Source organism: Prionailurus bengalensis, chromosome B4, assembly GCF_016509475.1.
Source record: "Prionailurus bengalensis isolate Pbe53 chromosome B4, Fcat_Pben_1.1_paternal_pri, whole genome shotgun sequence".
Classification (NCBI taxonomy): Eukaryota; Metazoa; Chordata; class Mammalia; order Carnivora; family Felidae; genus Prionailurus; species Prionailurus bengalensis.
In genome coordinates this window covers 120,637,394-120,759,088 of record NC_057358.1, presented here as the reverse complement: position 1 = coordinate 120,759,088, position 121,695 = coordinate 120,637,394, and the positions used below count along the sequence as shown (strand labels likewise).

The 121,695-nt window shown below is 36.1% G+C and overlaps 1 protein-coding gene and 2 pseudogenes across 1 annotated transcript; all 3 read left to right on the top strand.

The window, feature by feature from the left end:
* The first annotated feature begins 4,850 nt into the window (after positions 1 to 4,850).
* UHRF1BP1L (UHRF1 binding protein 1 like) lies at positions 4,851 to 115,955 on the top strand. The gene is given in 22 exon segments (XM_043562294.1): positions 4,851 to 5,191; positions 48,562 to 48,724; positions 50,759 to 50,797; positions 51,907 to 51,998; positions 58,257 to 58,446; positions 59,019 to 59,159; positions 60,535 to 60,705; positions 65,918 to 66,098; positions 68,078 to 68,161; positions 77,297 to 77,479; positions 78,003 to 78,121; positions 81,375 to 81,516; positions 85,253 to 85,446; positions 87,057 to 88,555; positions 88,725 to 88,900; positions 89,601 to 89,740; positions 90,400 to 90,550; positions 94,267 to 94,520; positions 94,743 to 94,851; positions 110,458 to 110,651; positions 112,451 to 112,558; positions 112,560 to 115,955. Coding segments are annotated over 22 exon segments (4,428 nt in total). The 5' UTR covers positions 4,851 to 5,147; the 3' UTR covers positions 112,614 to 115,955.
* Positions 38,243 to 39,581, top strand: LOC122472575 (annotated as a pseudogene).
* On the top strand, positions 40,105 to 40,806 carry LOC122472576 (annotated as a pseudogene).
* Positions 115,956 to 121,695: the final 5,740 nt, after the last annotated feature.

Here is a 121,695-nt window from a genome sequence, read left to right as displayed (position 1 = left end):
TCCAATCTAGCAACTAGAGGGGAACTCCAAGGAGAGGTGTTGTACAAAATGGAAGGTTTTTATAGGAAGGAGGGTGGGGCTGGGAATGCAAGCTGGTCCAGCCACTCTGGAAAACAGTATGGAGGTTCCTCAAAAAGCTAAAAATAGAACTACCCTATAGGACCCAGCAATTGCACTACTAGGCATTTATCCACAGGATACAGCGGTGCTGTTTCGAAGGGACACATGCACCCCCATGTTTATAGCAGCACTATCAACAATAGTCAAAGTATGGAAAGAGCCTAAATGTCCATCAATGGATGAATGGATAAAGAAGATGTGGTGTACATATATATATATATATACACATATATATACATATATATATATATATATATATATATACACACACACAATGGAGTATTACTCAGCAGTCAAAAAGAATGAAATCTTGCCATTTGCAACTACGTGGATGGAACTGGAGGGTATTACGCTAAGTGAAATTAGTCAGAGAAAGACAAAAATCATGACTTCATTCATGAGGACTTTAAGAGACAAAACAGATGAACATAAAGGAAGGCAAATAAAAATAATATAAAAACAGGGAAGGGGACAAAACAGAAGAGACTCATAAATATGGAGAACAAACTGAGGGTTACTGGAGGGTTTGTTGGAGGGGGGATGGGCTAAATGGGTAAGGGGCACTAAGGAGTCTACTCCTGAAATCATTGTTGCACTGTATGCTAACTAATTTGGATGTAAATTTAAAAAAATAAAAAATAAAACAAGTTAATAAAAAAAAAAAAAGGAAGGAGGGTGGGGCAAGAAGATATTGTCAAAGGACAAGAAAGGATTGTTTTCAGGCAAGGTTATGTTCCCTGAAGGTGAAGGGCATGGGGTCTTATTAGGTGGATTACGTCATCTTCCTTTGTGGGGGGGTGGGGGATGGAGGGTCCATGTGACAGATTACCTCTTTGGTGCTGATCAGAAAATTCCTGACTGATCAGTTAAGACTATATTTCCCGAGGGAGTTTTAAACTTTAATTAGGTTAGTTATTAAGCATTGGTCTTATGACATGGCCTAGCACAAATGATTTCATTTTGGGCATATGTCTTTTTTCTTTTATTTTTTTAAATGTTTATTTGTTTATTTTGAGAGAGAGAGAGAGAAGACATGCAGGGGAGGGGCAGAGAGAGAGAGAGAGAGAGAGAGAGAGAGAGAGAGAGAATCCCAAGTAGGCTCCATCACAGAGCCCAAAGTGGAGCTCAGTCTCACGATGGTGAGATCGTGACTGAGCTGAAATCAAAAGCCAGACGGATGCTCAACCAACTGAGCCACCCAGGTGCCCCTCTATGGTTTCCTTTTTAACACTTTTCATGTACATGTATATTTTGGCAATGTATAATTGTTACCCGAAACTGTGTCCACCTCTTGGTGGGCAGTGAGCCAAAAGACACAACCAATACAAAAGATAAGAAAAGGAAAGGTTTTACTTGCAAGAAGTGAAGGAGACCACCAAGGATCTTTCCCAAAGCAGTGTCTCCTGAACAACAAAACTGGGGGAGTTATAACTTAAGAGTGCATAGATATTCATGAAGGGGCTTGTGCAATGGGGAATACAGCAGAGAACTGGAGCAAAAGTTATTTTAAGGTGACCAGGTCAAAGTTGGAAGGGCGGCAAGGGTTATCATCATCAATTCTCTGGCTCTAGTTGGCTTGGTATCTGGGTGCTCAAAGGAGCTTAGATCTTGTAGATAACTCAAGTGTGTGAGTCAGGTCAGGCTTCACTTGTGAATATGATTAGGCTATCTCCTGGCCTTATGGTGTCTGTTATATTCTTTCAGAAGATGGCTGGGAGGCTAAAATGACTTATGTGAAGGAAGTTATGTCTGTCTTTTTCGAGACGCTCCTAACTCTTTCTGCTTACATAATCTTAAAAGACTTAAGGGGCATCTGGGTGGCTCAGTCAGTTAAGCGTCCGACTTTGGCTCAGGTCATGATCTCACGGTTCATGATTTTGAGTCCCGTATGGGGCTCTGTGCTGACAGCTCTTAGCCTGGAGTTTGCTTCGGATTCTGTGTCTCCCTCTCTCTCTGCCCCTCCCCGGCTCGTGCTCTGTCTCTCTCTTTCTCAAAAATAAATAAACATTAAAAAAATAAAATAAAATAAATAAAAGAGTTAAAAATATGGCTTTGCTATAGGTACATAATAAACAGGTGCAGCAGATTTATTTAAGTCATGTTAGTGAGTGAACTAGCCCTATATCCTATTTTGTTGGCTTTTGAGTTAATATGAGTTAATAAATCTTTGGTGCACCTTGATTATATAGTTGTCTGACGGTCATGTTTTTAACTTTCTAGAAATTATACTTTAATAATTAAAAAGCAATTAAGAGAAATGTAAGCTAATATAAAACACTGAATTTGTAGTGGTTTTGTGACATTATATGTTCTCTCAATCCAGGGAGAGAAAAATTGAAGATGCATTTTCTCAGTAAAAAGATATTCTTGAAAAGAAAACCACAGGCTCAAGGTAGAGTCAGTTGCCCACAGCAAACCAAGACCTAATTGCAGTATCAACCTCTCTAGGTGTGGAATTTTAAGCCAATTAGCCTGGAATTTTCTGGTCTGCACCAATGAGGTAATCTGTTACTCAGGAGGTCCTTCCACCTGCCACTCCCCTCCCCCAAGATAAAGTAATCCACCTAATAGGACTCTCTGCCTTTCCCTCTAAGGAAAGGTGATCTTGACTGAAACAATCTTTTCTTTCTTTCTCCCTTTTTTTCTCTCTTTTCTTGCTAATAGCTTTCTGCCTCACCTTCCTTCCTATAAATACTTCCCATTTTGTATAACTCCTCTCCTGGGATCTTCCTTCTACTTGCTATGTGGGATGATCCTCCATTCATGAATTGCTTACTAAAGCCAATTAAATTCTCAGATTTGCTCAGTTGAACTTCTTAAAAAATACTATAACTACAGTTATTAAGCTGTGAGATTCTTTGACACTTATTACTTTCAGGTTTTTTGTTTATTTATTTGCTTATTTATAAGTAGGATTCATACCCAGTGCAGAGACCATCATGGGGCCTGAACTCATGACCCTGAGATCAAGAACTGAGCTGAGATCAAAAGTTGGACACTTAGCCAACTGAGCCACCCAGGTGCCCCTCGTATTACTTTGAAAAGGAATCCAGGTTTTGTTCTAGCCACAACAGTAAGCCACTTGCCATTTATAAGCCATGAATTTTGACACTCCCACCTGCTTGAAACATCCTCTTCTAGGTAGTGAATTAACAATAATAGCTTCCATTCTATTGTGTCGGGCACTCATCTTAAGTACTCAACCTTCATTAGCTTGGTTTAATCTTCACAGCAACTATCATGGAGCCTGAGAGTTTCCATACTTCTACAATCACATAGCTAAAAATCTGCAAGGCTAGGTTTTATATACAAATCTTGGACTTCAAGGTCTGTTCTGGTAACACATTGGGCTGCTTTAGTCTCATTTTTGAAATCACATCTCCACTGTAAATCCGTCAATGACTCAAGGTTGAAGGAATCATTTCTTCCTCTGTGTTCTCACACACTTTGCTTCTGTTTTCAACAACGCTAATGATAACAATGACATTATTAAGAGCTTGTCATGTGTGGAGCACTTTGCTGAAAACTTTATATGCATAATGTCACTTAGACCTCATAAAGTTCTGAGTTAGAAAGTTTTAATATTATTTCCAATAGATGAGGTAACTGAGGCTGACAGATTAAATGATTTCCGCAAGTTTACATAGCTACAAAACGGCTGAGATACCACTTGGCCCATAGACTAATGACATAGCTCAAGGTCTTAGCACTAAGACCTTGCTAGGCTGTTAACTCTTTCATGACAGAACAGGTTTTTTTGTGTGCCCCCCCCCCCCCCCCCCCGCCAATAGTTTTTTGGGGGGGGGTTGTTTAGGTAATCCTAGATACTTGAATAGTGCTTAGGTTATAGTGCATGATAGTCAACCCACTATCTCCTTTCCTCTTTAAAAAAGGCCAGGTTGTTAGACTAGGTGAGAACTATCCCCACTCCTCCATACATAACCACATTCTTCCTGATACATTCCTGAGAGGTAGTCTAATTTCTTTCCCTCCTTTAGACATCACTGGGTGATCATTTTCACCTCAGAAAATGTTGGTTTAAGGCTGAGGGGGAGGAAGGATGGAGTTCAGAGCTGTAACAGTTCTTCCTATTTCAGGAATTTCCTTTCTTTTTATAGAAATTTTCAAGTGAAAATTTTCATTCTGATTTCCTTAGGTACAACAACCTAAAGAGATGAGTAAGGAATGCATTATTAACCTATTTTATAGATGATTAAACCAAAGCAAAAAGTAAGGAAATTATTTTCTCCACCCTAATGCGGCTAGAATAAAATATAGCTAGGACTTGAATTTAGGACTTCTAATTCCTAGGTCCTGGAATCTTTTAAGATAAGTTGTCAACTTTTACTTCCCTTAGGATTGGAATCACCCGAGGAAACATTAAATTATAGCATTGAGGGGTGGGGGGAAGGAGGGAGCAGTATATCTTAGCAAAGGGGAAGAAACTGAGGCAAGAATATGAAGAAAGCTGAGTAGAGCAGGTAGAGAGCAATGCATGCAGGGCAGTTTGTGGAGTAAATTATGAAAAATGAAAGACGAGTAGGATGTGGAAGGAACACTTGGTGATGGAGACCGGAACAAGACCAGAGAGTGGAGAGGGAGGGCTGTAAAGCGCAAGAAGGTTCCGGGACTGGGAGTCGAAACACCCGGTGGCGTCAAGGGAGCGGAGGACGCACGCCCGGCCCCGGGCAAGGGTGGCGGGGCAGCACCCCTCCCGCGCCTGCCAGAGCCCGCCTAGCTCCGCCCCGCGCGGAGTCCGCGCCGCCCCGCCCTCCCCCAGGTCGCTTAGGTGATGCTGCAGCCAAGATGGCGCCGGCGGCAGCCACGGAGGCTTGAGCGCGATGCTCCCGGTCTTCCGCAGCAGCGGCGGCGGCTGTGGCCTCGGCCGGAGCGTCCGGTCTCTCCCGGGCGTGAGCGCTCAGGCGACTCTCCTCCGGCCGGGTTAGCCCGGGTAACGAAGAGGCAGCCACGAAGAGAGGAGGCAGTGAGAACCGCAGAAAGAGAGCGGCGCCTCCTGCCCCGGCACCATGGCTGGGCTCATCAAGAAACAGATCCTGAAGCACCTCTCCAGGTCAGCAAGAGCTTCGGGTGTCGGGTGGGGGCCAGTCCGCCTCCGCCCTAGCCGGCACCGGAGGTTGCTTGCAGCCTCGGGGGCGGCGGGGACTGGCAGCCGTGTGGGAGGCGACTCTTGAGCTCCCGGATCCAGCCGAGGCTGGGTTCGCCGCCCCGATCTCCCGTCGCCTGCGGCGTCCGGCGCCGGCCTCACGAGTCGGCCCCTTGGACGGCTTCTCCCCCACCCCGCTCGCAGAGGAGCGTGGAGGGCGGCCGGGGGAGGCATCGGGCTGAGATCGCTCCCCCACGCGGCGTCTGGGGGCGTCCCGGGGACCCCGCTTGGGTGGTCCTGTGCGGAGGCTGGGGTTGATTTTTGTGGCAGCGTGAACCCGAGCTCGGTGCTCGGCTCCCTTCGGGGCAGAGCGGTTCCGTTAACCGAGGGCGTCTGGAGCAGTGTGGACTCTTTGGGCTGAGGCTTGTCTTGTCCGTGAAATGTTAACCTTGTTATTTTCTGAATTCACCCCCACCTCGCCGGCCCGCTCTGATGCATTAGAGGGTGTGCCTGTTTGCACAGTTAGGATTTGTTTTAGGTAAATAGCCAGAGTTTTCAGCTTTGGCAAGTTCTTTCTGGAATCGTTTTAGCTCCACATCATTCTTGCAACAACAGTTTTTTGCTTTTTAAAATTTGAGGTCTGTGAATTCAGGGATTCAACATCTGCGGTGATAAACACAATACTTGTCATTCTTTCCATTTCATAACGCGGTTTTAGTCAGAAACATGACTCAGTAAAGCTGGCAGTTTGTTACTTCTGGCTTCTCCATATTTGTCTCAAGACACAGGCTAAATGTGGGATCTTGTTTCCAAGTTGTTAACAGCGAATTCAAAGCACTTGGTTATGGCCCTTTTCTCTGTTATTAGTAAGTTAATGACATTAGGAGAGAACTTGGGTATACTGGTATGTTTATATGGTAAAGACAATTCTTGGTTCTCCAGATCATTAAGTACCACAGGTTGTATTTTGGGGAATAAAATCAATATTTCTGTGAATCAGCAAATGTTTCCTTCACTTAAAACATTGAATAGAATGTAACATCGTTTTTTAAAATATAGCAAATTATAGCAGCATTTATGAATATACATTTCTGAATATTAGCATTAATTGGAAAGTTTTTCTATTGTACCTTATGGTCCAGTACTGAATTACCTTGTTTTGGAAAAGTTTTATCTTTACCTTTTAATTATTATTTAGGTAACGTCTGACTTATCAGATGTCCTTCAGCCTTTGTCATACTCTGTTTCACGAGAAAATTCAGAATACAGAAAATGATTTGACTGTCCTCTTCCTCTTCCAAGGATGATGGTACATAGCTAGTTTCATTCCAGGTGCATGGGAGAAAAGTTAATTCAGTCAGTGAGTGGCTTAGGGCGTTAGTTTAATTCTCTTGTAGAGCTCTAGTTGAGAAAGACTCTTAAAAATTAATAGCAACGGTGATGGCTTACTTCACAAAAGAGACCACGAATACACATTCAGAATTAGGTTCTTAGTCCTTTTTAATCTGTATGATTTCTAATAGCTGTGCGGTAAATAGTAATGATATTTTCAGAGGTGAGGGTTTTTGTTTTTGCACCTTTGGCTTTTCCTCCTTTTTTCTTTCTTTCTCTTTCGACTTCGAGTTGACACACAATGTGAAAATTAGTTTCAGGTGTATAGCATAGTAATTTGACAACTCTATCGGTTATGCTATGCTTACCACAAGCGTAGCCACCATCTGTCACCATCCAGCGTTATCACAGTACCATTGACCGAATTCCCTATGTTGTGCCTTTCATCTCTGTGATTTATTCATTACATGCTGGAAGCTTGTACCTCCCACTTCCCTTCACCTATTTTGCCCATCCCCCAGCCTTTACTTTGGCAACCATCAGTTTGTTCTTTGTATTTATGAATCTGGTTCTGCTTTTTGTTTGTTTTCTTCTTTAGATTACACATATAAGTGAAATCATATGTTACTTGTTTTTCTCTGGGTGACTTATTCCACTTAGCATAAAACCTAGGTCCATGTTGTTGCAAATGACAGGATCTCATTCTTTTTTATGGCTGAGTACAGAGATGAGTTTTTGAAACACTTGATTTTTTAGTTATTTCATATTTCAAAACTTAACTGAGATAAATGAAGAGTGTCAAATTCATATTCTTGGTTAATGTATTAATCTTACTGCTATTAATATTAACTCTTAAGAAAAATAAAGTTTCTTATGAATTTAAAGGACAATAGGTGAGACGAGATGGATATTATAATAAATTACAGTTATTCAAGTAGTGATGAACTTTTGAAATTACCTGGGTCAAGCTTAATTTTGCAACTTATTCCCGTAATAAAGATGTCTCTATATTGATATAATCATCAGTGGACAGTTTAATAATGTTTAACAGGAAATAGAACAACACATTACCTTCCAATAATAGACATTGCTTATGGCCAGTGGATGCCCCTCATGACATCTTCTCAAAGGAGGCCTTATGTGACCACCCTTCCCATTCTTCTCTGCCCATATATATGCTTGGTCTTTGTCTTCTCCACTTGAATGTAAAACTACATGGTGGCAGGGAGTTTAAGTCTAGCATAACATAGGCACTCAACAACTTTTTTTTTTTTAAATAAATGACACCAAAGCATTGACTTCCCTCACATTTTCTTAACTAAGACTATATGCCACCAATATTATCACAGGTATTGAGTATGACCACTTTCCTTGTCGTTTGAGGACGCATTGGGTAATTGAATCATTGAATAAATATGCCTTTGTTGTCCTGGAAAGGAAGGACTAGGAAAATGACCCTTTCTATATGGGGTCTTCTAATAAGGAAAAAGACTATATAGAAACCAACAGGAAAAAGAGAATACTTACTCTGAGCCTTGAGATTGAAGTATGGTGAAATTTTAACAGTAAAACTAGTGTTGGTGTGCTCAGGTCAAGATCTCACAGTTTGTGAGTTCAAGCCCTGCGTTGGGCTCTCTGGTGTCATCTGGGAGCCTGCTCTGGATCCTCTGTCTTCCTCTCTCTCTCTGCCCCTCCCCCACTTGTGCACACAGGTTCTCTCTCTCAAAAAATAAACTTAAAAAGTAAAATAATGTTTAAAAAAAAAAAGTGTTACCCAGATATAGGAACTTGAGACTCTGGTATATGAGAAAAGTATAGAAGAGAAATTACTAAAAAAAAAAATTTTTTTAACATTTATTTATTTTTGAGAGAAAGACACGAAGCGTGAGTGGGTGAGGGGCCAAGAGAGAGGGAGACACAGAATCTGGAAGCAGGTTCCAGGTTCTGAGCTGTCAGCACAGAGCCCATTGTGGGGCTCGAACTCACTGCCAGATCATGACCTGAGCCGAAGTTGGATGCTCAACCGACTGAGCCACCCAGGCGCCCCTAGAAGAGAAATTCTTAAGAGATTAATAAATGCTTTAAGAAAATGCTAAACTATTTGAGAAGTCTAAGTCTGTATACTTGTCCCTGCCTAATTGTTTAGTTTGTAAACCAACCATGTGTTGCATTGTTAATGAAATTGGTTATGTACTTGGAACTGATCTGAAACTGAACAGAGAAAGAGAGAGAGCGCGCACAAGGGCAAGGCTGAGAGGGCAAGGAGTATGTGGGGGGGGGGGTTGAACTAGTTACATTTTAAGAGAAGTGAAACAGGAAAAGTCTTTGAAGAGAAATTACAGTGATCTTTCATACTATAACAAGCACAGAATATATTTTGGAGTCTTTTCCAGGAGAGGATTTTTCCCCCAAGGGAACGGAGAGTTCTAAAGAAAAGTTATAACAAATATAAGAAAGGAAATAAGAACAAAAGCTACCTTTCAAGGCCTCATTATCTGTTAATGTGGCATTTGTACTTGTATGCTAGAGCAAAGGAGAAGAGGAGGAACATAGAAGCTGGAAGATGGAGAATAGTATATTTAAGCCAGGACCTGAAAAGGAGTAGGGAAGATTCAGATACAAATGCTCCTTCTCCTGGGGTGCCTGGGTGGCTCAGTCAGTTAAGCTTCTTTTTTTTTAAAAAGAAAAATTTTTTTTCATTACTTATTTTTGAGAGAGAGAGAGAGAGAGAGAGAGAGAGCGAGCGAGCATGAGTAGGGCAGGGGCAGAGAGAGGAAGACACAGAATATGAAATAGTCTCCAGGCTCTGAGCTACCAGCACAGAACCTGATGTGGGGCTTGAACTCATGAACCTAGATCATGACCTGAGCTGAAGTCAGATACTCAACTGACTGAGCCACCCAGGCGCCCCCCCCCCCCCCACCTTTTTTGGGGGTCAGTTAAGCTTCTGACTCTTGGTTTAGACTCAGGTCATGATCTTGGAATTTGTGGGTTTGAGCCCTGGCTGGGCTCTGCACTGATAGAGCTTGGGATTCTCTCCCTCTCTCTGCCCCTCCCCTGCTTGAGCTCTCTTTTTCTCTCAAAATAAACAAACTTAAAATGCTCCCTTTTCCCTTCTCCCCCCGCCCCCCCCCCCCCCCCCCCCCCCCCCCCCCCGCCCCATGCTTTCCCTTTTGCTTATACCAACTTGTGCTGGACACAAGGTTTTTTACTGGACGTGAGAGCTCGGAAGATGGACTTTGACCACACATGGTTGGAGTCTTTGTATAAAGTTTAAAGCTGTGGTTTTCAATTAGAGGTGATTTTGCCCCTTAAGGGACATTTGGCAATGTCTGGAGACATTTCCTATTGTCACAACTTTTTTGGGGGGGGGGGGTGTAGAGGCCAGGGATGCTGTTAAACATCCTGTAGTGCATAGCACAGTCCCCACAACAAATAATTATTTGGCCCAAATGTCAATAGTTTTGAGGTTGAGAAACTGGTTTGAAGTATACAAATGTGTCAGATGATTGAACTAAGGTACTGTGCTGCTTAAGGTTATTTTGTCTGCAAACAGCAAAAACCTCCAACTTAGGTAATAAGGGAAATGTAACAGAAAGCTTCTGGCATGGGTCACAAAGTGTGGGAAAGGCAGGACCTTAACCAGCTCCTAAAACCTCATTGGACAAGATAATTCTTTGTTGTGAATTGCTGCCCTGTTTTTGTAGGATGTTTAACAGCATCTCTGGTCTCTACCAGATGCCAGTAGCACTCACAGCCTTGACAATGAAAAATTCTCCAGGCATTGCCAATTGTCTCCTGAGAGTAAAATCTCTCTCAGTTGAAAACTACTGCTTCCACCTCTCACAACTCCTAATCTGTGATCTTTCGTGTCAAGTTTTAGATTCTTGGGGGAGAGAATTTGCTTGGCCCACTTCTACTTGCCCGTGGATCAGTAACAAAGATAAAGGGTCATAAAGCAAAGATACAGTCATAGGGAGACCTATTTTGAGTCAGGTTTGCAGTTCCATTTGGTGTCTTTAATAGGCACTGAACTAAATTAGATTTCAGAGGGTCTTATTTGCCGTATAAAAGAAATTGAACTTCATCCCAGGAGGTGACTGCTAATAAAGAATTCCGGACAAAAGAGGGACATGATCATTAAAAATGCTTGGTTATCAGTTTGGTTTTTGCAATCCAGGGTTCAGGAGCAGTCAACTGGGGTGGAAATATAGAGTCTGTAGAGGGTCTCTGTTTAAGTGGAAAAGTAATGTATTAGAAGGATATCAGTACCCGCAGAATTTATGGGCCATACTTGGAAAGGGATTAGATCCAGGCCAGTTCCAAGGATCTAGGTAGGAGAACCCACTGGATAGTCTCAACAAGATATGTTCCCTAAACTAAGGGGAAGGAGCAAATAGAGTGGTTTGAGAAGATTGTTGAATATTTGGAATATTTGTTAGGGAGATTAGGAATAGTCGAACACTTGCCAGATCTTGTGACTGAATGGCAAGGTGATAGAGAGTTTAGGGTGCCTCACAGTGTATTCGTGGACTAGCTTAAACTATGTGGGGGAGAAAAGGGGGAAGCAGTAGCTGATAGTCTGGAAAGAACCATCAAAGGATTGGAAATTTTATCTGGTGGGAGAGCAGTTGAGGAAAACAAATGTGAGAACTGGAAGGATTGGGGATTTTGTCTGAAAGTGTCATATTAAAGTTCAAAATTTTAGAGGAGGATTAGACCTAGTTTAGGGCAAGGTATTCATTAAGGCCATGGAACTGAATTGCTGAAGAGAAGTTAAGGTGCATATAATTGGAGATGATTACTGCTAGGTCTGGAATCATTCCTGAATTAAACATTCTTAAGAGGAAACACAACATTATTTAGACTATTATATTATTTTTCGAATGATAATTTTGTATACTTATTGATGGGGTAATTACATCGTTCACTTTTATGGCAAAACTCAATAAATAATTTTGAGAGTTTATGTTTATCAGATCCTTGAATGTTAGGCATTGGAGATACAAAGATGGGTATGACACGGTCTCACCTCTTAGGAATCTTCAGCAATTCCTATCTGGGTATAGGATCACTAAATATAGCTGATTTCTAGAATTTTACTGCCATATGAAATTTGCGAGGTTTGATTTACTTGGATTGGTCAACTGAGAAAAAAATAGAGTTAATTATTACCTTTTAGGATTAGAAATAAATTTACTTTGTAAGTTTGGTAATTTTTTTTTATTTCTGATTAAAAAAATTTTTTTAATTTTTATTTATTTTTGGAGAGAGACAGAGACAGAGTGTGAGTGGGGGGAGGAACAGAGGGAGGGAGACACAGAATCTGAAGCAGGCTCTAGGCTCCGAGCTGTCAGCACAGAGCCCAATGCGGGGCTCAAACTCACAAACTGTGAGATCATGACCTGAGCTGAAGTCAGACGCTTGACCGACTGAGCCACCCAGGTGCCCCAGTTTGGTGACTTTTTTAAAAGTAATTTTTAGTTACTTAAGTTGACAGTATTTAAAAAAAAAATAACCTCCAATACTGTTGATTTTGACACTAGATATGTAACAGTTGTTTATTTAACAAATATTTACTAAGTGCTACTTTGTACCAGGTACTAGTCCATACTGCTGTGGCAAGAATCCCTGCCCTCAGTAGAGTTTACATTTTAATCAGAGGAGGCTGATAATAAAAAAGTGAAGGACATTGTATCAGTTTGTGGCAAGTGCTATTTTAAAAAATAACACAGTGGGGGGTGGAGGGGGTGCCTGGGAGGTTCAGTCTAAAAAAAAAAATAACAGAGGGTGCCTTGGGTGGTTTAGTCAGTTAAGCTTCCAAAGTCAGATCAGGTCATAATCTCACAGTTCCATGTGTTCGAGTGCTGCATCAGCTGCTCTGCTGTCAGTGTGGAGCCCACTTCAGATCCTCTGTCCCCCCTCTTTCTGTCCCTCCCCCACTCATATTCTCTTTGTCAAAATAAATAAATAAATAACTTAAATTTTTTTTTTTAGATAACACCGGGAAAGTGGATAGGAAGTGCAGGGAGGTAGGGATGGAGTTTGCAATTTTATTTATTTTTAATGTTTATTTTTGAGAGAGAGTGTGTGTGCACGTGAGAGAGGCAGAGAGAGAGAGGCAGACACAGAATCTGAAGCAGGCTGCTGCCAACACAGAGCCCGACGCAGGGCTTGAACTCGCGAACCGTGTGTGAGATCATGACCTGAGCCAAAGTCAGACGCTTACCCGACTGAGCCACCTAGGTGCCTGGAGTTTGCAGTTTTAAATCTGGTCATCAAGAAGTCCTAATTGAGAAGGTGGTATTTGAGAAAAGATATGAAAGAGGTGGTGGAAGCAAATGCAAAGATCCAAATGTGGAAGCTTGCTTGTCACTTTTGAAATATAGGCCACCAACATGAGTGAAGTAGAGTGAGGAGTGAAGGAAGATGAGGTCAAAGAGGAAATAGGGCCAGACCTTGTGGGGCCTTGTAATGACTTTGGCTTTTACCCTGAGTGAGGTTGGAAGCCGCTGGAAGGCTTTGAGCCAAGGATCATTCTGCAGCTATGTGGGAAATAAATAATAGGAGGACAAGGGCAGAAGCAGGAGTCCAATTAATAGTGTTAACAAGGGGCGCCTGGGTGGCTCAGTCGGTTAAGTATCCGACTTCAGCTCAGGTCATAATCTCAAGGTTCGTGGATTTGAGCCCCTCATCGGGCTCTGTGCTGACAGCTCAAAGCCTGGAACCTGCCTCAGATTCTGTTTCCCACTCTCTCTGCCCCTCCCCCACTCGTGCTTTGTCTCTCTCTCTCTCTCAAAAATAAACATTAAAAATAAATAAATGTGTTAACTATCCAGGTGAGAAAGGGTTTGGCTTGGACCTAGGTCAATGCAGTGGACTTATTGAGATATAGTAAGGTTCTAGATGTATTTCAAAGGTAGAGCCACAGGATTTTCTGACAGATAAGATGTGGCTTGAGAGAGAAAGAGCAGTCATGACATAAACAACTGACAAGTTGGAGTTGCTGTTAACTAAGTAGAAGACTGCAGGAGGGGCAGACTTATGGTAGAGGGCTGAAGAGTTTGGTTTTGGATGTATCAATTTGAATGTCTGTTAGATATCTGAACGGAGATCCCTTTTATTTGCGAACTGATTTAAGACTACACATTTTATTTTAGTCTGCTCTTCTGTAAAATGGAAGTTTATGCAGAATGACCTTCAAAGACCCAAGGAGCCATAAGACCAAGAAAAACACCGCAAGTTCAGCTTGATGGGAAATAGTTTTATTAAGGGGACTTACGGACAGAAGCATGTCTTGGGTGGCTGCAAGCCGGGTAGATCTCCACACCCCACTTCCTGTAAAACCTGCTTTTATAGCTCTAGAGGCTGGGGAGTACATACTAGGAGACCACCAGGGAGGAAGCTGAGAGAATGGGTATGTGATATAGTCAAACTTCCAGAGCAGATAAAAAAAATGTTGTGTATCTGAAGGATGTACTTAAGGGTGCTGTCAAACAAAAGGAAAGAATGAGGGTGGGGCCTATTATCAAGAAGGCTTCAGATCACAGAGCAGTCATCATGGTATCAGTATGGTTTACATGGCTAGCGGCACCAATGCCAAGTGTTTTGTGTGTGGTTGTGCTTTGATTCATACCGTGCATAATTACAGCGAAGTGAATTGTGAAATGAATTTTAAGGGGTAGACTTTATTATGTTGTATTTTTTGTTGTTAAGCACACTATGTAGAGGTACTGAGCAGGTGCCCATTTCTTTCACACTAAAACCAGATATTCTTCGAAAGTTAGTTTCAGGAGATTGATTTGCAAACAGTTGAAAGGGGACGTGGATGCCTGGTCCATTGGATGTTGTAATATTACCATTCTAGAATCAGAATGGGTTTGTTCCATTCCCTGAGACAAATTATTAAAATGCTGAGATTTGTGATTTGCCCAAGGTTTGACAGGGTAGTGTTGACTGGTTAAGTCACTGATCCAGTAGCCTTTGAATTTGATTGTTCTATGCTGCCTGCTCAGGTTGATGTTCCTACCTAACAGTTTGCTTTTCTTTTACTCAGTTTTTAGCATTTATTTATTTACTTATTTTTAAATAAATAATTTTTTTAATGTTTATTCCTTTTTGAGAGAGAGACAGACAAAGCTTGAGCGGGGGAGGGGGACACAGAGAGGGAGACACAGAATTTGAAGCAGGCTCCAGGCTCAGAGCTATCAGCGCAGAGCCCAAAGCAGGGCTCAAACTCATGAACCGTGAGATCATGACCTGAGCTGAAGTCCGACACTCACCCGACTGAGCCACCCAGGCGCCTCTCAGCATTTATTTATTGTAAAATTTCAATCTTAGTATTTTGTGGTGTTTCACCATCCTGTTGCAGTATCCTTTAGGAGATTCTTTTATTATTTGGGAATTTTTTGACTCTGTAGTCCTTTGAAGCTTGGGAAACATAGTCTTTTGACTTAGCAATTCTGTGACATTGGGAAAGCACAATTTCTCCATTTCTTTATACTTGCATAATTTTTTTGCAATATTTCTTTTTGCAATATTACACTTTGCCTTAATACTGCAGTTTCCAATCTAAACATTTCCTTAGTAAGTTGATCTCTTATGAGTTCTATATGGACTATAGTCTGCATATTATATTGCATATATTAGGATGAATAATTTGATATTTCTGTTAAATATTGGTATTTAACCAGTTGGTATTAGTGACTGAGCTCAGATGAATGTAAGTAACAGGTGGAAGACTTCATGAGTATTTCCATGAGTGAAATATGAGCAGTTATCACATCAAGACCAAGTTATTAAAACAAAATTGAGAGCTGCAGCAAATATGATTCAGGATATAATAATTATTGTTTATTTTTTCCAGACATTAGATTTACTGTTAGTCTGTTGATTTATTTTGAGATTTCTCCAAGCCAAAATGAATGTTATATATAAATTTTGAATCTCTAGATTAGTCTATTCTTTAAGACTTAATTTTAGCTATATGTTTATGTACTCTTTTCTACCCAAAAATACCATTAAGAGAGAGCTCTCTGGCTTCTTTTTGCCACTGCTAGCATAGCATCAAGTGTTGTTTTCCTCTACTGTCATGTCTTTGTAAACCTTTTGTTTTTGTAATTTTATTGTTAGGAATTAATATTTAGAGATAAACTTAGAAATACCAGAAAATTCAGTCATTTTTAAATTTGGTAAAACTGTACTGTTAGATGTTAAATTCAGTTTCTGTTCCTAAGTTTTCTTCTGCTATGATGCAACTTCATATATAAGCTACACTATAAAAAAGGGGCATCATAAAATATGATTTATATTATTTTTAAGATTATAGGTATAATTATTCCCACTGATAAGTCATTTATTTATTCTTTCTACCAATACTTAAAGAGGATCTATTAGATATATAATTAAAATTAAGAATCTAGAAATGCCTTCTGAAAACAGTATGGTAGATGAGCAAATAGAAATCAAGGTAAAAAGTGAGTCTTAAGAGAGAGGCACAAAGTACTATATGCAACTTTATCGGAAATATAGACATTGAGACAGACAGAGGTGGTCTAAGTCCAGAGAAACTTATAAAGAAATAATGAAATAAAAGCACACAAACAACAGCATATCATATGTGATATAAAATGGATAGTTATTAAATCTGTTTGCTTGGACAGTGGCATGTATACCAAGGGAATATTTAAAGCAATCATTTAGAGAAGTTAAGGATATTTAGACCTTAGAAACTTGACTGCAATTTTTTCCCACTATTTTTCAATACTACACTTTTTCTCCCTTTTTTGTTTTTCACCCATCTTTTGTTGTCTTATTTACTGCAGCCAGATTGTCTACATTCCTTCCTGACAGGTCACCCTCTTGTGCTTCATTTTACATGTACATCTTACACAGGCAGCTTTTTTTTTTTTTTTTTAATTTTTTTTTCAATGTTTATTTATTTTTGGGACAGAGAGAGACAGAGCATGAACGGGGGAGGGGCAGAGAGAGAGGGAGACACAGAATCGGAAACAGGCTCCAGGCTCCGAGCCATCAGCCCAGAGCCCGACGCGGGGCTCGAACTCACGGACCGTGAGATCGTGACCTGGCTGAAGTCGGACGCCTAACCGACTGCGCCACCCAGGCGCCCCACACAGGCAGCTTTAACTAGGCTAGTCTTCCCTGGTCTTTTTCATCTTTTAACTCCTTTGGGTCTTAAAATGTTTTATTACAATAAAAGTTTTATGCCTTTGGTTCTACAGATTGTCATCTCTGTTTATTTTTAATTAATTATTATTACTTTTTTAAAAGTAGACTCCATGCCTAACAAAGGGCTGACCTCAGGAGTAGCATGCAGGTGCCCCCTAGATTGTCCTCTCTTTAAGCACAGAATCACCCTGATAGACTGAATTCTGAAGGCAGTGATTATACTTCTCTTATTCGCTGTTGTACCTTCAGCATCTGCCACAGTACTGTTGTATGTAGTAGTTGTTCAGAAACATTTTCAGCTGACTGGAGAAGAGATTTATATTACTTTGGCCTTCATAGAATACACAGGATACATAGGTTGCCCCAAATACACTTTTGGCAGATGACTCACACCCCAAAAATTTTAAGTAAAAACTTTTTTTCTGATAAATATGGTAGTTCTCTGATTTGCTTTTTAGTATATATAGATATAATTTATTGCCAGATGTCTCTTTGGTTTGTGGGTTACTTTTCATAGCTAACTTTACTCTTTGGTATTCTCCATTAAATGGATTGAAGATTACTATTTTAAGTGGGTTTTTTGGCAGTTAAACTAATTTGGATAAATTTGTAAATCACTTGTCTTTTAGAGTGCTTGTCCTAATTGGTTTCATTTGATGTTTAATTATACAGTTCAGTCTTGTATAACTTTTGTACAATAGAGCTATCTCATTTTTGTTAATATTTTTAATATAAAAAATTTAAAAATATTTATTAGAGTAGTAGTAATACCAGTGGTAGAGAGAATGAAGGAAATCATAAATGGTTAATTTATCTTAGAATTTAAGCAGTAGTATTATTCCACTGTGAAATACAACTGTATTTTTTAAAAGTGCATCACAGCTAAATATTTTTATCATATCATTCCTTTCCTCTTCCTTCCCTTAAACTTGCTCCCTCCTATGTCCCCTGTGTACCCATTCCCTACAGCGATCCCTGCTGGCTGTGGTGGAGATTGGTGTGCTGTGAATTTCCTAATCAAGGAATCTAAGAAACCCTGGCAACTGACTACTTGCTTTCACCAGGAATAGGGACCTTTTGTCTGAATTTCCTGCCCTCAGGTAATACCTCTATTCCCCATCATTTTGGGTTTCTTTTTCTTCTTATAAATGCAAGCGCTTATTATGCCCCACATAAAGATACTTTGAGAGTATTTTCTAATTCTTACTGTATTAGTCATACTGATCCCCCCCCCCACCCCGTGTAGCTGCAGGCTCGTGCAATTCCTCTCTTAGAATGTCTTTTCTAATACATGAGGTTTAGCAATGCACTTAGAGTTATAACCAAATCTTTCTGTTGTTAAAAGAAAGTTTTATAACTTATAGTTAGCTATTTGGAAATAGTAATTAGCATTTGATGTAGTCTTTCATGGGTGAGATTTCATAGTCTAATGTAATTAATGAGGTATGAAGGCTCTTTTGATAAAGAGAATGTTTTCATCACTTTTCTTATTGAAGAACTTAAGAGTTTATTTTGTGTACTTAATGTTAATTGTAATCTTTGTCAAACAGGTTTAAGTCTCAGGAATAGCAGTGAAAATAGAATTCATTTCTGAGGAATGTAAGAGCTTGTCACCCCATTTATTCCTTCCCTTCTCACCTACCCGTTTAAAAAATTTATTATCAGGGAAAGTATGTTGTAAAACCAGATACATGGAAATGGCACTGAATTTCTTTCAAGTTGGACTCAATGAAAAACCTAGAAACATATCATTGAACACTTTTAGTGCCTGGGAAATTTATCCACAGAAATAATTTGAACCTATTCTAAAAGTCTAGTAAGAAATTAGTAATTAGAGATTAACCATGATTGAGGCTCCTGGCTGGCTCAGTCAGTGGAACACATGATTCTTGATCTCAGGGTTGTGAGTTTGAGCCCCACAGTAGGTGTAGAGATTACTTAAAAATAAACAAAAAATCCTTGGGGCTCCTGGGTGGCTCAGTCGGTTGTGTCTAACTTTGGCTCAAGCCATGATCTCCTGGTCTCAAGTTTGAGCCCTACATCAGGCTTTGTACTGACAGCTTAGAGCCTGGAGCCTGCTTCAGATTCTGTGTCTTTCTCTCTGCCCCTCCCCCACTCGTTCTCTCTTCTCTCTCTCTTAAAAGTAAATAAACATTAAAAAAATCCTTAAAAAAAAGATTAACCATAAGCAGAATTACCTAGTTACCTAGGAGTAATGTGACATTTGATAAATTTAGTGGCCATATGTTGGCAATTGTATGGATATGATCAATTAAATATTGTTTTCTAATATTCTTGTTTACCTTGATTCTATGCTATCATATAGGTATCTGGATCTAAATCAAAATCGCCAAGGGAAAGATGTCAAGCTTTAACCTTAGATAGACTGTTACGGAAACCTTTGTGATTATCTCTAGGATATTGATAGTTAAGGATATTGTTTATAAAGGCATTCAAAGATGGTTCTGATTTTGTATATAGTTCTAGTAAATCCCCTAGGACCTTTGTTACTGAAGTATAGTCATAGCTGTAGTCCTTTGCTTTTTTTAATAATGATTTTTTTTAAGTTTATTTATTTTGAGAGAGAGAGCCTGCAAGAGCAGAGGAAGGGCAGAAGTAGAGAGAGAATCCCAAGAAGGCTCTATGCTGTCAGTGCAGAGCCCAACATTGGACTTGAACTCATGAATTTTTTTTTTTTTTAATGTTTATTTATTTTTGAGAGAGAGACAGAGCACAAGCCAGGGAGGGGCAGAGAGAGAGGGAGACACAGAATCTGAAGCAGTCTCCAGGCTCTGAGCTGTCAGCATAGATAGAGCCCAATGCAGGGCTTAAGCTCACGAACCGTGAGATGATAACCAGAGCCAAAGTTGGATGCTTAACTGACTGAGCGACTCAGGCGTCCTCCAACTCATAAATCTTGAGATCGTGACTTGAGCTGAAGTCAAGAGTCAGACGCTTAACTAACTGAGCCACTCACACACCCCCTTTGCTTTTCTTAGATTACACTTCTTTAACATACCTTTTTTGGCCTGATTTGTGCTTAGCTTATTGAAGATGAGGTGTTACGATTTACACCACATTGTTTATTCAAGTCACCTACCAAACTTAATTCCTTTTTTCTCTTTATATTCTCATTTTAATCATTTATGATGCCTTTTTATTTAAATAACTCATAGATTTATCTTCCTTATCCTGAATCTAGTACATAGTAGACTAATTGGCACAAAGTAGATACCAGTAAGACTCGAATGTCTGTTTTGTTATGACCCAGATTTAACTCCGCATTTCTTGCATTACTCTTGTAAGTAAGAGTAATACTTCTGGTCTAATACTTCTTTATTCCATACTTGGCAATGTTACTAGACATACCTTTCCAAAACACTAATTTTATTATTTAATTTCTTGTTAAATTTTTAAAAAATTTGAATTCTAGTTGGTTAATATATAGTGCAATATTGGTTTCAGGAGTCGAATGCACTGATTCATCACTTATATATAACACCCAGTGCTCATCACAACATGTGCCCTTCTTAATACCCATCACCCATCTAGCCCATCCCCCACCTGCTTGTCTCCATCAACCCTCAGTTTATTCTCAATTCTTAAGAGTCTCTTATGGTTTGTTACCCTCTCTTTTTTTCTTTTATTCCCCCTTCCCATATGTTCATCTGCTTTGTTTCTTAAATTCCACATATGAGTGAAATCATATGGTATTTGTCTTTCTCTGATTGACTTATTTTGCTTTGCATAGTAGTCCAGTCTAGCTCTATTCCTATCCTTGGAAATGGCAAGATTTCATTCTTTTTTTTTTAATGTTTATTTATTTATTTGAAAGGGGGAGGGGCAGAGAGGTGGCTGAAAGAGAGACAATCCCAAGCAATCTCTGTATTATCAGTGCAGAGCCTGACTTGGATCATGATCTTACAAACTGGGAGGTCATGACCTGAGCCAAAATCAAGAGTCAGACCCTCCACCGACTGAACCACCAATGTGCCCCAAGATTTCATTCTTTTTCATGACTAATGTTCTATTATACACACGCACACACACACACCATGTCTTCTTTATCCATTCAGCAGTTGATGGACATTTGGGCTCTTGCCATTATCTGGCTGTTGTTATTAATGCTGCTGTAAACATTAAGGGGCACATACCCCTTCAAATCTGTATTTTTGTACCTTTTTGGTAAATACCTAGTAGTGTAATTGCTGTGTCATAGTGTAGTTCTATTTTAGCTTTTTGAGGAATGTTCATACTGTTTCCAGAATGGCTACACCAGTTTGCATTCCTACCAACAGTGCAAGAGGGTTCCCCTTTTTCCACATCCTTACCAACACCTGTTGTTTCTTGTACTGTTAATGTTAACAATTCTGGCAGGTGTGGGGTGGTATCTCATTGTGATTTTGATTTGTATTTCCCTGATAATGAGTGATGTTGAGCATCTTTTCAATGTTTTCTTTAGAAAGTGTCTATTCATGTCTTCTGCCCATTTGTCCCTGGATTATTTGGGTTTTTTTGGGTTTTGAGTTTGAAGTTTTTATAGATTTTGGATACTAACCTTTATCAGCTATGTCTTGCAAATATGTTCTTCCATTCTGCAGGCTGCCTTTTAGTTTTGTTGATTGTTTCCTTCACTGCGCAGAAACTTTTTATCTTGATGAAGTCCCAATAGTTTATTTTTGCTTTTGTTTCCTTTGCCTCTGGCCACTTATCTAGTAAGAAGTTTCTGTGGCCAATGTCAAAGAGGTTGCTGCCTGTGTTCTATAGGATTTATTGGTTTCCTGGCTCACATTTAGGTCTTCAATCCATTTTGAATTTATTTCATTTTATTAAAAAATTTTTTTTAATGTTTATTTTTGAGAGAGAGAGAGAGAACATGAGTGGGGAGGGGCAGAGAGAGAGGGAAACACAGAATCTGAATCAGGCTCCAGGCTCTGAGCTGTCTGCACAGAGCCTGACATGGGATTCGAACTCATGAACTGTGAGATCATGACCTGACCGGAAGTTGGATGCTTAACCGACTGAGCCACCCAGGTGCCCCTTGAATTTATTTTTGTGTATGGTGTAAGAAAGTGGTCCAGTTTCATTTGTCTGCGTGTCACTGTCCAGTTTTCCCAACAACTTTTGTTGAAGAGACTGTCTGTTTTTCATTGGATATTCTTTCCTGCTTTGTTGAAGAATAGTTGACCATATAGTTAGTCATGGGTCCATTTCTGGGTTTTCTGTTCCATTGATCTGTGTGTCTGTTTCTGTGGCAGTACCATACTGTCTTGATTACTACAGCTTTGTAATATAGCTTGAAATCTGGAATCATGAAGCCTCCAGTTTTGTTTTTCTTTTTCAGGATCATTTTGGCTATTCAGGGTCTTTTTTGGTTCTACACAAATTTTAGGATTGTTTGTTCTGGCTCTGTAAAAACTGGTGGTATTTTGATAGGGACTGCATTAAATGTGTAGATTGTTTGGGGTAGTATAGACATTTTAATAATGTTTGTTCTTCCAATTCATAAGCATGGAATGTTTTTCCATTTCTTAGTGTCCTCTTTAATTTCTTTCCTGAGTGTTCTGTAGTTTTTAGGTAACAGGTCTTTCACCTTTTTAGTTAGGTTTATTACAGGGTATCTTATTGTTTTTGGTGCAATTGCAAATGTGATCAGTTCCTTGATTTCTTTTTCTGCTGCTTTGTTATTGGTGTACAGAAATGTAACTGATTTCTGTACATTGATTTTATATCCTGTGACTTTGCTGAATTCATGTATTCTAGCAATTTTTTTGAGTTTTCCATATAGGGTATCATTTCATCTGCAAATGGTGAAAGTTTGACTTCTTCCTTGCCATTGTGGATGCCTTTTATTTCTTTTAGTTGTCTGATTGCTGAGGCTAAGACTTCCAGTACTATAATAAATTGTAATGGTGAGAGTGGACATCCTCGTCTTGTTTTTGACCATAGAGGAAAGGCTCTCAGTTTTTCCCCATTGAGAATATTAGCTGTGGCTCTTTCATATGTGGCCTTTATGATGTTGAGGTATGTTCCATCTATCCCTACTTTGTTGACGGTTTTTGTCGAGAATGGATGCTGTATTTTGTCAGAATCTTTTTATCCATCTATTGACAGGATCAATGGTTCTTATCCTTTCTTTTATTAATGTGGTGTATCAGTTGATTGATTTGCAGATATTGAACCAGCTCTGCAGCCCAGTAATAAATTCCACTTGATTTTGGTGAATACTTTTAATGTACTTTTGAATTTGATTTGCTAGTATCTTGTTGAGAATTTTTGCATCCATGTTCATCAGGGATATTGGCCTGTAATTCTCTGTTTTAGTTGGTTCTTTGTCCGATTTTGGAATCAAGGTAATGCTGATCTCGTAGAATGAGTTTGGATGTTTTCCTTCCATTTCTATTTTTTGGAACACTTTGAGAAGAATAGGTATTAACTCTTCTTTAAATGTCTGGCAAAATTCCCCTGGGAGGCCATCGGTCCCAGGGTTTTTGTTTGTTGGGAGATTTTTGAATATTGACTCTGTTTCTTTGCTGGTTATCTGTTCAAAGTTTTTATTTCTTCCTGTTTCAGTTTGGTAGTGTTTAAGTGTCTAGGAATTTGTCCATTTCTTCTAGATTGTCCAGTTTGTTGGCATATAACTTTTCATAGTGTTCTCTTATAATAACTATATTTCTGTGGTATTGGTTGTTTTTTATCTCCCCTTTCATTCATGGTTTTAATTATTTGGGTCCTTTCTCTTTTGTTTTTTGATAAGTCTGGCTAGGGGTTTACCAATCTTATTAACTCTTTTGAAGAACCAGCTCTTAGTTTTGTTGACCTCTTATACTGTTTTTGTTTGTTTGTTTTTATATCATTTATTTCTGCTCTAATCTTTATTATTCCCCTTCTGCTAGCTTTATGCTTTATTTGCTTTCCTTTTCTAGCTCCTTTAGGTGTAAGGTCAGTTTGTGTATTTGAGACTTTTCTTGCCTATATTGCAATATACTTTCCTCTTAGGGGGAAACAGCCTTTGCTGCATCCCAAAGGTTTTGGACCATCTTGTTTTCATTTTCATATGCTTCCATCTATTTTATATTTCTTTTTTAATTTCCTGGTTAATCCGCTCATTCTTTAGTAGTATGTTCTTTAATCTCCATGTATTTATGGTCTTTCCAAATTTTTTCTTGTGCCTGAGTTCAAGTTTCATAGTGTTGTGGTCTGAAAATATGCACGGTATGAGCTCAATCTTTTTGTACGTGTTGAGACCTGATTTGTGACACAGTATGTGATATATTCTGGATAATGGTCCATGTGCATTTGAGAAGAATGTATATTCTGCTGCTTTACGATGAAATGTTCTGAATATATCTGTTAAGTCCATCTAGTCCAATGTGTCATTCAGAGCCATTGCTTCCTTGTTGATTTTCTGCTTAGATGATCTGTCCCTTTCTGTAAGTGGGGTATTAAGGTCCCTTACTATTATTGTATTATTAACAATGAGTTAGTTTATGTTTGTTATTAATTGATTTATATATTTGGGTACTTCCAAGTTGGGGGCATAAATATTTACAATCATTAGATCTTCTTGATGGATAGACCCCTTATTTATGATGTAATGCCCTTCTTCATCTCTTGTTATAATCATTGGTTTAAAATCTCATTTTTCTGATATAAGATGGCTATTCCAGATTTCTTTTGATGTCCATTATCATGATAGATGGTTCTTCATCCCTCACTTTCCATCTGCAGGTGTCTTTGGATCCAAAATGAGTTTTGTAGGGGCACCTGGGTGGCTCAGTCGGTTAAGCATCTGACTTCACCTCAGGCCATGATCTCTCAGTCCATGAGTTTGAACCCCGCGTTGGGCTCTATGCTGACAGCTCGGAGCCTGGAGCCTGCTTCAGATTCTGTCTCCTTCTCTCTTTGCCCCTCCCCCACTTGCACTCTGTCTTTCTGTCTCTCAAAAATAAATAAACATTAAAAAAATAAATGAGTTTTGTAGGCAGCGTGTAGATGGATCTTGTGTGTTTTTTTTTTTTTTTTAATCCATTCTGACACCCTGTGTTTTTTGATTGGAGCATTTAGCCCATTTACATTCAGAGTGATAATTTAAAGATATGAATTTAGTGCTATTGTGTTACCTGTAAAGTTGGTTCTGGTGATGTTCTCTGTTCCTTTGTAATCTTTGTTCCTTTTGGTCTTTTTTCCCCCCAACTCAAAGTGTCCCCTTAAAGTCTCCCTTCATATTTCTTGCAGGGCTGGTTTAGTGGTCATGAACTCTTTTAGGTTTTTTTTGTTGTTTGTCTGGGAAACTTTTTTTTTTTTTTTAATTTTTTTTTTCAACATTTATTTATTTTTGGGACAGAGAGAGACAGAGCATGAACAGGGGAGGGGCAGAGAGAGGGAGACACAGAATCGGAAACAGGCTCCAGGCTCTGAGCCATCAGCCCAGAGTCCGACGCGGGGCTCGAACTCACGGACCGCGAGATCGTGACCTGGCTGAAGTCAGATGCTTAACCAACTGCGCCACCCAGGCGCCCCTGTCTGGGAAACTCTTTATCTCTCTTTCTATTCTGATTTCTATGCCTTGTTGGATAAGGTATTCTTGGCTGCATATTATTCCCATTCAGCAGTTGAATATATCCTGCCTTTCTCTTCTGGCCTGACGAGTTTCTGTGGACAGATCTGCTGACCTGATCTGTCTTTGTAGGTGAAGGACTTACTTTTCCCTTGCTGCTGTCAGGATTTCTTCCTTCTCTGTATTTTATGAATTTGACTATGATATGCCTTGGCTGGCTTTGATTGAATTTAATGGGAGTTCTCTGTGCTTCTTGGATTTTGATGTCTTTGTCTTTCCCCAGATTATGGATGTTTTCAGCTATAATTTGTTCAAATAAACCTTCTGCCCCTTTTTCTCTCTCTCTTCATTTTCTGGGACTCTTATGATGCAAATACTAATTATGTTTTATAAGTTACTGAGTTCTCTAAATTCACCTTTGTAATCTATTACCTTTGTTTCTCTCGTATTTCCAGCTTCATTATTTTCCATAGTTTTATCTTTATCACTGATTTATTCCTCTGCTTCATCCGTCTTTGTTCTTGTGGCATCTATTCGAGTTTGCATCTCAGTTATAACATTTTTAATTGACTAGATTTTAGTTTTTTTATGTTTGCAGTAAGGGATTCTCTAGTGTCTCCTATGCTTTTTTCCAAGCCCAGCTAGAATCCTTATAATTGTTGTTTTATTCTAGTTCAGACATCTTACTTACATTTCTACTGATTAAATCTCTGGCTGCCATTTCTTCCTGTTCTTTCTTTGGTGGTGAATTCCTCCATCTTGTTATTTTGGAGGTCAAAAAAATAAAATAAAAAATAAAATAAATTAAAAAATTAAAAAAGAATAAAGGAATAGATCCTGGATGTGTTTTGGTCTTCTTGTTAAGAGAAGCTTGATAGGAAAAAAAAAACCCAAAAAGGATAATAAAATTTAAAGTAATTAAAATTAAAATTACTCTTTCTGTATACAAAAAAAAAAAAAAAAATTAAACAAACTCAAAGGAAGTTAGATCCAGTTTCCCCAAGAGCTGATGCTTTGCAGCACTCTATGATCAGTAGGCTTGGTGCCTCTGAGAGGCTTGTGCTGGTCATCTGAGGGAAGGGGCCTGCTGCTCTGATTCTCTGGTGCACTTGCCCAAGTGGAGATGGCGTCTGCAGGATGCAGGTGGGCAGAGCTTGGTGTAAGTGGTTCTGGTCTTCATTTGGTGGTGCTGTTTTTGTCTCACTGAGGCCCACCACTGCTGGTTGATGAGGGGTAAATATTGCTTCGCCCACTCTCCCATCTTTAGATAAGGAAGCCCATGCCTGGCACTCCCTAGGAAGCCTTCACAGATGAACAAATTATTGCTCCCCTCTGTCCCCGGCTTCCATCAGATTTCTGCCCTCACCTTTTGTCTGAGCTGTCCACCTGTCAGCACTCCTGTGTTTTATCTCCTGTGAGGCTGGGTTTCAAAACTACACTTCAGTGAATCCAGTGGAACAGACCCACGCTGATCCTTTGGGGGAGGGTCTTGCGGCGCTGTATCCTGTGGTGGCTTATCCCAGAAAACAGTTGTGCCACAGCACAGTGTTTGGATTTTTAAAAAAAAAAATTTTTTTTTTCAATGTTTATTTATTTTTGGGACAGAGAGAGACAGAGCATGAACGGGGGAGGGGCAGAGAAAGAGGGAGACACAGCATCGGAAACAGGCTCCGAGCCATCAGCCCAGAGCCTGACGCGGGGCTCGAACTCACGGACCGCGAGATTGTGACCTGGCTGAAATCGGACGCTTAACCGACTGCGCCACCCAGGCGCCCCGGGATTTTGTGGTAAGTTGTAAAACACAGCCAGTGCCAGGGTTTGCTGCTCTCAACCTGTGTCTTTGTTCCCATGCCAGTGAATGGGGTAGCTTGATGGTGCCAGCAGGGTCCTTTGAGTGCGGAGAGGCTGTATCACCTTTACCAAATGCACTCTAAGCAGGGGAACCGCTGCTTCTCCTGCACTCAGGAGATCCTGAGACTGCCTAGCCAGCTTCTAGGGCTCCACCCTCTTTCCCTCAAGCGGTGTTAGTCGTGACCTTGGCAACAGCACTAACTTCTCAAACTTCATACTCTGCGCTCGACTGTTTATAAAAATTGGTAGTATTTAAACCCTCACCTTTTTCCCAGTCAATGGTTTTGGGGAACAGTTTTTGTGTGCAGGTCCCTGTGCATGTTTTCACTTTTTTTTATTTTTATTTTTATTTTTTGCTTTTTCTCTCTTATTCTCTCTCACTCCTCTCTCTGCGATCTGGGCTGTCTCCTCTGCTGCGGCTGTGGCACTTTTCTCCCCCAAACCAACTCTCTGCAACGCCTACCTTCCATGGGTCATTTTTTCTGCTTGTAGACTTGTAACTTTGTTCTCTAAGACCTCTGATTGATTTCTTGGGTATTCAGAATGATTTGATATTTATCTAGCTGTGTTCAAGGTAGGAGGCAAGCTTAGGGTCACCCTACTCCTCCACAATCTTAACTTTCTCCTCAAAGTCTTTGATTTTTTTAATTGAAATATAATCGACACACAATATTCCAGTAATTTTAGGTGTACATCATAGTGAAATTTTATACGGTTCATTTTAAAACGATCCCACAATAAGTCATCATCTGTCACCATACAAAATTGTTACAATATTGTTGGCTATAGTACTTATGGTGTGCGTTACATCCCCATGGCTTACTTATGTTGTAACTGGAAATATGTACCTCTTAAAATCCTTCACCTATTTTGCCCAGCCCCCAACCCCTCTCCAGTTGGTAGCTTGCTTCCTACATCTGTGACTCTCTTTTTTGTTTGTTCATTTGCTTTGCTTTTTAGATTCTACATATAAGTCAAGTCCTATGGTATTTGTCTTTGACTTCTTGTAACATGAAACCCTCTAGGTCTATCCATGTTTTAAATGTCAAGATTTCATTCTTTTTTATGGCTGAGTAATATTCCATTGTGTATATATACACCACATCTTGTTTATCCATTCATCTATTGATGGACAGTTAGATTGCTTCCTTCCCTTGGCTAATGCTACAGTGAACATAGATGTGCATATATCTCTTTGAATTGGTGGTTGTTGGTTTTCTTGGATAAATACCTAGAAATTTAATTGATGGATTGTGTGGTGGCTCTAATTTTAATTTTTTGAGGTGCCTCCATATTGTTTTACATAGTGGCTGCACCACTTTACATTGCTACCAACAGTGTATGAAGGTTCACTTTTCTTCACATCCTTGCCAACACCTGTTATTTTTTGTCCTTTTGATAATAGCCATTCTGACTGGTATGAAGTGATATCTCCTTGTGCTTTTGCTTTGTATTTCCCTGATGATTAGTGATGTTGAGCATCTTTTCATGTGTCTGTTGGCCATTTGTATGTCTTCCTTAGGAGAATATTCAGATCCTTTCCTCATTTTTAAGTATGTTTTTTTTTAAATATTATGTATTAAGTTGTGTAAGTTCATTGTATATTTTGGATATTAATCCCTTATCAGATGTATAATTTGTAAATGTCTTCTTCCATTCAGTTAGGTTGTTTTTTATTTTGTTTAGGGTTTCTTCTGCTGTGCAAAAGCTGGTAGCTTGATATGATGCCATATATTCATTTTACCTTTTGTTGCCCTTGCCTGAGAAGACTGGTTCAAAAAAATATGAGTAAGACCAATGTTAAAAGGCTTATCGTCTGTTTTCTTTTACCCCCTAGGGATTTCATGGTTTCTGGCCTCACATTCAAATCCTTAATTCATTTTGAGTTTGTTTTTGTGGTCCAGTTTAATTTTTTTGCACATGGCTGTCCAATTTTCCCAATACCATTTATTGAAGAGACTATTTTTCCCCATTGTGTATTCTTGCTTTCTCTGTTATAGATAGATTGAACATGTATGTGTGGGTTTATTTCTGAGCTCTCTTTTCTGTTTCACTGATATATGTGTCTGTGTTTTTATGCCAGTACCATACTGTTTTGATTACTGCAGCTTTGTAGTATTTGAAATCAGGAAGTGTGATAATCTCCAGCTTTGTTTTTTCTCAAGATTGTTTTGGTTTTGGCTGTTCAGGGTCTTTTCGTGGATCCATGCAAGTTTTGGGATTCTTTGTTTTAGTTCTGTGAAAAATTCCATTGGTGTTTTGATGGGGATTGCGTTGAATCTATAGATTGCTTTGGGTAATATGGACATTTAAACACTATTAATTCTTCCATTCCATGAGCACAGAATATCTTTCCATTTATTTTTGCTGTCTTCAATTTCTTTCATCAATGTTTTACAGAATGTAGGTCTTTCATTCCCTAATAAAATTTATTCCTAGATATTTTATTCTTTTTGGTGCAGTTGTAAATGGGATTGTTTTCTTAATTTCTTTCTGGTAGTTCATTATTAGTGCAACCTATTTCTGTATGTTAATTTTCATTTATTAGTTTGTATTAGTAGGGTTTTTTTGTGGAATCTGTAGGGTTTTCTGTATATTGTATTATGTCATCTACAAATTGACAATTTTATTTCTTCCTTTCCAATTCTTCTTGACTAACTACTGTGGCTAGGACTTTGAACACTATGTTGAATAAAAGTGGTGGGAGTGGGCATCATTGTCTTAGAGGAAATTCCTTCAGCTTTTCACTTTTAAGTATGATGTTAGCTGTGGATTTGTCATAGGGCCTGTATTATGTTGAGGGGTAGATTTCTTCTATAACTTTGTTGAGGGTTTTATCATAAATAGATGTTGAATTTTGTCAAATGCTTTTTCTGCATCTATTTAGGTGATCATATGATTTTTATCCTTTGTTTTGTTAATGTAGTGTATTGGGTAATGATTGGTAAAATATTTTTAATGGCTCATGTTCAAGCTTTTTAAAAAATAAATTGTTTTTAACAGAATTTTTTTGTTCAAAGAAATTTTAAAATAGAACAACTACATAAGGTAGGCAAAGTAGGGCTCCACTGTTAACAGAACAAGGATCAGGCTATGCTCATAAATTATCTTTTAGTAATTTAGTTGAATCAGTAACTAGGGCAGTCAGCTATTATACCTTTTCCCTTTTTATTTGTTCTCACAGCTATGTTGAATCATGAGTAATCTCCTTAGGAGCTCTGTGAGAACAATACTGATGTATAGGATGAAACTCAACATTCCTCAGCATTGGATACAAGAGTCCTTCTTGATCTGGCCTTCAGTCCATCTTTCAAAGGCATACTATTTCTTCACAAACTGCATGATGCCTTGTATTTCAACCATGCCTACTTATGTGATCCTATAACCGTGAACATGGCAGTTGGCTGTTCCTAAAATGTCCTCTTCTCTCCTGTTCACCTGAAAGAAACATTACTCTTAAAAAACACAGCTCGGGGCGCCTGGGTGGCACAGTCGGTTAAGCGCCCGACTTCAGCCAGGTCACGATCTCGCGGTCCGGGAGTTGGAGCCCCGCGTCAGGCTCTGGGCTGATGGCTCAGAGCCTGGAGCCTGTTTCCGATTCTGTGTCTCCCTCTCTCTCTGCCCCTCCCCCGTTCATGCTCTGTCTCTCTCTGTCCCAAAAATAAATAAACGTTGAAAAAAAAAAAACACACAAAAAAACAAAAAAAACACAGCTCAAGTTCTTTCTTCTCCATGAAGCCTTCCCAAAACAGTATTTTTGACAAATGATTATCACTTCTTTGGTACCTCCATCTTATTCTATTTTCATTTTTTTAAACAATTTTTTTTTAACATGTATGTATTTTTTGAGAGACAGAGACAGAGCATGAGCAGGGGAGGGGCAGAGAGAGAGAGAGGGAGTCACAGAATCCGAAGCAGGCTCCAGGCTCTGGGCTGTCAGCACAGAGCCTGATGCGGGGCTCAAACTCACCAGCTGTGAGATCATGACCTGAGCTGAAGTCAGACGCTTAACTGACTGAGCCACCCAGGTGCCCCTATTTTCATTTTTAGTGTAATATCTGTCACACAGTGTTTGGCACATAGTAAAACTGTAACGGACTGCCATGACTTGCTTATGTGCTTGTCTCACAGGCTGCCAACTTTACAACCTTTCCATTCTTTAAAAGTGTTCAATTCTTTAAATGTGAAAAAATTGGCTAGACAAGATTGGTTGATTTCCTTTATATGTGTATTATAAAAATAACCAAGCCAAACAAACTGTAAATTGAGAATACTTAAAAAAAAAAAAAGAGAATTTATTATGAGCATAACTTGATCCTTCTATTAACGCCAGAGGTTTCTTTAAAGAAAATAGCACTTATGACTGAAATATTTAATAGGCCTCAAATTGACATTGAAAACTTGAAGGTAAGAATTGCCATATACTCCTACAATGCCTAGGAAATGTTCATTAAATATTGTTGAATTGAAAATTGATCAGTATGATAATGAAATGATGATTGATCTTGAAATACCTTTTAAATTAAAATTATACAAATTTGATTATAGTCTTGGCTCTGCCTTGATGTGACCTTAGCAGTTGATTTAAACCCTTCTGGGCTTCACATTTTATACTGTAAAATGAAGATGTTGGATTAGAGGAACTTTTCAGGTGCTAAAATTCTAAAATTATTTGATATTCTTTGTTAGTATGAAGGCTGCTTATGGATCTACTTAGTTTTGTTTTTTTTTTTAACTTGGCTTAAAACTGCCCATATCTTCAGATGATGAGTAGTATGCTTTTCAAAAAGCTGTGACTCAAATATCTTAAAAATTCTTTTTTTTTTTAATTTTTATTTTTTTAACGTTTATTTATTATTGAGAGAGAGAGAGCATGAGCATAGGAGGGGCAGAGAGGGAGACAGAATCTGAAGCAGGCTCCAGGCTTCCGAGCTGTCAGCATAGAGCCTCCCAAACCATGAGATCATAACCTGAGCTGAAGTCAGACGCTTAACCGACTGAGCCACCCAGGAGCCCCTTAAAAATTCTTTAAAAAAAAAAATGTTTATTTTGAGAGAGAGCATGCACATGTATAAGCCAGGAAGGGACAGAGAGAGAATCCCAAGCAGGCTCCGCGATTGGTGTAGAACCTGACATGGGGCTCAGTCTTACCACTGTGAGGTCATGACCTAAGTTGAAACCAAGAGTTGGATGCTTAACCAACTGAGCCAACCAGGTGCCCCTTAAAAATTCTTATTTCCTTGTATTTCATTAAGTTAACTAGTCCATTTTCTTTTTTATTAGGAAGTATGTATACACCTGTACACATAGGTTTGTGTGTGTGTGTGTGTGTGTGTGTGTGTCAAGGTGTGTTCATTGTAAATTACCTTCATTTTTGAGCATTCTCAATTTATAGTTTATCTTGATTATTTTTGTAATATGCAATAAAGGGGACCTTGTCTCCCTGCTTCTACCCCACTTGCACACACGAACACTCCCCACCACCCCCGAATAAATAAACATTAAAAAAAAAAAAAAGTGGGGAAGCTTGGTGGCTCAGTTGGTTGAGCATCCAACTTGGTTTCAGCTCAGGTCATGATCTCACAGTTCATGGGTTTGAGCCCTGTGTTGGGCTCTGCTTGCAGTGTGGATCCTACTTGGGAATCTTTGTCTTCCTCTTTGCCCCTCCCTGCCACTGATTGTGTGCATGCATGCAATCTCTGTCTCTCTCAAAAATAAACATTTAAAAAAGTATATATGACTTAAACAGATTTATTGAGATATAATTGATTTACATGCAATTAAACTGCACGTATTTAAGGTATACAGCTTGATAAATTTTGACATATGCCCTTAAGTTTCCTCATGCCCCTTGGTAATTTTCTCCTTCCTCTCCTCCTGCCTCGTCTTTTATTATTGTATGATCTATTTCATGTAGATTAATTTGCATTTTCTAGAATTTTGTATAAGTGAATCAGTTAGTATACCTTTTTTGACCTCTTGCCCTTGGCATAATTATTTTACAATTAATCTGTTTTATGCATTCTCTCTTACTGCTGAATATATTCCATTTTGAATATGTCACAAGGTGTTTATCTATTTACCTACTGATGATCATTTAGTTTGTTTCCAGTTTTCTACTATTACAAATGAAGCTACTGTAAACATTCATGTAGAAGTCTTTGTGAGGGTACATGCTTTTTATTTCCCTTGGGTAAATGCCTAGGAGTAGAATGGTTGGGTTATAGATAGGTATATACATAAATTTTTAAGGAACTGGTAAACAGCTTTCCAAAGTGTACATGTTATGTTCTCACCAGCAAATATGTAAGATTAGAGTTCCAGTTGCTCCTCATCTTCAACAATACTCATTATTGTCAGTCTTTTTAATTTTCTCATTTTAGTGGTAAGTAATGGTGTGTTACTGTGGTTTTTAATTTGCAATTCCCAATTGACTGGCTATATTGTACATCTTTTCATCTGCTTATCTGCCATCTGTATGTCTTCTTTGGTTTGCGGGTCTGTTTAAATCTTTTGTCTATTTAATTAATGAGTTGTCTTACTTTTGAATTGCAAGAGTTCTTTATGTACTGTAGACACAAGTCCTTTTTCAAACACATTTCATAAATACTTTCTCTCCCTCTGTGGTTTCTCCTTTAGTAACAGTGTTTTTGATAGGCGGGTTTTTAATTTTGATAAAACTTAAAGTATTGGTTTTCGCCTTTATGATTTGTGCATGTTTTTGTTATGTTAAAGAAATCTTTGCCAGGCCCAATATCACCAAGATTTTCTACTTTATTTTCTTACAGCAATTTTATAGATTCAGTTTTTGGATTTTGGTCTGTGATCTAGTTATATTTAAATGTTTGTTTATGATGTGAGGTAAGTATCAAGTTTTTTTTTTTTCTTTTTCTTTTGGCAGTGGCTATACAGTTGTTCTCACAGTTTATTAAAAATGCTTTTTCTTATTGATTTGCTTTTGCACGTTTGTTGAAAATCCCCTTACTATAAATTTGGTTCTATTTCAGGACGCTCTATTTTGCTCTGTTGTTCATTTGTCTATCTTTACACCAGTCTCAGACTATTTTGAATGCTGTAGGGTTTTGTTTTGTTTTGTTGTCGGTTTTTTTTTGTTTGTTTAATAAGTAAGCTCTTTGCCCAATGTAGGACTTGAACTCATGACCCCTGAGAGTTGCATGCTGTACTGACTGAGCCAGTGATGTGCCCCAGTGTAGCTTTTTAAGAAGTCTTGAAATTGGTAGTACAAGGCCTCCAACTCTGTTCATCTTTTTTAAAGTTAGACATTCTACATCTTATATATTTACATAAATTTCAGAATCAGCCTGTTTCTACCAAAAAGTCTGCTGGGCATTTGCTTAGGGTCTATAATTCTATTTGAAGAAACTTGACATCTTTAAAATACTGAGTCCTCTGATCTACCTATGTGTTATTTCTCCCTTTATTTATGTCTTTTAAAATTACAACATATAGGTCTTATATACCTTTATCAGATTTATCCCTAAAAATTTCATGCTTGTCATATTAATGTAAGTGGTTCTTAAAAATTTTCAGTTTCCAATTGCTGCTAGCACATGGAAATGATGTATGGTTTTTTTTTTAGTGGAATTTACAAACAACAAAATAGATAAACCTTCTATATGCAACTTAAATGACCTTTTAAAATAAGGTTTTTATTTTGGAATACTTTCACGTTTATAGGAAAGTGGTAAAGAATATACAAAGAGTTTTCATATACCTCACATCCCATCTCCCCAATTGTTTATGTGTGTGATTTCCTCTATGGTAGTTATTATTTATTCTTGAGAGAGAGAAAGAAAGAGACAGAGCATGAGCAGGGGAGGGGCAGAGTGAGAGGGAGACACAGAATCCGAAGCAGGCTCCAGGCTCTGAGCTGTTAGCACGGAGCTCAAAGCGGAGCTCGAACCCACGTACTGTGAGATCATGACCTGAGCTGAAGTCAGAAGCTTAACTGACTGAGCCACCCAGACTCCCTTCTGTTGCAGTTATTTTTATTTTTGTGGAGGGATTACCATATAGTGCAGTGAAACACTGTGCATTTATCTCATTTTACTAGGATATATTGGTCAACTTCTCTGCTGAAAGTCTGTATTAAAAATATTTTTCTGTGAAAAAAAATAAGCTTTGGATTTCTTGCTTGCATTCATTCTATAAAAAATCAGTGCCAGGTTGGCAGGTTTGTAAATATTGATTCTGAGCAGCAGTTCTGAGGCAGCCATTTATTCCCCTGCACAATGTTCTCTGCTAAGTTACTAATAACAAAAATCTGCATATAAGAATTGCTGGAAAATTTTATTATTTGAGTAATATCGGTTGAGAGACCTATAGCAAAGATTTTTATTAGGCTTCTCATAGTTTTAATAAGAATTTTTCTGTGTTATGCTTTGGGTTTATGCTCTCAAACAATTTTCATGCGTCATTAGAACTTTTCATTTACCCCTTTGATATAAGGTATGTATACATGACAGATTTTTCTATGGTTGAGAAAAACAAGATTTTAAGAATTAGCTATTCATGGCCTATTTAAAAAAATGAAAAGGACAGGATTCAATAGCATTGGAGTCCATCTCTTTTATTATTAATATTTTATATTAGTATGGTACATTTGTCTCAATGAGCCAATATTTATAAATTATTATTTTTATTAAAATTTTTTTTTAACATTTATTTATTTTTGAGAGACAGAGAGACACAGAGTATGAGCAGGGTCGGGGCAGAGAGAGAGGGAGACATAGAATTCAAAGCAGGCTGCAGGCTCCGAGCCGTCAGCACAGAGCCCGATGCGGGGCCGAACTCACAAACCGCAAGATCATGACCTGAGCTGAAGTCAGACGCTTAACCGACTGAGCCACCCAGGCGCCCCTATAAATTCTTATTAAGTATAGCCTATACTTCATTTGAATTTCCTTAAGTTTTACCTAACGTCCTTTTTTTGTTCCTTTTTTACCTAACGTCTCATTGTGAATATCACATTATATTTAGTGATCATGTTTTTTAGACTCCTCCTGGGTGTTTCTCACACTTTCCTTCATTTTGATGGTCATGAGAGTTTTCAGTAAGATTGGTTAGATATTTTGTTGAGTGTCTCTCAATCAATTATTGTGTAATGTTTTTTCTCATGATTAGAATGGGTTATGGGTTTTTGGCAAAAAGATCACAGAGGAAAAATGCCATTTTTATTATGTCATATCAAAAGTACCTACTATCAACATGTCATATTGTCCATGTTGGCCTTTGTCAGATTCTCCACCATAAAGTTACTCTTTTGCTCACTTTCATACTGTATACTTTGGAAAGAAAAGCAGCCATACACAAAAGGAGTGAAGGGTTATGTTCTACTTCCCTGAGATTGAAATAGAGAAAACATAAGTTATTTGGAAATTTTCTGTATGGGAGATTTACTCTTATCTCCCAGTTATTTACTCAATCATGTATTTATATCTATATGGACTCATGTATATTTATTTTATATTTTGAGTTATAATCTAATAATTTATTGACCAAATTGTTCCAGCTTTAGCCATTGGGAGTTCTTTCACTTATTTACTGTGTCCCTTCAATTAATTTTTTTCTACTGCTCTTATATCCTGTAACCTTGCTCAACTCATTTATTAGTTTTTGTAGCCTTTTAAAAAGATTCTGTATGGTTTTTTATGCAGATGATCATGTCGTCTGAAGAAAAAAGGCAGTTTTATTTTTCAAACAGAATGTCTTTTATTTTTTTCTTGCCTCATTTTGTTGGCTAGAACCTGAATAGAAGTGGTAGGAGCAAATATCTTTGCCTTGTCTGTGTTTTAGGGACAAAACATTTTAATCTTTCATCTTTAAGTATGATTTTGGCTGTAGGATTTTCATAGATGTCCTTTGTAGTTTGGAGGAAGTTCTCTTCTGTTCCTAGTTTGTTGAGAGTTATTTTTCCATGCATGCTATTGACTTTTGTCTAGTGCTTTTTTATGTCTCATTGAGATCATCATGTGATTTTACTTTTTAATATGGTAAATTATGCTGGTTGATTTTTGGATGTTAAACCAATCTTCATACTTAGTCATGATGTACTTCTTATATATTTCTGTTAAACTGTGAGTTATACTTGCCTTGTGAAATCTCTGTGGCAGGTTGTAATGAGTTTTGAAAGAATGAAATAGAATGGAAAATATCAGACTATATTAAACTATTGCTCTGTGAAATTTTCATTTTAATTGTGTGGGTGTTTCTGTAAGTACTAAAAGAAATAAAGTGTATTCCTTGACCTACCTTATATCAACATTTTTGAAAATAACTAGTTCACTTTTTGAGCCTGAAGATAATAAGGCATAGAGTAGGGCAAGAAAGCAAGTAACTCTAAGAGGAGAGTGCCAGATTAAAAGGTGTAACTGGGGTGAAAAAATGGGGTTAGATAATGGAGAAAATGAGGAAATATGGGTTTCCTTAGAAAAGCTTCATCTGTTTTTCTTAGTTTTGAGTAGAGTTATCTTTATGTCTGCATGATGAAGTCCATGGACTATGGAAGGATGTAATTAGTTGCAGATTAATAACTTACTGTTCCTAGCCAAAGGACTTGATAGTCTATCAGATTTTGGGAAGTCTCTCCAGGAATATCTTCTCTTGTATGATCTTAGCATGTAGTCTTAAGGTACTTTGTTCTCTTCTAGAAATACTGTTTTGAATAAAATCAAGCAAAAGCTACTAAATTTGCTTAACATAGATACTGGTTTTTATAATAGGTCTTCATATACAATGAAAATTTAATCCTTGTAGGGAAGCACAGTTTTGAGATACCAGCTAGTGATTTCACTTACTAGTTTATTTCATAGGTCTGAGTTGGGCCCAATTTAGGAGAATGGAACAATGATGGGAGAAGAATCTTTAATGGTACCTTTATGTACTTTTTTTTTAATATATTTTTTTAACTATTTATTTTTGAGAGAGAGTGTGTGCACGAGAGTGGGGGGTGGGATGGGGTGGGCAGAGTGAGAGGGAGACATGATCCAAAGTGGGCTGTGTGCTGACAGCAGAGAGCCTGATGCGAGTTCAAACTCACAAACCATGACATCATGACCAGAGCCAAAGTTGGATGCTTTACCAACTGAGCCACCCAGGCGCCCTTATGGTGCCTTTACGTTCTAAAATATTGGATCTATGTTTTCTGTCAGTCATACTCCTTTGTTATTTATCACCTTGATACTAAAATAGTATTTTAGTTTCAAATTTCTGAAGGAAAGAATCTGATTAAACAGCCTAGATGCCTTTTCAACTTCTAGATCAATTAGCTGTACCCAGGGTATGTTAAAATGTCTTAGGTATGCACCTTTCTCCTGTATTTATAGCCTTTCTCTGGGAAGATAGAATCACTGGTAGCTGGACAGCCACCCTAGGCAGTGTTTGTTTATTAATAACAAGTTAATTATATTAAATAACAGTATTGAAAATCAAATTATAATATTGAAGTTTATTTTCTGGATGGTTACAGTTAATCCTTTTTCTTTAAGGCAGTGGTTTTGATTATCTTTTCTTTGGCTCTAAAAGTCTCCTTTGAAAATATGATAAAATATTTTGGACCCCTTGAAGTCCTCCCAAGAACTTCAGATTACAAGTTTCATAATCAAACAATTTAACATGCATTGTTAAATTCCTTGTAAAATCTAGTTGTTCATGCTACAGCATGAAATATCACAGAATGGAAATGATTATTTCTGCTCTCTTTGCCACATCTACTGCGAGAATGAAGACCATTCTAGCAATCAGACTGCAGACATTCCAGAAAATGTCAACATCACTCTGAAGGGATGCACTGTTATTGTAAAGGGCTCCAGAGGAACCCTGTGAAGGGACTTTTCAGTCACATCAATGTAGAACTCAGTCTTGGAAAGTGAAAGAAGAGTCTCTGAGTTGACAAATGGTGGGGAAATAGAGAAGAACTGGCTATTGTTTGCACCATCTATAGTCATGTACAGAACATGATCAAGGGCGTTACACTGGGCTTCCATTACAAGATGTCTGTGTTCACTTCCCCATTAGTGTTGTTATTCAGGAGAATGGTTCTCTTGTCGAAATCCAAAATTTCTTGGGTGAAAAATACTTCTACAGGTGAGGCCAGGTGTTGCTTGTGCTGTATCACAAGCCCAGAACAATGAGTTAATTCTTGAAGGAAATGACATTGACTTGTATCAAACTCAGCTGCTCTGATTCAGCAAGCGATGGTTACACAATAAGGATATCAGAAAATTTTTGGATAGTATCTATGTTTCTGAAAAAGGGACAGTTCAGCAGCCTGATGAATAAGGTTTAAGTTGTCCAGCTACAGAAACAGCAAGATTCTGGATGATTTTTCAGACTTTTTTGTGATATTTTATTTTAATTTTTTTTTTAACGTTTATTCACTTTTGAGAGACAGAGAGTGAGTGGGGGAGGGGCAGTGAGAGAGGGAGACACAGAATCCAAAGCAGACTCCAGGCTCTGAGCTGTCAGTGCAAAGCCCAATGCAGGGCTCAAACTCATGGACCATGAGATCATGACCTGAGCTGAAGTCGGATGCTTAACTGACGGAGCCACCCAGGTGCTCCTTATTTGTGATATTTTAAAGATGTAATAAATGTTGTTTTGATTTCGGTCACTGAGCAATGGCCGAATGAGTGATGGCCGAATGTCAGCTGCACCCAGGAACGCCCGCTGGACCCTGGTGCTGCCGGTGCCTCGACTGCGGCCAGGTGCCAGCCTGCCCCAGAAAAAGTTCGGGAGACAGTGTAGCAGCAGCGTTTCAGGGATTAGGAAAAATCACAACACACATCTGGCATCAGGCTTCACCCTTAACGACCTTGCCACAGCACCAGCGAATGTGGCCGCCTTCTGGGGTCTGCTGGGACTGGGTGGCTTCAACAGTCTCTGCCAGGTGTCCTTCCAGCAGTGGAACCACTTTTCCCCATGTGGCCCGAGAACCTCCCGGACCCCACTCTGTTCCTGGGGATTCGCCCTTCCCACGAGAGCACTGCCAGGTAGAACCGCTGGCAAGATGCAGATTTCCATGAAAACTTTTATGGAGAAGATTATCACTCTCGAGATTGAACCCTTGGATATAATAGAAAATGTAAAGGCCAAGATCCAAGATAAGGAAGGAATTCCTCTTGATCATCAGAGACTGATCTTGGCTGGCAAGCAAGCAACTGGAAGATAGATGTACTTTGAGTACAACATTCAAAAGTAGTCCATTCTTCATCTTGTGTTGAGACTTGGTGTTGCTGAGAAAAGGAAGAGAAGTCTTTCACCACTCCCAAGAAGAAAAAACATAAAGTTAAGCTGGTTGTCCTTAAGTACTATAAGGTGGATGAAAATGGCAAAATCAGTAGCCTTCATCAGGAGTGCCCTTCAGATGAATGTACTTGAATTCTTAATATCAGACACTTTGATAGACATTATTGTGGCAAATGTTGTCTGATCTATTGCTTTAACAAACCAGAAGACAAGTAATTGTATGTAGATTAATAAAAGATATGAACTAAAAAAAAAAGCTGTATTGATTTGGACCTTTCCTTAACCAATAATCATTTCCAACTATTTGGCAATTAAACCATTCAGAAGTGAAAGAAAGAAAGAAAGAAAGAAAGAAAGAAAGAAAGAAAGAAAGAAAGAAAGAAAAGGAAAGACAAGACAAGACAGAAAAGGGGGGGAAGCACCTACGGGGCTCATTTAGTTAAGCGTCTGACTTCGGCTCAGGTCAATGATCTCGTGGCTTGTGGGTGTGTGACCCACGTTGGGCTCTGTGCTGACAGCTCGGAGCCTAGAGCTTGCTTTAGATTCTGTGTCTCCCTCTTTCTCTGCTCTTCCTGCTTGTGCCGTCTCTTTCTCTCTCCCTCCCTCTCTCTCTCTTTCTCTCTCTCCCTCTCCCTCCCTCTCCCTCCCTCCCTCCCTCCCTCCCTTTCTCTCTCTCTGTCTCAAAAATAAACATTAAAAAAATTTTTTTTAACGATTGTTTCTAGTTAAAACTGTAATTTGAGAAAATAATTGTCAAGTAGTACAGCCAATTACTAAGTCTAGAAGAATGGTAGAAATTGATGTGGATCTTTAATAACATGTACAATAACAGGAACCATAAACAATTTCAGGACAAAGTAAATAACTCAAGAAATGCAGATTTACTGATGAGGTTTGAAAAGAATGTCCCAGGGTTTTATTACATGATTGCAAAGAGGTAGGTGTAGAAGAAGGTAGGTAAGTGGGTCAGAAAAGAGTTTATAAACTATGATGAGATTCTTGTGAGCTGTAAGTGTTTGATTCTACCCCCCAAGTACTGTATTTAACTTGGAGATGGTACATTTCAGAAATCTGTTTCAGGTTGCTTTAGCTAATAAAACTTTATGATCTTTGTTTTTATGATGTAGCTGTAGAATGGATCTGATGAAAGTTCAGATAAATCACAACTAAAATTTATAGTAACATTTATGCTTTTAAGGTAAATTTATGCTTTTTGATTTATGATCTGTTGCATACCTCATGTTTTATCAAGCCAAAAAAAAGTTTTTTGAAAAATTTTCACCACTCGTTATATAAGGTTTCTGTGTTCATAATTTTATTTAACCTGTGTCTTTGTATTAATAATAACTAACACTCCCTGAGTTTTCCTATGTATTAGGGACATTTCCTAGTATTTTACGTGTTCTAACTCAGTTAATCCTCAGAACAGCCCCAGAAAAGCAGGTATTATTATTATTATCTCCATTCCACAGATAGGGAAACTAAAACAGAGAGAGGTTGTGTAGTAAATGGCATTTTTATTACAAAGCTGGAAATCTTGACTTTTTGGGCGTTATCACCTGTTACCTTAAGCAAATTATAAATCTTTGATTATGGACTTAACTTTGTTTTGCCATAAATGTCTATTTAGCACAGTGCTTTGCATGTAATAAATGTATAATCTAAGTCTTGCATGTAATAAATGTATAATCTAAGTCAAACACATTCTTTCCATTTGGAAATTTTATTTTTCTAGTTAGCTATTTTTGTTGTTACTACTGAAAAAACTAGTAAATGTATTTTCATGTGTTATGTGTAATTAAAGAAAATTTTGGATGAAGTAGAAGCCTGTTTTCATGTTTTAAGTATGTTTTAAAATTGTTACATTGTTAAAAATAAACCATAAAATTAACCAATAAAATATATACATTCATATTAAAATTTATTTCATGCTAGGGTTGAGGGTCCGACTCTTGATTTTGGCTCACATCATGATCTCACAGTTTGTGGGATCGAGCCTGGCATCAGGCTCTTCACTGACTGCATGGAGCCTGTTTGGAATTCTCTTTCTCTGCCCCTGCTCCACTCACACACACACTCTGTCTCTCAAAATAAATAAACACTTGTTTATTTTGACAATTTATTTCATAGGATACTGGTGTAACAGTTGAGGACACATGTTTATTTTAAAATAAACCACTTTGCCTGGCGTAATAGTGTAGATAGTAATGAAGCTGTGTTTCTGAATTTTGAAAATAAAAAAATCAGTAAGAATTGTGCCCTAAAATTTTTATGACTTTGTTCTGTGCTGTTATACGGCTTTGATATATTCAGGTCAATCAGCTTTCTCCTTTATCCTTGTTTTGAGTCTTTGTTAACATCTATGTTGGTTTTATATATATGTTATGTTTCATTTCTCCTACCCCTCCATTTTCAGTCAATAAATAATTATTCAGAAGTTTAATTCATTGACTTAAATTTCTACCATATTTTTAAAGTTCAGTTTTAAAATGTTTATATAACTGTTTAGAGCTTTAAATTGTTCTTTAGTGAGCATTAGTGGTTTATTTCATATAACAGATTATTCTCTTTAGGATCAGGCCCTTCTCAATTATACTATTCAGTAGAGTAATAACAATTATCTGGGGATCTCAGATGGCAATTTAGTTCAAAGAGCTGTAGCAACACTTGGAAAAAGCATAGGTAGAAAAATACCTCTTCCACGCCTTAATACTCTTTTGTGAGTTTTCATCCCTTTGTTTGCCTAGTATATACATATAATGAAGGTCTTCTTTTCCTTTGTCAATTAAATTATGACAAATGTTGCTGAAGAATCATTCTCCTGTTTCTGTTTTTTGGAAGAAACGTATTAATAAATGATTGAGAAACAGTTGTACAAAACTGAAATATATGTAAATTAATGCCTAATATGAATAATTGAAGATAAATAATTTGATATATACACACTGCTTACCCAGTATAAGGAATCAGCTTTTTAATAGCTGTGAATGTAAGTTACCAATATGTCTTCTGATTTCTATTTAAAACAGTTTAATAGATGAGCAATATTAATATGTTTTCAAGATTAACTCTATACCTTGGCTATTTTGAAGTATTATTTGGATAAACATGAACTTTTGATATTGGTTCAGTTAAAACTATAATCATTGTGTTCATGATTTAATCTAAATAGAAAGAGGGAAGGAAAAAAGAGAACTGTTATTTGGATATCTGTTTTGTACCTGATGCTTTCCATATTATCTTTAGTCCTCACTAAAACTGTGTGAGGTCATGTTATTTTCCCCATTTTATAGATGAGCAAACTGAGGCAGAGAGGTATCACAGTAAGTAGCTAAACAAGAATTCAGACTTACTTGTCTGACTTTAAGGCTCATGCTCTTTGCAGATGTTGTCCTTTTAGTACGTACTAAATTGAAGGTATAATTTCTTGTTAATGACATGTATTTTAATCTTTTCATCTTTCACTTTTACTCTTGTCAGGCCTATCTTTTGGGTTTCTGATGAACTTTTGTTTTTATAAAAATGGCATATACTTATTAGAACATTTAAACATATGAAAAAGTATAAAGATGAAGAAATCTAAAATCTTACCAACCAAAGGTACTCTTGATATTTGACATTTTCTAATGCATTTTTTACATAATTGAAATTATATTGTAATTTTGAACCTTGAATTTTCACCATAATAATATAGGCATTTTCTTTATATGGTTGGCAACACATATTACCTGATACGTATGTAGCATGATATCATAAGTCAAGGGATTATTTCCCCTTGGGCATTTAAGTGCTTTCACTTTTTTCCTTTTGCAAATACCATTGAGATCAAGAACATTCTTGTACATAACCAGTCAGGATGTTCCTTGATTTCTCTACTAACCCTTCCCACATGCACACACACACCCACGCATCCCATCCTGCCCACCATTAAGGACATAGAGTCAAATTTGTGTTCATGAGTTACTCAGATAGTCTTTGTATGTCCCTTTGTCCTTCTTTTCTTCCTATCTTCCACTTGAATATGCTTACAGTATTTTTAAAGTACAATTAGGTTCATTTGTTTAAGTTTCCTTTCAATTTTAGATGCTTCTTCCCCTTTTCTCATTCTTTCTCATTTTGTTTTTTATGTATGTAGAATGCTTTCCAAAGTCAAAACTATTCAAAGCCAACCCCTCCTCTTGTGTACCACATCTGCTTTCATCTACTCAGGATTGTGCTCTAGCAATTGTCTGTCCTTACTGCACCATCAGTAGTTTTCTTTTTTCTGCGTTATTGTCACCAGTGTATAAGCTTGCTGAGTTTTCTCTTACCTTAATAAAAAAACAAAACCTGGTTACAACCTGGTTTCTTTCCTACCTCACTGGTTCTTCTTTTTTAATCTCCTTTATTGGTTTCTTTTACATTTCCTTGTCTTCTTAGTGGTCTCTGACCATAGTCTTTGAGCCATTTGATTTTCTGTCTTCATCTTGCAACCACAAATATCTATAACATTGGTGATTACCAAATTTGTATCTGCAGCTACAGAATGAGATTTCAATATCTGACTACCTAATTGGCATCTCTTCTTGGATTATCTAATAGTCATCTCTTAATTAAACTGTTCAAAGCCTAAATTCTGATCCTTAATCCCAAACTTATTTTTCCCTCTTTTTCTTTACCCTGAAAAATGGCAACTCTATCCTTCCATTTACTCAGAGTAAAAACCTTGGAGTCATCCTTGACTTCATTCTGTTCAATCAGCTCCTGTTGGCTTTACCTTTAGGATATATCTAGATTGTTCCCTTTCTGCCACTTCCTACTTTTCCTTCTTGATTCAAGACATATATTCTTTTTTTTTTTATTTTATTTTTTTTTTTAATTTTTTTTTTTAACGTTTATTTATTTTTGGGACAGAGAGAGACAGAGCATGAACGGGGGAGGGGCAGAGAGAGAGGGAGACACAGAATCGGAAACAGGCTCCAGGCTCTGAGCCATCAGCCCAGAGCCTGACGCGGGGCTCGAACTCCCGGACCGCGAGATCGTGACCTGGCTGAAGTCAGACGCTTAACCGACTGCGCCACCCAGGCGCCCCCAAGACATATATTCTTGAAGAAGGCAACATCTTCTCTTACCTGGAGTATCGCAATAACCTCCTGTCTGGGCTGCCTGCTTCTGTCCATGCCCACCCTTTCATATATTCTCAGTGGAGTGACCCTTAAAAGTTGAAATTTCCTATTCTAGTTAAAACCATCTCCAATCACCAATCACTTTCATTTTTACTCATAGTAAAAACCAGAGTCCTTAGAGTGGCTTTAAAGGTCCCACATGATTTGTCCCCTCTTATTTCTCTAACTTACTCCATCTGCTTTTAGTCTTGCCTTTTTGTTCATTTCCTGTAGCCACATTAACCTTCTTGCTATTTCTCAGACATGCCAAGCATATTCCCACCTCAACTTTTTTACCTTTGCTTCTCCTTGGCCTAGAGCTTTCTTTTCATTAGATATTTATATAGCTACCTCCTTCACTTCCTTCAGATCTTTTTGCCCACATGTCATCTTTTAACTGAGGATTATCCTGTCCATCCCTTTAAAAATTAAAAGGTCCTCTGCTTGCCCCTGCTATCTTATTACTATATTGCTTTGTTTTTTTCCTCCGTAGTCAGAATCTGGCTTACTATGTATTTAACTTATTTTTTCATTCTTTTCAGAACCCAGCCCCCTTAAGTTCCATGAAGGCAGAGATTTTTATCTGTTTTGTTCATTGTCATATATCCATTGTCTGTTAATTTATAGGTATCAATTAAAATTTATTGAATGAATGAATTAATGAATGTAATGGTTAAGGCCTTGTAGAATCAAGTCCCTTCATTGTCCTTTCAGATTTATCTTCTACTCTTCTGGCCCTCTTGTTACATTGTAGATGCTGATCTTTTTTCCGTTCTATTTTATACCATGCTCCCTCCTTCCTGAGAACCTTCCTTTGTATGTTTTATTCCCACTACTTGGAACACTCTTTCTTTCCTGACTCCCTTCTTTTCCTTGCCCAGTTAATTTCTACTCATTCTTAGATATCAGCTCAAAAGTCCCTGTTTTCAGAGAAGCTCTAGATTAAAGCCCTGTACTGTATTCTCTCTTAATCATGCTTTTTGGTGTTCTGTCTACCAGCTGAATTGAGAACTGCACAAAGGCAAGGACTTCTTGAGTGTACTGCTTGTCAGTATCTGTGTATGAATAGTGAATTCTCAGTAAGTAGGCATTGAATGCTCCCTTCTAGCTCTAATAGTGTGCCTTGAGGTAGTGGCAGGCCATTCCTATATGATTAGGGGTGGGAACCTATCAGGAAACATCATAGAAATAAACCAAACATGATTGGTGGTAAGTATAATATAACCTAGCATCACTGGTCAAATATGGGTTAAATATGAATTCTGCATTTCTCAGTTGACCTTCTGTGAAAAAATATGAATCCACATAAAATATGGCTCAAAAAATTCTGGTTTAGAGTCAATGGGAAGCATGTGTATATTGATAGGTATTCTTGTTGATGTATAGGGCATAACCTGTATATCTTATTCCTTTAATATTTAGTTTCAAAAAATGGTAGAAGACTGGCTGATAACTCTTGTTACCCAGTAGTTAATTTTGTCAGTAGTTTCATTTTTGAAAAAAGCACTTCCTGGGCAGTTAGCAGTTTTTCATTTTTTAGGGCTGTTTGATTTATTTACTTTTTCATTTGAACAGTTTTTATTTAAAGTTGAATATAAGATTATTTTATTCCTTCATCTTCTCAATTGTTTATTCCTTATATTTGCCCTTTTCCTACTTGGCGAGATTTGGCTTTATGTTCAAGGATCCTTTTGTGGTGTTTTTCTAGTTTTAGTCTAGTGATGGCCATCTTGCCAGGATGAATGCCCACATGGACAATTGTGCCATTTGCCTTTCGTCACAGTACTTGTTCAGTGTAGATGACCTGGAGTACTTTGCCAGTTTGCTGACATTTGTAGTGTCTGTGCACAACCTGTAGTTCATCATCCTTTCAGATGGGCGTGAATTGAACATTGTACTTCCATCTCAGCTCTTTTATTATTACTCTTATCATTATAATTAGTTGAGATATTGGGCAAATGTGTTAGTTTCTCATTATGTTTACTCATCTAAATAGTGGAAATAAAAATAGTATTGACCCTAATGGGTTATCGTGGGAATTAGATGAAGTAATAATGCTTGCACACAAAGAACCTGGTACGCAGTAAACCCTTGGAAAATGTCCAGTATTATTTAAAATTTTATTGTTACTTGCAATCTTTTTTCTTAGGTTTAAGAATTTTCATTTTTCATCATCGAGAATCTGTGTTCTTTAATTAGAATTTAGGGTCCACTCTCCCATGTGACTTTTGGCACTTTCATTAAGCACTCTATACTTCATTTAGTTGAACTACAGAAAGGGTAAATGATATTTGCACAGCCAATTTAGGATTATAAATAATTGGTATCGTTAAATGTCACATAGGAAACACTGAAATGGCTGCCAAGTTGCATGATCCTCTTTGTCAGAGACCTTTTAGAGAAAGATTTATGTACTCTGATATATTCCTGAATGATCTGGGTTAGTTTTTAAAGCTGGGAATCTCTGGATGATTCTAAAAGGAGTACTGATAACTTTTGATATTGTTCTTGAAATGCTAAATGGTGGCAACACTGATGCTACTTCTAAAGGGTCCCCTTAACCTTCTTTGTAGGTTGGTTCATGGAAGAGGAATATCTCTTTCTGCCAAGTTGTCTGTAGCAAAGTGAATATAATGTGATGTGGGATGGCTTTGAGCTATCCCCACTGCCTCACAGAGTACCTGGAAATAGTAGACACTACTTAAATATTCATAAATTTGAAAGGCAGTAAGAACCAGAGTTTGATTGTATATGGGAATATGATATTCAAATATATGCTGAAAACACTGCAGGCTTTATGTAAGAGAGCTATGGATAAGAGATCAAAACAATAATAACAAAAATGCATCAAAAAACATGGATTAAAGTAGAGCTTGCCATTGCAGTTTTGTGTTTCTTTGTGCTGCTATTACATTTTTAATGCTCTGTATATTTGCAAGAATGACTGTGGTACAATAACTGACACTAAAATAAATGCAATATATATTCTCTTTCAGATTTACTAAAAATTTATCTCCTGACAAGATAAATCTGAGTACCCTCAAAGGAGAAGGTGAATTGAAGAATTTGGAGCTGGATGAAGAGGTGCTCCAGAATATGTTGGATTTGCCAACATGGCTTGCTATCAACAAAGTTTTTTGTAATAAAGCATCTATTAGGGTGAGATTTTGATATCTGTGGAAAGCATTTTCTATTTTCAGTTTTTATTTCATTCCTATTTCTTAAGTATTTTGTTATAGATCTATAAAAAGGCATTTTTATTAATATAATTTAAAAAGACAAATAACTTTAAATAATTGCATGAATGTGTGTCTGGTGAACTTAATGAAGTCATATGCTAATATAATAGTAATTTATAGTTTAGTTTTAAAGTTTAATCCTAACATTTAAATAACATTACTGATAGTTTTTTTTTTTAATTTATTTTTTAATATTTTTTTATTTTTGAGAGAGAGACAGAGAGTGAGTGGGTGGGGGTAGAGAGAGAGGGAGACACAGAATCTGAGCTGTCATCACAGAGCCGGACATGAGGCTCGAACCCACAAACCGTGAGATCATGACCTGAGCCAAAGTTGGACACTTAGCCAACTGAGCCACCCAGGTGCCCCCATTACTGGTAGTTTATTAATAAAATAATTGACTAAATTTGGCACATATTCAAAGATATTTTTTCATAATATTTGTTAATTGGGACAATTTAAGTTTGTAGTAAGTAAACACAATTTCAAATAAAGACGGGAAGACACACATCTTATTCTGTACATAATACTTTTATTTGAAATTTTCTTTTCCTCATTTGTTTCTTCCTTGAGGATTTTTAAGTTTATTATTTCTCCTCATTATTATTGTTATTTTTCCTTATTAAAATTTATTCCTGCTTACCTTTGAATTTAATCATATGTCATATCACTTCTTGCTCTTAAAGACCAGGTGTTTTGAGAGTCTACTCAGTAGAAATAGTGCATGAGTAATCTGTTTCATAAAACTAAAATTAGACTCGAAAGAAAAGAGTGTGGAAAGGTTCCTATATCCTTTGATGGTCGCCTTTAATTTTTGTTATATCCTCCATAAACTCAAATATCTATAAAGATGTGATTTTTCAGTGTAAGGCATGCTTGGACATTAGTTATTTGATATTACCTACATTTTACATAAATAGCCTTGTTTGTGTATTTTTCTTGAATATCTACAAAAATATTGGTCAGAATTTTATTTTCTTTTATTTTTAATTTTTAAAAAAGATTTTAAGTAATCTCCACACACAACATGGAGCTTGAACTCATGACTCTGAGATCAAAAGTCACATGCTCTTCTGACTGAGCCAGCCAGGTGCCCCATGGTCAGAATTTTAGAATTGAAAAAACTGTTAAATGAACAGTTAAATGAACAAAACACCCATCATGCTTTGCTGGGAAATCTTAAATTATGACATTAAGGGGTGCCTGGCTGGCTCAGTCTGTAGAGCATGTGATTTTTTAATCTCAGGGTCATGACTGCAAGTCCCACATTGGGTATGGAGCCTGAAAGAAAGAAGAAAAAGAAAGAAAGAGAGAGAGAAAGAAAGGAAGGAAGAAAGGAAGGATGGAGGGAGGGAGGGGGGGAGGGAGGAAGGAAGGAAGGGAAAGGAAGGAAGGAAGGAAGGAAAAGAAAGAAAAGATGGAGGGAGGGAGGAAGGAAGGAAGAAAGAAGTTAACATATTTTTAAGGTCTGGAAAAAAAGAAACTTAAGAGGACCTGAAATTCTTATTTTAAAAGATAACCAAGAAAATAATGATTAGTAGTCTTTTCGTATACAAAACAGGTACATCTGATTTTAAGAGTCTGAATGAATTGCTCAGTTTATTATTTTGCAATTTGAGAAAAAAGTCATCTGATAAAATTTGGTATATCTATCACTAAATTAAGAGAGCATCTTGGGAGCCTGCGTGGCATAGTCAGTTAAGTGTCTGATTCTTGATTTTGGCTCAGGTCATGATCTCACGGTCCTGATATTGAGTCCCACGTTCAGCTCTGTGCTGACAGGACAGAGCCTGCTTGTCTCTGCCCCACCCCGCTCACGCGTGGGCGCGTGGGCGCGCTCTCTAAGTAAATAAACTTTTTTTTTTAAAAAGAGAGAACATCTGTGTTGATTGCTATTTTTTAATGATTGATTTTAAAGAAAACAATTTTTGTTTTTTTAATTTTTCTTTGGTAGATCCCATGGACAAAATTGAAAACACATCCCATCTGTTTGGTGAGTTCTGACTTACCTCAGAAATAAACATTTATATATGATATGATTTAAGTACTTTGCTAATATTAATGCTTTATTTCATAGAAATATGATCTTCTGGCTTTTCCACTAATTAGCTTTCATTTTATTTGAATAGTACTTAGTTTTCTCAGCCCTTAAATGAGAAGTTTGAACTTAAAATGGGAGGGTCTTTAAATTTTCACATGTGTTATGTTGTAAGTTGGTATATTTTTATTGTATCATTTAGCTCTTTATTGATATACTATGGCAGTCTATATGGCAGTAAATAACATTTAATTCATGCTTTCTGTGTTTCTGATTTTAATCATCTAGCAAATTAAATAATATGCACATTAATATACTTTTCTTTTTTAAAGAAAATTTAAGAAAGATTGGTCATTTGGTTACTTATTGATTCATTTATTCCACAAATATTTATTGAGCACCTTCCCCATTTCCTGAGGGAGCTTAATATTTTTATAGAGTAGACTGACAATGAATAAGTAAACAAATAAGATAATTTCAGATAATAAATGCTGTATTAAAATAGAGAATGAAGAATGACTAAGTTTTGTTAGTGATGACTACCAAAGACATTTGATCTTCAACAAAAACTGTTATCTTGAAAGAAATTTTTTCATTATGGGAATGTCTTTCCACATTTCTTTCATATTTCATATTTTTAATTGTTATATGTCTTAAATCTCAAGTCTTAGATTGGTAAATCCCATTCATTAATACATAATCTCATTTAGAAATTAATAATGTTATACATTCTGGGACTAGAGATTGCACTCCTGTAAAATCTATTGATTTCACCAGCATATGGCTACTTGTAGTTTTTTTCTTTCATAATCGTATATGCCCACAGCCCTTTTTTTTTTTTTTTTTTTTTTAAATCAGATAATAAGTTCCTTGAGAAACGACTGAGCACATTGTTTTCTGTTTTGGTATTTGTTTGAAAGACATTTAAAGTGACTCTGCTTACTTACTGTTTACTTTGTTCCTAAAGAAATGGAAGAGAAAATAGCATTGCATAATATTTCAAAACATACATAAAATAAAATACTGTATCTAATTTTTTACATTTTTGATGTTATTTTTATTAGTCCCTGGATAAAGTAATAATGGAAATGAGTACATGTGAAGAACCACGAAATCCTAATGGCCCATCACCAATTGCAACTGCTTCAGGACAAAGGTAAGCTATTTCCATTAATCTGCATGACTGGCAAAGGGAGTCCTTTTCTTTGGTCAGCTCTGTTATCTGTAGTGATGGGACATAAAATTTCCTAATGTCAGACAATCTCTATTTCAGTCACCTTTCCCATCAAACAATTTGCAGTTTTGGTAGTGTGCTGCCAAAACAGTAGAATTTATTTTTAGCCTCTTTTGTTTATTTTGCTTTCCTTGATATTAAATAGTAATGATCAACCAAAAGCTTCTATAAATCAGATAGTCTCTTAGTCTCTAAGTAGTTTTTTTGCCTATCATTTATTTATTCTGTGCATAAGTGGAACTTTTATGACTCTTAAGAGTTAAGTTGGTGCCTTAAAAAAATTATAGGCCATTTGGGTTATTCTAAAACTCATTAAATATAGAATGCTCATACTTTATACAAATTGGATTTTGATAAATAAAAATCAGATGCTAATAAAGTAGAAGCATGAGAGCCATTTCACAAAGTTTTGCTGAAAAGTTAGATCTTAATAGATCTTTAAAAAATTTCCTATTTATTGTATTCATTAAATTTGGATCTCATACTGTATTTCATTTCTTTAAGGCAGGATGTCTCCACTAATTTTGGGATTGTGCACCTATTCATATAAAATGTTCACATAGATTTTAATTTGATTAGTGCCTCTTCAAGTTATACAACATGGCAGCTTTAAACATTTTATAGTGTTCCAGGTTCTGTGTAAAACCAGTGTTAAACTCTTCTTTGGAATGGATGCATACGGGGTACCTCGCTGGCTCAGTTAGTAGAAGATGCGACTCTTGATCTCAGGGTTGTAAGTTTGAGCCCTACATTGGGTGTAGAGATTAATTAAAAATAAAATCTTAAAAAAATAAAATAAAAAATAGAATGAACGTACACATCAGATACATAGACACACAGGCATACACATTTCCACCTTCCACTTTCAGCATGTTTTTATAGTACTTTATAATTTTGGCTTATGGTTAATCTACTTCGACATTTTCCAGACTTGCCTGATGGTAGCATTCACTTTGGGTGTTTATTAATCTATAGTCTCTTAGGGTCCTTTTTTTTGTGTGTGTGAAATTATGATTCTTGAGGTCTTAGAATGGTTATCAAGACTGTGATTGTATATTTTCAACAATTCTTTATACTTATACAATTCGGGGAAACACTTATTTGATTTTGTCTCTAAGAGATTAAAATACAGGGAAATTAATATTTAACAGGAGGGCCTTCTGTGTAGGACCAGTGAGTTGATAATAGTCCTATAGATTTAAAAAAAAAAATTTTTTTTAATGTTTTTATTTATTTTTATTTTTGAAAGAGAGAGAGAGAGAGAGAGAGAGACATAGCATGAGTAGGGGAGGAACAGAGGGAGAGGGAGACACAGAATTCAAAGCAGGCTCCAGGCTCTAAGCTGTCAGCACAGAGCCCGATGCGGGGCTCAAACCCATGAATTGTGGGATCATGACCTGAGCCGAAGTTGGATGCCCAACAGACTGAGCCACCCAGGTGCCCTGATAATAGTCCTATAGATTAATGATCTAGCAAATTTGTAAGTTCAGAAATTTGATTTTACTGTGTCATATAGAGGAGATGTACTTCTATATGAAGATAAATCAAACTTAGAAGAGACTTACTTGAAAACTGGAGTTTCACCTTTTAAATTTACAATGGATGACATAACCAGAAACTTGTCTACCTTAGTCATAGATTCAGGCTTCACGCCTCTGGTGGTAAATCCTCCAGTAAAGTCGTAACACTTTTTATTTTATTTATTTTTTAATTTTATTTTTAAAATTTGTATCCAAATTAGCATATAGTGCAACAATGATTTCAGGAGTAGATTCCTTAGTGCCCCTTACCCATTTAGCCCATCCCCCCCTCCCACAACCCCTCCAGTAAACCCTCAGTTTGTTCTCCATATTTATGAGTCTCTTATGCTTTGTCCCCCTCCCTGTTTTTATATTATTTTTCTTTCCCTTCCCTTATGTTCTCTGTTTTGTCTCTTAAAGTCCTCATATGAGTGAAGTCATATGATTTTTGTCTTTCTCTAATTTCACTTAGCATAATACCCTCCAGTTCCATCCATGTGATTGCAAATGGCAAGATTTCATTCTTTTTGATTTCGAGTAATTCTCCACTGTATGTATAAGTGTGTGTATGTATATATACATATAGGTACATATATATATATATATATATATATATATATATACACACACACACACACCACATCATTTTTATCCATTCATCCATCGATGGACATTTGGGCTCTTTCCATACTTTGGCTATTGTTGATAGTGCTGCTGTGGACATTGGGGTGCATGTGTCCCTTCAAAACAGCACACCTGTATCCCTTGGATAAATGCCTAGTAGTGCAATTGCTGGGTTGTAGGATAGTTCTATTTTTAGTTTTTTGAGGAACCTCCATACTGTTTTCCAGAGTGGCTGCACCAGCTTGCCAAACAACTTTGGCTTCCCAAAGTTGTAACACTTTTTAATGTGCATAGGTTAGAACAGATGACATTGGATATTCCAGAGGGTGTTCCCAAATAATTATTATAGATATATTCATTCCAACTCCAGGAATATTTCTGTCTGACCAATATTTGTCCATGGGATTAAAGCAACTTCTCCCTAGGATGCTGATGAGTTCTTCCTCTTTAGTTCTCAATTTTCTAAGCCCAAGGTAAACAACCAAAATTACCTAAGGCAAGCTAAGGACTATATAAACTATTGTACAAACACCATTTTACTTAAGGACCACAACAACCTTTTGAAAATGTGTATAATAATAATTATTTTTAATGTTTATTTATTTATATTTGCGAGAAAAAAGAGAGCACAAGCAGGGGAGGGGCAGAGAGACAGAGACAGAATCTGAAGCAGGCTCCAGGCTTTGAGTTGTGAGCTGTCAACACAGAGCCCCATGCGGGGCTCAAACTCACTAGCAGTGAGATCATGACCTGAGGCGAAGTTGGACGCTTAACCAACTGAGCCACCTGGTGCCCCAAAATATGTATTATTTTTATTTTACAAATGAAGATACTGAGGCTGAGTTTTTCATATGTTTTTTCACCCAGACTTTTCATAGTATTAATAAGAATATAATACTATTAGTACTATAAATAATAGTTGTGTTTCATAAAGTATCATGAATCAAGACATGGGCTGTTTGGTTCATATGCATTATTTCATGCAGCCCACATGTAACCTCAAAGTATTACCTGATTTAAAAGATAAGTCATTGGAGGATTAGGAAGTTTATTTACTTACTCAATGAGATAGAAAATAAGGAAGCCTAGCAGCAGGTAGAGGGGAGGGAAGTGCACGATCAACAAAGATGATAGGTTCACTTTCACGCATGTTGGCTTTAAAATGTGTGAGAGGCATCCAGATGGAAATATTTGGTGGACATCTGAATTTTTCTGAAGTTCATTTTTTTCTTTTTTCTTTTTTTCAATTTTCTTTTTTCTTTTTTAAAATTTACATCCAAATTAGTTAGCATATAGTGAAACAACGATTTCAGGAGTAGATTCCTTAATGCCCCTTACCCATTTAGCCCATCCCCCCTGCCACAACCCCTCTAGTAACCCTCAATTTGTTCTCCATATTTATGAGTCTCTTATGCTTTGTCCCCCTCCCTGTTTTTATATTATTTTTGTTTCCCTTCCCTTATGTTCATCTGTTTTGTCTCTTAAAGTCCTCATATGAGTGAAGTCATAGGATTTTTGTCTTTCTCTGACTAATTTCACTTAGCATAATACCCTCCAGTTCCATCCACATAGTTGCAAATGGCAAGATTTCATTCTTTTTGATTGCCGAGTAATACTCCAGTGTGTGTGTGTGTGTGTGTGTGTGTGTGTGTGTGTGTGTGTGTGTTAGTGTGTACGTATATGTATACATTTATACACCACATCTTCTTCATCCATCAATGGACATTTGGGCTCTTTCCATACTTTGGCTATTGTTGATAGTGCTGCTATAAACATGCATGTGTCCCTTCAAAACAGCATCCCTGTATCCCATGGATAAATGCCTAGTAGTGCAATTGCTGGGTCGCAGGGTAGTTCTATTTTTAGTTTTTTGAGAAACCTCCATACTGTTTTCCAGAGTGGCTACACCAGCTTGCATTCCCATAACAGTCTGAAGTTCTAGTGAGAGATCTGGATAGAGATGGATTTAGGAATAATGGTCATAGTGATGATAATTGAAGTAATGTGCCATTTGGGCAAATTTTCACCACCCCTCCTGCCAAAATATATTGATAATCTACATTCCAAGCATACTGTCCTACTCATTATTCCCTTTTTCTTTTCTTTTTTTTTTAATGTTTATTTATTTTGAGAGACAGCTTGAGTAGGGGAGGGGCAGAGAGAGAGGGAGAGAGAATTCCAAGCAGGCCCTGCATTGTCAGCACGGAGCTGGATATGGAGCTTGATCCCATGAACTGTGAGATCACTACCTGAGCTGAGATCAAGCATTAGATACTTAACCCAGGCACCCCATCTACTCATTATTCTCATTGTGACCTCTACTTTCCTACTTTTTTGCACTCGCTCATTCTTTTCCCTAATGTAAGATTTCCCTTTCTCCCATCTCTCCCTGAGGGAAATACATTTTCCTTTCCTGGATAGATTTCTCCCTAGTTATGAGCAATTTCTTCTACCAAGTGTAGTGATGATTCTATTTTTAAAACACTTAATTATAGACTACCTTAATGTTTCAGTTCTTAGGGTATATGTGTTTTTCATCTCCAAGGAACTTGCAAGCCCTAGAATACCACAACTATATTTTGGTTTCCTTACTTCCCAGCATAGTGCGCATGGTAGGTGTTCAACAAATATTTGCTGAATTGAATTAGAAAATGTGAACTTTTTATGACTTTATTCCTGAATTATGAGATTATATTGTAGTTATAGTCTGTAACCTTCTTTGTGTCAAGAATTTAGCTCTCTTATTTATAGATTCCCAGTTGTCTGGATATCTGGCAACTTGAGAATAAGCAGCTTTGGATAATAATTACAATAACCTCATTTAAAGAGTAACCTTTACTCACACCTGTCAAAATGGCTAAAATCAGAAGCACAAGACACAGGTATTTGTGAGGATGTGGAGAAAAAGGAACACTCATGCAGTGTTGGTGGGAATGCAAACTGGTGCAGCCACTCAGGAAAATAGCATGAAGGTTCCTCAAAAAATGAGAACTAGAACTACCAGATAATCCAGTAATTCTATTGGGTATTTACCCAAAGAATAAAAAAACACTAATTTGAAAAGATAAATGCACCCCTATCTTATTGTCATATTATTTACAATAGCCAAGATATGGGAGCAGCCCAAATGTCCATCAATTGATGAATAAAGAAAAAGTGATATATGTATATGTACATTGGAATATTATTCAGCCATAAAAAAGAATGAAATCTTGCCATTTGCAACAGCATGGATGGATCTGGAGAGTATAATAATAAGCAAGATAAGTCAGAGAAAGATAAATACCATATGCGGTATTTAAGAGACCGCATATGTCGTATTCACTCATATGTGAAATTTAAGAAAGAAAACAAACGAGCAAAGGCTAAAAAAGACAAACCAAGAAACACTTTTTTAATACTTTCTTTTAAGGTTTGTTTTGAGAGAGAGAGAGAGGGAGAGAGAAAATCCTAATAAGGCTCCACAGCATCAGTGTGGAGCCTGATGTGGGGCTCAAACCCATGTACCATGAGCTCATGACCTGAGCCATAACCAAGAGTCGGACACTTAACCAAATGAGCCACGCAGGTGCTCCCAGACTCATAAGTATAGAGAACAAACTGATGGCTACCAGAGGGGTGGGGAGGAGGATGAGTAAAATAGGTGATGGAGATTAAAGAGTACATTTATCATGAGTACTGAGTAGTGTATAGAATTGTTGAGTCACTCTATTGTACACCTGAAACGAATATATTACTGTGTATTAACTATACTGGAATTAAAATAAAAAATTTGTATAGAGTAACGTGAAATCTTAAAGATTTTTATCATTTTGACAACATTTTTATAATTTACATGCAATCAGGTGTGGGAAACCCTAGGTCCACGGCCCTTTGAGGTTGACAATCAGGCTAGATTATTGCTTTTACTGAAAATTTTTAAAAATAAAAATGAATAATATTATGGTCCTTTTATACACTTGTGTGAAAATATTAACAGATAACTTATCAATGATTTATATGGGCTTTAGTGCATTATATTTTCTTTATTTTCCAGTGAATATGGCTTTGCTGAAAAAGTCGTTGAGGGAATTACTGTTTCTGTAAACTCCATTGTTATCCGCATTGGAGCAAAAGCTTTCAATGCATCCTTTGAACTTTCCCAGTTACGAATCTATAGTGTAAATGCAAACTGGGAACATGGAGATTTAAGATTTACTCGCATTCAAGATCCACAGAGAGGAGAGGTAAGCATTTTTTTTTTCATTCTTTGTTTAAAAAATCTTTTAGTCACTGATAAATAAAAGAGGGCATTTTAAAATAATGACTTCTTATAGTTACCCTAGATTCACATACTGCATTTACTCTTGCCTTTTAACTCTACTTTTCTATGTATTTTCTCAGTTATTTAATTTAAAATGTGCATATTTTAGTGTTTTTATGTAATAAATCTTTCAACTTATGGAGTTAATGAACCTCATTTTAACTTCTCAGCTACTCAGAATTGAATTTTAAATATACAAAACTAAAATCCTATTTAAGTTTTTCTTGGTCACATGATTCACATGCTTTTTGTGCTTTATATCAAATTCAGAGTAAAATATTAACAGCTTTACAAATAATGAATATAATTAGGAAGATATGTTACTGAATTTGTTGCAGCTATACAATTTTTAAAAATAAAAGCATAGTGAATATATCTAGAGTGTCGTAAGAATATTAGTAAAGAGATAAATTTTATTTAGCTTTTTTGTTTTTACAGATCTACACGTTTCTCATTCTGTTTCGCCTAAGTGAAGCTAATCTCTGTTCTCCTTAGGTTTTGACGTTTAAAGAAATAAATTGGCAGATGATTCGAATAGAGGCAGATGCTACTCAAAGTTCACATCTTGAAATTATGTGTGCTCCTGTTCGATTAATAACCAACCAATCAAAAATCAGAGTCACACTTAAAAGAAGAGTAAGTCAATAGGGTTACCTTTTTGGTTCATGTGATAACTAGTGGAATTGAGAGGAAATTTTAAATAAGTTTTTAAGTGAAATATAGGAATACTTAAAAGCAATTTAAAGGAAATATAGTGCCTTAAGCAGTATTTGAAAAAATCTAGTGTAGTAACATTTTTCAGTCATCTATGTTTGATACTTAGATTTTTACTTTTAAAAAAAATTGTTTTTAACGTTTATTTTTGAGACAGAGACAGCATGAACGGTGGAGGGTCAGAGAGAGAGGGAGACACAGAATCTGAAACAGGCTCCAGGCTCTGAGCTGTCAGCACAGAGCCCAACGCAGGGCTCGAACTCACGGACCGTGAGATCATGACCTGAGCCCAAGTCGGACGCTTAACTGACTAAGCCACCCAGGCGCCCCTAGATTTTTACTTTTGATAAATTGAATAGATTCTCCGTTGCCAAATATTGTTGAACATTAACTGTCTTGTAATTTCATTTCTTCTGTTGAATCTTGCTGTGGGTAAACTGCAAAGCCTCCAAAGTCACCAAAACTACTAGCCTTAGAAAGTTATTAACATATGAATGGTAATTTAGGTAAGTAGGGAAGATAGTGACTTCAAGATATCAGAAGTCGAGAGTTCTCTATAGATTGTGATGAAATTTAATGAAGGAGTCACGACTTTTTAAAACATGGCTCAGTTAAATTCTCAACAAAATGTTTTGTATCATTAGACACAAATAAATATACTAAATTAAGTTCAAAAAAATTTCAGAGTACAGTGCTTACTACAGTATTCTGAAATGTGAAATGTGGGGGCACCTGGGTGGCTCAGTTGGTTGAGCGTCCAACTTCAGCTTGGATCATGATCTCATGGCTCGTGAGTTCAAGCCCCACGTCGGACTCTGTGCTGACAGCTCAGAGCCTGGAGTCTGCTTCAGATTCTGTGTCTCCCTCTTTCGCTGTGCCCCTCCCTCATTCATGCTCTCTCTTTCTCTCAAGAATAAATAAAACATTAAAAAAAATTGAAATGTGAAATGTGGTTAACATAGCATTTCATGTTTAATTTTAATCCTTTACTGGAATTAGCACAGTTATTGGAGGTAATTATATGACTTATTAGCTATAAATGAAAAATTATATAAGTACTTGTACTTGCATAATATGCACCTGTTAAGGTATAGGAATTTGTCAGTCTTTTTTACCACTGTATCTCCAGTACAAGGAGATATTTGTTCTATAGTACAGGAACCCAGTAAATATTTGGTCAATGAAGGAAGGATCCATATTTAACTTCATTCAAACATTTTAAGCATTTTTTAAAACATTGTGCATTTGTAAGTTTTATGTCTTGGCTTAATTTTATGAATCATTTTTTTTCTTACAGTTAAAGGACTGCAATGTTATTGCAACAAAGTTAGTTCTAATATTGGATGACTTATTATGGGTTTTAACTGATTCCCAGTTGAAGGCTATGGTACAATATGCAAAATCTCTTAGTGAAGCAATAGAAAAATCAACCGAACAAAGGAAGAGTATGGCTCCTGAACCTACGCAGGTAAGCTCTTAAGAGGAAAAACACTTGACCTGTAAATGGTTTAAAAATCAAAATGGTTAGTTGTTTATATGAAGTAGATTGTAAGACTTTGAGTCTGAGAATCTTTTTTTTTTTTTAAGCTTATTATTTATTTATTTTTTTTTTTTTTTTAATTTTTTTTTTTCAACTTTTTTTTTTTTTTTTTTTTTTCGGGACAGAGAGAGACAGAGCATGAACGGGGGAGGGGCAGAGAGAGAGGGAGACACAGAATCGGAAACAGGCTCCAGGCTCCGAGCCATCAGCCCAGAGCCTGACGCGGGGCTCGAACTCCCGGACCGCGAGATCGTGACCTGGCTGAAGTCGGACGCTTAACCGACTGCGCCACCCAGGCGCCCCAATTTATTTATTTATTTTGAAAGAGAGAGGGAGGAGGAAGGGAGGGATGGTGACAGAGGGAGAGAGAGAATTTCAAGCAGGCTCTGTGCTGTCAGTGCAGAACCTGACAGGGGGCTTGAACTCATGAACCTTGAGATCACATCCTCAGCTGACATCAAGAGTCAGATGCATAACTGACTGAACCACCCATGTGCCCCATAGTCCAAGAATCTTTTATCTAGATATCTTATTGGGGCGCCTGGGTGGCTCAGTTGGTTGAGCGTCCAACTTCAGCTCAGGTCATGATCTCACGGTCTGTGAGTTTGAGCCCTGCATCGGGCTCTGTGCTGATGGCTCAGAGCCTGGAGCCTGCTTCGGATTCTGTGTCTCCCTCTCTCTCTGACCCTCCCCCACTCATGCTCTGTCTCTTTCTCTCTCTGTCAAAAATAAATAAAACATTAAAAAAAAATTTAGATATCTTACTGTATAATTTCTACACATGGTATCTCTATGAAAGCATATATGTGTTTCTATATATAGGGTGCTTATTTTGTTTGGAGCTCTGTATTAGGCACTAGAATTAATGATGACATAAAACTATTTGATACTATAAACACCTCTTTTCAGGAAGTTAAATACAACTTAATTACTAAAGTAAAGGCAGGGGCGCCTGGGTGGCTCAGTCGTTGAGCGACTGACTTCAGCTCAGGTAACGATCTTGCCGTCCATGAGTTCGAGCCCTGCATCGGGCTCTGTGCAGACAGCTTAGTGCCTGGAGCCTGCTTCAGATTCTGTGTCTCCCTCTCTCTCTGACCCTCCCAGACTCATGCTCTGTCTCTCTGTCAAAAATAAATAAACATTTAAAAAAAAAAATAAAGGGCAGACAGGAAAAACCTGGGTATAGTCAAGGGAGAAATGCGAGAACAGGGCAGCAAGTGTAAACCCCTGTGGAAATGCTGAAATTGAACACAAAACTGTAGTGTTGTATCTATTCTTAACAAAAACAAGGGATATTGTGAACCCTATTTCTTTGAAGCTATTTCTAAAGAAATAGCTTGTTGGATGATCTCACTTGGTACATGGAAATGGCATACACCTATGACTATCAAATTGGCATTATTTACTGTCTACCTGCTATGTCATAAGGAACAGGGCTAGACACTGTGAATGTAAAAATGAATATTGTCTGACCCTGTCCTCAAGGAACTCAGGATATAAGGTATAACAGGAAGTCAAGTGTAAAATAAGTCATTGCAGTGCAGCTTAAATGCTGGAGTGAAGGAACCATAGAGGCATAGAGAAGTTTTAGTCAACTGTTTGCATAGTTTGGAAAGGCTTCACAAAGAGGATAATGAAATTAAGTCTTAAAAATTAGAAGTTCACAGGTGAGGGAAAGGATCTTTCAGATGAGGGAATAGGATCTGCCAAAGTGTCTTGAATGGTGTTTCCTGATAAAAATAAGGAGTTTGGTATTACTAGAGCAGTGTTTTTGAGAGTTATGTACACATGCCTCTCTGATACACACCTGTCCAGGTTTTGAAGAAATTGGCTTCTACATATTCCACTTTGATGTATTGTGTTCTTTCTTAAACTTTATCTGCTGGAGAAACTTACCTGCTTTCTTTTTTTTTTTTTTTAAATTTTTTTTTTTTTTTTCAACGTTTATTTATTTTTGGGACAGAGAGAGACAGAGCATGAACGGGGGAGGGGCAGAGAGAGAGGGAGACACAGAATGGGAAACAGGCTCCAGGCTCTGAGCCATCAGCCCAGAGCCCGACGCGGGGCTCGAACTCACGGACCGCGAGATCGTGACCTGGCTGAAGTCGGAGGCTTAACCGACTGCGCCACCCAGGCGCCCCTTACCTGCTTTCTTAAACTTTATCTGCTGCTTATGTTAAAACGTTGGATTCCTCCTCCCTTTCCCAAACTACTCTTACCTTGTTTGACAAATGAAAGGCCACCTTCTTACTTCTTACTCATTCTTACTATGATGGATTTGTCCAGTTTAAGGAAAAACTTAAAAAGTTTGGGATGACAGGACAGAGGTAATTTGAATGATTGTTACTCATGTTGGAGTGAATGACTAATGAATAACAAAGTAACAAGTCAGGTGATTTCCACTCCCACTTCTTTGCTTTCAACACATTTGAAGTAGGATCTATAAATGTTAGCTATTAGATTATTAAAAACAATTTTTTAAAGATCATTTCATGAATCCTGGCATGTAACTTGAAGGAGTTCAAAGAATCATGCCATATTGCTAAAGTAAAACTCATTTTCATTGCAATCTACCTATTTATATGAATAGTTTTCTTAGTCATAAAAAGAAATAAATAAAGAATTGATGGTGACCCTTTTATCATTCTACCAGTAAGTAATATTTATCCAGTGAGATATCTTCATAATTCTCTGGGAGAACCTAATTTTAAGTTTAGTGAACAGAACACTGAACTGTAACACAGAGTAATTTTTTGGGCAGGTAGCCTGAGTTCAGGCAGAAGTATGTGGTGACTAGATGTAAAGGGCATTCATTATATGTTGAAGAATTTGGAGTTTTTCCTGTAGGCATATGGAAGTCACTGGAAGTTTTTAAGTACAAAAGGACAATCAAATAATGCTTGGTGGTATTATAGTGGATGGACTGAAGAAGAGAAAGATTACCAGTCTAAAGAAGGGGTGAACTTGAACCTCTGGTAATGGTTTGAAAGAAGAAATCTACAAACCAAGTTGGGGAGAGATATCTGAGTGTTTCATCAGTTGAGGATGAAGAGCAAAATTGAGGATTTTCAAATGATAATTTGTAGTTCCATTAGCCAGTAAAGGGAATGCAGAAGAAGGAAGTGGGTTTGATTAAGGGAGATAAGGCTAAAAAAAGGTAATAATGAGTTCCATTTTGAAATTGAAAGAACGTAAAGAAGTACAGGAAGTAATATTTTAAGTGTTACCATCATGAACACTAGTCTGTCAAAGTTTGCAATGAAGATTTATGTAGTTTAGGGTGTCAGTAACAGAGATGGTAATTGAAATTAAAGGCTAATAGACAAAGTTTTGATGTTACTGTGGGTCTTACTTATACAACATGTGGATATATTTGTATAGATTATCACAGATTAGGAAACTAGAAAAAGGACAAAGTTCTGTAATCCAATCACCATAATAAAACCAGTGTTAGCATTTTGAAGTATTTCCTTAAAGGTTTTTTTTGCCTCAGCACCTGCATTTTTCTTAGTTTTAGCAAGTGTGTAGTAAGTGGATATATACAATTTTCTTCCATGTTGTTAGTCTTTAATTTTTATTTTTGGTTGCTCCCTAATATTTCATGGTAAAGTTACTTAACCATTCTCATTACCGTCAAGTTTATTTCTTGGGTGGTCATTGTCACATTAACTACTTTAGGTATCATACAGAATGCCCTGATTATTTGAGGACTAAGACAGTGGATTAGAGAGTAAAGTAGTTGACAGTGTTCCTTTGCTCAGCCTGACAACTTGACAGCCATCTTCTATCATAAATACTTGATTAGCTTCATCCTTTTCTTCTCTAAAAGGGAAGAATACACAGGAAACCAGGAAATGTTAAGATTATTCATTAGGCAAAAGAGTTTATAATGCCCACTCACCCCCCGACCCCAAACAGCATGTAAAAACTGAATCTACCACAACATTAAGAGAAAGGTTTCTATGGAGATTAATGTTTATGTTTTGTGTATATCAGTATTTATGTTGATGAAGAACATAAAAAAACATGGTTAAATACAGGGTAATGTTTTCCTTCAAAATAGTACAATCGTAGACATAAATAGTAGTCTGTTAAGGCTGTGAAAATAGAAGAACATAAGTGATTTTTCTTATGGAAATTAGTTTGACAGTTAATTAGTGAAAGAATTTTTCTTGAGCCCCCTAGAATTTAAGGCTTCACAATAATATTTCATCTTTCCTTTTCTTTAATTACTGTGGGTCCCAGTCATTTTCTTTGAGAGATTCTCATTTAACTGAGTATACTTTGAAATTCATTTACAGGTAGTTCTTAATAGATAATGTATAAATATGTATACATACAAAATGTACTTTAATTTTTCATACATAACTAACTATACTTTTATTAGTGAATTGTTCTTAATTAGAAACTTTTTAATATTTCTTGATGAAAAATTTGGTCTTCATTTTGTTATTACCAAATTTTCATGTACAGTTTTGTAGCTTATAGGTAAGATGATCTTACAGTATACTTATATAGAATCATTTTAGGCTATTAGGTTCACATAAGTCTTTACACTTCAGCATTATTCTATACTTTTTCACTTTGGGGAGAAAAGAACTTGAACTCACAGTCTCTTATAAATCTCTTCCACTTTCTGGCTTCTTCTAAGTTCAAATGACATGCCACATCACTTTGGAGAGGTATCAGGGCACTTACAGTACTACACGATATCACAAGCACTTTTGCAAAGAAGTGATTTATTTCTACAGGATATATAATAGTGTATACAACTGATATATACAATGCTCACGTTTGTTTCTTTTTTAATATGTGGAGCTAATGCTATTTGAATAAGCTGGCTTTAATAGTTAATAAATATATTTTCTAAAATAAGGGCTATAAATATATAGATACAATTATTCAAGTATTTTAAACCTTGGTTTCATATTCAAATGTGTATAGTTTTCCAAGTTTTAGATTTAATTTTATTCCCATATAATTCAGAAAATATTTGGGGGGGAATTGAGTCATTGATAGAATAGAGATATATTAGCTTATTTTTCATGACTTTACTACTAAAGATATTTATTTAAGTTTTCTTGTTTGTGGAAATTCAAATATTTAACTTGTAGTGATAAGGCAGTTTTGAATCTTTTAGAGCTCGGCAGTAGCCCCATCTACCCAACAAGTGAAGACACCACAGACTTCAAATGCTCCTGATCTAAATGATGCAATTGTGAAACTATTCAATGACTTTGATGTTAAAGAAACGTCTCATCATTTAGTGATTTCTCATCTAGATCTACACATATGTGATGACATTCATGCTAAAGAAAAAGGTAATAAAAGCTGCTTATTTCAAACTACTTTGATTTTTTTTTAGGATTTCCTACGAAACTGGATTGTTTATCATTTGTAATATATAATATGTCTTGTACAATGACTGGTCATAATTTTATCATTCATATGAGATGCATAGATGAAAGTTGTACTTTTAAGCAATATATATTGGTATGAAATTTTTTGGCTTTAGTAGTTAGTATTTCAGCACAATTAATTATTAGCTACAGATGCTAACAGTAAAATTAAGTTTAAAAAAATCAAGGATTGAATAGATGACATCCTTAGAGGATGATGAAATCTTAGACTTGCCTTTGAATGAGCTTTTTAATAATTTTGAAATTATGTATACATTAAATTTTAGTCCATACTCAATTCATAATTATTTGCACATATGTTTCCACATGGTGGTCTGTCTGCATTTTTCTGACCCCATTTGCATGTAAACACAACTATGTGGCTGTTTAACATTTCTTGCATCTCTTCTCCAGTATTGGTCCCAAAATTTGGTTAGGAAGCCAAATTCCAGTTAGTTAAGTTTGTTTTCTTTACTTTTCGCTTTTGTTTCTCTTTTCTTAATTTAGTAGACACAGGTAATGAAGAAATAGGAAGCTCTTCTTGGTCACTTTGAAAACCTGTGGTTCTGTAATCTAGGTACTTGCATTTCTTTCTCTCTGTTGGAGAGTGTCCCCGGCCCATAAGTGTTGGAAGGGTTTAGCGAGTGGTCCTACTTCTAGGACAGTTGTTCTCAAACTTTGGTGAGCTTGAGGATCTCTTTAAAACAGAGATATCTATATCTGACCTCTGTATCTCAGACCTGAATCACAGTCTACATCTGTGAAAATTGTTACTCTGTATTTTTAAAGCTGAGACTGACCTTGGATATTTAGCAGAAGTTACTCTGCCTTCATCAGATAAGGCAGCCAAGTACCAGTGACCAGATAAAAGGGTGGAATGGAAAAGATGAGGAAGATTTGGAGTTTAGAGAGGGATTTGTTGTCTTTTCTTTTGTCTACCTTTGTGTCATTTGTCTTAAAGTTGGTATCTTCTTTACTGATTTGACAGGAAAATGAAAAAGTTAAACCAACATAACAAAATGAGGGGTCAAGGTTAAGTAATCAGCAAAAGAATAGAGACAAGTGTCTTCCAAGTTTTTGTTTTGTTTTGTTTTGTTTTTTACATTTCTCACTCTTTATACTCCCTCATAGAATAAGCTGAATTATGTTTTTTAAGGGGAAAACTACTCCACCAAAGTATTTCCTTCATGGTACAGATTTGTTCTAAAATCCAGAAAGGTCTGAAATGAATCATATTCATTCATACCTGGTTGTATCTTAATTTGTATTTTCTGTACTTGCAGTTGATTTATCCATGCTGTGTTAAAATTTGATTTTTATGTTGGAGTTACACTGAGCTGTGATCTGCTTCTAATCTTAATATAGCTATGTGACTTTGAACAACTACCTAATCTAGTAGACTCAAGTTCTTCTTCAATAAAAGACAAGATGATATAGTATAGTGGTTAACATTTCTTGGGTTCAAAATAAGCTCTGTGTTTATTGCCTGGTAAGACCTTGGTCTATTTAATTAACCTGTTTGTGTCTCAATTTACTTGTCTAGAAAATAATAATAATAATAATAATAATAGTATTTATCTCAGGGTTGTGAGGAAGAGCAAATCAATAAGTATAACTAAAGTATTTAAAACAAAACAATATTTGGCATATGGTTAGAGCTATAAATATAAAAGTTCTACTCTTTTTGTACCCTCATCTTCTAGCTTTGTACAATGCAAATTATAGGGGCTCAGTAATACTAATTAGATTGCATTGCATTTCCTGAATTCCTTAATGTATATTGTTCATGACAATAGAGAGACAATCATTGCTTAGACTGCAAGTACAATACATGAAGTGTTTCTGATATTTGCTAATGTTTCTTTCTCTTTCTCTTAATGCCAAATTTTTAATTTTCCCAGAGTCAAACAGACGTATTACTGGAGGGGCTATGCAACTGTCTTTTACACAGCTAACTATAGATTATTATCCTTATCACAAAGCAGGTATGTATAACAATTTCTTTAACAGACATAAATCTTGCCTTAAAGTTATATAGTCAATTTATCTCATTTCTTTTTGTATTTATTATTTTTTAATTCATTTTATTTTGTATTTATTTTAATTTATGTTTATTTTTTATAATTTTAATAGGTAACATACAGTGTCATATTAGTTTCAGGTGTGCAATATAGTGATTTAACAGCTGCATATATTACTTGGTACCTAGGACAAGTACACTCCTTAATCCCCATCACTTATTTCATGCAACCACCATCCACCCCCTCTCTCATCAGTTTGTTCTCTATAATTAAGAGTCTGTTTCTTAATTTAGCTCTTTTTTCCCCCCTTTGCTCCTTTGTTTTCTTTCTTAAATTTCACATGAGTGAAACCATATGGTATTTGTCTTTCTCTGACTGACTTATTTTGCTTAGCATTATACTTTCTAGCTCTGTCCATATCCTTGCAAATGACAATATTTCTTTCTCTTTTATGGCTGATAATATTCCATTATGGATTGATACTACATGTTCCTTTATTTATTCATCAATCGATGGATACTTGGGCTGCTACCGTATCTTGGCTTTATCCTTGTATTTTGCAAATTTCATTATGGTATGTCATGGTGTTGACCTGTTTTTGTTGATTTTGAAGGGAGTTCTGTATGCCTCTTGGACTTGGATACCTTTCTTTCCCCAGATTAGGGAAGTTCTCAGCTATAATTTGTTCATATAAAGCTTCTGTCCCTTTCTCTCACTCTTCTTCTGGCACTCATATGGTATAGATTTTGTTTTGCTTCGTGGAAACACTTGGTTTTCTAAGTCTCCCCTTGTGTCTAGTAATTTCCCTCTTTTTTTCAGCTTCATTGTTTTCCTAATTTTATCTTCTACTTTGCCTATTCTCTCCTCTGCTTCTTCAGTCCTTGCTGTCACTGTCTAGTTTATTTTGCATCTCAGCTATAGTATTTCTTAATTCATCATGACTAGTTGTTAGGTCTTTGATCTCTGCAGCAGGGCTTTCTCTGGTGTCTTCTATGCTTTTTTAAAGCCCAGCTAGTTGTCTTATGACTTGTTCTAAATTCTTGTTCAGGTACGTTGTTTATATCTGTTTTAAGCAAATCCCCGGGCTGTGATTTCTTCTTGACCTTTCTTTTGGGGAGAATTCCTCCATTGTGTCATTTGGGCTAAGTTTCTATCTTTGCATGTTGTAAAAGCTTGTTATGATTCCTGCAGCTGAGCACTACTATATTAAAAAGGGGTCATACACTGTCCAGGGCCTGGTACTCCAGATTGTGTTTCAGGTATATGCTGTGTGTACTTTGCTGTTGTGTTTTGGCAGCTCTTTCCCACTGGTCATTTCTTTGCAGAGCTCTTTGCTTGCAGTGTTGGAGCGTTTAGACCTTTAACTAGGTGTGCTTTGATTTGTTTGTTGAAGTAACCTGGGAAAAAAGAGGTTGGGCGAAGCCTGATTCCATAAAAAGGGAAAAGGAAAGGTAACAAACCCCACAAACAATCAAAAAACTATAAAGCTGATTCCAACAGAAAAGAAAGAAAGAAGAAAAGAAAATAGAAGAGAAAAGAAAGAAAAGAATAAAAAAGCCTAATTTAAAAAAAAAAGATAAAAGGAAATGACAAAAAAAAAAAAAAAAAAAAAAAAGAAATCAGAAACTATGATTCTGATTCCAAAAGAAAAAAAAGAGTTGTCTGTTGGTGCCTGGGAGATGGTGGCTGTGATGGTCTGGAGGAGAGGCCGGCTGTGGCTGCCTTGGCTCAGAGTCAGTCCTGCCCCAGAAGATAAGCAGTTGCCAGGCACAGGGTGGGAGGGTGTTCGTGTAGGTGGGTCCCTGCCTCCCCCAGGGACTGCTGTGTTGCTCTCGGAATTCCCACCGTGTTGGTGTTTTGGGGGAAAATGAAGCCACCCAATCTCTCATTCCCGGACTGGGGATCTCAACCCCTGCTATTTAGGCAGCACTCACAAAGTAGAGAGGGAAGTCAGTTAGCCCTGTGTCAAAACTCTCTTGTGTTTTTCCTTTGGCGTGCAGCTGGGATTCAAAACTGACGGTTTTCTATTCTGTTGCATATATCTGTGCATCCATTTGTGCTGGTATCATACTGTTTTGATTACCACAGCTTTGTAATATAACTTGGAAGTCCAGAGTTGTGATCTCTCCAGCTTTGCTTTGCTTTTTCAAGATTGCTTTGGCTATTCGAGGTCTCTTGTAGTCCCCTACAAATTTTAAGATTGTTCTAGTTCTGGGAAAAATACTGTTGGTATTTTTGATAGGGATTGTATTAAATGTGTAGATTGCTTTGGGTAGTATAGACATTTTAACAGTATTTGTTCTTCTAATCCATGAACATGAAATATATTTCCATTTCTTTGTGTCATCTTCCATTTCTTTCATCATTGTTTTATAGTTTTCAGAGTATAGGTCCTTCACCTCTTTGGTTAAGTTTATTCCTAGGGATCTTACAGTTTTTAGTGCAGTTGTAAATGGGATTGATTCTTTGACTTTTTTTTCTGCTATTCATTATTGGTATATAGAAATACAAGAGATTTCTGTACATTGATTTTTTTATCCTGAAACTTTATTGAATTTGTTTATCAGTTACAGCAGTTTTTTTGGAGTCTTTTGGGTTTTCTGTATATATTATCATGTCCTCTGCAAATAATGGAAGTTTTACATCTTCTTTACATATTTGGATGCTCTTTATTTCTTTTTGTTGTCTGATGCATGGCTAATACTTCCAGTACTATATTGAATAAACATGGTGAGAGTTGACATCCTTGTTTTGTTCCTGACCTTTCCCCATTAAAAATGTTTGCTGTGGGTGTTTCATATATGTTCATTATGTTGAGGTATGTTCCCTCCAAACCTACTTTGATGAGGGCTTTTTTATAATGAATGGATGTTGTACTGTGTCTAATGCTTTTTCTGCATCTATTGAAATGATCGTATAGTTTTTATCCTTTTTCTTATTGATGTGATATTTCACATTGATTGATTTGCAAATATTGAACCACCTTTGCAACCCAGGAATAAGTCCCTACTTTATTGTGCTGAATGGTTTTTCTAATGTATTGTTGAATTCAGTTTGCTAGTATATGGTTGAGGATTTTTATATCTGTGTTCATCAGGGATATTGGTTTGTAGTTCTCTTTTTCACTGGTATCTTTATCGGGTTTTGTTATCAAGGTAATGCTGGCCTTGTAGAATGAATTTGGAACTTTCCTTCCTTTTCTATTTTTGGGAATAGTTTGGGAAGAAGAGGTATTAACTCTTCTTTAATGTTGGTTAGAATTCACCTGTGAAGCCATCTTGTCGTGGACTTTCGTTTGTTGGGAGTTTTTTGATTACTGATTCAATTTCTTTGCTGCTTCCAAATTTTCTATTTCTTCCTGCTTGAGTTTTAGTAGTTTATATGTTTCTAGGAATTTATCCATTTCTTTTAGGTTGTCCACAATTTGTTGGCATGTAGTGTTTCATAATATTCTCTTATATTTGTATTTCTGTGGTCTTGGTTATTTCTACTCTTTCATTTGTGATTTTATTTATTTGAGTCTTGTTTGTTTTTTTCTTGATATGTCTGGATAGAAATTTGTCAATTCTATTGATTTTTTTCTAAAGAAGTAACTCCTGGTTTTATTGATCTGTTCTTTTGTGGTTTTGTTGTTTGTTCATTCCTTTGTTTTTCTGCATCACTTATTTCTGCTCTAATCTTTATTATGTCCTTCCTTCTACTGGTTGGGGTTTTGTTTTTTCTTCTTTTTCCTAGCTCCTTTAGGTGTAAGGTTAGGTTGCCTATTTGAGATTTTTGTTCCTTCTTGAGAATGATCTATTTGGCAATAAACTTCCCTTTTTAGAACTGCTTTTGCTGCATCCCAAAGGTTTTGGGCTGTTGTATTTTCATTTTCATTTGCTTCCATGTACTTTTTAATTTCTTCTTTTATTTTCTGGTTGACCCATTCATTGTTCAGTAGCATGTTATTTAACCTCCATATTTTTATGCTCTTTCCAGATTTTTTCTTGTGGTTGACGTCTAGTTTCATAACCTTGTGGTCAGAAAAGATTCATGGTATGACTTCAGTCTTCTTGAATTCATTGAGATCTATTTTGGACAGTATTTCATGTGTACTTGAAAAGAATGTGTATTCTGCTGTTTTAGGATGGAATTTTCTGAATATATCTATTAAATCCATCTGTTCCAGTTTGTCATTCAAAGCCATTATTTCTCATTGATTTTCTGTTTACTTGATCTGTCCATGATGTGTAAGTGGGGTGTTAAAGTCCCCTAGTATTATTGTATTACTATCAATTAGTTCCTTTATTTTTGTAATTAACTGTTTTATGTATTTGGGTGCTACTGTGTTGGCAGCATAAATATTTATAATTGTTATATCTTCTTGTTGGATCGTCCCCTTTTTGATTGTATAGTGTCCTTTGTCTCTTGTTAAACTCTGATTTGTGTCATGTAAGTATTGCTCCTCTGGCTTTTTTTGACATCCATTTGCATGATAGGTGTTTTTTCCATCTCTTCACTTTGAATCTGCTGGTGTCCTTACGTGTAAGATGAGTCTCTTGATGGCAGCATATAGATGTATCTTGTTCTTTTTTGTGCATTCTGTCACCCTGTGGCTTTTGATGGAAGTGTTTAGTGCATTTACATTCAAAGTAATTATTTACAGATGTGTATTCATTGTCATTTTATTTTTTTGTGGTCATTTGTGATGATTTTCTCCTATCTTTTTTTGTTTCTCTTTCATGGTTTCCTGATTTTCTTTAGTGATATGTTTGCATTTCTTTATTTTTTCTTTGCGTGTTTATTACTGGTTTATGATATGGTTACCATTAGCTTTGTATATAACCTCTTTTGCAGATAGCAATCTATATTAATTTGGCCATTTAGATTTGATCCCATTCTTACTCCTCTCCTCCCCATGCTTTACATATATGTTTTTATATTTTACAGTCTTTTATTTTGTGAGTTCCTTGACTAATTTTTTACAAAAACATTCATTTTTGCTTTTTTTGTGTTTTCTACCTTCAGACTGTCACTTTTGGTTTTTCCTCTCCATTCAGTGTGTCTCCTTTAATATTTCTTGCCGGGCTGGTTTAGTGGTCATGAGCTCCTTTAGTTAAGAGTATTCTCAGCAGATTTTTTTCCAATTCAGCACTTTGAATGTATCATACCACTGACATCTTGCTTGGAAAGCCTCTGCTGAAAAATCTCCTGGTAGCCTTATAGGTGTTCCCTTGTAATTACAGTTACTGTTTCCTTGTGTCTTGCTGCTTTAAAATTTTTTTCTTTATCACTATATTTTGTCAGTTTAATTAAAATATGTCTTGATGTGGATCTCTTTTGTTGATTTTGAGAGTTCTCTTTGCCTGCTGGATCTGGATATCTGTTTCCTTTCCTAGATTAGAGAATTTTTTAGCTTTTATTTCTTCAAATAAATTTTCTGCCCCATTCTCTTTCTCTTCTATAATATTATGTTTGATTGAGTCACTGAGTTTCCTAAGTCTGTTCTCATTTTGCATAGTTCTTTTTTCTCTCTTTTGTTATGCTTGGTTACTTTCCATTAATCTGTCTTCTAGGTCACTAATTTTTTTCCCCTGCTTCTTCCATCCTGCTGCTTATTCCATCAAGTGTATTTCTCATTTTGTTTATTGAGCCCTTTATCTCTGCTATGTCATTCCATATCTTTTTGTTAAGGGTCTCACGAATGTCCTCCTCTTTTCTCAAGTCCAGTGAATATCCTTGTAATCATTACTTTAAATTCTCAATCTGGCTTGTTACTTGTATCTGTTTCTCTTAGATCTCTGGTCGTGTCCCGTCCTGTTCTCTCATTTTGTCTAAGTCTCTGTGCCTGTTTCTCTGTGTTAGAAAAGTCAGCTACATCTCCTGTTATTGAGGGTAATGGCCTTATGAAGCAGAGGTCATGGAGTGCCCTGTTTTGTCGTGTCCCCTGTTCCCCAGGTTCTGGTGCTTCTGGGAGTGTCTCCAATATGTGCTGCATGTGCTTTGCTGTTGTTTCCTAGCCACTTTATCCATCAGGCCAGTTGTGTGCAGGGGCTCTGTTTGCCTCTCACTGGAGGTGTTTGGTCCCTGGCCTGAATATGGCACATTTTAACTAAGTGTGTTCTGGTCTGCTTGTGAAATGAAGCCTGTCGCCATTGCAGCTGGCACTGAGGCTCTGCAAAACTCCCACGTAGGGAGACACAGTGTGAGCAGGGGTTTGGGTTGGTCTTTTGGGGGAGAGGGTCTGCTGTGCTGGGGCTGAGGCAAATTCCACTGGAGTGCATGGAGTGTGGCTTGGTGTAAGTGAGTTAGGTAGCGAATGTCTGCACTAAACTAATTCCCACCAGTTACCCCGTGCTTATTCTGAGGGATGGGGAAGGGAAATGGTGCTGGCTTATTCCTTTCTTCCCAGAGGGGTTTCTTTGTGAACGCTATCTCTCTGGTACACAATACAAGATGAGCAAATACCTTCCCCGGCGTGTGCTCCAGGTGCTCTTCAGATTACTGTTTCCATGCTATATGTTTGCGGGTTGTTTGCCTGACTTCTTCACAAGAGGTGCTCCAGTACCTTCTGAGCTCTCCAAGAGCTAAGCACGCTGACCTTTAAAATTCCAGGCTTTGGGGCACCTGGTGGCGCAGTCGGTTAAGCGTCCGACTTCGGCCAGGTCACGATCTCGCGGTCCGTGAGTTCGAGCCCCGCGTCAGGCTCTGGGCTGATGGCTTGGAGCCTGGAGCCTGTTTCCGATTCTGTGTCTCCCTCTCTCTCTGCCCCTCCCCCGTTCATGCTCTGTCTCTCTCTGTCCCAAAAATAAATAAACGTTGAAAAAAAATTTTTTTAATAAAAAAAAAAAATTCCAGGCTTTAAGCCCTGCTGGTTGGCAAAAGCCATGAAATTGGGTCCCTTTTGCTTTCCAAGTCAACTACTGTGGGGATTCATTTTCCCCATGCACTCCTCTGTGTGTGAGTTTGTCTCTAGCTCTTCTTAGCAACTGTGGCTCCCTCCCCAACATAGCAGCCACCATCCAATCCATTTCTCTCCCAAACCCTGTCACTGCACTTCGTAGCTTCCTTGTTGTGGCCTCTTCTCTACCTTTAGTTGTGGCATTTGTTCTGCCAGTCTTCAGGTCAATTTCTGGGATATTTAGGATGATTTGATGGTAATCTAGTTATATTCATGGGATGAGGTGAGCATAGTCATACTCCACTGGCATTTTTCTTTTCTCTTTAACTTTTTAAGGAAAAAAAGAGACCAAAATGTTTTTTATTTTTCCCCAGTAGTATTTCACCAAGAAGATATAATTGCCATAGAAAATATTTATGCATTTTTATATAGAGTTTTATGTAGATTATTAGGAAGTACAATTGTTAGCAATTGGCGGTACTCTATTGATTTAAATGTTAAAATCAGAATTTGGAGGACATATTTTATGCTATTTTATTTTGTTAATTGTGACAAAAGTTAGTAATATGTTTTGAATTTTAAAAATCAGTATATTATTAATATATTTTAATATTAAAAACTCAAGAAAGGAAATAAAGTAAAAGGATAACAATGATTTCAGCCATGTTGTAGGATTCCAGGAACTTTTTAAAAAACTTTTCTGTGTTTTCTAAATTTCATTAATAGACTTTTTACATGTGATCTTAGCCAAAAGGCAGAGCAGTGATACATTAATAGACTTTTTAATAATTAAATATTGATAGGTTTTTTCCTCCCAAATAATAAAAAACAAAATATGTAAGTTTATGGCCAAATTAAGTAATTTGACCTTATGCCCATCTCTGCATTTTGGTGATGTATGGATTTTTTTTTTTTAATTAACAAAAATAAGAAAAACAACTTTAAGGAATTTTCCAGGACTTTAAGGAAGTGATAAAACTTTTCTGTTCACAAATTTATCCTTCTTCTGTTTGTTATTTCTGTATGTGTGCTTGACGAATTTAAAGGTTATACTATTTGATTTTTGTTTGAAGTCTTTGTTGTATATTCTATATTCCTGATTTGTAAGTTACTTACACATATGTAAAGTTTTTTTAACTACAGAAATAATTCATATTTTGGAAGGTGAAACTTAGTCATAGATTTTTTTTTTTTTTTAAGTTTATTTGAGAGACTGTGTGTGCACATGAGCAGGGGAGAAGCAGAGAGAGGGGCAGAGAGAGAGGGATGAGTGGAGAGAGAGAATCTCAAGATGCAGATCATGACCTGAGCCGAAATTAAGAATCAGACCCTTAATTGACTGAGCTACCCAGGTGCCCCCCAAAGATAACGTTTCTGGGTGGGCACAATATTTTCTGAACCCTTTTATGTACATACTACTTTTCTCAGTTTTTGCTACAGAGAAACCTAATAATCCTAATTTTTTATTTTCCTTCCAAAAATTTTTATGTAGGTATAGATACATCTATATCTTTATGACTTGATGTCCATCTTGAGAAATTTCATTGGTTTCTTAAGTGTTTTAATAATCCTCATCATTTTAAGGATAGGTTTTATTTGTCACTTTACAACAAATCTTTGATGAAAGGACTTTTTTCTGGTAGTATTTTCTGTAGTATTTTCTTTCTTTTTTTTTTTTTCAACGTTTATTTATTTTTGGGACAGAGAGAGACAGAGCATGAACGGGGGAGGGGCAGAGAGAGAGGGAGACACAGAATCGGAAACAGGCTCCAGGCTCTGAGCCATCAGCCCAGAGCCTGACGCGGGGCTCGAACTCCCGGACCGCGAGATCGTGACCTGGCTGAAGTCGGACGCTTAACCGACTGCGCCACCCAGGCGCCCCTGTAGTATTTTCTTTCTAATGGAGGTATGTTTGATACTTGAGCATTCAGTGAAGGTTGACCAGCAGTACTGTTTGTAATTGAAATTTTGAGTCATGTTCTACCAATGGTTGATTTCTGATAGAAACCTCTAGATAACTTCCTTTTGACACTTTTTGTGTGTATTCTAAATGTTTTGCTCAAATTTTCTAGGAAGATTAAAATCTCTTGTAGGTGAAGACTGCTCCCTTGAGAAAAAAAACCCTTGGGAAATAAATAAATCTCATTAGAAGCATTGCTACAATAAAATAAATGAAAATTGTGCATTTTTCAGTGAAATACCTGTCATTCATTTTACAGGAGATAGTTGTAATCATTGGATGTATTTTAGTGATGCAACCAAAACAAAAAATGGATGGGCCAACGAATTGTTACATGAATTTGAGTGCAACGTTGAAATGCTTAAGCAGGCTGTAAAGGATCATAATGTAGGTTCACCTCCTAAATCCCCAACACATGCTTCTCCCCAGCACACACAAACAGGTATTTTACCTATAACAACATTATGGCATTCCCCTGATAGTGTGTGTGTGTGTGTGTGTGTGTGTGTGTGTGTGTGTGTGTGATCATGATAGGATATTTTCTGTAAATTTTCTGTAAAATTTAATTAATGTCTAAAAATTCTGCACCTTCTTCAGACCATAGGCTTATGGACCAAAAGCACTTTTTAAATTGACATGACCAATAAGAGTAATACCCCGTTAGAATGTTTGAGATTGTTAAATGGCTGATAGGTCTCTCTTTTTAACAAGAATTTCTGGTAAAAGTTATTGTATAAGAATATCTTAAATGTGGTATATGACTCATGTTTAAAGAATAATCACACAAAAGAATAATCATTATAATAACAAATTCCTGCATCAGTTTATATATAAAGTATTTTCACATATATTATTTTGTTTGACAAATTAGAGTTCATGTGTATTTCTAGTAGCTGTCTTAACAAAAAAGTGATTGTTAAAAATCATTTGCCATAAATTTAAAGTTTTTTTCTTATTTCCCACAGAGAAAGACTCGGCTCTGAAAGGGACTTCCAGATCACCTTCAGTATTATCTCAGCAGTCCAAAGCTAAGTTAATGTCTAGTTCTGTTGTGGTTAGACTTGCAGATTTCAATATATACCAGGTATGATTCATTTTTAATTAAATCTTATGATAAAACATCTTCTGCAAGCAACTCATATTTTGTTTTAAATGTTTATTTATTTATTTTGAGAGAGAGTGGGGCAGGGGCAGAGAGAAAGGGAGAGAGACAATCCCAAGTAGGCTCTGTGCTGTCAGCACAGAGACTGAGGTGAGGCTTAATCCCACAACTGTGAGATCATGACCTGAGCCAAACTCTTAAATGACTAAACCACCCAGATGCCCCTGCAAGCAACTCTTATAAACTACTGCCACTCTTTTATTTAAAAACATCTTGGCCAGTTTTGTGAAATGGCTAAATTAGACAGGATAGAAGATATCCATTCATTAATTTTTGTTTATATGGTTATTCAGAATTAACCAAACTGTGAGGTCAAGAGCATAGTCCTCCAGTCTGCCAAATCTGCATAAGACTTCTCACAGCAACTGTTTGGGAGTCTCCCCTAAGCCACCTTCAGATTCAAGAATTCATTGGAATAAATAATAGAATTCACTGAAATAAGTTATGCTAAGAAGCACATTTATACTAAGAATTACATATATTACAGGGAAGGATATAAATTGGATTCAGCCATAGGAAGAGAACCTGGATTGGGCTAAGAGGGTTCCAAATGTGGAACTTCCTTGTCCTCAGGGCACAAGGAACAATATACGTGAAGTATACATAACAATATACATGAAGTATTACCCTCATAGATGAACTCAGTTGTTAGTTACCAGGTGACCCAAAGCCTCCAGTCTCTGAAGACTACTAAGACTATCAAGTATGGCCAACCTCACTCTTAGTCATCACTGTAAGCATAAACTGTCAGTTGTCCCAGGGATCTACCATGAATAGGGAATTCTAAGAATTTAGAATTACTTCCCAGAAGCAGGAACAAAGGCCAGACCTCTCAGGAAATCAAATTCCTTATTACACAATGCTCTTAGTGGAAGAAACTAAAATATTTTTTTGCCTTATTGAACTGAGTATTGGCTATCTTGTGAACATAATTTCATGGCTAAGAATTCTGTCCATTTATATTGTTCAGGCTGTAATCATACAATATGGTATAATATTATAGTCCTTGAGACCAACATAATAGACTATAACATTCTTTAAAAATAAACAATTTCAGATAACATGTTATCATTTATGAGTTGTTCTGGTTTATTTTGATGAGTCTATGGCTTTGAGACTTAGTTTTATCTGAAAATTTTTTATTTTACTCAGTGGTTTTCAACTGGGGTTGATTTTATACCCTAGGGGACATTTGGCAATGTCTGATGACATCTTTGGTTGTCACAACTGGAGGAGGTTGTTGCTGACAAGTAGTGGGTAGAGACCAGTGATGCTGCTAAACATTGTGACAATGCACTGCACATTGTTAGCAGTGCCAAAACCAAGAATCATCTGGCCCCAAATGTCAGTAATGCCAATTTTGAGAAACCTTGATTACGCATTATTTTCTTATTGTACAATGGCTTCTTGTTTTACATTCCATATATAATGCATCTTATTTGAAGCTAGAAGATGTAAATAAATTCATATAGAAATAGCAGAGGTGAATCACCCATAATCCCAAGTAGTTGAGGGTGAAATAAAGTAAAGAAACCCCACATACACAGGGCACCTTGGTGGCTCAGTCAGTTGAGTGTCCGACTTCAGCTCAGGTCATGATCTCATAGTTTGTGAGTTCGAGCCCTGTGTTGGGCTCTGTGCTATCCGTTCAGAGCCTGGAGCCTGCTTCAGATTTTATGTCTGCCCGCCTCCCCCCTTCCCCCGCCTACTCACATTCTGTCTCTTTTCTCTCTCAAAAGTAAATAAATATTAAAAAAAAAAAAAAAAGAAATCCCACATATACAAATACACCAGAACAAAACAAATAAAAATAACTGAAAGAAAATAGTATGTTTATATCAATTTGAGTAACCTTTTAACTATTGAAGGAAAAAGGAAGTAAGCTATTGTCTATTAAAATAAGTTGATACTTTGAGGTGAAAAGGATTTGTTTCCATATATGCAAAGAAAAACTTCTTAATTAGATAATGCAAGGAACTGACTTAAATTTATAAAGTCTATACAAGGTTTCAAAGGTTTTATTAGCAATTTATACAAGAGAAATATTCTACTTCATATGAGAAATATACATGTTTGTTGAATGAATGAAAAAAGTTAACCTTGAGATACATACCTGAATATATACTAAACAAGTACAAATAAATGAAATTGATAAAACTATTGGTTGAACTGGGGGAAATTAGTATATACATTTTTTATGTAAATTCACCATTTTCAGGGGAGAGTGAAAAAGTGTAACAAGAACCTTAAAACTCGTAGTCTTTTTAGAAGACAGTAAGTGAGGGGTGCCTGGGTGGCTCAGTTGGTTGGGTGTCCGACTTCAGGTCAGGTTATGATCTTCCGTCCATGAGTTCGAGCCCCACATCAGGCTCTGTGCTGACAGCTCAGAACCTGACGTCCCCTTTCTCTCTGCCTCTCCCCCACTCACGCTCTGTCTCTCTCATAAATAAATAAACATTAAAAAAAAAAAAAAGTGATCAAACTATTTGACAGAAGAATTTGTAGTTATTTTTAGGTTAATCTTTAATGTAAAATATGCATAACATGAAATTTACCATTTCAGCCATTTTTTAAAATTGAGGTATAATTGACATGTAACATTATTAGTTTCAAGCATACAATGTAATGACTTGATAACATTTTAGCTATTTTTAATTGTGTATTCATTCTCATTGTTTATTCACATAGTTGTACAACCATCACCATTATCTATTTCTGTAATTTTTTTATTATCCCAGACTAAAACTCTATATATAGCTAACTTTTTCATGATAATAAATTATGGTAACAAATTACTGTAAAATACCTACCAGGGAAGCAGTCTATTCTTGAGGACTTAGATCTGTGTCCTGACTCTCACATTTACTTACTTCTGTAATAGAAATACTCTGATATTTTAAGGCTTACAATACTAAGTTTGCAAGGACCTTACTAAAGAGTTGATTTTGTAACTGATAATACTTCAAAGGGGCTATAGGTTTTCTGAATAGTTGATTGGTGTTATTAAAAATAATTTAATTTGAAGTTAAATATATAATAAAGTTTGCATTGGAAATTAACCATTAATTAATTATTTGAAGTACTTTTAGGAGTTTGAAGTGATGCCCATGTGGCATAAATTGTTTGGAAAGAGCTTTATTCAGTGTTACTTCAATATACTTAATTATTTTTTCAGGTCTCTACAGCAGAACAGTGTCGTTCTTCCCCCAAAAGTATGATTTCTTGCAATAAGAAATCCCTGTATCTTCCACAAGAAATGTCAGCTGTTTATATAGAATTCACAGAATATTACTATCCAGATGGAAAGGATTTTCCAAGTAAGAGAGTTTCCTGTTTTGTTATTATTTGTCCATTACTTGGGAAGTTGTTTTTTGTTTTTTGGTTTTTGTGTTTTTTTTGCTAAGTTTTCAACTTTTATAAATGTGAAAAAAAGAAACAAAAGCCCATTGTTCTTTACACTTGTTCTCATTGTTTTTAGTATATAACTCTATATAGCATTTCTTACATGTTCTTACTGTTTGTTCATATTTTTTTTTCTCTCACTAGCTTGTAGCATCCTTAATGTTGGGAATCATGTAGTAGTCATGCTTCATTTTATCCCTGAGGCTTGACTCATTTCTTTACTAGTAGCTGTTTGTTAAATGAAAGAACTTATGAAAGTTAGTTTATTTGTAGAATAAGGTCATTTTTTTCCGTTAGTCAAAACCTATTTATATTTCAGCTATATAAAATTCTATATTTATTTGAAAAATTAATAATGCATTTATTCTCTTAGCTATAGAGAATTTTTTTGGCTGTTTTATGCACAAATGTATATTTTGGACAACTTTTGGCACTTGTCTTTACTTTGAACATTGAATTACATGAATTTTGATTTGTAAGCTATTTTGGGGTCCTAAAGTGAAAATGATTATGCATTTGTGTTCTTTGAATGCTAAATTTCTATGCGATTATCTGAGTTCATCTCATAGTTTTTTCAAAATAAAATCAGCCTTTGTTTATATGGTATCTTTTCTTTAACTGTTTAATTATTTAATCCTTGTTTGTGCCAAAGTTTTGGGATCTAATTCTCACCATCTTCATGCTTTTCAGCAGTCTTTTGTGTATTTCTTGTTTATCCTTTCTACCTTCCTGACCAAAACAGTGAGAAAATTAAAAAAGGTTAGGACATTTGCTTAGCACCTTAGTAAAATGGCACAGCTGAGATGTGGGTCTTCTAAATCAGAATTCATGTGTCTTCCCCCCCAGGCTGCAGCTATATTACACTGCCTTCCCATAATATTCACAACCATTTGTCTGTAACTGGAGAATCCCATTGTTTCCAGTCCTCCTTGCTCCTTACAAATAAGTGTTTTCCTTAAGTAATGCATCACTGAGTTAGTAATTCTTCAGAGCGAAGACTAGTTTCCAAGATTTCTGATTTCTAATCTAGGATTATTTATTTCTATCATTTTTATTAACACGTGCCATAGGAATTGTAATCTTATTCTATAATATATATTTTTTTCTGATAAAAACATTAAATTCCTTACAGCAGTTTAAAGCCTAGCCCCCTAGATACTTAGGAATGGAATTGCTAGGTTATGTTTAACTGTGTTTAACTTTTCACTATGAAAATTTTCAAACATATACAAAGGTACAGGGATCCATTTTCAGTCCTTATATTTCATCTCTTTGTTAAGCAACCCAACTTTATAAAAATATAACTTTTAAAATAATTGTAAATGTAATATATGTTATATTATTTAAAAAAAGAATATACCAAAAATAAAAAACTGGCCACGAGTCTACAGTTTAGAGACAACTTCTGCTAAAACATAAATGTATGAATTTGTTAGGGCTGCCATAACAAAGCACCACCGACTGGGTGATTTAAACAAAAGACATTCATTTCTTCATAATTTTGGAGGTTGGAAGTTCTAGATCAAGTGTCAGCAGGGTTGTTTCTTCAGAGAATTCTTTTTTTTGTTTTTACTTATTTTTGAGACAGAGTGAGACAGAGCATGAGCAGGGGAGGGGCAGAGAGAGGGGGAGACACAGAATCTGAAGCGGGCTCCAGGCTCTGAGCCGTCAGCACAGAGCCCGACGTGGGGCTCAAACTCACGGAGTGTGAGATCATGACCTGAGCTGAAGCCAGATGCTCAACCGACTGAGCCACCCAGGCGCCCCTCTTCAGAGAATTCTTATTGGCTTGTGGATGGCTGTCTGTTCACATGGTCTTTGCTCTGTGTGTGTTTCCTAATGATGTTGATCGTACTATATATACTAGGGCCCATCCATATGAACTCATTTTTACTATAATTGCCTCTTTAAAAGCTCTGTCTTCAAATACAGTCATATTCTGAGGTACCCTGGGTTAGCATACCAGTTTTGAGGGGACAGTTGAGACCATACAGTAAGTATAGTATTGCTCGTCCTGTTTTTTAATGTATGTGTTTCTTTTGCATATTTGATTTACATCCTGTACCCTTCTTTTAAGTTCTTTTTTTTTTTTTTAAAGTTTGAGAGAGAGCAAGTGTGAGTGAGAGAGAGTAAGTGGGGGAGGGGCAGAGAGAGAGGCAGAGAATCTAAAGCAGCCTCTGTGCGCTCAGCGGGAGCTGACACAGAGCTCTATCCCATAAATCAGTAGATCATGACCTGAGCCAAGATCAAGAGTTTGGACACTTAACCAATTGAGCCACCTACACGCCCCTACATCCTTTCCCTTTGATGATATGAGCATATTCCAGGTTTCTACAGGTTTATTTAAGTATCTTTAATAACCATATAATAATCTATTTCATAAGTAGACCCCTGTTGGAAACTACTTGTAGTACTTGTAACTACTGTGTGTAGATTTTTCTACCGCTTAGTGTACCAGTTTCTTCCTCTGTCCCAGATCTCCACAGCCTGGATTCTTCTTTCCTTCTGTGTTATAGCTTTGGGGACTACATTTGCTCTCTAGTCCTCTCTGTAGCTGTCATCATCACTCATTTTATAATTGAGAGGCCTTCTTTTTCCTTCCTTCCAGAGTATGATGTGATCTCTTCAACACCCCACTTCCTTTCAATTTCCAAATATAAGCACTGCCACATCCCAAGTGGATGTCTCTGTTAGACTTGAATTACATTTTTCTACCTTTGTGTCTGTGTTGAGTAAAAACCTACAGATATTTTATTATTTTTGTGCTTAACACCATACACAAAATATTGTTGGCATTCAGTGAATCTTTCCTGGAAGAAAATGAATGAATGAGTGCAAAAAAACATCCTATTTAGGACATAGTTATAATGCTGTATTTTTAGTGATATCCTATACCTTGGATTTATTTTCCTTAAATTATTATTGTCTAAAAAACCTAGATATACATGCTATTTGCTTTACTAGAAGTGAGTAGGTTTGAATGTTTGGGATAGAAGATTTTTTATCAAGATGCTCTGAAAATAATAATGGCTTTTATAGTATAAGCAAAAGGATTTAAGAAAGAGGTGTATACTCTAATTGTGAATATTAGTTTAATATAAATTAGCACTAAAACACTTATTCAACCCCCAGGCATTCTAATATTTGAGGAGAGCTATGAAAAAGGAGTATATTCCTTTTATTATCTAGTAGATACTTGAATTTTTACTTTGCACCAAGCGCTATTCTAGGGTTAGGATTAAGTGGAGAATAAAACTGCATGGCCCCTCCTCCCAAAGGAGACCGGCCTGTTCACCACTTTCATAAGAAATTAGTCATTAAACTCAGTTCTCTTATTTTAGAGGATTCAGATTATCACTCAGGTAGGAAAAGTCCTTACAGATAGTAGGAAGAGAGATCTAAACGTTGTTTCCTATTTATAGATAGTTTTAGAATAAACAATATATTTTTCAGTTAGTGAAGCATAGAAAAATGTTTTTTGTCTGTCTAAATGTATTCATTATCATCCACATGTGTCACTTTAATTTTGTAAATAAAATTTCAAAACTTATTATCTTAATATAAAAAGAATAAAAGTTAAAAATGTTTTTTCTCAGGGAAGGTTTAGACTATCTGTTCATTAAAAATCTTTAAAATTTTTTTTCTCCACAGTTCCATCTCCCAACCTTTATAGCCAACTGAATGCACTACAGTTTACCGTGGATGAAAGAAGTATTCTATGGTTAAATCAATTTCTCTTGGATTTAAAACAGAGTCTTAATCAATTTATGGCTGTATACAAGTTGAATGACAATTCAAAATCTGATGAGCATGTTGATATTCGAATTGATGGCTTAATGCTAAAGGTACCATATACACAAGTGACTGTGATAACAAAACCATTTTTAGAGAAGAAAAGTTAACATCGTAATTTCCAGGATTTAAGATGGGTGTTCAAATATAAATCAACTTTATTATAATCTTAATTTTGATTTTGAAATTTTAATTTTAATTTTGATTTTCAGTTTAAAAAGCCTTAAGAGACTGTTTTTCCCCCTTCTTTCTCTATCTTCCATTTAACCTGTTTCATTTTGTCACTGTTCATCCATTTGGAGGTAAGCAGAAATAACATTTAAATCAGTATTTTTTTCCCCTACTTCCTACCGGAGCTGATAAAATTTTTCTTTTAAAGTGGAAATTAATACAGTGAAACTTATAAATTAGATCTGGGTTTTATTTGTTCACAGTTATTCTGTTATTGATATCCAAAGATAATAGAAATTTGCTTTGTATTACAACCAAGTAGTTGATAATCTGAATCCCAGGGATATTTAAACTTTAAAGGAGCGAGGTTTTTTGTTTTGTTTTTTATGCACACTTTATCTATCTATCTATCTATCTATCTATTTATTTATTTATTTTTATGAAATTTATTGTCAAATTGGTTTCCATACAACACCCAGTGCTCATCCCAAAAAATGCCCTCTTCAATACCCATCACCCTCCCTCCCACTCCCCATCAACCCTCAGTTTGTTCTCAGTTTTTAAGAGTCTCTTATGCTTTGGCTCTCTCCCACTCTAACCTCTCGTTTTGTTTTTTAAGAAAACAACAGCTACTATAGTGTAGTAAATAGAGTAAGACTTGGATGAAAAATTTCAGTTTCTGGATCTGTTGGTGATACTCTAAATTTCTATACCTTTAATTTCTTCTCTGTAAAATGGGGTTATTCATAAATGTTAAAATTTCATTGCAGAAATGTTTTAAAGATTTTCTTAAAAATCTTACTATGTTCAATTATAAAAAGATGAATTTTATAAAATCACAATTATACTTTAAGACAGTTGTGTAATCTCTATATTTTCTCAATATGCACAGTTTTAAAACCAGTATTTTAAGGACTAAAAAAACCGTATTTTAAGGACTGAGAGTAACTATTTCTGAAAAATTAGTAAATATTTTGACCTATATGCTTAAGTTTATTTTCTTAATAGTTTTATCTGAGAAAAGTGATTCTAATGGCCTCTATCCAGTCATCCCCCACATCTCTTGGATTTAAAATATCTTTGTTTCAGATTCTGTCTCCCTCTCTCTGACCCTCCCCCATTCATGCTCTGTCTCTCTCTGTCTCAAAAATAATAAACGTTAAAAAAAAAAATTTAAAATATCTTAACAAAAAGTTCTTTTTTCCAAACTTAACACTTAATTCTCAAGGCATAGTAAGCTTTTAGTAATATTGATTTAGTTTTAATTTTGTTTAAAGTTGTTCTTTTCTTAGTGGTTAGTTAAGTCCTTTTTACTTGGTTTAATAAAAAGATTTGTGGGGAGAGAGTTCGTATATTATGTTTGGATAAGAAAGTAGTGTTTTCGTGGGATATACCAAAAGAATTTCTGAGCTAAGTTATATTCTTGATTATTTTATCTTCAAGATGTATGGATTTGTAAGTTAGACTAGATTAATGTTTTTTTCTCTTATAGTTTGTCATTCCTTCTGAAATGAAATCTGAATGTCATCAGGATCAACCACGTGCAGTTTCTATTCAGAGTTCTGAAATGATTGCCACAAATACAAGGCACTGTCCAAACTGTCGACATTCTGATCTAGAAGCTTTGTTTCAAGACTTTAAAGATTGTGATTTTTTCAGTAAAGCATATACCAGCTTTCCCAAATCTGGTGACAATTTTAATCTGTTGCATCCAATCTTCCAGAGACATGCTCATGAACAAGATACTAAAATGCATGAAGTTTATAAAGGAAATATTATTCCCAAGTTGAATAAACACACTCTCAAAACTTCTGCTGCCACAGATGTTTGGGCTGTGTACTTTTCTCAATTTTGGATAGATTATGAAGGGATGAAAAGTGGAAAAGGGCGGCCAATAAATTTTATAGACTCTTTCCCTCTTTCCATCTGGATTTGCCAACCAACAAGGTATGCCCTGTCACAAAAAGAGCTGCAGACTTGTAATCAGGTATCTCTAAATACATCACAAAGTGAATCTAGTGATCTGACTGGACGATTGAAGCGGAAGAAGCTCTTGAAAGAGTATTATAGTACAGAATCTGAGCCCTTGACAAATGGTAGTCCAAAATCTTCAGATACATTTTTAAGATTTTCCTCTTCATCATCAGATGCGGATGTTCATGTCCTGGTTCACATTCATAAACATGTCAGTATGCAGATCAATCACTACCAGTATCTGCTCTTGCTTTTCCTCCACGAGTCACTCATTTTGCTTTTGGAGAACTTAAGAAAAGATGTAGAAGCTGTGACTGGCGCTCCTCCTAGTCAGACATCCATTTGCATTGGAATTTTACTTAAAAGTGCAGAAGTGGCTCTTTTGCTACATCCAGTGGATCAAGGAAATACTCTTAAGTCTCCTGTCACTGAAAGTGTGAGCCCAATGGTTCCTGATTATTTGCCTACAGAAAATGGAGAATGTTTGTCTTCAAAAAGGAGGCAAGTTAGTAGTGGTATAAATCAAATCAGAAGTGTAACTGTTAATCACATGTCAGACAACAGATCTATGAGTGTTGACCTTAGCCATGTCCCTTCGAAGGATCCTTTGCTTTTTAAATCAGCTAGTGATACAAATCTGCAAAAAGGTATTTCTTTTCTTGATTATTTATCAGATAAAAATTTAGGGAAAATAAGTGAAGATGAAAGTAGTGGAATTGTGTGCAAAAGTGGATCAGGAGAAATTGGATCAGAAACAAGTGACAAAAAGGATTCTTTGTATACAGATTCAAATAGTGTCTTAAACTACAGAGAAGATTCAAGTTTGCTGTCCTTTGATAATGATGGTAATCAAAACATACTTTCAAATAATTTAACTACTAGAGGACATGAAACCATAGAGTCAGTCTTTAAAGCTGAAGATTTGCTTCCAGAAACAGTTTCACTCTCTGAGAACCTAGAAATCAATCAAGAAGAAGCACCCACGGTTAGAACACTTAAATCACAGTCATCTTTCAGGTAACAACATACTATTGGAATTTGGGGGTTTTTGGTTTTCTGGGCGTATGTATGTGGTGGGGGCATATTTTGTTTTTGGACGGAAAACCTCCTGACAAAATATGACATTAGAGTTAACACATAGAAGAATAGGTTTTATGTGATGTTTTTCTAATAATTTTGTCAACAGTGGAAAGCCTAAGGAACGGATTCCACCCAACCTGGCTCCACTCTGTGTTTCTTATAAGAACATGAAAAGAAGCCCCTCACAGACCTCATTGGACACCATTTCACTTGACAGTATGATATTGGAAGAACAGTTGTTAGAAAGTGATGGAAGTGATACTCATATATTTTTGGAAAAAGGTAAAGCAATACAAATTTAATAATTCATATTAAATAATCAGATCTTAGAAGTGTTCAAGGGTTAACTGTATAATAACTTAAAACAAACTGTGTTTTGTATGACTTGGGCTTTTCTAATCCACTGTTTCTAATAATTCACTTTTATGGTATTTTTAAAAGATACTGATCTATGATGGGCACAAAATTTTTTTAAGATTGTCTTTTTCCACAGAGTTTGAGAAATAATGAAATACAGCACACTGAAAAATTAAGGCAGGTAGGTAAGAACAGAGGGTGATCACATTGATTGTAGTGACATTAACTTCAGGTAGGAGATAATTAGAAGTGGTACTGAAAGGGGAAATGAAGTGGTTGGACTGGGGTTATTCAAAGTAGGACGGCAGAGAGGGAGGCATAGCTGGCTGACCAGGAACCCGCTACGCCAGCACCACACCAGCAATGTGAAGGCTGTGCTCAGTGTTTTTGAGTTCTTTTCATACTACATTTAGGGCTTTAGTATCTCTAACATTTTATTGTGGACGTTATTTCTTATTATTTGCTAAACTAACTACAATTTAATTTTTCTTTGCTTATTGTCTTTTAAACAAGGCTTTGCTTGAGAAAGATTTGAAGGATAGCCCTTTTTGGTTAAATTTAACATTGTCGGATCGTTTGTATAAGACTGATTTTAATTTGTTAGTTAACTTTTTTATTATTTCAGGTATTAAAAAGAACTCAACTACGAATTACCAGAGCCTAACGGAGAGTGCAAATGCCAGTGCAAGTCTACAGAATTTCGGTGAAACCTCTCCAGATGCCATCAGTACAAATTCAGAGGGTGCTCAAGAAAATCAAGACCTGGTAATCATTTCACAGAGATTCTATGAAGAGAAATGCCACCACTTTTATTTCAGATAAATATGTACAGATTTTATGACATAATTATGTAAAGTGAATTGCCATAGTAGTGAGTGACTCACTTTGCTTGTTCTACTCTTGACACATCTCCCTTCCCTCTTACTGAATTGTTTTTCTCTGAATTTCATTTTTCTAAATCTGTTTTTTTTCGTACTGTGGAGGGGAGGTTTTTACCTTTTGACCTTTATGTAGTTGCATTTAAATACACTTTGAAAACAAGTTTGATGGTTGATGGTAGTCAGTCCTTCTGAGGAACTTTCTACAAAAGAAATATGTTACTGGTTTGTTATAAGTCCTTTCCACCCAGTGAAATATTCTTACAGATGACTTAGAAAATATGTTCAGCTTTCAGTGAAAATAATTTCACACAGAAATGTTATCTGTGTGACCTAAAAAAATTCATCTCTTGACTGAATAGGAAGAAAGGAAGCTGAAGTTTGTCACTGTAATGTAATAACCAGGTTTTGTTGATCACAAGTATATTATTGGTTTTATTAGGTCACTATTGTATTTTTAGAGATTTTAGTAGTTTCCTGTGTCATTTCTTAAATTTTGTTTTGAATTACTTGGTATGCTAATATTATTTATGCAATCATTATTAGATGTCAGTTGTGGTGTTTAAAATTACTGGTGTTAATGGGGAAATTGACATCCGAGGGGAAGATATGGAAATCTGTCTTCAAGTGGACCAAGTGACACCAGATCAGTTAGGCAATATCAGTCTTCGACATTACCTCTGTAATCGTCCAATAGGTAAGACTTTAATATGATTTAAATTTGTTGTGTTTTTTACATATAACTCCTCAGCAGTTCTGTCTTTGGTATAAATGAATTCAAGGAAAATTACATTTATTTATAATAATGTGAGAGATTTGTTTTCTTAGCTTACCTTATTTTCATAAAGTATTTTGATTGTTATTAGAGATGTAATGTGTTGAGGATGTATTCTCTAATTTCTTTTTGTTTCTTTTGTTAAGTGCCATCGTTTTTAGTCTTCTCATTCTTTGAGATAATAGGTTTAAGAAAACAGGTCTTTTCTGTATGAAAAGAATAATAAAGTAATCCTAGAATGTCAAACTTAGCTCTATGCTAGAATAAATGTCAATTTTTACATTCCATTATCTTGCTTGTAAGCAAACATTTCCTGAGTCTGACATGATACCTGGTGTTTGGCAAAATCGTATGTCATGTTCTTACGGTCCTTCATTCTAACATCAACACGTTCATCTGAACGTAGGGGGATAGGAACAACAAAACATGCAGTGTATAAAGAGGAAACCACATAAAACTATCCCTTTTTCAAAGTTTGTATGGAGTTACCACTCATGGTTTTCAGTCATTTGAAGAAATTAACTTATTAGAATAGTTCTATTAAGCATTTAAAATGACATTGTTCAGGGGCGCTCAGTCGGTTAAGCGTCCGACTTCAGCTCAGGTCATGATCTCGCGGTCCGTGAGTTCGAGCCCCGCGTCGGGCTCTGTGCTGACAGCTCAGAGCCTGGAGCCTGTTTCAGATTCTGTGTCTCCCTCTCTCTCTGGCCTTCCCCCCGTTCATGCTCTGTCTCTCTCTGTCTCAAAAATAAATTAAAAAACGTTAAAAAATTTTAAATAAAATAAAATGACATTGCTCAAATTTTTAATTCTTTTAAAAAGCCACTGAGCTGTAAATATTTTTCTTTGCTATATATATAGAATGCTGTATCTGATACATATATTGTTGAAATACATAGTCCTGCATGGTATCAAATAAGTATACTATCACCTCACATCCTGGGAATTTGTGCCATTTGTCTTTAAATCAGCATCATAGAAAAAAAATTGTCTCCAGGCATTTTTCTATGTATAGGCCTTGCATTTTACAATGTAGCTGTTAAGAAATTTCAAGAATTTCCTGTTGGCAAGTATCAATCCCAAAAGCATGCAAAATAGTGGAAGCTAAATATACAATTGGAAAGGTTTCATAGTGGGCAAAAAACCAAAATTTCAAAACTTAGACCCTGTTCTATTCCCAAATCCAAAACAGTTTTCAAATTGTACACTCTTAAAATTATTTCCAGTTGCTCAATTGTTTTTACTTATTTTTATGGGTCAGTTAGTACCATGTCCTATTAATTTGTTTCATGTTGTTCCTTACTGAAATCATTTTGAAATGTCCTGTGTGTATGGATCATATAGTCAGTGCTAATACCTTATTTTTCTCAACTGCCTCAGTTGTTTAAAGATAAAAAACAAGAAGGAAGCAGGGCGCCTGGGTGGCTTAGTTGGTTGAGCTTCCGACTTCAGCTCAGGTCATGATCTCAGGGTTTGTGAGTTCGAGCCCCATGTCGGGCTCTGTGCTGACAGCTTGGAGCCTGCAGCCTGCTTCAGATTCTGTGTCTCCCTCTCTCTCTGACCCTCCCCTGTTCATGCTCTGTCTCTCTCTGTCTCAAAAATATATAAACATTAAAAAAATTTTTTTTCTAAAAAACAAGAAGGAAGAAAGCAAAGGAAAAGAAAGGAGCAAGGGGAAATGAAATAAAAGGAAAAGGAGAAAAAACTAGTTTCGCTTGAACATTTAAAACATTAATAAACCATGCGAATAAAGATTGACCTACAGTTTGTATCTGCTGTCACTCTGACATGACCAGTTAAAATTGCAAAGTTGTTTTTGATTTTGTTTTTGTTTTTCTATAATGTGTGGATTTTGGAGTCCTTTAGTAGGAAGACCTTAATATAATAATTTCATGGCGTAAGAGGTAGAAGAGAGGAGTGAGTTTTGACTAGTGAAGATTTTGTTTTATCTCTGCTCCAAATAAATATTCTTTTTGTTTGAAATTATTTTTGGCTCTCAGCTCCTTAGACTGAGTAGGTAATCTCTCCCTCATTCTGTGTGTGTGTGTGTGTGTGTGTGTAGATACGTGGATAAACAGATGAAAGGCAAAACAAAGTCACATTTACAAAGTTGTTTCTAATTGTCCTTATTATTAAATAGACGTTAATAAACTCTTATTTTTCTTGATATAGGAAAGAACACTAACCATTATCAATTTGTGGCTTTTGCCTTTTATTTAAAAAGAAAATCTTCTTAATTATTTAAAGAATGCTTTAGAATTTTATTTGAACTCTTCCTGTATATTATTTATTTATTTTGAATGTTGATTTGTAGTACTAACATTAATTAAACGTTATCCTGTACCTGAAATAAAGTTACAGAAACAACTCTCCACTTTGAATTGTGTATGGAGATCTATCCTTGATGTATAAATATGGGTATGTTTATTTTCTTACATCCCCTCCCCCTCACAAATATGTATAAATTTGGCCTTTATAGGACTAAAGGATTCACATCCATGCTGAGGGAAAATAAACACTCCATCATGATGAATTTAATTAGTAGGTCTTCCTACAAGGACCCATGAGACTGGTGACTTTGATATTTCAATAGTCTGACTTTTCCAGAACAGTTAGTTGTGTTTTTTTTAATTCATCGGTTCTGTAAATTGTGAAACTGATCACATTTTTCTCTTTGCTGCTAGGAAGTTCATTTTTGGTTCACCTGTGGCACAGAAAAAGTAAATAATGTGTTTGGAGTCATTAATCTTACTGCCCATCCTTACCTTTTTCCTTCTGTCCTTTTCCATTGCTTACTTATTTTTCATATGATTATACCATGAACGTTTCGCCTCTTACTCTTTTTGGAGCTAGGTAATGTAATATAAACAAAATAGTTGCTGTGAGGGTAGGTTCACTTAAGTGGTCATACTGAAAACTTTTGATTTTTAAAATCAGATTTTCTGTGAGTCTTTATTGAAATGATAAAATTTGTTTTTGAATTTAGTATTTATCTCAGCCAACTCAAAGTCTTTTTTGGAACAAGGCCAAGGCCTAAATACATGTATACTATATTTATATATATGTATAAATCAGTATAAACATAAATGTAATATATATCTCCCTTGCTTTAATTTCAGTTTTAAAATTGTTTTCTAATAGAGACATTTTATTGAGGTCTTGTCTACTTACTTTTCTAATTATATAAGGACCCAATTTTAATGAGGAAGGTACAGAACTTCACGTTTTTGTTATTTCTTAAGAAATGGCTTAAGTGTCGCTTTAAGTGTCATGACTGTTTATCACATTTGTCTGTTACATTATAAATGAATAGATAGGTACACACTCAGACATTCTAAGTATCTTAGGTGTGCATCATATCAGATTTATATCATGGTATATGTTTTCATGGCACCAAAACATTAGAAAATATAGATAGGTCAACAGACGTGACATGGAAGGTCTATAAAAATTGAAGGGCTGTGTATGGTATATTGTATATGTACTGTAAATATCATGTAAATGAAAGATAAATATTAAAACTTTAAGATATTATTGCTTTAACATTATACAAAGTGACAATAATGTCTGATGACAAATAATTGAGAGTTTTTGAATAGTGCTACAAGTTATGATTTTTATGTGTTCTTTTTCCATAGGTTCAGATCATAAATCTGTAATTCATTCCAAATCCTCTCCTGAGATTACTCTGAGATTTGAGAGTGGGCCTGGTGCTGTAATACACTCTTTGCTTGCAGAAAAAAATGGATTTTTGCAATGCCATATAGAAAACTTTAGCACAGAGTTTTTTACATCTTCGCTTACTAATATTCAACATTTTTTGGAAGATGAAACTGTTGCAACCGTGATGCCAATGAAGATACAAGTTTCTAACACAAAAATAAATTTAAAAGTATGTTAATAAGTATTTATATATTTTCGTGTTGTGAATGTTCACTTTGCCGACTGGGACTTTAATTCATGCTTAAGAATGTGTCTTCTCTATAATATGTGCTTATTAGCATTTATTGATATGAGTTTTTGGTCTTTGTGGGGGAATAATGAAAAGAATCATAGAAATTAGAAATCATTTACTTTAATAACAACATGCTGATACCGCTTCTCTTTTTTACAGGACGACAGTCCTCGTAGTAGTACAATATCCCTTGAGCCAGCTCCTGTAACTGTTCATATTGACCATCTTGTGGTAGAGAGAAATGATGATGGTTCTTTTCATATCAGAGGTATATATGAAAAACATTGTTATTGAGCACCTACTGAGATTTAAAGTTATTGATATGCTGATTTGTTTACTTGTACTTCCTGTTTATAGATATGTAATATGTGGTAGTAGATGATTGGGGGACAATTTCACTACCTTAGAATAGAATATCATCTATGTATGGACCTTTTACCTCAAAAATGACTCATCTACAGTGGCTTTAATACCTGTTCTACTAATGTATTTTGAATGAAAGTGACACAGGTTTTTATGGTCTTACATGGCTCTTAAGCTTACTTGGGCTTCTTGATCTCTTTCTTAGCTTTATCTCCCACTATTCTTTTATATATAACTCAACCAACTTGGTGTACTTCCTGTAACAGAATTTTTTGTGCACTTTTCCATCTCCATGTTCTTATTTGCCTTCTTATTTCTCATTAGAATTGTATGTTTCCTTTCAAGTTTGTCTCAAGCTCCTCCTTTTCAATCAATTGTTCTTTATAACCTGGTGTAACTTCTTACAATTCTTGGGTACTTACTTATTCTCTATACATTGATTACTTATAATGTATTGCTATGTATTTAGTTTTACTTTTATCTCAATGTAAGAATTAGTGTCTCCATTGTAACAAGATTGTTAAGGTCTCTAGTGTAAGGGCTATATCTTACAAGGTGATGTAGAGTAGAGGAAAGAGCTTGGTTTGGTTGACTTAGGTATTCCGGTCTCACTTTATTAGTAGTTTCTTGAGAGTGAAATATGAGGAGCTGTTATATGCATCTATTTCATCTATCAGACCTCATGAAATGACATATGTTAAAAGAAGAATAAAGTCATACAGTAAGAAAAGTAAGTGCCATCAGAGGATCAGAAATCCTTGGGACACGTGGGTGGCTCAGTTGGGTAAGCATCTGACTTTGGTTCAGGTCATGATCTTATGGTTCGTGAGTTCAAGCCCCATGTCAGGCTCTGTGCTGACAGCTCAGGGCCTGGAACCTGCTTTAGATTCTGTGTCTCCCTCTCTATCTGCTCCTCCCTCACTCACACTCTGCCTCTGTCTCTCAAAAATAAATAACTGTTAAAAATTTAAAAAAAAAAAATCCTTGTAAGTGCACAAAATCAGAGTACTTTGCCAAAGAGGCAAAACCAGAAAAATCTGGAGCCATAATCCCATCTAAAAGAGGACTGTTGCTAAGGTAGGATCAGTTCATGGGCAACTCTTAACTAACAAGTCTACCTCTTCTGGAATTTGGGAACCAGAGCAAAGACATCAGGTCAATAAAGAAAAAAAAGTCAGTTTCTTTTCTGAAATAGCTCACATGGAGCAAATAGCTTAGGTGTAAGAAGATAAGTTTGCTTTACGTCTCTTTCCCCCCAAATACTTTAGATCCCAAAACAGGCAGGTCTGTCTTGTAGATAAAGCAGAATAGAATGCATCCTTTTTGTGGGCAACACTTAGACCAAAGAAAGGAGAGACTGAATCTCACACAGAGTTCCTTTTTCTAAACTCATCACTCAAATGGTGTCAAGAGAGTATACGAGACTTTTCTCCTCAAAAAGCATCCCAACAGAATGCTGAAATTAGAATAGATCCCCTGAGGCAATAGGTGAACAATCTAGATACTTCTTTTTGAGACCATTTCCTGCGCTTCTACCAAATAGCACACTTCAGTGGGGTTTGCATATAGACTAAAACATGGAGGGTAAATTCTACAGCTGCCAGGCCCCAGGAAGGGAATGATTTTATACCCAGTTGATGAACTTGGTATCTCTCCCTTCCCTCCACCCCATCACTGGATGTCAGGTATGGCACATAGAAACAACATCCATAGTCCATAGAAAATGGGATAAGCAAACACCCAAGAATTCTCAAACATTTGATTGATTGTAAATAGGCAGTAGTCATGATTGTAAGCAAGAAATATTCTCTAGCTAATTGAGTAGAGAAGGAGTTTAACAAAGATTATTGGAATGGAATAGAATTAAGAGACCAGAAATAAACTCTTACATTTATGATGAACTAAGTTTTGACAATGGTGCCAAGACCATTCAATGTGGGTAAGACTAGCCTTTTCTACAAATGGTGCTGAAACATACCACAAGAAGGAGCCTAGACCTCTTCCCTGTATCATCCACAAAAATGTACTCTTCATGGGTCAGAGTTTAAAGTAAGAGGTAAAACTATGTTGAAACTCTTTAAAAGAAAATATAGGAATGAATCTTAATGACCCTGGGTAAAGAAGCCTTCTCAGATACCACACCAAAAGTGTAAATGACAAAAGAAAAATGTAGATGAATTGGCCTTCATGAAAATTTAAAACTTTTATGCCTCAAATGATACTGTCAGCAAAGTAAAAAGACAGCTCACAGGATGGAAGAAATATTCATAAGTCATTTATTTGGTAAGGGGCTGGTATCCAGGCTATATAAAGAACTCAAAACTAAAAAAGATACATAACCCAATTTAAAAATAGGCAAAGATTTGAACAGATACTTCTCTGATGAAGATACAAAAATGGCCAATGAGCACATGAAAATATGCTTGACGTCATTAGCCATTATGGAAATGTAAATCAAAACCACAATGAGATAACACTTCAGACTTACTAAGGTGACTAATCAAAAAGACAGATGATAACAAGTGGTGGGAGGATGTGCAGAAATTGGAACCCTCCTACATAGCTGGGCTTGTAAAATGGTGTGGGTGCTTGAGAAACAATTTGGCAGTAACTCTGAAAGTTAAACAGAATTACTTATGACCCAGAAGTTCCACTCAAGAGAAGTAAAAACAGAGGTCCACTCAAAAACTTGTACACAAATGTTGATGTTGACAAGAACAATATTCATAATAGCCCAGAAGTGGAAACAACCCAAATGTCATCATGGTATGAGTGGACAAGGAAACTGTGATATATTCATACAATGGATTATTATTCAGCAATAAAAAGAATGAAGCACTAATACATGTTACAGCAGGGAAGCTTTGAAAATGTTATGTTAAATGAAAGAGGCCAGTTATGAAAGACCACATACTGTATGATTTCATTTACATGAAATTTCCAGGAAAGGCAGATCTGTAAAGACAAAGTAAATTAGCGGGTACCTAGGGCTGGAGGCAGGATTGGAAGGAAATGGGGAGAGACTGCTAATAGGTACAGTGGAATTTCAGGGTGATGAAAATGTTCTAAAAGTGATTGTGGTGATGGTTGTACCATTGGAGAGCATACTAAAAACCTATGGACCACGCACTTTATTAATTTTTTTTTTAAATTTTGTAATGTTTACCTTTGAGAGAGAGAGAGAGACAGAGTGCAAGAGGGGAGGGGCAGAGAGAGAGCAAGACACAGAATCCAAAGCAGGCTCCAGGCTCCAAGCTATCAGCACAGAGCCCAACATGGGGCTCGAACCCATGAACCACGAGATCATGACCTGAGCTGAAGTCAGATGTTTAACCAACTCAGCCACCCAGGCTCCCCTGGACCACACACTTTAAATGGGTAAATGGGACATGTGAATCATTTAACAAAGCTCTTAAATATATATGTTTTAGAATCATGGGAGATCTGGGGAACCAGGCTCAAGATTTACCTGTCAGATCCATACCCCCAAACCACACTACATTGTAATCTAGTGTGATGGGACACACTACTGCCTGACATTGGACACTTGATTTTTCATTTTGCACTACTGTCATTATTGGTCTGTGTATTCAGCCTTACGGCAACTGCTGCAGTCAGCCCTGTTTGAACTTTTATTCTTAGGTACTTGACCTTGCCCCTACTGTCACCGCTGTTGCCCCCAGAAAGAGAAAGTTCTCTCCCTTCCCTTCTTTAGTATCTGAGGGAAATCTAAGGTGAGTACAATTTGAGGCAACATCTGTGTCACACTCATGGAAAGGAATCAGGGAGTTTCAGTAGTCTTTTCCAACATTTATTGAAGGAAGCAAATTTTACTCCCCCAATGAAATTCTTCACATTAAGAAAGGAATTCTGATGTTGGATGGGTGAAATAAATGACAAAATGCCTATTTCAAAAACCAATTAAGAGGCAAGAAATAAATGAATAATACAGTTAATGCCAAAGAAAAGTAGAGACTTTTATAAACACGTGATAGGATTTTGAACTCCTAGAATAAGAACAAGCTCTTATGAAAAATAATCGGTTAAAAATCTTTGAAAATTAAAAGTCTTATCTTTGAAATAAAAACAATAGCCTCCCTAAAACCACCAGCTTTAAGAGACAACCAGAATTGGACCTTTTCCTACCATCTATAACACTAGCACTTCCAAATCTGCTTGAATTATTCTGGTTAATTCCTAAGTTGTATTTCTTCTTCTGCCTTTGTTTGCCTAATTTAATTTGTATCAAATAACTTCTCAACTAAAGACCCTCCACTGGCTTCCTTTTGCAATCCAATTAAAATTACTGAGGTCCTTCCAGTGGCTTTCGAAATCCAACATGATCTTGTTCTTAGTTTTTCTCCATTGTTATCCCTTGCTGTTCTCCCCCTCTGCACCATTCATTCCTGTTAGTCTAACTCCTGTCTCAGGGCGTTTGTACTTGGCAGTACTTTTGCCTGGAATTCTCTTACCTCAGATATCCCCATGCCTCAGTTCATTACTTTTCGCAGGTCTCTGGTCACATCCCCCCTTTTAGAGATTTCTGTCCATCCATCCTTCTCCCATTCCTGTCACTCCTTTTCTCCCTAGCCCTACTTACTGGTCTCAGTGAACATTTAGAACCTTTTGATATACTATATTCTTTCTTATTTGTTGAGTAGCATGTAAGTTACATGAGTGCAGGAATTCATTTGATACATTGCTATCCCTATCTCCTAAAATACTGTCTTGCCTAGTAGATATTCAAAAAACATACTTTTGTGATGTCTGGGTGAATAAAGACAGCTTAAAAACACTGGACACAGCTAAAGTTGAATATGTCTATGACAACAATGTGCGGTATAACTTCCTGCTTATGGAAATGTTCTATAATCTATAATGAAGTGGCTATTGAGCACTTGAAATGTGGCTAGTGCAATTAAGGAAGTGAATTTTAATTTTATTTAATATTTAATCAATTTAAATTCGAATAGTCATGTGTTGCTAAATGGCTGCTATTTTATATAGCACAGATAGCAAAGACTGAACAAAGGGTATTCTAAAAAAGGGAGAGGGGAGGAAAAACAAGTTTAAAAAGTATGGTAAAATCATTGAGATAACTATTAAGAAAGACACACAATAGGGAAAGAGTGAAAGAAAAATAGAGCGGCAAAGGAGTTGCAAGGAGCTGTAGCTCTAGCAAAGCACAGTTCATTGTGCAGGGGGTATCTGGGCCATGGGAATAGGGAAAGAAGTCTAGGGGAAAGAAGTATTTAAAGATGTTGAGGTATATTCATAGGGTGGGAGGGCATCGGGTAGGAGAAACACATTTCTTTTGACCAGTGGTGTTCAGGTGGCCACACATACACGAAGGAGAGCATGTATCTAAAGAGAGTTACAGAAAGAACAGGAAAAAAGGAATTAGGAAACATAATTTAAAAAATAATGAAATGTTTCAAATTTGAAGGAAGAAACAAGCCTTCAAGTTGATAGAGCCAACTAAATGCCGAGCAAAGTGAGTGAAAGACAAATCTTACCTAGACATATTGGTGACATTTTGTAATACGGAAGACAGAGAAAAGTCTTAAACTCTTTTAGAGAGAAAAGCAAAAGGATGAAAATCAGTTTTATTTGCATCATACTCTCCATTGGCAACATTGGATGCTAAAAGATAGTTAAGTAGTATCTTCAAAATTCTGTGGTACAATAATTTGAACCTTAACTTTTAATTTTTTTTACTGTTTATTTATTTTTGAGAGTGGAGGGGGAGAGAGAGAGAGAGAGAGAGAGAGAGAGAGAGAGAGAGAGAGAATGAGAGAATGAGAGAATGAGAATGGGCAGGCGAGGGGCAGAAAGAGAGGGAGACACAGAATTGGAAGCAGGCTCTAGGCCCTGACCTGTCAGGACAGCCCAGCGCGGGGCTTGAACTCACGAATTGCGAAATCATGACCTGAGCCGAGGTCAGACACTCAACCTACTGAGCCACCTAGGTGCCCCAAACCTTAACTTTTATTTTAAAGGCAAAAATAAGGGGGTGCCTGGCTGACTCAGTTGGAGGAGCATGTAACCCTTGATCTCGGGTTGTAAGTTCAAACCCCATGTTGGATGTAGAGATTACTTAAATAAATATTTAAATATAAAAATTTTAAAAAGTAAAGGCAAAAATAAGAACAGTTTTTTTTAATAGAAAGAATTAATTAAAATGAAAAATTAGTAAGGAACAGTAATAAGAAACTAGTAAAACTTGGTGTTAAACCTAAATTTTTGTTCATTTCTATAAGGAAAATTGTTTTTAATGTGTAACTAAAATTCTATATGACGTTTGTATGAGAGGTTGCACTGGGGGGAAAAGGAAGGGAAATAGGTTAATAAAATTGTGCTCAAGTTTTTGTCTTGTTTTTGTTTTTTTTGTCCTTTTAAGAGGGCAGTTACACTAGACTTTGATAGAACAATGTGTGTTTAAATAATATGTGCTAATATTGTATATATAACCTTAGATTACTAAAGATAATAATCTTTAAACCATTAGGACTGAGGAGAAACTTGGATGACAATATCCAATTAATCTAACAAAAGGTAAAAAATTAAAAATGGAATAAAAAGGAAGCATGATAAATAGAAAACATTAAATTAGAATATAACAGTTAAGTCATTGTGGTAAATATGAATGGTTTAAATTCCCTTGTTAAAAGGCAGAGGCACTAAGATAGTGTTAGGGGAAAAATTAAGGTATGTGCGGCAGGACATATTCCTTCAAATTTCAAAAATATTCCTTCAAAATAAAATGACACAGAGACACTGAAAATATGTGATGGAACAAAAATATATACCAGACAAAAGCTAACAAAAAGGAAATGAGAGATAACATTAAATTTAAAACTAACAGTGGGAAATGGGACAGTTTTTTAAAAGAGTTTTAGAGCATTTTTAGGTTTACAGCAAAATTGAGCAGAGGCACAGAAATTTCCCATATACCCACTGCTACCACATGTGCATAACCTCATAGCCTCTCCTGTCATAAACATCTTCCACCTGAGTGATACTTTTGTTACAGTTGATGAACCCACATTGACACATCATTATCACTCAAAGCCCATAGTTTACATTAGAGTTATTCTTGGTGTCATACATTCTGTAAGTTTGGGCAAACATATAATGACATATATCCATCAGTTTAGTAATAATTTACAGAGCAGTTTTGCTGCCCTAAAAATCCTCTGTACTCTGTTTATCCTCCCTCCCCACTGCAGCCCCAATCTTATTACTGTCTCCATAGTTTTACCTTTTCCAGAATGTCATGTAGTTGGAATCATATAGTATGTAGTCTTACTAGATTGGTCTTTCTCATTTAGTAATATACATTAAAGATTCCTCTCTGTTTGTCCCCCCCCCCCCAAGGTTTAATAGCTGATTTCTTTTTAGAGCTGAATAATATTACATTGTATGTACCACAGTTTATTTATCCATTCACCTACTGAGGGACATTGTGGTTTCTTCCACTTTTTGGTAGTTATAAATAAAAAACTATCACAAAACATCCATGCGCAGGCTTTTGTGTGGACATAATTTTTCAGCTCCTTTGAGTAAATACCAAGGAACATGATTGCTGGGTCTTACGGTAAATATATGGTTTATTTTGTAAGAAAGTGGTTGTACCATTTCTCACCAGCAGTGAATGAGAGTTCCTGCTGCTCCACATCCTTCCTTGCATTTATTGTCTGTTCTGGATTTTGACCATTCTAAATCACTGTTTAGTCATAAGTTGTTTTAATTTGCATTTCCCTGATGACATATGATGCAGAGTATGTTTTCATATGCCATTTGCCATCTGTTTATCTTCTTTGGTGAAGTGCCTGTTAAATTTTTTGACCCCAAAGAAAGATTTCATTGATAAAAGACCTCCCAAAACACGAGTCAGTCATAAACTTTTATCTATCTAACAACATATATATCCATATGTATATATATGGATTCAAAAAACAGGAATATTTAAATACCCATGAAACTTCTATTTATTGAATCTCAAAGAAATAGCACCTGATTCCAAACCTTACAGTTCATGCAGACTGTTTCTCTCATTTCAGTGAAATAAGGTTTGTCATTAACACAAAGGTATAGCAGAAAATAAAATATTTATGCTTGATAAATTTTAAAACATCCTTAAAGTAATTCTTGGGGAATTATTGGCAATGAAGTGAGATTAGATTATTTTTAATGCTTCCCCACTCTAAAATGCTATCATTCAAGATTGATTCCTGGCATTTCTCACATTCCCTAAATGCAGAACCTAACTTACCAAATAAGTACTCTTTGCTAAAGAAGACAAAAGCAATATTGTTTTTAAATGAGAGGTTTGTAATATCTGAAAAAATCCACTTGCATACACATATTAGAGAAATAGAATTAAACATTAAAATGAGTAAAAAACTAATTTAAAAATCCAGGGGCTTTATGGCTCCTGATCTCAGGGTTGTGAGTTCAAGCACCATGTTGGGTGTAGAATTGGCTTAAAAAAATAAAAAAATTTAAACATAAAAAAAAAACCAAGGTGCTTGGAAATTTCTCCTCCTTGAGTGTTCTCCCCAACATTTCTTATCTGTATTTTACAGTTAGGTACGTATATATTTTACCAATTGTGAACTGTATTTTATTAATTTTTTAGATTTTTATTTTGAGAGAGAGAGGGAGCATGAGTGGGGGAGGGGCAGAGAGAGGCATGAGAGAATCCCTTTCAGGGAGGCCTTTGCAACATTTGGAATCATGAGATCCTGTCCTGAGCCAAAATCAAGGGTCCGATGCTCATGGGACTAAGTAACCCAGGCACCCTGTGAGCTGTATTTTAATGCAGTAGCTAAAGGCCAAAGTAAATCACCAGTCAGGCAAAGGTATATGCATGAAGATTGGTTCAATATGGAAATTCTGTTTGCATTTGTCTTTAAAGTTGTGTGAATTTCAAAAAAAAAAAAATCACGTCTTAGTTACTAGTCTACCCTAATGAAAGCAAGGTAATAACTATTTTTATTTTGTCATTAAGGCATATCTCACATATTATGCACTTAATTTCTTACATCTGGGAAAACTAGAAGCTGATCCTTATTAAATGTACTACATTTTAAGAATATATTTTTTCTTGTCTTTAAAATGATATTTAATTGGGTCTTTTCAGCAGAGCACTTTAGGTAGTGAGGGCATATTAGAGGAAAAGGCATATGCTAGATTTTTAAAAATATCTAAACTCAGAAGCATCAAATTTAAGGCATCAAAGTATCAAAACAGTCTCCCATCTGGAGCAATGGCTATTGTGGCATTGATTCTCAACTCAAACGATTGTGATGGAGGGACTACCTCCCAATATATTATATCAGAACGTAATGGGGAAGGGGCAATGTATATTTAAAGGTCTGTAATAAGCAGCTCTTCCATACACACTCCTAGAATCATTGCTGTAATGGTTCCTAACTGGGAATGTGGGAAGAATTTTTTTAATAATGAAACCTAGTGGTTGGTGTAAAGCCTAAACTCTGAAGAGTCTGTATGACCAGAGAAGAAAAATGAATAGAAATTTCTTATTGGAATAAACAAATAACTAGTAAAGTCTATATTTAAAGTCAGAAATTTATCAATACCTTCTGTAGTACTGATAACAATTAATATTTGTATAATGCTTGCCAATTTATAAAGTTATTTTACATTAAATATCAACTAATTCTTACCAGAACCCTTTGAGATAATTAAGGCAAGTATTCTTATCACCTCCATTTTGCAAATGAAGAAATGTAAGTTTAGACACATCGAGTGGCTTCTTCAAGTTGAAAGAGCCTGTGCTAAGGGAAAAAGTATGTTACTGTAAGAAGCTGCCCATTTCATCCATGAGAGGCATGGATTTTTTTCATCATAATTTGTCCAAAAAACTTGAAAGAAGCTCTTTAAAGTATATGAAAGGAAATAGATCTTTCTACTCTAACAGATTCCAATCACCTCTATCATTCACAGGTTCTCTCTTCCCATTCCCTCTCATCTTTTTACCTTCTTCCTCCTACCCCTTCCCTCCCATTCTCTTCCTTTTTATTTCTTCCTTTTCACTTCCTACCTCCTCCTCCTTACTTACCTCTCCCTCTTTATCTCCCCTTACCCTGTACATGGCTCTTCCTCTCCTCCCATCCTCCCCACTCTTCCATTCTCCATCTTTCTTCTCCCTCCTTCTCTGCCTCATTCCTTCTTTCCCTCTCCCCATATGTCTTTCTCTTCCCTTCTGTCTCCTCCTTCCCTTTTTTCTCCTCATCTCCAATGTCCTCATTCTCCAATCTCCCAATGATTGAAATAAATGGATTTCAGAATTGTTTAGTCAGTGTTTTTTCATTATTCTTAGGATCCCATGAGAAGTGAGATATAATAAACTAAATAGAGGAAGTCCTGGGTCCTCTATTATCCTAACTACAGTCAGTGTAACTCAGCTCTTATTTTTAGTCTATATTAGCATTCTGTGACAAGTTTCATTTAAAAGAAGTTTTGCTCCTTTTAAAGTCTGAAAATGAAAGTATAAGTTGCTAATCAAGTAGAGGTGTTATTAGAGAGTATAGAACTTGGCTTTCCTGTGGCATAGTATTTTCTTACAGTTTCTGTAAGTTTCTCTTACAGTCAGTACCAAGCTGAGTGGTATGCAAGTCTGAACCAACACAACAGTTTTTGTAGTTTTTTTCTAGTTATATTACTAAAAACATAACTGATGCAAGCCATTATTATAAAAAGTAGTTTCTGATTTGGGACCACTATAATAAAATGAAGCATAGAACGGACCAAAACTCAACTTGATGTCATTTAACCATGTAAATAGAACTATTCCATTTATATATAGAGAGAGAGTAGGGGTAAAATTGATGGAATCATCATGGAGAATAATTTGGCAATTATTTCTTCTTGGAATCTTTTTAAGGGGAAAAATTATATTGAGCAGATATTACTCCTTAGTCCACTCAATACAATTTGATTTGGCAAACTGCCGTTCTCTCATTTCATGTTATTTTGGTGGACCTGACAATCATGTGACCCTATCACAAAAGTGGGAATAGGTTCCAGCTTGACCAATCAAAAGACTACCACCTTTGGATAGGGGGGCTGGGTGGCTCAGTCAGTTAAGAGTCTTTGACTCAGGTCCTGATCCCATGATCTTGAAATCCAGCTCTGTGTTGGGCATGGAGCCTGCTTGAGGCTCTCTCCTTCTCCCTCTTCCCCTCCCCCACTTACGCTTGTGCATGTGTGCACACACTCTCACTCAAAAAAAAAAAAAAAAAAAAAAGACCAGCCTTTGGGACACAGTGAGTGGTACATGAGTTGACTATGATCCAAGTATTGAGGTTTTGTGAATTGATAAGGACACTAAGAGAGAAAGGGTCACAGGCTGTAAAACTTGTTTGGGGTCATTAGAGACCACCTTTGCCATCATATGACTGGTTCAACACAAAGGAAAAGAAAAATGGACTTTAGAAATATAAAATCAGGTTCCTAAAATGACACTCCTGAAGACATCATATGAACCCAATATCCACTATCAGTGATGGACTGAAGCACCATCATTTGGACTCCCTGTTAGAGTCAAATACATTTCTTATTATACATTATACATTATTATACATTTTTTATTACAAAATATTTTATTATTTTTTTATTGAAGTATGGTTGACTCACAATGTTATATAAGTTTTAGGTACATTTTCTTTTTTAAAAGCAAGTTTTGATTTGGGCTTCAGTTCACATGCAACCTAAAGTGCTCTGACTATATATGATCCAAAAAGGAAGAAAAAATGTTGACGTAGATACTTCCTGCCTAATTTTTTTATTAAAAATTAATTTTTAATAAAAACATTTTTGAGATATAATTTACATACCATACCATTCACCCAATTTAAGTATACAATTCAGTCATATTTAATATGTTCACAAATGGTGCAGTCTCTCCCCATTCCTCCTCCACCCCTAGACAACCACTGATTTACTTTTTGTCTCTGTAGATTTACCTATCTATTCTGGACATTTCATATAAGTGAAATCATGTAGTATTATGGCCTTTTATTACTAACTTCTTTCGCTAGATATTTTCAAAGTTCATTAATGTCATTCCATATATTAGTACTTCATCCCTTTGTAAGGCCAAATAATATAATATTTATTATATGGATTTACTAAATATTGTTTATCCATCCATTGCATGATGGACATTTGGATTGTTTCTACTTTTGGGCTATTATGAATTATACTGCTATAAACATGTATGTATAAGTTTTTCTTCTGGGTATACATTTTAAGTATAGAATTATTGGGACATGTAACTGTTTTTAACCATTTGAGGAACTGCCAGACTGTTCTCCATAGTGGTTGCACCATTCTACATATTTACCAGTAGCAGCGTATAAGAGTTCCAACTTCACTTGTTTGCCAATACTCAATAATACCTGACTTTTTTATTATAGGCATCTTAGTGAGTATGAAGTGGTTTACCGTTGTAGTTTTGGGTTTGTTTGTTTATTCATCATGATAAGTGTACTCTTTAATCCCCATCACCTATTTCACCTATTACATCTCCTTCCCGCTCCCCTCCCCCCAACCATCCTCTGGTAACCATCAGTTTGTTCCCTATAGTTAGGAGTCTTTTTCTTGGTTTGTCTCTCTCTCTTTTTTCTTTGCTCATTTGTTTTTGTAAATTCCACATGTGGGTGAGATCATATGATATTTGTCTTTCTCTGACTTATTTTGCTTAGCAATTACGTTCTCTTCCTCGTCCGTGTTGTTGCAAATGGCAAGATTTTATTCTTTTTGATGGCTCATAATATTCCATGTATGTATACATCTTACTTTATTCACTCATCTATCCATGACACATGGGCTGCTTCCATAGTTTGGCTATTGTAAATGATGCCGCAATAAATGTAGGGGTGTATGTATCCCTTCAGATTAGTGTTTTTGTATTTGGGGGGGGGGGTAAATACCCAGTAGTGCAATTACTAGGTCATAGGGTAGTCCTATTTTTAACTTTCTGAGGAATTTCCATACTGTTTTTTACAGTGGTTGCACTGGTTTGCATCTCCACCAATAGTGTGTAAGGGTTACTTTTTCTCCACATCCTTGCCAACACTGGTTGTTTCTTCTTTGTTTGATTTTAGCCATTCTGACAGGTGTGAGATGATGTCTCATTGTAGTTTTGATTTGCATTTCCCAGATATTAATGAATGAATGATGTTGGGCATCTTTTCATGTGTCTTTTGAACAGGCCATCTGGATGTTTTCTTTGGAGAAATGTCTGGATTTTTATGGATTTTTTAATTGGATTTTTTTTTAATTTTTAATTGGGTTATTTGTGTTTTGGGGGGTGGGTAATCAGTTGTATCAGTTCTTTATAGATTTTGGATACTAACCCTTTATCAGATATGTCATTTGCAAATAACTTCTCCCATTCAATAGGTTGCCTTTTAGTTTTGTTGATTATTTCCTTTGCTGTACAGAAACTTTATATTTTGATATAGTCCCAATAGTTTATTTTTACTTTTATTTACCTTGCCTAAGGAGACCTATCTAGAAAATTGTTGCTACAGCTGATGTCAAAGAGATTACTGAAAGCTTAGAATTTTCTGAGCATAAGTTTTGCATATTTTTTGTTAACTTTATTTTTAAGTATTTTATTTTTTTGGTGACATTTTAAATAGAATTGTTTTCTTCATTTTAGTTGTGATTGTTCATTACAAGTGTATAGAATAACAGCTGATTTTTGTATACTGACCTTATATCCTGCAACATTGCTGAGATCATTCATTAGTTCTAAGTGTTTTAGTGGATTCTTTAGGGTTTTTTTCTATATACAAGATCATGTCATCTGTGAATAGAGATAGTTTGTTCCCTTTCCTTCCTTCCTTCCTTTCTTTCTTTCTTTCTTTCTTTCTTTCTTTCTTTCTTTCTTTCTTTCTTTCTTTTTTTCTTTCTCTTTCTTTCCTCAACCTTGCTGAGATTATTCATTAGTTCTAAAAGTGTTTTAGTGGATTCTTCAGGGTTTTTTTTCTATATATAAGATCATGTCATCTGTGAATAGAGATAGTTTGTTCCCCTTCCTTCCTTCCTTCCTTTTTCTTTCTTTCTTTTCTTTCTTTCTTTCTTTCTTTCTTTCTTTCTGTCTGTCTTTTTCTTTTCTCTTTTCTTTTCTTTTCTTTTCTTTTCTTTTCTTTTCTTTTCTTTTCTTTTCTTTTCTTTTCTTTCTCTCCCCCCCCCCCCAAAGGAGAGTGCATGTGTGCACACAAACAGGGGAGGGGGCAAGGGAGATTGGGAATCTTAGAATGGCTCCATGCCCAGCTCAATCTCACAACTGTGAGATTATGACGTGAGCTGAAATCAAGACTCAGACACTTAACTGACTGAGCCACACAGGTGCCCTATTTTTTTCCTTTCTAATCTGGATTCCTTTTACTTTTTTGTTTGTTTGTTTGTTTGTTTGCCTCATTGCATTGGCTAGAACCTCTAGGATAATGTTGAGTGAAAGTGGTGAGAACAAATATCCTGTCTTATTCCTGATCTTAGGGGGAAAATGTCTGGTCTCTTACCATTAAGTATGATATTAACTCAATAGATGCCCTTTATCAAATTGAGGAAGTTTCCTTTTGTTCCTAGTCTGCAGAGTATTTTTATCATGGAAGTGTTGATTTTTTCAGACGTTTTCTCCATCTATTGAGATGATCATGTGGCTTTTGTTGTATTGATGTAGTGTATTACATTAATTGATTTTCGGATATTAAATTAACCTTACATTCCTGGGATAAATCGCACTTGGTCATGGTGTATAATTATTTATACATACTATGAGGTTCAGTTTACTAATGTTTTGTTTAAGATTTTTATTTTCATATTTATATAAGCATATTCATTTTAGTTTTCATGTGGTTTCTTTGTCTGGCTTTATATAATGAATTGAGAAATGCTCCTCAATTTTTGAAAGAGTTTGTAAAGATTTGTAGTTAAATCTTTCCATGTTTGATATAATTCACCATTGAAGCCATATGGGCCTGGGCTTTTTATTTGTGGGTAGGTTTTTTGATTCTTGATCAGACTCTTTACCTGCTATATGTGTATTTGCATTGTCTATTTCTTCTTTAAGTCTATTTTAGTATTTTGGGTTTTGGGGAATTATTCTGTTTCATGTAGGTTAATCTAATTTATTGGTGTATAGTTGTTCATAGTATTCCTTTTAATTTTTATTTATGTAAGGTTGATAGTAATGTCACCTTCTTAATTTTGGATTCTAGTAATTTCTTTCTTTCTTTTTTTTTTTTTTTTTTTTTTTTTTTTTTTGTCAGTGTAACTAGACTTTTGTCGATTTTGTTCACCTTTTCAGTGAACGAGCTTTTGGCTTTATTGACTTAACTTGTGTTTCTATTTAATAATAATGTTTTCATACTAATAGAGATGTATTTCCTAAAACTAGTTTTTCACAATAGAACTTAATATATATCACATATTTTGCAATGTTACCTGAGCATTTTATTTGTCCGATCAGATTCTCAGATGCTTAACACTGGAAATGATTTGAAAAGCAAAGTCAAAAGTGACTCAGTCCTGCTTACCAGTGAAGAGTATGATGTGAAGGAACAGCACAGCATCACTCAAGCCACTCAGACAAGTCCAGAGGTTCCTTGGCCTTCTCAGTTGGTTAACTTTCCTGGGTGCTCCTTTGATTTTACTAGGGAACAGGTAATAGGAAAACTAATTTATTCTCATTCAATTTGGGCAATTAAAACAAATACTAGATACTAAAAAGTCAAAACATTATTCATTTATTCATTTAAATAATGTTTATTGAGTGCTTATTATGTGCCCAGGCACTGTGTTAGATGCCATGGATATAGTGTTGAGCAAGATTGGAACATTCCCAGCCTTCACAAAGGTTGTAGTCTAATGAGAAGGTAGAGGAGTAAATGTGGGAGAGTACCAGTTCCTGGAATCTAGAAAAGAATCCTGGAGGATAGGTTCTTTTTGATGTCTTAATTTTAAGTTTGTGAAAGTATTATAATATTTCAGAACATTGGAAAAATATTTTTAAACAACTTTAATGCATTCTAACTGTCTGCAGTGCTATCAATATATATTTTAAAAATTTTCCTCTCAGACTCTTTTCCATAATTTTTAAAAATAATTATTATTCTAATGTATATACTATATATATTTTTTACTTAACATGGTTTAACAAATATTTTTCCATATTGCTACATATGCTTCATATTTATTTTAATGGCAGAGTAATATGGATGTGAATGTACTATCACTTTTTTTTAAGTTTATTTATTTATTTTGAGAGAGACAGAAAAAGTGCAAGCAGGGGAGGGGCAGAGAGAGAGAGAGAATCTCAAGCAGGCTCTGTGCACAGAGCCTGACATGGGCTGGCTCGAACTCATGAAACTGTGAGATCATGACCTGAGCCAAAGTCAGGAGTTGGATGCTCAACCAACTGAGCCACCCAGGTACCCCGTGCTATCACTTCTAATTCTTCCTCTTAATATTTGTTAACATTTGAGTTGCTTCTTATTTTTGTTATTATAAATAAAATATCCAGCAGAATTTTAATTCTCTATGCTAGAACCAAAGAATGAGTTCACTAGAATTTTTTGGATGTCACCTTTGAGCTAGCAATAGAAAATTGAACAATATATCATCCCCATCAAGAAACTTGAAGTCTAGTGGGAAAGATAGAAGTGTGTAATTGATGGTCACAACATACTGCAATGCAAGTGCAATGCTGGAGATTGGAGAAATATAGGGAATACCCAACTTGGTTCAAGGCAGGAATTCTTAAGCTGGACCCAAAGAAGTCTTGAGAACTTTTTGAAATTAAACATGTATATATTAATGTATCTGTGTATATGTGTTTTGGAGGAGAGAAAGGTCTTAGTGAGTTTTATCATTAAATCTTCATAGTTAGGAGTTAGGGAATAGTTCGAAGAGGAAAAAGTACTTCAACTGAGTCTTAATGTGGGAGGGGAGACCTATTGGCCATCTGGATGAAATGTTTAATGAGATATTCAGAATATGGGCCTGTGGCTCAAGACAAAGTTTCGTGCTAGATCAAGTTATGTGATAGACCCATAGGAATAGATGAGATCATCTAAGAGAGTGAGTGACTCAAGTTATAAGATGACCAATTACAGAATCTAACAGAGTAGTAACATTTAAGGGTTCTTAAACAGCAGAGGAAAAGAAGAAAAGCCTGTGGGTGAACAGAGATAAACATGAAAGAACTGAGGCATAAAAGGTAAAAGAGAGAGGCTTAGGAAGGAAGAGCAAGGTCAGCAGTGTGTAAAACCACAGAGAGGTCGAGGGGATTTGAAATTAAACAAAATCACTATTAGATTTATAAAGTGCTTCATCTTAAGTCCACTCTCACCAGCACTGGGTGTTTTTACTATCCCAAGTGTCACACCTTTAGATACTGTGTAAATAGTCTGTATATTCTGAAAATGATTAAATTCTCTTACTTCCCAAATTTATCATTTCAGCTCATGGAAGAGAATGAATTTCTTAAACAGGAATTGGCCAAAGCTAAAATGGCTCTTGCAGAGGCTCACTTGGAAAAAGATGCTCTTCTTCATCATATAAAGAAGATGACAGTTGAATAACAGGAATGGCAATCAAAAATTAAAATTAATAGCTGTGGAGTAAGGAGGTTGTATTTATAATGTTATGTTACTAATAGCAGAAGACTTTCCTTTTCATGAAATGACAATAAAATGAAGTAGAATGTGATGAAGTGGTGACTGTTCCAAAGCCAGTTTAGAAAGTATTAGGTACGGGCATTACAATCTTTTGGTTGTTTTGTGTTTTGGGGTTTAACCCTCTTTTAAACTGGTATGATATGGGGAAGTCAGCACATGCTGTAAAATAATTACATGCCTAATGGAAAGAAGGTGTCATTTCCTAATTTTGATATCACATTATAGGCACTTTTTAAAAAGAAAATTGGAAAGCTATTGTGTTCCCACAGATTGCTGGTTTTATTTATCACTATTTGTTAATAATTTATTTACAAAGATTCAAATGCTTTTAGGGCTAGTGTAATTAAAAGGAGGCTTACCTTTTAAATGTTGTTAAAATTATGTACTTAAATCTATAATTATTTAATTACTGTGGAAAAGTCCAATCAAGTTAATAAATTATATTGACTGGGTTTGAAAATTCTGGAAAATCATCACCCTGCTGAACTTACAAAGTAATTTGAAAATGTGAAAAACAAATCATTTAAAATGATTAATAAACTGTATAAGTTAAAGCTATAATTTTCAACTAAAAGATCGTACAAATGTAAAAATAAAAAGCACAAACTGTAAAAAAGCAAAGCATTACAGTATATGGCCAACTGATTTAGAAAGCATTACTTGTACATTCCTTAAACAGTTTATGTTAGAAGTAAAAGAGTAATTTAACTATCCCTACATTTGGTAGCATTTGTAACTACAAGAATTTTAATTAATACTATTTATATTATTTCTTTACCTTTATCTTTTCTCTATTTAAGGAGGGGAATGTTTGCAGAGAATTTTCTTTTCATATACATAAAATTTCATACCATTCTTGTAGTAACATATTAGGTAGATGTTTACACATATTGTATTTATAAAGCTAGTTTTGATTAAAGGTCTCTGTGATATAAATATTATCTTCTATAATAAGAATAATGGTACATTTTGAATTCTATTTTCTAGGGATTGTTAAGATTGAAACCAACATGAGAGAGAAAATCATGCATTATAAAAGTTTATGAGTGTTTAAGAAACAGATGTTTTTAAAGATTTAAAATATATTTCTGATAGAATTAAACTAAGTAGGGTCTATTTTAAAATTCACATTCTTAAACATAAATATATCCAAGCTATAACATGAAACAGCTCAGACTACTCTTTCTTTAAGATACTTGAAGATTTTAAATGACATTACAACACTTATGGTGCTTTGCTTGTTTGGCATGACTTCCATAGCCATCCCTATATCGGAATACTTGGAGGAAAATACATGTTTCATTTACGTTAAGTGTTGAAGTGATTTAGATTTCACTGAAAACAATACTGGCCTTTTTTTTCCTTCTGTAACATCCATTTTCATTGACATTATTTAAAAATACAGGCCTGCTGTGGGAGCTGAGGATATAGCAAAGAACAAATTAAATTGTTAATTTTTTACCTCAGAGTATTTTAAAAATCACCTTTAAACCATGTTAATCTAAAACTATATAGTAGTCTTAGACTAAAAGCAAAGGTCTAATTAAAGATTTAAAACATACAGCTTATATCCTTAGAGTACTGTTGATTTGTAGGTATTCAACAAAAGCAGTCTCTTACACAAAAGCAGGACTGATGGGACATTAACTTCTTCAGAGCTGACAGTTTCTCAGGACTGCCTTATTTGCTCCATAGAAGTTTTAAATTTATGGTGTAATTGTTTAGTGTTACAGAAGCTGGATGTTTTCCTTTTTCCTTTTCAGTTTACTTGGCCTTCTCAAGAAGCATATAAACAGTAGAGATGATAATTAATATTGATTTGAGCATTCTTATATGCTTTGTTGGACTTTTTAAATTTATAGTGAGTACTATTTTTATAGAGATTTAAAATTCATAAAGCACTTTGAAAAACATTATCTCATGTAATTCTCACAACAAATCTGGGAGGTAGGTATTACTCACATTTTATAACTTTTACCAAACAAACAAACCCTGTGGCTTAAAAAAGAACAAGTGACTTGACTGAAATCACAATCAATAACTTGCCCTTTTGACTTAAATCCCAATTATATGTTTTTATTTTACCTTTGTCATTAATTCACAGATTTTGCCAGAGGTAGGGAAAGGAGTCATTTACTTACTTTTATCTGTTTTTTTTATAAGATAAATATAATACTTTTAATTGTGCAAGTGTGATGTGTGTATATTTTTCAAACTACTTAGAAGATAGTGGGAGAACCTTTGTGTAAGTTAACCCCAACCTTTTCACAGTGTGAGAAATACAGGAGTAAACCTATGATAAACTTACCAGAATTTTTTAATGACCATAAAGTAGAAAAAAAAGTTGCCATATTTTTTATTTATTTTTACTTTTATGTTGTTTGCACTGAGTCTCTAGCCAGAGATGTTAGTGGTCACGGGCTGAAATGGTAATTGTGTTTTGCCTTTTAATTTTATGTACATCAAAAACATTTTCTTAGTATCTTGTATTTTTTTTCTTATCTCATTTTGTCCTAGAATTTCAAAAGACCACCCTGTGACATTAATTGTGATGAAATGTTATTTTTATTTAAGCCACATAAGAATGGCTAGGTGTGATTGCATGAAAATATATGTAGAAAAATTAACCAGAAACTCCTTTCTGGATTTGTTGTAGTTATTTGGTATTTGTCACAACAAGAGTTATAATAACTTCCACTTTAACAACTTTTTATTAATCTCCACTCTACTCAAGACATTTCCTATTTCAGTGAATGGTACCACCATCACCCTGGTTCCCAAACTGGAAACCCTGAACTACTCTTAGACACTTTCCTCTCCCTACCTGCCCCCCACCGTCAGCTCTTTACCAGGTCCTGTCATCTCTCCTATTTGTTGGCTTCTCTCCACCTCTCATCGCCTCCCTAGCTACCATCAGCACCTTTTGCCTGCTTCACTGCAGTTGCCTCCTGACTGGTCTTCCTACAGCTCCTCTGGGCCCCCCTCTGATTCACTCTACTGCAGGCAAAATTCTCTTTTGAAGTGCAGTTTTAATCAAGGCAACCCCCCCCCCCCATCCCTATTCTTACCCACTTTAATGGCTTTTTCTTGCTCTTAAGATGAAAACAAAAATATTTAAGTTAGAGCCACTATTTAGGGTATAATTCTGAGCATTAAAAGAGTTAATGTCCAAACCATTAAAACGGTGGCTGGCACATAATTGTACATCGTGTTTCAGTTACTTTGTTACTTCGTTGCACTTCAAGTATCTGGAATGAGTGGGAATTAAAGTGCTTCTTCCACCACAGGAGCCCTTGTTTGTGTTCCTTTGTCTTGAAATACCTCTTCCTGTTGCATTGCCTAGTTTAATTCTTATTTGTCTTTCAGATCTCACTTATTCATCACTTCCTCAGGGAAGCATTCCTTAATTCCGGTCACACAGTAAGAACCAATGTTGTCTGTTATCACATGAACACATACCTCTACTTAGCGTTGAACATTTTTGTACTTTTACATATATTTATTTGATTAATGTAGACCCTCTAGACTGTAAACCCCCATGAGGACAGGAACTGTGTTTTTGTTGTCAATGTTCAACTTTGTATTCCTTATGCCTCATACAGTGGCTGGCACATAGTAGGTGCTCAATAAATCTGTTGAAAGAATAAAATGAGTGGATGAGGTATCAAGGGTGTTTTTTAGGTATTAAGTTTTTCCTCTACGTTGGATTGAGGAGAGATGGAACACTGGTAGAAAGTAAATAGTGGTAGTTATTTAAAGGAACAGACACTTTGAGTCCTTAGGGAAAGAAAAAGGTGGGCAATGGAGAAATTTGCGATAGTGTTTTCTTCAGAATTTTTAGTCTCTGAACTTGTAGTTGATTTATCACAAACCATCACAAAACAGAAAATTAGCACATCACTTCATGAAACTGCTAGAGTGCCAGAATGTCATCTGGCTTTGATTGTAACATATGGTGTTGTGGCTGTGAAGATCTGACAGTCCTATCAGCCAAACAAAATGGAAACAAGGCCAAAAGAGTACTGGCTGAAATAGTTTTCGATTTTTGACAAATTGACTAGTACACAGGATCAGTAGTGCCTAATTCCTTAAAGTACAAAAATCTCATTTTGGTACTCACTTGTTCCTAGAGATGGTGAAAAAAGTAAATTTTGAGCTAAGCTTCAGTTTATTTTTAAAAATGTGAAATACTAAAAGCTAGACTTAACACAGGATATAGAAACAAATAATGTTTTTTTTTTTTCAACGTTTATTTATTTTTGGGACAGAGAGAGACAGAGCATGAACGGGGGAGGGGCAGAGAGAGAGGGAGACACAGAATCGGAAACAGGCTCCAGGCTCTGAGCCATCAGCCCGGAGCCTGACGCGGGGCTCGAACTCACAGACCGTGAGATCATGACCTGGCTGAAGTCGGACGCTTAACCGACTGCGCCACCCAGGCGCCCCAACAAATAATGTTTTTAAAACACTCATTTCTTCATTAAATTATACTACTCAATAAGTTTTTTTTTAATTTTTTGCCACCTTTATTTGAGAAATACAAAGGTAAAAGGAAGCAAAAATGTAAGCATGATTGTTTTTACCAAATATTAGATGTCTGATGAATTCTTGTAGAGTGGAGGAAACTCACGTTACTCTTACAGTATTGAAATGCAGCATATATGTTGCTAACACTATTGTGTAGTCTTGCAGGTTTGAGAATTTGAAACTCAGAAAAATTTTAAGAGATATGAAATGAACTTAATGTCTTTTTTTCCTACTTGTGTAATAAAACATATGTGATAATGTTTTGTTCTTAGAAGAAAACATATCACTAAATCAAAAGAAGAGTAAACTGGGTTTTAAAAGATTTGAAACCATTTAGACAAAAAGGCAGTACTTTATTATAAATTAGATTTTATCTTCAATTTGCTTGTGTCATCTATCAAAAGTCAATTCCTTCTTTACAAGTTATACTAAACTGAATGTTAAGTACAGTACTCATTCTTAACTCTTCACTGTTTATATGAAAAAATATTTGCTCAATTAGTGAAGAAATACTTGAGCGTGATGGAGATTAGGAGAGCACAGTGAGGTGATTTAGTCTTTTTCTTGCAGCCATTTGGCAGAATTGTTTTGGCTGATATGACAAAATAATCAAATACTGAATCACAAATGCCATTAAGAATAAATGAGAATAAAAAATAGGTATATGAATGAAAGCTTAAATAAATAGAGATCAGAAGTATCTCTGAAGGATATGAGTGAAATAAATACAGGGGTATGATCAAAGCCTATCATTCCCAATATTTAAAATCATTCCAATTAAAATAGATATATAGTATAATCAGAGCAGGAAATTTTTAAAGTAACCATAGTAAACAAATACGGTGTAAGGAATATGGTGGACAATATTCCAATAATAAAGCACTTGAAAAAGATTTGTGGGAAGGAATTCACTTCAGTTAAAACCCAAAGCAAAAAATTGGTATGGAAATTCTGTTTGTTTTTTTTTTAATGTTTATTTATTTATTTTGATTTGAGAGAGAGAACGCTCAAGTTGGGGAGAGGGCAGAGGGAGAGAGACAGAATCCCACGCAGGCTCCACACTGAGTGATGTAGGGCTTGATCTACAACCCTGGGATCATGGCCTGAGCTGAAATCAAGAATCAGATGCTCAACCGACTGAGCCACCCAGGCGCCCCTGATATGAAAATTCTTAAATGTAATGTGAAAAATTGGCACATGCAGAAATTCAATTCTTCACTAAATGATATGCCCACAACTGTTAAGATTCTAATTTCAACATGGAAAGTGAGGAAATTCACTGCTAGTGGAGACATTTTATTGGTATAGCAATAATATGACATCTTACTTAGCATTTTGTCCAAATTCAAGATATTTGCTTCATAATACTTATTAGCATAATTAGCACAGACAGGTATGATAATCATTTGCTGCTCTTTAAAAAATTTTTAATTTATATCCAAGTTAGTTAGCATATAGTACAATAATGATTTCAGGACTAGAATCCAGTGATTCATCCTCTACATATAATACCCAGTGCTCGTCTCAACAAGTGTCCTCCTCAGTGCCCCTCGCCCAATTAGTCCATTCCCCCACCCAAAGCCCCTCCAGCAATCCTCAGTTTGTTCTGTATATTTAAGAGTCTCTTATGTTTTGTCCCCCTCCCTGATTTTATATATATTTGCTTCCCTTCCCTTATTTATGTTCATCTGTTTTGTATTTTAAATTCCTCATATGAGTGAAGTCGTATATTTGTCTTTCTCTGGCCAATTTTGCTTAGCATAATACATTCTAGTTCCATCCATGTTATTGCAAATGGCAAGATTTCATTCTTTTTGATTGCTGAGTAATACTCCACTGTATGTAGAAACCACATCTTTATCCATCCATCCGTCGATGGACATTTGGGCTCTTTCCATACTTTGGCTATTGTCGATAGCGCTGCTATAAACATTGGGGTGCGTGTGCTCATTTGCTGCTTTCTTTACTCGGATTTATTTTTACTTTCTTCATCCCTTGCAATTGAACGAGATTTTTTTGTGCAAAACAAAAGTTATGAAGGTAAGAGAGTCTGAATAGGCATATGGAATGAGCAAGTTCAGCAACTTTTTCATATCCCATTTCTATAAATTTCCATAATTGAAAGAATTCTTATATCAATAAAAATATGCTCAGGCCAAGAATATCTTTATGAAAAGTGGTAGGTTTTTGCTACATTAGTACAGATATTTGAGAAATACTGTAAATGTATATGAGCCTTTTCTATAATTTTAGTGGGGGTACAGTTAATACTTTGCAATTTTTACATGTATCTTTTAGTCTCCTCCCCCACTTTTTGCCTTCAGAATTCAATTTCTTGTAAATATGTTTTGTTAGGGAGGATTTAGCTTGATTTTGTTTCGATCCACTTTTTGTGTAGCTTCATTAGTATGCCCAGAGACATTTTAGTATGTGACCAAATTTAGAAGTTGAAGCACAAATAATAAAAATAATATACACTGGTGGTTTTATATTCATTTTTTCCCTCCTGTTTGTACAGTCAATATTGCAATATATCATTAAGTCAAAGAATAAAATTGCAGAAGAGTTGGAAGGAAACTTAGAAGTCCTCTAGTTCAGCCTCCCACTCAAAACCAGTCCAGAGGGTTGCCTGGATGGCTCAGTCAGTTGAGTGTCCGACTTTGGCTTGAGTCATGATCTCCCTGTTCGTGAGTTTGAGCCCCACATGGGGGTCTCTGCTGTCAGTGCCAAGCCTGCTTCAGATCCTCTGTTCCCCTCTCTCTCCTCCCGTCCCCAGCTTGTGGGTGCTCACGCACGCTCTCTCTCTCTCTCTCAAAAATAAACATTAAAAAAAAAAAAATCCAGAGTTTCCAACATGGAGTCACCAAATTACAGCTGAAATTCCTAATGAGAAAACATTCTACCAGACAAACTTTCCTGTTTTAAGTAGTTCTAATTGGCCATTTTTTTTTTCCTATTAGCGAATTAGAACATCTCCCTTGTACTACATGTTGGTCCTACATTTTTTATTCACATACAAAAGTGATCATATCTCCTGCCAAGTCTCTTTTCTAGGCTTAGCATCCATAATCCCTTATTTTTCAAAAGACAGTTTGTTCAAAGACTTTACCATTATTTGTCTTTTGGATGTACCCCAGTTTGCTAAAGTCCCTCTTAAAACATTTAAATAAGTTTGGATGTCTCTGTCTACAATTTAAAGAAAACTGACTTTAAAAGTTTTAAACTGACTTTCCCTAAAAGTTTTAAGTAGAAGTGGTTTAATGTTTCATATTACAAAACAATACATCTAGAGATGAGTGGTTACTGATGCTCATTGATGTTATCACGGATTATATTCTTTCCATCTTTGTGTCTTCTTCATTGCAGGGCATTTTAGCTTCATACTTCTCTCATGGTTACGAGTTAACCACAGCAAGCTCCAAGCAAAATCTCTTTACACAGCTTCATCCACAGGGGGAAAGAAAAAACGTGTTTTCCCTCATCTTCTTTTTAAATAAAACCTCCCCAAATTCCTCAGCAGATGCACCCTTATATCTTGTTTTGAAATACATCGCATTCCTGTCAAAACCACCATTGGTTAAAATTAATCACTTCCAGTGGATGCTTCCCTGAGTATGTGGTCACTCAAAGGTGAGAACCTGGTTAAAAGGGTGTCTGCCTACCAGAAGGGTAGGAAGCAGATAGATTTGAGTAGGAAATCAACAGTGCAAATCACCAACACTGAATACTTAACACCACGTGGTCCGACGAGGAATACAGTGAGACTTACTAACACAAAACATATTTAAAAGCTAGTAAATGGCAGGCAGCAGGTCTGATGTTAGGACACCAGCTACCTATTCCCAATCACTATTCCCATAGATTCAATCTGGTGGGGGAGATGGGTGAGTAAATTTCAGTTTCAATATGATGTGTTAAGTGCTATGATAAGTGCATGTAACCCAGCCTTGGGGAATCAGAGTAATTCCGAGAGGAGATGTCATCTAAGCCAAAGTCTGAAAGACGTGTCAATTGACTAGAGAGAAGTTTCTGGCAGCGAACAGTTTGGAGACAAGAGTATATGTATTGGAGCATGGTTGCTTTCAGGAGAACCGCACTACTGGTTCAGATGTGTCTTTTTAGGGGAGTCCAAGAGTATATTTACTTGGTTTTTAAAGCACTTTCCCCTTCCATATATAATTTTGCTGATTTGTAACCATCAGGACTTTTCCATTCAAGTACATTACTGCTGATTCAGGTCTCCTATCTTGTATATTTGCAATTTATTTATTAAACTTGAGTGTAAGTCTTCCCATTTACTTCATTTATTTAAGCCCGATATATATTAGGCCAGGAGTCCATAGCATTTTTTTCTATAAATTTTTTTTCTATCTAGCGATAGTTTTTGTGGATCATGTGGTCTCTGTTACAGCTACTCAACTCTGCCACTGTAGAGGGAAGGCAGCCACAGGCAATATGTAAAGGAGTGGATGTGGCTATACTCCAGCACATCTTTACAGAAA